Raw genomic sequence first — 144,179 nt, 5'->3', positions numbered from 1 at the left:
GGCTTGTACTACTCTTGCTCATCACCATGGCTATTTTCTGTTTCCACATGGTTGATCTGGTATGGATCCTTTACTCTAGGGTGACTATACGTCCTGTTTTGGCCAGGACCATCCCTTTTTTAAGCCCTGTCCCAGACGTACTGACTTTTTTGGCAAAAGTGGGCATTTGGCCCGTTTGCTCTGGGCAACTTGATCAGTTGAAAAAAGCAAATGGGACAAATGCCCACTCTTGTCAAAAAAAAGTAGGGTGCGGAAGAACGTGCAGAGGGATGAGCGGCAATGCCAGCCCCGCACAGGTGGGGGAGGCCAGCAGGGCTCGATCAGCAGCAATGCCAGCCCCAGCCTTTGGGAAATATGATCACCTATCTAGTATATGCTCACTGCTCGCCTGAGCCCTGCCGCCCCCGCTCCCCACCCCAGGGTATCCCATTTTCACTTTGGGAAATATGGTCACCTCAAAACATGAACCAGACTCAGACCTCAGCTACATCCTCTTACTTCTGTTCTATGGTTCTTTAAATATATTTTGTGGTATGCGTCAAAATGACTTAGAGCTAGATTGTGCCTTAGACTATGTGGATGTACATGGGAGTACGGATTTTCCTTTCACCTCTGCATGGCCTACCTGGACCTAGAGAACAGGCGTTTGGGGTAAGCAGGCATTTTATTTATAGATTGTTTTTATTATTTGAACCAATGTGATACCTAGGAGCTTCAGTCATGAACCAGGACCCCATTGTGCTGACAAAAAGATAGTCCCTGACCCCAAAGAGCTTATGGTCGAAGTAGTATGTCGTGCATACCTGCTTACTTCTGTTGCTGGAGATGGTGGATGGGTGGTGCTCTGTCTCCACTCCTGCTTGCTGTCTAGCACAGCTGAGCGGGCACAGGGGTCTGTTGTATTTTGTTGTTGTTATAGGCCAGCACCAAATTGCTAAACGCCACCCCCCATAAACAACTCTGGAGCAAATAGGAAGCTGGGGAGGAATTATGCCTCCGACGGGTAACTGTGAATCAGAGCGCTTAGCATAGCTACTCCTGAGGTGATGCATCTTATCTGCCACCCTGTGTTAAGGCTGTGCCAAACGTCACAATCAAACCCAGTATGAACAGATTTTAAAATGACTCAGTTGAACTACACATTCAGGTTTTCATTCCATTTTTTATGTTCTGTCTCTGCTATGTCCTGGTTTCCTATCTCTTCCTGTCCTCTAAAGGTTATGAAGTTAATTTATCAAAGTGGTTTTGAACCAGACAATGGGTAATGAATATTTACACACATTATGGCTCTCTTTGATGAGACAAAATACAAGGATTTATTAAGTAATTTTCCAACTAAAGGTGAACTGCAAAGAAAAAGGGGGAATATAAGCATTGTTGGGCAAATTGAGACATTTCGCCACTGTGTAGAAGACCTGCAGAGCTGCCCATCCCATGAGAATATCAGGGACTATGGGCCTCAAGAAGACACATCTTTTCTGAGTGCCCCAGCATGTGAGGGGACTGCACAGGCTGTCCTGTCTTTGGGAATACCACAGTCTGTTCCCCTCTCTATGGGCCTGTGTTGTACCCTTTCCTTGACCCCATAGCAATCAATCCCTGCACTTCCCCAAAAGCTGGGACTGCTATTGTGCCAGATCCTGGAGAGGAGGTTCTCAGGATGGTCTCCACAACCCCATGCACCCACATGAAGGTAATCTGGGCCTGTGGTTCTTTTGTTACATTAGAAACCTAGACCTTGTCAATTCCATCTTTCCTAAAAGACACTGGAGACAGCTGGAGAATGAGTAGGATTATGATATTACATTACCAAGGTAGTGAATCCTGACTGACAGAGTAAATCAGCCTACTGAAAACCTGTAGATTTCTATTTGTTGTTACCTGCTTGACTATGCTAAGAGCTGAAGTGGAGAGCAGCCAGTACAAAGCAGCACGTTTTATTGGCCCGACAAAATAAAGGAACAATGCTACATATTCTTGAGCTCCATCTACTGGCCCCTCATTTATTAACTATTAGCATATACACAGAGATAGACCACTCCTGAATCACCTTTCCTCCTACCATGGACCCTGAGTAATGTCAATTAACTATACACTTTTTCACATAAGTAACCAACGTCATACCGCTTCCATTTTGCTTGGTTCCACTCTGAGTCTCTTCCTTCTACTCTTTATCCTCAGGAGATTTCTTTGTCACTAGATTTTTCTGGCTTAACTATTTACATACACACAGATATACAGCATTCCTGTAACACTTAACAAACAATTAAAAGAAAATAGATTTTCTGTTAAATATCCAACACTCTCCTTGTTGACTAAGGGCTGAAAACACTCCCATTCCACCTCTGTAGGCCCTCAAAGGAAGCCACTGCTAAAAACAGGAAAGATAAGACTTGAAAATCCTGATTTTTCTTTATATATCATAAAGAAGCAAATAAAAGGGTAAAATTCTTTTTTTCCCCCTCCTTTGTAGGTCTACTTTAAACAACAGAGCCTTAAATATGATTAATACATTAATTTTTATTTTCAAATCTCTGACAATTGATCATGACGTGAGTTTAAGTAGAAATAAAGTTTGATTCTCTTACAAAGGTCGTCCTGGTGAAGAGAACCATGTAATTAGAATTCTTTTAAAAACAGGTTTAGTCTTTTCCCCCCTTATTTTCAGCCAGTAAAGGCAAAATTCTGATGTCAAATTGGCACATGCTTGTCTGAAGGGGACTTAAAATAAACCAGTTATAGGCTCTGGGTGGAAGAAATACAACTAGACCATCTGGCTTTCTGTCAGTTGTGGATGAAACCCTTAACTGATGCCATTCAAGATTCATGTACAATCCAAAATGTGCTTATATCTAGATTCACTTACAGGTGATGGAGCACAAAATGAGGTCATGATTTTAAAAGGGTTATTTTCAGCACAACGAATAATACTTGCACCTTCTACCACCTTAAAAATGGCTTAAAAGAGGTCCATACACCATTTCCAGTGCTCAATTTAATCCACTCCTAAGGAGAAGTATATAACTCACTCTACACTGTCAGTGGGGAGACAATTTTCAACCTGTGTTTGTACTAATATATTTACTAATGTAAAGATACCAGGACAAATGTATGCACTCTGAAACCTCACCTGGAGTTGGGATGAGTCCTGGAGGAGTTTGAGTCTATGGAGACAAATGTTAAACTGTGACACAGACTACCCACTATCCTGTCTCAGGGTATTTGCCTCAGGCCAGCACAGTATGAATCTCACTGCAGGGTTATATTCCAATACATAGTAATAGAGGTTGCTAGCATTCTGTGACAGGCAGAAATCAGAATAGGCTTGGAAGGATTCGACTTTTATCGGTAATATCAGTAAATGCCCATTTCACCATACACACACAAACCAACAAAAAATATTTCCGGGAGTAATAATCTAAATGTACAACTAGGGAGATTAAGAAAAATACAGCTTGATTGAGTACATATTACAGTTTGATTTGATATATACTTTGTATTTTTTGACACGTGAATTTGACAATTTGTGTTTTAACATTTATACAGCTTTACCTTTTGAAACTCCATGTCTACTGTTATTAAATAATTATTGTTTGATTCCCTCCCCCTTTTGCCAGACTGTGACAATTTAAACAGATAACAAAAAATTTAAAATGCTTAACACCCCATAATTTGCACAACTGTGAAAATTTAAATACATAAAAATAAAACATTCTTAAAAATAAACATTGATATTATTTATCAACATTATTAAAAAAAAATTGAATTCTGCCCAGCCTGACTCTGAGAGAGAGAAGAGGAGTGAGTTAATATCTTTTATTGGACCGACTTCTGTTGGTGAAAGAGACAAGCTTTTGAGCTCCATGGAGCTCTCCTAGAAGTTAGTCTAATTTCCTGGGCCCAACATGGCTATATGGCCGAAGTACAAAACGTGTTACATGCCTGTTTTTCAGCTACAGCCACTTTCAGATGACATCTTCTCGCTGCTAATTTATAGTCCACATTTGAGAAGCAGAAGACTGACCTTTCTCGCACTGTAATGACCCCGTGCCTCAAAATGCAGCACAACTTCTTTATTTCATAAATCACCTTTTGTATAAAAATATTAATATGTATAAACGTATTAATAGTAATATTAAATATCAATGCTAAACAAATGGAAATAATGTCTCTTTTTAGGTACAATCAAAGAGACTTGAGAATGAGTCCAGTACAAGAGTTCTCTGATACTTGACTTTCCTATGATATATGACTTTTGGAAACTATCCTCACAGATACTATCATTATCATCTAGAGTCTCCATTGGGAAACTCTTCTTTCAGCAGAAACATAAATATGCATGAGATTGTATTATTCCAAACAGGGAAGATTATTGTCATTATACTTCCAGGTAATGAGGTGTACACATGGGGCCAGATTCAGCTGCTGAAATTCACAACCAACTCCTCCAATTCAAGTCAATGGGGCAGCATTATGTTGTGCCAGAATCTCCATGGTTCTGAGTGGGTTGGGAGGGGTACAAAGGATGGTCTAGTACAGGGACCAGCAACCTTTGGCATGCGGCAGGCTGAGGGATGTGCTGGCTGCCACTTCCCCCATTGGCCTGGCATAGGGAACCATGGCCAGTGTGAGCTGCGATCGGCCGAACCTGCAGACGCTGCAGGTAAACAAACCATCCCGGCCCGCCAGCAGATTTCCCTGGCAGGCCGTGTACCAAAGGTTGCCGATCCCTGGGCTAGTAGATGACAGGGAACTGGCATGTGACTCGAGAGATCTAAGTTCAATTTCTAACTCTGCCACAAACAACCTTAGTGACTTTGGGCAAATCACTTAATCTATCATGTGCATCATTTCCTCATTTTCAAAATGGGAAGAGTACTTCCTGGCTTCACAGGGATATTGTTGAACGGATAAAATCCTTAAAGAGTGTGAGACACTCAGATGCCACAGTGATCGGGACCATATAAGAACCTAGATAGAGTAGAAAATCACTGGCCAGCTGGCCTTACACCTTCCCTGTCCACAGCTTGTCTCCTCACAACCACTCTCCCTGCTTTTAACATCCCATCTGACTAGCTGTGTCCACTCAGAGTCTCCTCTGTTCTTATTAGCAGAAGGAAAGATTGGGTCCAGAAATAGAAGTACAATCATGTATCCATTGAATTCAATGGAAATATTGCCATTCACTTTGGTGGGTACAGACTCAGGCCCTAATATGTTTAGTCATATATTTAATGAGAAAACTCTAGATCCTTGTGATGCATTGATACAGTTTTTTGCATATAATTTCCTAAGGTTATTAAGGAGAAGAAAGAAAGGAAGCATCTTTGCAGCTCAGTCATCAGAGAATTGAAGCTCCAATCCTGAAAGACTTCTAAGCTTAACACACCTGGAACATGTCTGCCGCTCAGGGGATCAGAAGTCTTTAATTTAAGTGCATTAAGATAGTCCAGTCTCGCTAAATTGCTTTATTTGAGGCCTGGGATTGTTCCTGAGCCACTTAAACCTTGAGGACTAGCGAGTACAGGTTAAAGAATAGAAGGCAGGCCAAGCCTGATTGCCACCTTCTACTTTAATTTGTTTCCAAAGGCCATACCCATATAGGTCCATGTATATCTGTTGGGTCATTTGCCCATCTGTATATTTAATTTATTTTAAATTACTGCTCCTTACTTTGAAAGATCAAAACCAATTTTGTTTCAAGCATAGCAAAGCATAAAATCCACGTGTTTGTGTCAGCTTTTAAATGTCAGCTGCGTTCCCCCCCACAGCCCTGTTCAACAGAGGATGGTCAGTATTCTTTTTAAGTGGAAAAATTGTGCTTTGCACTTAATCTAGTATCCTTCATTGGAGCATCTCAGAGCATTTTACAAACATCCATTCAGTTTGCCTCATAACATCCCTGCAAAATGTATATGTAATTATCCCTCTTTTACAGTAACTTTCTCAAGATCTTTCAGGAAGTCAGTGATAGGACTAAGAATAGGACTGCCTAGTCATATGATACATCTACCAGTAACATGCAATCCTCAATGCTATAAGACATTCAAGACAGGACAAAAAGAGGACACTGGATACATATATAAAGTGTGAATCTGTCAGTCTGTTCTTTCCTGATTTCCCCATTTTTGGCGGAAGTTTTTTTTTTCAGCCTTTTCATTGTAGTGCTTGGAAAAACGTATGTAGGAAAGTAAAAGTTTCTTCTGTAACAGGCAAATATTTAGCAAAGTGCTTAAAGCAACTTCGGGCTCCTGTAAATCTGACTGAAGCTGTTCTAGCATTAAGTAGAGACTGTGGAACATGAAAGCATTAGAGGCATATATCTTAGCAACTTGGGTTTTTATCTTTTGAATTATTCCTCTAAACTGATGAGCATATTCCAGAGCACTCAGGGCGGACTTTTTTGTTTCCTTTGGCGGGGTTTATGGGTGTTCTTTCTGTTATTGTTTTTTTCTGATTAAATTGCAGCTGAAACAACATATCGTTAAAATAACCTGTGTAACCTGTGGTTCATAAATGTGTTTAATAATTTAGCATAGGGATTTCTATCTGCAAGGGACACAGCGTTTTTCTTAACAGAATGTTAGTATCCATTTTTCAAAAAGAGTTATCATAGGTCGGCAGCTAGGGAGTCACTGAGCTCTCAATTTGTTATATCTATTGTATTACCTGTACTTCTCTGTGCTAGTAGCGAGGTTTGCCAGCTGCTCCAGCTACCTTTGGGTAGCTGCATGCACAGCTGCTATTAAATACAGTTAAATTAAAACTATTTTCCAGCCTCAATCACACGGTCTCCATCACGTATCACCCAAATAATACAGAATTCATTAACATATTTTACAGTGCAGTCATGTTAATGAATATTAAATAAGTTTTAATAAAATCTTTAAAAATAACATGTTAGATTTAATACCGAAACCGAAAAAGCTTGAAAACAGAGTCATCTGCCTCCTTGTCACTGTGTGAATATGAATATTCTGATGAAACTGGTATAGCTGTTGCTTTCTGTTGATCTCTGTTACTCAGTGTTTTCCAGGCCTGGGAACAGATGGTGCACCACCTGACTCTGAACAGTCTAATGTAAGATTCATTGTGCTTCACAGGAAATCAAAGATCAAGCAGCATTGCAGAAGGTGAAGCAGCACCTCAGCAACCAGCCACACAGTATGATACAGTCAAGTGGTGGAGCGAGAAAGAGAGGGAGTGAGAGAGAGCACAACTAAAAGGAAGCCAGAAGCCAGCGAGACTTAGCTTTCCTTTTCTTTACAAGGATCTAATTTTGTTAGTTAAAGAATCTTTTGGTTCCGAAGGACAAACCTTTACCCTTAGAAGGTTGGAATTTCCAGCTGGCCAGGCAAAACCCAAATGATTAGCAAGGGAGAGAGGCAGAACTATTATGTTTTTGTTCCAGTTTAATAAATGCCTATTTGGAGCTCTAGGTGCTTTACAAGTATAAACATATATACAAAATTTCTGTCGGATTCATAGCCATCAAGTATTATCCACAATTAATATTCACCCCCTAACATTCACTTACTAGTCACAAAATATTGCCAAAAATTCCCCACCCGCTCAATTCACTCCTAGCCTAACCAACCTGCCCCTTCAAGGACAGTCTGGGAGATTAGATAGGCCTTACAAATAGGTCAACAAATCCAGGCTCTGGGAAACCAAAGAGGGAAATTAACTCTATAGCTGAGGGCCCTTAACTTAAAACACTCCATCACTAGCTCCTTCTGTTTAAAACTGAGGGCTTTTAGTTTGGTCCCTCAGCTTATATCAACTGTCAACGATGAGGACACAGGCTGTCACCAAAGTAATGTAACAGGGTGGCTCACCCCTTAAGGGATGGAGGGCCCAGGGCTTGCCAACCCAGCTTACTAAAGAAGCACAACTGGGTCTGGACCAGGTGATTCCTTTATAACAGCATCAGGAAGCTGCATGCAGTCAGAGAAGCTCCTGCAGGGGAAAGCCCTGACACGAGGAGGATTTGGGAGCCAGAGCCCAGCAAGCAAGATGCTTCTGTGGGGAAACCTGGACAGGATTTGGGCCTAGAGGGCAGAGTTAGATGGCTTAGCTAGAGTTTGGAGGATGGGCTGTGAGAACAGAAGAGCCCTAGCTGTGAGAGAAGACACCAAGCGAAGTATAGATTTTTTTTATGTGGTAATGGTCTGTATTTTGGGACTCTGAGGAGTGTTAAGAAACACTCGTGTTATTAAGCTAGTCCCAGGCAAAGGTGGCAGTTTTCATGTGAAAAAGCCTGTACGCCATTCTTAAGGGGCCCTAGGAGGAGGTGGGGAACAGAAGCAGGATGCTGCCGAGTGACTTCTGCCCAATAGAGGATGCTCAGTAAACAGCCACCTTGCTACAGGTAGCGAGAAGTCAAACCATTTAAAGGGTTATTTTAGGGGTCAAAACCAATACCTTAAACCTCACTCAGAAATTTGATGCCAATACTGACTACAGAGTAAAGGTGCCATGTGCATGAAATGCCATTTAACAAGCATGCTGTCGTGTTTCTACCCCACCTGAAATTTTCAAACGCTCTTAAAATGTAGCATAGGGTTGCCAACTTTCTACTTGCACAAAACCAAACACCTTTGCCCCGCCCCTGCCCCACCCCTTCTCCGAGGCCCAACCCCCACACACTCCATCCCCCCTCCCTCTGTTGCTCACTCTTCTCCACCCTCACTCAGTCATTTTCACCATGCTGGCTCAGGGAATTGGGGTGCAGGTAGAGTGAGGGCTCCTGCTGGGGGTGTGGGCTCTGGGGTAGGGTCATGGATGAGTGGTTTGGGGTGCAGGAGGGTGCTCCAGGCTGGGACCGAGGGGTTCAGAGGGCAGGAGGGGGATCAGGGTTGGGACAGGGGGTTGGGGCATGGGAGAAGGTCGGGGTGCAGGGTCTGGGCAACGCTTACCTCAGGAGGCTCCCAGAAGAAGCGGCATGTTCCCTCTCTGGCTCCTCCATGGAGGCACAGCCAGGCACCTCTGCGCGCTGTCCCGTCCACAGATGCCACCCCCGCAGCTCTCAATGACCATGGTTCCTGGACAATGGGAGCTGCAGAGCCGGCGCTTGTGGTGGGGGCAGCGCACGGAGCCCCCTGGCTGCCCCATGCATAGGAGCTGGAGAGGGTACATGACGCTGCTTCCAGGAGCTGTGCGGGAGCCACGGCAGGCAGGGAGCCTGCCTTAGCCCCACTGCGCCACCAACTGGACTTTTAACAGCGAAGTCAGCAGTGCTGATCAGAGCCACCTTTTCAATCGGGCATTCTGGTCGAAAACCGGACACCTGGCAATCCTAATGTAGCACCATGTAGGGCGTGTTGCACCCAGTCTGGAAGTCACCAGACATGGATAAATGTGACATGGTCAGCATCTCATAGTATCACCCCCTATCTTTGCATCACATGAAAAAGTACATAGTGGAAAGTAGTGGAAAGCATTATGCAGAAAGATAATTTTTTAAAATACACACTCGTCCCCTTGTGTAAAAAGACACCTAGAAGCCTGCACGGCTGATCTAAAGCCCAGTGGCGTTAATGCATAGCCTCCCTATGTGTATAAAAGGTCCTAGGGTTGTTGGTTTTAAATGTGTATAAGTTGTGGTAGCACCACATGTCTGAAGACAATAACCACAGTAAAAAGGGATGGGGACCACAAGGTAGGGTGGAAGGATGAGGTATAGAGCTAACAAAGTGAATATCAGGTCAGTAACATTATAAAAGACCATCCAGTAATATACAGAAAAAGGTATAATCACAGAGGGATGAAGCAAAGATCCATGATGAACAGACATAGGTGCACTTATGAAGTGACATAGCTACAGACATGGGGAAATTGTTTAAAGGGGAGAACACAGCTACTTCCAGTTCACATAGCCACACATTAGACGCAAGACTCATGCAAGTGGAAATTGCATTAGCTTACTCAGTGGTCACATTAGCACACCACAGAAATCAAAGAGCACAGAGCAAAGCATGAGAGCACCTAGGCGGAGGAAGCGGAGACAAAAGCACAGACAACAGGAGCGTCAAGACACACTCTTGGCCACAGCAACAATTCCAAGGCACAGAAACAACTGCCCATGGGTATCAGATCACTCCCGTACTGAGGAAGTGACCACTCTGACCACAGCCCACACATCACAATACAGACACAGGAAATGGATAGTACAAATCTGTGGTGCTTAGAAATTACAGTGATGAGGGCAGTATAGAAGAGAATGGAAGCAAGAACAAGTGGTCACAAGAAGAGCAGGTGCTGACAGTGAGAAACCCTATTCCAGCTGCGCCAAATCCCTCTTTCAGGCATGCTGTTCATTCCTAGCTGTATATTTTACAGATGTTTGTGTCTGCTTTATTGCATGCTGTTCTGGCATCTTTATAATACCCACATTTGTGGGAAGAGCACATCTCTCTCACTTAATATTGTGCATGGATTAATTGCTGTTAATGTGTTGTGTTGTCCTCACTTCACTGCACATGGGTTGGATTTGGGATACAGCATAATAGTGTAACTGGCCATCTATTTCTGCCAAGTGATGCAACATGTGCCAAGGTACTATGTAAATCCAACATTATTTGCAGATGAATCACTGCTGTATGTCACGAGTAGCAGAAACAATATTTCTGCTACAAAGAGCAGCAGACTTGAAACTCAGCCTTCAACATCAAATTGATGTTACCAGTGCACATTACCTAATACTCTGTATGCTTTTCACTCCAGGCGTATGCAATTATAGTCCAGGATTTTCAAATAGCACTTTACAAATCACAACATACATGGGTCCTTGCCTCTGAAATGTTACAGGGTTGAGATAATGATATTTGTGTATTTTAATAGCAACTGAAGAATAAAAACTTGAAATTTATAAGGATTCGAGATGAATTTACTCTGGCAAAATCCAAAACATCTGGAACTACAGGTTTCTCAAGCACCTGAACCAAGTTTTGGATCGCTCTTTTTTTTTTTTTGGATCAGTTCTGATAAAACGTTTATTACTTACTTCTGGTGTCTTGGCAATGACTTAGTTTGACTCCAGTAACTGAAGAGGATATCTCATGAGCGAGGTCATTCTAGGTTGAGCATTCCAGTTGTTGCATCATTTAGGAAGAAAGGTGGGTGAGGCACAGAGAAAATTTTACAAAATCTCTTCAGGTTAAAAAAATCAGAAGACTAACAAACCGAGGAAGGGCCAGGAGCCCAAAGGGATGCAAAGAACTAATTAAGAGCCTGATTGTCACCTTTATTCATGTTGTTTCTACCTTACTCAGCAAGTAGCCCCATGGTAATAAAGGGGAGTACTCATACAGTATGGTACTACTCTATATGGCCGCAGGTGCTTAAAAATATGCCTCACTTTGACAACATGGGACTATCCATGTTAGGCACCCATTTAAGTACCTCACTGACTCAACACCAATATGGGCAAAGGAGGCAGAATCAGGCCTTAAATGAAGAAGCATCCCTACCTCCATCCAGTCCCCAAAGGAATAATTGTGGAGGGACTCTATAAAGAAGACTTTGCAGAAATTGCCTCTCTACTTGATCCCTCCTCCAGAAAATCAGGACCTGCTTTACCACTATCCTATTTCTCCTATCAATTCTGATTACTCCAGAACTGTTGGTTCCAGCTGATGCAGATGGTCTGTCTCTATTGTTTGCCACTATATTGAGTGGGGGGAGAAGGAATTAGGTCTTGATTTTCACATGTCAAAATGAGAATAATATTTACTGTATCTTCCAGTTAAGTGTTTCTGTTCTCATCCATCTTTCCCTATTATATGGCACTCAGTACTCATACTAATGGATGTATTCTCATGCCAAAGATGCCAATTCTCAGTGAGTCCTTGCTCAGGTAAGTGTGGACCTCTGGCACATTGGTATGGATAATAGAAAATAGGGGGAACTCCTTGACCAACTCAAATTTCAAAATGGTGGTTTTTCAGCACATGCTGGTCATAGCACCTTGTTCAGTACTGGCCATATATCCGTTCAGAGCTCTGGGAAGGACTTACGAATCAGTATGTGCTCTTTTACCAATCTATATTTAAAACCTAAGAATATTAAAGGACACTGATAGTTTACAGATTGATTCACAGCTCCTGAACTGTGTTCCTGGAAACAACAGATTTTACAAAACTACCACATAAGCTCAATCACTAACCTCAACTTTCAAGTGGAAATTCATTTACTTTCCCCCGTTCTGACCAGGAATATATTTATTACCACTGCAAAGCAATTTGCACATATCAGCTTTAAAGTGAGTACAGAGAGGACTGGACTTGCCAGAAAGCAGTTGGGCAATTGTCACCGGCAGGAATAGTTATTCAATCCAAGGGTGGGGTTGTTTTATCCTTATTGTGGTCTATAAAGATGAAGCTTAAGTGGTAATAGGACCCTGGTTTCCTTTAAACTAAGCTGTGTATGCAAAGGATAAGATGATTATAAAACAATATGCTATCATGTTGCCTACTTGACCCAGGTATATATCAGGCGCATCCTCTTACTGTGGTACCAGGGGACTGACTTTGTATTAGTTTACACAATTATTTCTGAAGGGACTGCTGTGTAGAGTGGCTAAAGTGGAAGCCTGTTAGGCTGATGCTGGATTGACAGTGAGAGTTCTTGAAGAATGGAGTTGGAACTAAAGAATTTTTGGTTATGGAGCTATCTCTGTTTCCTTCTTCCTGAAGTGTATTAGGGGTGTGTGCTATAGAGTAAGGCCTTCAGGAAGTGCAGGGATGCCACATGTCCTGTGCATTCTTTGGTTTCCTGGGACACTTTGTGCTGGGGCAGATGCAAAGCATTCCACGATAGGGCACCGTAGGCTGCAGCTACACAAAGTATTAGTAGGTTTATGACCTCACTTCTGTACCTAGTTCCAGTTCCTAATAAAGGGTTTAACTTGACACCTCTCTGCTTGTCAATAAAACATTAGCATGAGTGCAGAGTGCTGCACCCAAAAAACCAATGCAATGATACTGAAGAATAAAGAGAGCAAACATGGACACTGCATGTTCCACAGAGTTTTGCAAGCAACTGTAGTCTCTTTTGCCATTGGGCGATCAGGGCAGACCGACCTCACATTGTTTTGCACTAGGAGAGGAGCACTATGGAAGAGGCCTCCGTCTCTTTTCTCACGTTATTGGCAGACACTTGGTTTACCTGACCATCCCATCAGCCCAAATGCCGCCCTCCTACCCACACCCTATCTCATCCAGGATCCCATTGACACTAGCACTGCTCCTCATTTTCCCCTCCCCATGATAGCTTCCCCCGGCAGTCTGTCTATCCCCTCTAGGCCTTTGCATTATCTGACTCCTCTGTGCCCTATCAGTGACCCACTCCTGGCTTGGACATAGCTGGCTCCAAACATTATCACTCGTCCTCCGCCCTCTCTTCAGACCCTGTACCTCAGGTCCAGCTTTCTCCTCCAACTATTTGCCATTCTCCCCATCTTGCAGAGCAGAACCAGTTTCCTTCTCTAGGACCTTAGCACCTGTCCTGTGCTGTCCTGTGATCCCCTGCCCTGATCCAGATCCTCACACCTGCTACGTTCCACTACCATACCCACAACCCAGATTGACTCACCTACCCAGGTTCCCAGCACCTGCATTATGTCGCTCCACTCCCCACCCTTGTAATAGACCTGGTCAGCTCTTCCCAGGTATTAGCACTTACCCATACCATTCCACACCCAAGCCCACAGCTCAAGCCAAGCCATATCTCAGGGCTGGTCTAAGTATGTCTCGGCTGGTATCAGCCCCAAAGGGTAGTTAAACTGGCTGGGTGTTTCCAGGGCAAAGTGGCACTCCAGCTGTATCCCTGAACATTCCTCTACAATGAGGGCTATACCAGCTCTGTGTCAATCAAGGAGTTTCTCATGTGGTTGGAATATTCAGCTACCTAGTTAGGGAAACTTTATGGCCTCTTTGCTCTATTGGAGCAGTGCAAAGGCAGGATCTGGTCCAATTTCTTGTACTCATGTTACTGTTGATGCAACAGCTATTGTTTTAAAGCCAGACTAACGCTTCCTTTTTCATATATGCTGGCCTTGGAAAAGGGATGTCCAGTGGGGTATAACCGTAATGCCAAATTCTAGGTCACTGACATCCACATAGTTCACAGCCCACAGGTTTTCGAGGACTAGGTCCATGAGAGAAGTGTTCTAAGGTGAGACATGGAACTTTGTGAGAATGGGCTGTGCATTTTGGTTTGAATTCTTGTTGACCTTCCTGCCCTTTTCTCATACAGATTACTTTTCCCCTGTCAGGAAGAAACTGCACTAATTGAAGATGGAGGAGGGAGAACTCATGCCAGCAACAAACAGGCCAGAGCAGTGGGAGCCACTGGAGTAAAGCTAATGTAGCCACACTTGTGTGGATCCAGAACTCATAAGCTTCACATAGGGAGTGTGAGGTTGGGAGCGTGGTGAGTGAATTTTATCCATAGAGAATTCATTCCTGGGTACGTAATGACAGCAGTCAACCAGATGTCTAAAGCATGGCTTCACACAATGCTCTATAACCTAAGGGTATAAATATCCTGATCCTTTTTAGGAGTAAGGGCTTTTCAGAATCTACAGCCAGAAGCTAAGATTTATGTTCCACTTTTCTCTCCTCTTGTTTTATCAATTCTCTTTGCAGTATTCAAGGTTGCAGTATTCAAGAATAAAATTGTTCCAGAAGAAGCTTCTGTTTCCATGAACTCCAAGACATGAAACTGCTGTGAGCAGGCCTTGTATTCAGACTTCAGTCACTTTGTCTGAGCTACAGAGAACAGCTACTGTAACCAAAGTTTATCTGTTATGACAGCTTTTTCTTGGGGATTTTCCCCCCAGTTTCTTTCATCCTTTCCTTGCAAAGATTTGAAATGAAAATACCTACCATCTCTTATTCTGAAAGCCCCTGTCCGCTTGAGATTGCAGTTTAAATCTTGACTTTGCTAGTTGTCACTGTATTCTCAGAGTTGAGTGGAGACTTGCCAATTTTGTTTCTTGGGGAGTAATGAAGGAAAGCAGCTGAACAGCAAAAACAGAGCTCATGATGAGATGGCCATTTGAGTTTACCAGCAGGGGCCCTGAACTTGTTAATCATTACCACTGTCAAATCCGCTACATGTGCTTCAGAAGGCTGTTGGGCATATAGCTAAAAGGGCATAATAAAAATGATGTCGGGGTTTTATTTTTTAAAAAAGGTCAGTGTTTTTCTTTGATAAATGGTGCTGGCCTACTAAAAGCACTATGTGTAGCTATGCTGGAATCCAACCTTTTCTCACAACAAAAAAATAGCTATTTGAGCCTACTACAAGTTTAGAAACTCATTGAGAACACTTGGCCCTTTAACCATCCAGAAAGAGTTCAAGTTATGTGCTTGGGATTTTGCTGCATGACTGCCAACAATGTTAATGAGAGAGCTGGTCTCGCCTCTGAAAATATAGGCCTACCTTTGTATTGAAGTAATTTCCTCCACCATTGGTTTGAATGCTTCATGCAAATTTTTGTCCTCAGTTAAGTACATAAAAACAACGTCTATTTGGCTTTGGATCCATTTTTTTAACGAGCCCATGTCTGCAGACAAAGTTCAAAGATAAACCAGCAAAACTGGGACTAGTGCCTTAGTCTTTATTTGCTCCTAACACACATGTTTTTACCACTAGAAATCTCTATATTCTCTAAGTGAACCACTAGAGGAAGACATCACACACACACATACAGCATGTTAGGACTCTGAGAAATAATTTTGCTGACAAAACAGAAGTGACAAATATGGGGACTGCCAGGTGACAGCACAGCGCCAGTCTGTAAGATCCCATTTTCCAGTGCTGTTCCTCAGGTGCGGCTGAGCATCAAAATTTCCACCCCATGGGAAATTCTGATGTTTCCACTTGTTTTCATTTAAATTCAGGATGAAAAATTGAAATAATTTTTCACAGCTCAAAGTATTCTGAAAAACGTAATTCTGAAATGTCAAAAGGAAACATTTTGACATTTCTGAAACCAAAATATTTCACTTCCATTTGTTGAGCTGACCCAGAATGTTCAATTTCAAGTCAATTTAGCATTAAACTTCATTTCCATATGGTGCTGAATTGCATCATGGGAATTGTAGTTCAGGAGCCTTTTGCCCCATTTTCCGTTATTGGCTAGGGTCCCTGGCTGAACTACATCTTCCATGATGTACCACACAGCTGAGCTTAGTCAGAGCGAGTCTGCATTCCAGAAAAGGAGATGGGATCCCAGCCCACAGAAGAGAATGGGGACCTGAGATGCCCAAACTACAGTTCCCATGAGGCAATGCATTACAATAGGGAAATGCAGTTTAATGTTGAACTCACTTGAAATTGAACCTTTCGGGTCAGTTAGGCAAAAGGAAATATTCTGATTTGGGATGAACTGACTGGAAATGAAATATTTAATTTTGTTTTTCCTGCAGAAAATTTTGACTCTGCCAAAACTGCATTTGCCTTCAGAAAATTATTCCAGTGGAAAATTCCCATCCAACTCTAGCTGATGTGCACTAAGGGCTTGAACCTAGTGAGCTGCCTGCACTCCAGCAAGCGCTTGAGCTTATGTTTAACTTTGATGAGTTTGAAGTCGTCCTACTGACTTCAAGTGAGTTGATCCATCACGGAATTAATTTAAAAAAATTGCTGGGTTTTGAGTTTGACAAGTATCTGCACAATAGCTCAAACTTTGTGGAAAATTTCATACTCTGTGTTCATTTTTTAGCAGAGGAAGTAGTCAGGAAGATTATTTTGGCAATAGTGTTAGGAATGGATTTAGAGGTGGGGTTGGGTTTCAAGATGGCATTTGCAAAGGCCAGAAAAAACATAACATAAGAACGGCCATACTGGGTCAGACCAAAGGTCCATCTAGCCCTGTATCCTGTCCTCTGACAGTGGGCAATGGCAGGTGCCCAAAGGGCATGAACAGACAAGTTATCATCAAGTGATCCATGCCCTGTCACCCAATCCCAGCTTCTGGCAAACAGAGGCTAGGGACACCATTCCTGCCCATCCTGGCTAATAGTCATTGACGGACCTATCTTCCATGAATCTATCTAGCCCCCTTTTGAACCCCATTATAGTATTGGCCTTCACAACACCCTCTGGCAAGGAGTTCCAGAGGTTAATAGTGCGTTGTGTGAAAAAATACTTTCTTGTGTTGTTTGAAACCTGCTACCTATTAATTTCATTTGGTGACCCCTTGTCCTTGTCTTATGAGAAGGAGTAAATAACACTTCCTTATTTACTTTCTCTATACCATTCATGATTTAATAGACCTCTATCGTATCCCCCCTTAGTCGCCTCTTTTCCAAGCTGAAAAGTCCCAGTCTTATTCATCTCTCCTCATATGGAAGCCATTCTATGCCCCTAATCATTTTTGTTGCCCTTTTCTGAATCTTTTCCAATTCCAATATATTCTTTTTGAGATGGGGCAACCACATCTGCACGCAGTATTCAAGGTGTGGGCATACCATGGATTTATATAGAGGCAACATGATATTATCTGTCTTATTATCTATCCCTTTCTTGATAAGTCCCAACATTCTGTTCACTTTTTTGACTGCCGCTGCACATTGAGCGGATGATTTCGGAGGACTATCCACAATGACTTCAAGATCTCTTCCTTGAGTGTTAACAGCTAATTTAGACCCCATCATTGTATATGTATAGTTGGGATTATGTTTTCCATGTGCATTACTTTGCATTTATCAACATTACATTTCATCTGTCATTTTGTTGCCCAGTCACCCAGTTTTGTGAGATCCTTTTGTAGCTCTTTGCAGTCTGCCTGGGACTTCACTATCTTGAGTAGTTTTGTATCATCTTCAGATTTTGCCACCTCTCTGTTTACCCCATTTTCCAGATCATTTATGAATATGTTAAGTAGGACTGGGCCCAGTACAGATCCCTGGGGGACTCCACTATTTACCTCTCTCCATTCTGAAAACTGACCATTTATTCCTACCCTTTGTTTACTATCATTTAAGCTGTTACCAATCCATGAGAGAACCTTCCCTCTTATACCATGACTGCTTAATTTTGCTTGAGAGCCTTTGGTGAGGGACCTTGTCAAAGGCTTTCTGAAAATCTAAATACACTATGTCCACTGGATCTCCTTTGTCGGCATGCTTGTTGACCCTCTCAAAGAATTCTAGTAGATTGATGAGGCATGATTTCCCTTTACAAATCCATATTGACTATTTCCCAACAAATTATGTTCATCTATGCGTCTGGCAATTTTGTTCTTTACGATAGTTTCAACCAATTTGCCTGGTACTGAAGTGAGGCTTACTGGCCTGGAGTTGCCAGGGTCACTGCTGGAGCCCTTTTTAAAAATTGGCATCACATTACCTATCCTCCAATCATTTGGTACAGAAGCTGATTTAAATGATAGGTTACAGATGACAGTTAGTAGTCCTGCAATTTCATATTTGCATTACTTCAGAACTCTTGGGTGAATACCATCAGGTCCTGGAGACTTATTACTGTTTAGTTTATCAATTTGTTCCAAAACCACACCAAATTGGGACAGTTCCTCAGATCTGTCACCCAAAAAGAATGGCTCAGGTTTGGGAAGCTCCCTCACATTCTCAACAGTGAAGACCGAAGCAAAGAATTAATTTAGTTTCTCCGCAATGGCCTTATCGTCTTTAAGTGCTCCTTTAGCATCTCGATTGTCCAGTGGCCCCACTGGTTGTTTAGCAGGCTTTCTGCTTCTGATGTATTTAAAAAATGTTTTGCTATTACTTTTGGAGTCTTTGGCTAGCTGTTCTCCAAATCCTTTTTTGGTCTCTCTAATTACATTTTTACACTTCATTTGCCAGAGTGTATACTTTTTTCTATTTTCCTCATTAGGATTTATTTTCCACTTTTTAAAGGATGCCTTTTTGCCTCTCACTGCTTCTTTTACTTTGTTGTTTAACCACAATTGCTCTCTTTTGGTCTCTGACTATGTTTTTTAAATTGGGATATACATTTAAGTTGAACCTCTATTATGATGTCTTTAAAAAGTTTCCACGCAGCTTGCAGGGATTTTACTTTTGGTGCTGTACCTTTTAATTTCTGTTTCACTAACCTCCTCAATTTTTGTGTAATTCCCCTTTCTGAAATTAAATGCTACAGGAGGAGGTTGCAATAGTCAAAGCTATCATGATGAGGGGAAAAGTTATAGTGTATAAATTGAGAAGAAAGGCTAGATCTTAGTCATGTTGTACAGGAAGACACAGCAAGATTTTGCCATGGCCTGGATATGTGGGCACAGTTAAAGATGATGCCTAAGGCCTGAGTGACACAATATTTATTTATTTGTATTTTATCATTTAGGAGCCCCAGTCATGGACCAGGAGCTTTTGTACTAGGTGCTGTGGAAACATAGACCCAAAAGACTGTTTCTGCACCAAAGAACTTGCCATCTAGTAGTGGGGTCCACGGTGAAAAAAGGGAGAATCCTACCATGTAATGTTGCTCAGCAAATTTTTTAGGTGGGAGAACAGTGATACTAAACTTGTCAAATAGGGAATCTGCATTCTGCCACTTTCTTATCTAAAACGTGAAAATACAAGTCAAACAGTTCTGAGCCTGGCAGCAGAGGGACCATAATGTCCAGAGGAGGAGGGTGCCTTGTACCTACTGATGAAAGATGAGATCTTTGGTCTCTGGTCTTTTTAAAGTATGTTATTTATGATTTTCTTTCATGTCAATCCTCTTATCTCATCAGGTTTCACATGAATTATTCACAGAAGCTCTGGCTATATGATCTGATTGCTTTTCTGGAATGTATGTTGAATATAGTTGCTCTGCACTTCTCTTAGTAAAGCCTTTATTACTGAAACTCTCTGGCTAGAGAGATACAGTCTTCTGCCCCTCTTTTACACAATGCCACTACATCGGTGCCTTCACTTTATAATAAAACTACTTTTTTTATCCAGACTTCTGCATCCCTGACTGATATTATCTCTTGAAATGTGCTTTATTAAAGGGTATTTCTTGCAGGATGCCAGGTGCTTTCCTGGCATTAGGCGTGGATGTTGAGGCTAACACTATTGCTAGCATCCTTAATGCCATCCTCATAACCCTGACCTCCAAGCTGAATTGAAAAGTATGTTGTAGATTATTCTTGTTCTGGCCTTTTTGAATACATGCTCCTTTGTCACTGTTGATTGTATTGTGTTAGATAACTGAGCTGATTGCTGTTACTCAGAAATTTCATGACTTTGCATGCAGTGGCTTGCTGTCTTCCTTTCAGGACAATTGATATCATCAGATGTTATATATCCAAGACTGTAAAAATGAATGTGATTTTAAGATGTTCTTTCCAAAGGTGAAACACAAAGACTATGTGGAAGGGCCTAGTCTACTGACTGACCAATGAGCATCTTACGCTGCCAAAGTAACATGTTAGAAAGACAAGGTGGGTGAGGTAATATCTTTTATTGGACTAACTTCTGTTGGTGAGAGAGACAAACTTTCGAACCACATAGAGCTCTTCCTCAGGTCTGGCAAAGATACTCAGAATGTCCCAGCTGAGCACAAGATCAGATAGGTTTCAGAGTAACAGCCGTGTTAGTCTGTATTCGCAAAAAGAAAAGGAGTACTTGTGGCACCTTAGAGACTAACCAATTTATTTGAGCATAAGCTTTGGTTAATCTCTAAGGTGCCACAAGATCAGATAGTTTAGCATAAGTAGTTAGCACATATTCCAAGGGACCATTCAAAGTGAAGTGGCCCATTAACATCCCTGTACCTATAGGAAAAAAAGCGGGGTAGTGGGTTACAAGATTGGTGTCAAAGCCATAACTCCAGTGTCTTTATTAACACCATGATTTTGTGACTAGCAAAGTTATGAATTTAAGCTCCCAGGCTCATCTTTTGAAAGTGTTGTGCAGGTTTCCTTTGAGGATGGGAACTGACAGGTCAGTTATAGAGTGATCACTTTGTGAAAAGCATTCACCCGCAGATGATGTGGTGTTTTTGACTTTTATCGTTTTCCTGTGTGAGTGCCTTTGAGAGTGTCGTGATTGACTGGTTTTACCCAGAAAGTTTTTATTGGGGCATTTCTTTCCTGAACCCCCTCTTCTGGCCCTCAAACCACCCCCCTTCACACACACCTCTTCAACCACGTCATCAGAAGGAAGCTCCCCACAGACCAGCACACAACAAGTCAAAGCAGCACCAGACCCTGCCAGAACAACAAATGCAAAACCTGCAGGCATATCTCCACTGCTACAGTGATCAACACCCCACCTCTCAAGATCCAAGGGTCCTAACATGGGTCCTATGCTTATCGTAACGGCGGTGTGCCTCATCCAGTGCACTGAATACACCAATAAAAATGATGTGGGTGAAACCAGACAATCACTGTGTTCTGCAATGCACTCACACAGGAAAATGACAAAAGACAAAAACACCACATCCCCAGTGGCATCTTCATTAAGCGCTACAGTGGCGCAGCTGCATCGGTACAGCTGAACCACTGTTTGTGGGGACAAGCCCTTTGACAGCAGCAATACGACACACAAGCTTTGGCCAGGAAGCGGAATGAGCGACGTATCCAAATGAAACTGCAGAGCCAATTCAGGTAGACAGAATGTAATCCACCGCTGGAATTGACAAAGCTCTGGCTGGGACGATTTAATTGGGGATTGATCCTGCTTTGAGCAGGGGGTTGGACTGGATGCCCTCCTGAGGTCCCTTCCAACCCTGATATTCTATGATTCTGTGATTCTATGAATTTGAACGGCTGATCAGACAGTTAGCCATCAACCTAATGCTGTCTATGGGGCATAGGTTGGTATAATTGCATCACATGGATTTTTCATACCCCTGAGTGATGTAGTTATACCAACATAAGCGTGGAGTGCAGATCAAGCCAAAGAGAGACTTTGGGGTGGGGTTGGGGGGCGGGGAGAGGCGGCTGTGTGTGTTGGATTTTTTCCTTAAAGAAAAGAAAAATTATTATGTACTGAAAAAACATTTTGCTCTTTGAGAAAAGGTAACAATTTACTGTGAAAGCTGCACGTAGCAATTCACTTGTAATTAATAGCAGAAGTCTTTAACTTTATCAGCAGTGATTGGAATATGGTGTGTTGCAAAGCTGTTTGCAAGACCTCCAGGCATCACTACCCATGTCGCATAATTAAAATGAATTATTACTGATTATAACAAAACTGTTTAGCATACCGACACATTTGGGTTTTGAATGCTGGCAAAGTATAGAATTATGAAGAAATAGATAATGCCCATCAAAAATGCCACCTGAAACTTTCTTTGGTTTAAATTATTTAACACAACTTTCTTTTGTTTATAATTCCAGTTAGAAATCATGAACATCTACAACCCCAAGCATCAATGCTCTTCAATATCTAATTTCACAGTTTTCTTAACACATATCTCATGTTATTTATTATAGTCAGTGTCATCCCAACACCTTTGTCTACTCCTGCTACATTTTAAATGGTTTAGCTGGCAAACCATCAATCATAAGTCATGAAACATATTTTAACTTCAAGTAAGATCAGTTTAGAAAGAAAACAAGTCCTGTATGGTCTAATTGGATACATTACTCACATCTATAAGTGATAAATGCCTGTCCTGGGAAAGAATTTTTTTTCCAGAGTCTTAGTGTATAATATGGACAGAATTAAAAATCTCCAGTTCCCTTGTAACCTGGAGCTACCAAGATATTGATAAATCCAATGCCTTTAATGGGAGAAAGGATCTTCAGAACTGAGTCTCAAAGTTCAGAAGTATATTTGGTGTTTCACCAATAAAATAAAAATATTTTTGTCCGACTACATTAAGTAAACTGAGAAAGAACTTGTGCACATTTTGCCGGAAATCTGTAATATTAGTGGGTATATAATATAATTATTATCTATAATGGATCAATATAATTTTCCTCTCTCTTGGTGTAAAAGGGCAAGAATGAGTTTTGTGGGGGTGGGAGGTTAGGCTTATTTAGGATATGTTAAATCCCCTCCAGAAAGTTTTCATATCCAGAATATTTCTTCAGTTGGATCTGGACTAAATTTATTTCTGATACTTGACAAATTATATTTAATACTGTTATTTAAATATGAACCCATAAGTGCATTGATCATGTGTTTTTTTTCTGCATGTCATTAAATAACAACAGCAACATTACATTAATAATAAAGTCACAGCAGAAACTTGTTTAAAAAAACCAACCAATTAAATCACACACAAAAGAAGGAACCAGAAAGTCTGCATTTAGCAGAGATGTAAATCATTTCTTTAATGTCATTTTAATTCAAAAGAAAATAGATAATTTCACATATTCCATGAGGTCAATTGCAATAACCACATTAACCAGGTGATGTTCATTTCACTTTACAGGTAATTTATTGTAGCTGCAACACGGACTCTGAGATGGTTCACACAAATAATTTACCTTAAGTAAACACCATTTGCCACTAATGATAGGGCAAAACAAACGTAAGGAGCATTTATGAAGAGTAACGTCTCTCTCTTTCAGTACCCATTTGCAAACCGATCTCTGTTGTTTGCAGATGAATTAACTATGGCTTGAAAAATCATTAAAGCCATCTGCTTTGATGAGAAAAAGAACTGCTGTGATCATTTTATTGTACTCACAGAGGCCAGGGACCATTTTACAATATTTTTAGCATCATTTACCCTAAATTTGACAGGCTGTATAAAAAATGAGCAGTATTATCAGTTCTCATTGTGCCTATTTAGAAATACATTTACAGAGAAACCAGCTTATACAGGTAACTTGAGGTAATTGTTTTGTTGGTCTCTAACAGATGGATGACCCTGTTTTTCAACCATTAAAATCTGTAGTTTATGGTTTTCAAGGAAAGCTTAATCTCCCACTGAAATATGGTCTAATAAACATAAAAATATCATCACTGTTTCACTTTCAAATTAGTTTCTGTGGTCCACTTAAATAAAAACGAAGTCTTTTTTTAGAAAGTCCTACAGTAAATAAAATGTAAGAAACCATTTGGTTAATACTACTATTTGTTACTTTTAAAAGGCTACATACTGTACTCCTTTGACCAAAGAAGTCTCACTTAAGAAGCTGTAAGTCTTAATAACTTTCTGGATCATACATGTTCCCTTTGGCCCATGTTTTTCTCTGCCTTTTAAATCTCATTTGATCTTTGTTGTTTTCTGTAAGTTTTACTCAAATATACAATCGAGCCTTTTACTGATATTTCAGGTACTGACCTCATCTTGAATGGCTCAAATGCACAATTGCACCATAGATATAATATAGCATGTCTCCCCCATAAATAATATACCATTATATCAAGTACCGAGCTTCATCTTAAAACTCCTCTACTTACTGTACATAAAAGCAACTACAGGATCTTGTCCATGCTTCTGTAAAATGGGACAGAGATTTAAAATATAGCTACTGTGTTGCTGATAAAACACAAAAATTGATCAAAAGCATTGCTTAGAAATTATTAATCATTTAATGTGTGCCACAGGGAAGTATTGCAGGCTACTTCTTTGGCACAATGGGTTGTAAAATTGTTCTAACTGGGCCATTGAGGAATAGGGTGAACAGACAGCAAATGTGAAAAATCGGGCCAGGGGGTGGGAGGTAACAGGAGCCTATATAAGAAAAAGACCCAAAAATTGGGACTGTCCCTATAAAATTGGGACATCTGGTCATCCTATTGAGGAATCCCCTTGTCATAGGGGAATCTCCCATTATTTGCTGTATATGTGTATGGGACATGTCATGGATAAACAGAGTCAGGAAGGGAAATAGCAATTGTAATAGTCTTTAGGACTGTAACTGCTGGGACAAATTAGAGCAGCCCTGGGCCTACTGTGACTTGTGTAGAGGGCACCATTCCAGGCATAGGGGGAGCATGAAGGTGACATATAACCAGCATGTCCACCCCCTTGGGTCCTTCCAAGATGTAGCTCAGCTAGACTCCGAGTCTGGGGTCTGTTTATTGTCATGACTTTGTCATGGCAGGAGCCACCTATTGGTAATGGTATCAAGACAAAAAGAAAAGGAGTACTTGTGGCACCTTGGAGACTAACCAACTAACCATAAGCTTTCATGAGCTACAGCTCACTTCATCAGATGCTCAGATAAATTGGTTAGTCTCTAAGGTGCCACAAGTCCTCCTTTTCTTTTTGCGAATGCAGACTAACACGGCTGCTACTCTGAAACCTGGTATCAAGTCTTGCCGTTGAATAGAGTCACTATTAAATGAAGAGTAACAACCATCACAGTAGTGCACTGTTTCAGTTGGAAGCTTGGGAAGAGCTGTTTAGTCACAAAGTATTTCCTTGGGAAGGTGAATTAGAAGATGTTAGAGGACAATACCGAATTTACAACGAAACCAGATAATCCTTTGATTGGTTTAACACATAGCTTGTAGTTTTTATTTTAAAGTATGGGAAAGGAAACTAAATATTCAACAACAAAAAAGCTGATCTTTAGCAAGAGCACATTATTTAATTAAAAAAAATCTTGCACTTCCCGCATTAAAAAATTCAGGCCTATTGACTCTGGCCAGATATTATTGGATACTGAGATTGAGAAATCCCATATTTTACACTACTCTGAAGTTTAATAATTCCATGTTGCAGGTAACCACTCCCAACACAGAAACATGTAGAAAGTGTCCATTTGCCAAAAAGGAATATCTCCTTCATTTTGTGGGTGGGTAAACTGAAGTCCAGAGAGATTAATGACTAGCCCCCCTCAAGTCACAAAATAGGAAATTAAATCCAGGTACCTGACTTTCAGGTTATTTTGTTATTTTTCAAAAAATATCTTAAATTCTTACGGGAAATATTTTATAGTACTTTTAAAATGTATCTTGTCCTTATAAATATAAAACAAAAGTTACTCATGCAGACCAACACACATGCAGGTGAAAATATATCTTTCAGAGCTCACCTCCAGTCTCTGGTATAAAAACACATACTGCATCACAGAACCATGAGAGTTAAATTGACAAGGAACCCAATAAATCAACCATACCCACTTATGTTTCTGCAATAAGAACTGATCCCCCAATCTCGTTCACTGTAATCCTTTCGCAGATGTTTGACCTATACTTGGCATCATTCTGTCTTCCAATCAGGAGAAAAACATCTGCTGACACACTCACACACAATGTTTCTTGAAAGGTTTTATAACCTTTTAGTCATATCTTTATGTTTACAGAGGACAAGAAAGAGATCACTAGGGACGTCTTTGGTTCCGTAACAGACCACATGAAATGGCTGATGACCACGTAACAGAGGATTTGACATTTATCCAAAAAATGCTTGTAAATAGCAGTTGAATTCTTGGCAGCACCAACTGTATTAGCACAATGATTTCTACACAATATTTACTACATGCTCTGTACTACTTCTAAGCACTAGATACCATCCTCTGTACAGTAACATTCTCAGTGGATCCCTCACCACAATTTTAAAAAGTCCAGATGTTAAAGGATTGCCTTCTACATTGATGTATTTTTTGCACTGATTCTCTTCTTATATGCATGTACTTTATGCTTGTCTAGCACAGACATCTGTGACTAAAATAGTCTTCTCTGAATAGCCTTTGACTGAGGAATAGTCGCACAAGACAAATGATGGAAACACCATTCTTGGGAAGCTTAGAACAATACTTTGCAAAGAAGTAGAAATTGTACTGAAGGGCACACCCAGGCAGTGGGAGGTGGTTGAATGACCATCTCTGGTTTTCCGTCTCTCATTATATATGTTTCTATGACCATGCTTCCATCCAGGCTGGCTACATAAAAAAAGGGTTTGTTTCCCAAAGATCTTAACCTAGCTGTGAAGCTCTAACAACTATAATAATTAGGTGAACTATTTTGGACCTAATTGCCCTTATCCCACAGCAAGCACTGAGAGGGAGATAGTCTCACTCTTCTCTAACCTCTCACTATGCACTATTGTCCCATAGAGGAGGTGGTCCTTACAAAACCTGGGTCTCAAAATCTTAGCAGAAATCAGATCTACAGAAAGCCAGGGCTGTGTATACATAAGTCCTGTACATCTGTACTACTCTGAGACATTGTTCTAGGGGCAGTGGCTTGTGTGGGAGATGAGTGGTCCATGCAAAAGTTAGTCTGTTTCTCTCAATATTAACTGTGCTTTAGAACCCCTTAGGAGTTTATAAGGGGAAAATGGGCCTAACACCTCCTCAACCAGTCTCTTCCTCATGAACAGATCCCACCATCCTAAGGAAGACCTGCTTCTGGGAATGGGGAAACTATGCTGCAGAGGCAACAGTCCCATCTTCTTGAGTCCCAGGCGAGGATCCATAGGGTTTTGCCCCATTGGTCCAGGAGGCTTTTGGCCTTTATTGTGATTTAATTTTTCTTCATTAACTAAGCAGTTAATATGCTTCCTCATTCATCCATCCAGCATTATATGCAGATTCTCTCTCCAAGTTTATGTTCAAAGCCAAATTTTCTGGTCAGTAAAGAATTTAAGAAGTACTGCCAACACGTCCTGATTCACAAAGTGATTTTAGTCTCTGCTTCTTATTCTTGTCCTTTTCATTTCCCTGTGCATTCTGTCAGAAGCAATGGCCTTTTGCTACCCTTGCATATTTGATCTGAGAAAATGTTGCTGATGCCTTTGATGGTTACTGGAGGTTGATTTACCTTGAAATATTTATTTAATCTTTGTTTCAGTAACAATAACTGTATTCTGTTTACTTCTTTTTCCCCATCCTGATTCCTTCCTAGCTACCCTTCAGCAACATGCAATCACATGAATGCAAGTTGGGCTCACTTTTGGGAAGGATATGTCTGAAATTTCCAAGAAGTGATGTAGCTTTTTCCATCTCCTACTCAATTACTTTAATCACTGTTTTCATGAGAGGGATTTATGACTATTGTGAAAGGAGAGCAAATGTTTATGCTACTGCTGTCATGGGCTTTGGAACCCATGAACATTTAGTGGGGCTAGCATAAAAGAGAGCAATATAACTTTTATGAGTTCAGGCAATTGTGTGAGAAACAACAATGAGTAGAGCTCTGTGAGCAGTAGGGAAAAAAACTACCCATAAATATTTAATCCTAGTGGAAAGTGAGCTCTGTGAACAGCAGGGAAATACTGTCCACAAATATTAATTCCTCTTGGAAAGTGAATGTTCATTCAGTTGTATTTGTGATCCTTTCCTATTCACTTTTCACAAACATTTACGCAATTGAGCTTTACTAGTGTAAATACTTGTGAAAAGTTTCAAAGCCTGAACATTCTGTCATCACCAAAAGCTCATTTTGAATTGTAGATTCACTTTTAAAATTAGCAGTTTGCAATTCCCGGAGTGGTGGTGGTTGTGTTAATTTTATTACAGTAGCACCACCGAGATTAGGACACCCCTGTGCTGTATAGCTGTAATGTAACAGGCAGTCCCTGCATCAGATGTTTTACAGTTTGAACAGAAAAGGGCAGTTCCAGCTCTCATGAAAGTCAATGGAAAGATTCCGATTGATTTCCATGGGAGTTGAATTGGGTACTGTACACTGGAATTACAATGGCCACTGCTAAACTGCAGCCACATCTTGAGTGAAACAAGGGTTCTGTTAGCAACACTAAGACAACGAGACAGATATTGAACAATATGAATCCAACTGAATTCCCAGTGGGAATTTAGGAGGGAAGAATGAAATTTCCTGTGCTGGAATCTGTCAGAGGTACTGGAGTTTACAATTCTACGCTTATGAACTGTACCTGGAATAGTTAATGGCTACAAGTGGTCTGAACCTTAGATACTAAGGTCAGAAGGGACTATTATGATCATCTAGTCTGACCTCCTGCACAATGCAGGCCACAGAATCTCACCCACCCGTTCCTGCGATAAACCTCTCACCTGTGTCTGAGCTATTGAAGTCCTCAAATTGTGGTTTAAAGACTTCAAGGAGCAGAGAATCCTCCAGCAAGTGACCCATGCCCCATGCTACAGAGGAAGGGGAAAAATCTCCAGGGCCTCTTCCAATCTGCCCTGGAGGAAAATTCCTTCCCGACCCCAGATATAACGATCAGCTGAACCCTGAGCATATGGGCAAGATTCACCAGTCAGATACCCAGGAAAGAATTCTCTGTAGTAACTCAGATCCCATCCCATCTAACATCCCATCTCAGGCCATTGGGCCTATTTACCATGAATAGTTAAAGATCAATTAATTGCCAGAATCATGTTATCCCATCATACCATCTCCTCCATAAACTTATCGAGTTTAATCTCGAAGCCAGATAGGTCTTTTGCCCCCACTGCTTCCCTTGGAAGACTGTTCCAGAACTTCACTCCACTCCTCTGATGGTTCGAAATCTTCATCTAATTTCAAGTCTAAACTTCCCAATGACCCGTTTATATCCATTTGCTCTTGTGTCCACATTGGTACTGAGCATAAATAATTCCTCTCCCTCTCTGGTATTTATCCCTTTGATATACTTATAGAGAGCAATCATATCTCCCCTCAACCTTCTTTTGGTTAGGCTAAACAAGCCAAGTTCCTTGAGTCTCCTTTCATAAGACAGGTTTTCCATTCCTCGGATCATCCTAGTAGCCCTTCTTGGTTTTGTATGTCATCTGACATATGGGAGCTGCAGCAGTAGCGCACCCTCTGCGCTTTGGTGCTGACTCTGAGACAAGAGCACCTCCTATTGAATCACCAAACACCACTAATGTAGCACCTGCCGTGTGTGAGATCCGATGAGCTCCAAGCTTAAGTCTCTATTAAGGCAAATAGATTCTATGTCTATTACTGTCTTCATGATGATCAGTGCCTCTTGGGATTAGGAACAGAGGATATTCCATTCTTGACCCTTATGGAAAAGAACTTCATAGACGTTTGAGTACCATCCTATGGAATTCAATACAGAATTATATTCCTATTATAGAAATGTAAACAGTTTAAAAACCCTATAGCCAGGATTTCTTTCTTTGTTACATTATAACATTTGTATATTGTATTAAGATCTCTAGAATCCCAATGGTTTCATCCTGGTTAAATTCTATAGGCTTTTGAATAAGGAGAAACGTTGTCAAATTTGTCTTTGAGAAATATTTAAGATTATTACAGTAGTTTGCATGTGGCCACATGAAAATGTAGAATGTGGTTCATGCTTTTTCTACCTAAATTTCAAAAGGTAACTCTCTAGTCAGTAACTTCCCTGATTTCCCTTCCCCCCGCCACGCACCCAGCTAAATGATAGAGGTGTGAAATTTCTGAACTAAAAACTATAACTAATTCTAGTCAAGTAATTAAAATTATTTTATTACAATTAAGAAAATACGTAATTTCAAGTTCTCAAGTGACTATGGGTTAAACATTCTGTGCATCTTGATTTGAACTAAATGTTACACTTAAATACACCTCTGCAGTTGAGTTGATTTAATGAGCAGGTGGCTTCACTGGGGTTGCATGACTGTATATGAGAGCAGAATTTGGCCTTGCAACTTACAGAACCTCCTCTGAGTAACTGTATTAGAGTGTTTATATATAGTATGAATGGATGTTTATTGAAGACTGAGGGCCTGATCATGTAAAGTTTTGTATCAGACATGTCTTATAGGGCTTTGCAACATGACAGCAACCACAAAAACGATTAAAATCCCTTTGTAACACACACACACTCACATACACACAAATCAAACTTGAAGAGGTGCCCTCAAGAACAATCAATACACACTCGTACAGCAGCATGTAAGATGCGTGAGCTATTTTAAACCTTGTTCTGTAAAATTCACAAAGTGCTGTTGCCTTTCATTTTTGCTGGATTGTGCCAAATGACGATGTATTTTTGAACAAATTGCCAGGGCAAACATCAGTTACCCCTGTGCAAATTTTGCATTCAGTGAGGTTGTATAGGAGAGTATTTGACTCATATACTACCAGACATTGTTGAAGAAGGTGGATTTTGTTTAGTGTGTTGAGACTTTTGTGGTAGTTTTATTATAGATCTCTGGATATTCTTGTGTTGTATTTTGATTCTAGTACTCAATCCAGAGAGAGCCTGGTGTACTACAATGATCAGCACAATGAATTCTAGTAGGAGGTTTCATCTGTCTCTGTATTATTAATTATCAGCATTAACTCAAGCTACCTTTGACTAGTAAATCCAAACTTTTCCCAAGATTAGGGATGTTTGGATCAGGCTCACCTTCTATCTTAGGGTTTCTATTGTGCCTATCACCATACTTTCAATACACATGTATTGTGCAAGAAATTCTGCAATAATTTTCTGTTGGGTCATCAATAAATCAGTAGTTGCCCCCAGTTCACTGACACCCTAGGAATTTGAGAAGTGGACTAGTCCAGCTCTTAGTTGCATCCAGATACTCTTAATCTGCTTTATGAAAGTTCTTTTTTCTGTTTAGTATCCCTTGAAAACAGTCCAAATGAAATCTATAAGGATACAAAGCACTGTATTAACCTAAGTGGGCATCTGTGGCAGTCACTAGTAATAAGAAACAGAGACTAAGCAAAATGCTCCACTATACCAAAAGGGCATAATATACCTGCACGTACATTTAATACAAAAAGACATTTGATAGGATGTTTTAGTAAAAATTTAAACAGTGTTCTCTCATTCTTGTGCTACCTTTCTTTGCGCAACAGACACCAAACACTGTGACTGAAACAAAATCCAACAAATTCTCGTCCAAACAAGTCCAGTCAAATCAAAATCCCTTTCATGGAAATCAACCTTCCAACCAAATAGGCATCTGCATGACATTGTAAGTTAGTACATTAGCCTTTCAGCCTGAGGAGGAGAGGTTTAATGCCTGGCATTACGTACAAAGGCAAACAAATGTTGAGGTCTCTTCCAAGTCCGTATGTGTGCACACAAACAAAACACACCATACATTTGATCATTAATGTTTAAGGGAGGGCCGGGCCTGGAAGAGCAGGCTTGATGCAAGTAAGGACTGAAGTGCATTGACAGACCTCTGTGGGGCAGTTTGCATAATGCCTACAGCCATGCCTGGCTCACATCAATGTTAGTTAGTCCCTGATTTTGGTGAACACTAAATTCATTCACTCGTTGATTTAAAATAAGCTAAAATCAAAGGACCAGATTGACTCCTCCTCCTTCACAAATGAAGAGCACAGAGAGGCAGCAGATCCCGGTCTGGGAGTCACTGAAGGTGTGGATACCACCTTTTGCAGTATCATTCTGCCCTTCCTTTGTCTCTACAGAAGACCTACATAGGGCTTCAAATGGGGATTACGAGCCACTGGCATAGGTGCTGGAATTAGGGGTGCTACCACACCCCCTGTCTTAGAAGTAGTTTCCACTATATACAGGGTTTACATTTTGTTTCAATGGCTCGCAGCACCCCCACTCTACAAGTTGTTCCAGCCCCCCTGTCCACTGGTGGTGAAGGAGTGGAGCAGAAATGACATGCTGACAGTATTGTCTATCTCATGAAATCCACAGGACTTCTCTAAATAAGTTTACGTTGATCCTGACAGCATTAACTTGACCACGCTTCTCTGGGACCTCAATTTAGGAATAAATTTTGAGGACAGTGACCAAGAGCTTCAGGGGAAAACCTGTCAACACAGCCCTTGCAGAAAACATGCTGGCAGATCACCATAGAGGGGTTAGGATTCAGTGACAGGCCCTAGGTCTCTGCATGAATGATCTGTACTTCAACAGACCCCTGAGATACTCCCGGGTCTTGCCTGAGGAATGCACTGGAGACTCTCTGAGGAGAAGGTAGGAAGGATGGCCTACTGAATAATACACTAAACTGGGACTCAAAATCTGGATTCAACTCTTGGCTCAACCACAGACTTCCTCAGTGATCAGGATTAAGTTATTTAATCTTCCCAGTGACTTAGTTCCCTCACTGTAAAATAAGGGAAATTATTTCCAATCCCATGGGTGTTGGGAGGAAAAAACTGTGAGGTGCTCAGATACTCCAGTGATCAGGGCCATATATTCCAAGATAGGATAGGAGAACTTCACAGAGTTTCTTGTCTCTTGAATGAGAGTAGCTTTCCACAGTACCTTTGCATTTACCATTGCAAATCTAAGATTTCTGCTACCGTTCACAGCTATTATAGTTAGCCTACACTTTCTTTTCCCATAACTCTTAGGAAAATATAATTTTCTTTGCTTTTAAAGCCACACAGATAGTTGAAAAAATGTCCTATTACTCTTAAAAATCTTGGAGCAAATAAGTGGATTGTCTCACTGTGGTAACAGGAAACTTTTACATGATCTTCACTTTAAATATGTTTCTATGTCCTTTTCTAATTTCCACTACCATTTTTTACCATTGGACAAGGGATGAAGGAAAAAGTTGGATTTTTAGTGTGAATGCATGATACATTTTACTTGTGCAGTAGCTGATCTATTCTGTTCCTGGAAAAATTGATTTTTATTACCTTATTTTAAGTTTAAGTGATCCAGTTCCAGATCTTATATACCTACCTCACCACCAGATTAGTTTCTGATACTCTTTTTGACACTGAGATTTTATTCTTCCTTTAACTGCTCCTGAAATATGAATTATGAACATGATTGATTTCATTTTGTCTTTTTGTCTAGTTTTGTCTGACTTCAATAAATGTCTTATTTTGAATACCACCCTGTGAAATTACATGACTGAAATTATTAGATACAAACATTAATAGAAACACTTTTATGTATGTGTGGCAATGTATAATATATAATGCACATGTTTATATAAATTTGTTATTACATCACATCCGTGAGTGTGTGGGTGTGTAACACACAGTTCTGTGATTTATCACATGGACAACACCTCCCTATAGGTAGAGTGTGTGTATCTGTGTGTGTGTGTATATATATATATGTGTGTGTGTGTGTATATATATATATAAATATACACACACACACACACACTACCTATAGGAAGGGGATGTCCATGTGATAAATCATAGAGCTATGTGATAAAAACGTTTATCATACATCTTTGACCTTCTCTCTCCCCTTCCACTAGAACATCTCACATTCCAAAACACTGGACACTGACAATCTGCACTGACAACCAAATCGCTGCTCTGCAGATCTCCTGAATAGGGACCTGGGCCAAGAACGCTGCTGACAAAGTTTGTGACCTTGTGGAATGGGCAGTCAGGATAGCTGGTGACGGAACACCCTCCTGTTTGTAACGTGCGAATGCACAATGTTATCCAGGAGGAGATCTTCTGAGCTGAGATGGGAAGGCTTTTAATCCTATCTCCTCTTGCTATAAATAGCTGAGTGGCTCTATGGAATGGTTTGGTCCTCTCGATATAGAACACCCGGGTGCATCTGACATCCAGAGAATGGAGACGTTGTATGGTTTTGGGTAAAAAAACAGTAGGAAAATCACTTGATTACTGTGAAACCACTTTTGGGAGGAAGGCAGAATGAGGGGGCAATTGCACTTCATTCTTAAAGAAGACCATGTATGGTGGCTCCAATGGAAGGGCACGGATCTCTGAGACTCTTCAAGCTGAAATAATGCCCACCAGAAAAGTCACCTTCCATGAAAGGTATGACACATTGCCAGTGGCTCAAACGAGAGGCCCATTAGCATCAACAGAACCACTCGGGGGGGGGGGGAATGGAATGCAGAAATTGCTGTGAGATGTACCTTAATTGATGATAATACTAAACTTTTCTTTTCAGGTGTAGCAAATACTCAAGAACAGTCTGCAGAGATGATTGTGTGGGCAAGAGACTTTGCTAGGAAGACCAAACTGAAAAAATGCTTCCACTTGGCAAGGTACGTAACTTTGGTAGAGGGCTTCCTGATACGCAGTGGAACTTGGCAGACCTGAACTGCACAGGCCAATTCTGTGCTCTTCAGCCATGGAGCTTCCATGTTGTCAAGTAAAGAGCACTGAGGTTCGGGTGGAGCAGGCCACTGTGGTCCTGGGAGATCCAGTCTAGAAAAAGAGGGAGCGGCATTGGCATCGCTACAGAGTAGTCCAGAAGTGTGGTGAACCTGTGCTGATGGGGCCAGGATGGGGCTATGAGAATTACTCATGCCCTGTTTGATTTTCAGCAGGAGCTTCTGTATGAATGGAATAGGGGGGAAAGCATATAACAAGAGTCTTGTCCATGGGACCAAGAAGGTATCCAATATTAAGCCCAGGCTGTGGCCTTGCAGGGAGCAAAATTGGTGACACTTTCTTTTGTGTCTGGTCACAAACAGATCTACCTGGGGAGTCCCCCACCTCTGGAAGACGACCTTTGTGATGTCTGGGTGAAAGGACCATTCATAGTGATTGGAGAAAACCCTGCTGAGGTGACCCACCAGTTGGTTCTATGCCACCAGCTGGTGTATCGAGTAGGCTATACAAACCTCCCATAAGTTAATTGCTTCCTGACACAGGGGAGAGGCATGAGCTCCTCTCTGCCTGTCTAGTTAGTACATGGCCATGGTGTTGACTGTGAACTAAGACAATCTTGCCTGGAATGTGAAGGAAGAATGTTTGATAAGCCAGGTGAACTGCCCTGAGTTCCCTGACATTGGTGTGCAACAAAAACTCCTCTGAGAACTACAGGCCTTTGGTTTTGAGGGACCAGATGAGCACCCCAGTTTAGGGCCAAAGCATCCAAGACCAGGGATATGGAAGGTTGAGGCCTTGTGAAGGAAACATCTTTGCTGACCCATAGATGGTCCCACCAACAGTTGAGGGAGGCCAGGACCAAGGAAGGTACTATGAGCACTGAGTCCACATGGTGGTGGTTTGGTGAGCCGAAGCTATCCAAGCCTGAAGTGGCCAGAGGTGTAGCCCTGCATGCTGCACCATGTACGTGCATGTGGCCATATAACCTAAATGTCTGAGGCAGAAACAGGCTGTCGTAATGACATGTGATGTTCCTGACATGCGCTATTAGTGATACCATTGTCTGAAACGGGCCCTTTGGGAAGAAGGCCCTGGCCTGGGTGGAGTTAAGCACACTCCAATTAATTCTATTCTTTGCACTAGAGTGAAAATAAACTTCTGATTGTTTATTAACAGGCCCAGAGCTTGGAAGGTAGACTGTATAAGGCGAATTTTGGATTCTACCTGAGCCATCGACTGGCCTTTGACCAACCAGTTGTTCAGATACAGATAGACTTGCACATCCCATCTTCTCAGGAATGCTGCCACTACCGCCATGTACTTCGTAAAGACCTGCGGGGCCACCAACAGGCTGAACAGGAGAACAAAGAACTGGTAGTGGGCTCTATTCATGACAAACCTGAGAAACTTCCTGTGGCCTTGGAAAATTGAGATATGGAAATAAGCATCTTTTAAGTCTAAGGCGGCATTCCAGTCCCCAGGATCCAGGAAGGGGATGACAGAAACCAGGAAAATCATGCAGAACTTTAGCCTCCTGAGGTAGCAGCACAGGCCTAAACAGCACAGGCCTAGAATAGGTTGGAGACCACCCTTCGCTTTTTGGATTAGGAAATAATGGGAGTAAAACCCTTTCCCTCTTAGGTCCTGTGGAACCTTTTCCACAATCTCCACTCACAAGAGGGCTTGCAACTTCTGCACTAGAAGTTGCTTATGAGAAGAGTCCCTGAAGAAACCATAGAAATGAACGGGAGCATGTAACCCGCCAGCACTATATTCCGCACCCAACAGTCCATGGTGATGAGAGACCACAGTGAGCTGAAATGGGACAGGCAGTCTGAAAATAAAGGGGACACCGGATCCGATAATGCAGAAACTGGTATAATGTTCTCGGGTGTACCATCAAAAGGGGTGTTTCAGGCCTCCTGAGTGCCTGGGAGGGCCTGACGAGAACACTGAGGTGGGCAGGGGGCCTACCTATGCCTAAAATCCCTGTTGCATTTCTTATGCAGGCGTTGGCAGGAGAAGCAGTGCCAAAAAATGGTCAGGCTGCTGAGACCTGTAACGCTTCCTCAAAGTTGAGAGAATATAAGGTCCAGGGACTCAGAGGCACTGGGGGCCCCAGGCCTCATCCCCATTCCACCCCTTCCCGCAAGGCCTCACCCCAACCCCACCCCTTCCCACCCCCACTCTATCCTGCCCCGCCTCTTCCTGCCCTGTTCCACCCCCTCCCCCAAGCATGGCACACTCTCGCTCCTCCCCCTCCTTCCCAGCACTTCCTACATGCCGTGGAACAGCCGATCACTGGCACGTGGGAGGCTCTGGGAGGCAGGGGAGGAGCTGATCGGGGGGCTGCCAGTGGGTGCTGAGCACCCACGATTTTTTTCTGTCAGTGCCTATACAGGGACTTGAGGGTATCTCTGGAGTCCTTCACCCATGGAGCTTTGTGTCCATCTGCTCCGAAAAGAACAATGTCCCTTCAAAGGGGAGGTCCTGAAGAGATTGCTGGACCTCAGCTGGGAGACCAGAGGACTGTAGCCACAAATTCCTACTCATGGATACTGCTGAAACCAGGGACCTGGCTGCCAAGTTGGCCGTATCCAGGGCAGCTTGCAAGGAGGCTCTGGCAATCATAGAATTATAGAAGATTAGGTTGGAAGAGACCTCAGGAGGTCATCTAGTCCAACCCCCTGCTCAAAGCAGGACCAACACCAACTAAATCATCCCAGCCAGGGGTTTGTCAAGCCGGGCCTTAAAAACCTCTAAAGATGGAGATTCCACCACCTCCCTAGGTAACCCATTCCAGTGCTTCACAACCTCCTAGTGAAATAGTATTTCTGAATATCCAACCTAGACCTTTCACACTGCAACTTGAGACCATTGCTCCTTGTTCTGTCACCTGCCACCACTGAGGACAGCCTAGCTCCATCCTCTTTGGAGCCCCCCTTCAGGTAGCTGAAGGCTGCTATCAAAACTCCACCCCCCCCCCAACTCTTCTCTTCTGCAGATTAAATAAGCCCAATTCCCTCAGCCTCTCCTCATAAGTCATGTACCCCAGCCCCCTAATCATTTTCATTGCCCTCCGCTGGACTCTCTCCAATTTGTCCACATCCTTTATGTAGTTGGGGACCCAAAACTGGATGCAATACTCCAGATGTGGCCTCACCAGTGCCGAATAGATGGGAATAATCACTTCCCTCGATCTGCTGGCAACACTCCTACTAATGCAGACCAATATGGCATTAGCCTTCTTGGCAACAAGGGCACACTGCTGACTCATATCCAGCTTCTCGTCCACTGTAATCCCCACGTCCTTCTCTGCAGAATTGTTGCTTAGTCAGTCAGTTCCCAGCCTGTAGCAGTGCATGGGATTCTTCCATTCTAAGTGCAGGACTCTGCACTTGTCCTTGTTGAATCTCATCACGTTTCTTTTGGCCCAATCCTCTAATTTGTCTAAGTCACTCTGGATCCTATCCCTACCCTCCAGCATATCTACCTCTCCCTGCAGCTTAGCGTCATTCGCAAACTTGCTGAGGGTGCAATCCATCCCATCATCCAGATCATTAATGAAGATGTTGAACAAAACCGGCCCCAGGACCGACCCCTGGGCACTCCGCTTGATATCGGCTGCCAACTAGACATTGAGCCATTAATCACTATCCATTGAGCCCAACAATCTAGCCAGCTTTCTATCCACCTTATAGTCCGTTCATCCAATCCATACTTTTTTAACTTGCTGGCAAGAATACTGTGGGAGACCGTATCAAAAGCTTTGCTAAAGTCAAGGAATAATACATCCACCGCTTTCCCCATATCTACAGAGCCAGTTATCTCATCATCGAAGGCAATCAGGTTGGTCAGGCATGACTTGCCCTTGATGAATCCATGTTGACTGTTCCTGATCACCTTCCTCTCCTCCAAGTGTTTCAAAATGAATTCCTTGAGGGCTTGCTCCATGATTTTTCCAGGGACTGAGGTGAGGCTGACCGGTCTGTAGTTCCCTGGATTCTCCTTCTTCCCTTTTTTAAAGATGGGCACTATATTTGCCTTTTTCCCATCACTTGGGACCTCCCCCAATCACCACAAGTTTTCAAAGATAATAGCCATTTGCTCTGCAATCACTTCAGCCAACTCCCTCAGCACCTTCGGATGCATTAGATCTGGACCCACTTTCCCCTCTTCTACCAGTGAGGAGAACTCCCATCTGGACTCCTGGAGAAGCAAGTTTTTGAACTTTGACATGGAGTCCCACACGTTAAAATCATATCTACTCAGCAATGCCTGCTGGTTGATGATACAAAGCTGTAACCTTCCCATAGAATAAACCTTTCTGCCCTAAATGTTTAGTTTCTTGGAGTCTTTTGATTTAGGAATTGCTCCTTGCAGGCTCTGCCTTTCCCTTTCATTAGCTGCTGAGATCACCAGGGACCCTAGAGGCGGGTGCGGGCAGAGGAAATCACACCATTGGGTGAGCACAAAGTACTTAGAATCATAGAATCATAGAATATCAGGGTTGGAAGGGACCCCAGAAGGTCATCTAGTCCAACCCCCTGCTCAAAGCAGGACCAGGGCTTTGTCAAGCCTGACCTTAAAAACCTCTAAGGAAGGAGATTCTACCACCTCCCTAGGTAACGCATTCCAGTGTTTCACCACCCTCTTAGTGAAAAAGTTTTTCCTAATATCCAATCTAAACCTTCCCCACTGCAACTTGAGACCATTACTCCTCGTTCTGTCATCTGCTACCATTGAGAACAGTCTAGAGCCATCCTCTTTGGAACCCCCTTTCAGGTAGTTGAAAGCAGCTATCAAATCCCCCCTCATTCTTCTCTTCTGCAGGCTAAACAATCCCAGCTCCCTCAGCCTCTCCTCATAACTCATGTGTTCCAGTCCCCTAATCATTTTTGTTGCCCTTCGCTGGACTCTCTCCAATTTATCCACATCCTTCTTGAAGTGTGGGGCCCAAAACTGGACACAGTACTCCAGATGAGGCCTCACCAATGTCGAATAGAGGGGAACGATCACGTCCCTCGATCTGCTCGCTATGCCCCTACTTATACATCCCAAAATGCCATTGGCCTTCTTGGCAACAAGGGCACACTGCTGACTCATATCCAGCTTCTCGTCCACTGTCACCCCTAGGTCCTTTTCCGCAGAACTGCTGCCTAGCCATTCGGTCCCTAGTCTGTAGCTGTGCATTGGGTTCTTCCGTCCTAAGTGCAGGACCCTGCACTTATCCTTATTGAACCTCATCAGATTTCTTTTGGCCCAATCCTCCAATTTGTCTAGGTCTTTCTGTATCCTATCCCTCCCCTCCAGCGTATCTACCACTCCTCCCAGTTTAGTATCATCCGCAAATTTGCTGAGAGTGCAATCCACACCATCCTCCAGATCATTTATGAAGATATTGAACAAAACCGGCCCCAGGACCGACCCTTGGGGTACTCCACTTGATACCGGCTGCCAACTAGATATGGAGCCATTGATCACTACCCGTTGAGCCCGACAATCTAGCCAGCTTTCTACCCACCTTGTAGTGCATTCATCCAGCCCATACTTCCTTAACTTGCTGACAAGAATACTGTGGGTGACCGTGTCAAAAGCTTTGCTAAAGTCAAGAAACAATACATCTACTGCTTTCCCTTCATCCACAGAACCAGTAATCTCATCATAAAAGGCAATTAGATTAGTCAGGCATGACCTTCCCTTGGTGAATCCATGCTGGCTGTTCCTGATCACTTTCCTCTCATGCAAGTGCTTCAGGATTGATTCTTTGAGGACCTGCTCCATGATTTTTCCGGGGACTGAGGTGAGGCTGACTGGCCTGTAGTTCCCAGGATCCTCCTTCTTCCCTTTTTTAAAGATTGGCACTACATTAGCCTTTTTCCAGTCATCCGGGACTTCCCCGGTTCGCCACGAGTTTTCAAAGATAATGGCCAATGGCTCTGCAATCACAGCTGCCAATTCCTTCAGCACTCTCGGGTGCAACTCGTCCGGCCCCATGGACTTGTGCACGTCCAGCTTTTCTAAATAGTCCCTAACCACCTCTATCTCCACAGAGGGCTGGCCATCTCTTCCCCATTTTGTGATGCCCAGCGCAGCAGTCTGGGAGCTGACCTTGTTAGTGAAAACAGAGGCAAAAAAAGCATTGAGTACATTAGCTTTTTCCACATCCTCTGTCACTAGGTTGCCTCCCTCATTCAGTAAGGGGCCCACACATTCCTTGGCTTTCTTCTTGTTGCCAACATACCTGAAGAAACCCTTCTTGTTACTCTTGACATCTCTGGCTAGCTGCAGCTCCAGGTGCGATTTGGCCCTCCTGATAACATTCCTACATGCCCGAGCAATATTTTTATACTCTTCCCTGGTCATATGTCCAACCTTCCACTTCTTATGTTTAAGATCCGCTAGGATTTCACCATTAAGCCAAGCTGGTCGCCTGCCATATTTACTATTCTTTCGACTCATCGGGATGGTTTGTCCCTGTAACCTCAACAGGGATTCCTTGAAATACAGCCAGCTCTCCTGGACTCCTTTCCCCTTCAAGTTAGTCCCCCAGGGGATCCTGGCCATCCGTTCCCTGAGGGAGTCGAAGTCTGCTTCCCTGAAGTCCAGGGTCCGTATCCTGCTGCTTACCTTTCTTCCCTGCGTCAGGATCCTGAACTCAACCAACTCATGGTCACTGCCTCCCAGATTCCCATCCACTTTTGCTTCCCCCACTAATTCTACCCGGTTTGTGAGCAGCAGGTCAAGAAAAGCGCCCCCCCTAGTTGGCTCCTCTAGCACTTGCGCCAGGAAATTGTCCCCTACGCTTTCCAAAAACTTCCTGGATTGTCTATGCGCCGCTGTATTGCTCTCCCAGCAGATATCAGGAAAATTAAAGTCACCCATGAGAATCAGGGCATGCGATCTAGTAGCTTCCGTGAGCTGCCGGAAGAAAGCCTCGTCCACCTCATCCCCCTGGTCTGGTGGTCTATAGCAGACTCCCACCACTACATCACTCTTGTTGCACACACTTCTAAACTTAATCCAGAGACACTCAGGTTTTTCTGCAGTTTCGTACCGGAGCTCTGAGCAGTCATACTGCTCCCTTACATACAGGGCTACTCCCCCACCTTTTCTGCCCTGCCTGTCCTTCCTGAACAGTTTATAACCATCCATGACAGTACTCCAGTCATGTGAGTTGTCCCACCAAGTCTCTGTTATTCTGATCACGTCATAGTTCCTTGACATCACCAGGACCTCCAGTTCTCCCTGCTTGTTTCCAAGGCTTTGTGCACTTCTTCTCAGCCCTTTTTGAGATGGGAGGAAGGGCAGCTGGGGATTGCCACAAGGCTTTTACTTGTTCCATAATGGCCTCATTCAGAGGAAGAGCTACTTTAGATGGTCCTGCAGTGGCCAGAATGTTGACAAGGCTATGGGAGGATTCTTTCACTACCTCTGCTTTCAAGTCTACGTTTGAGGCCACCCTCTTTAGTAATTCCTAGTGGCCCTTGAAGTTATCCTGGGGAAGTGACAAGCCCACAATTGACACTGCCTCATCCAGGGAGGAGGAGGTGAAGGCCAGCACCAGTAGGGAGTCCCCATCATCTTCCTCCACACTGACTGGATCCCTGAAGTCCATATCTGGAAGGTCGGTAATGGGCTTGGTACCAGAGTCCAGGTTGGGTGCCACCCAGTGGTATGGTGGCATCCTTCTATCCAAGGACACCAAGAAGGAGCACCTCAAATGGGTCCCTGGCGTCCATCTAAAGAGTACCATTGGGCCTCTAACTGGAGAGCAGCTAGGGGCCACACCTCTTCCTTTTCACCCACTGGTACCACCACCTCTTGTACTGCTGGCGACAGCAGAACCGGGAGCACCAGTAGGTCTCTGGCTGCACCAAATGCCTCCGAGGTAGATGGCACCACTACAGGGTTGGCACCACATCAACCTTCTGGTACTGATGGCTCATCAGGGACCAGACTCAATGGAGGCTGTGAAGAGCCTGTAGTGCTGCTTGCGGAGCTGAGGCAGAGTCATGGCCTGACCTAGGTCGCACTGCAATCTGCTCTTCATGCCCAATCTTCTCCTGGCTTTGGGAGCGGCCCCTCTCAGCCCTGGACTACAGTGTGGGAGGGGATTGGGCCGGCTCCAGGCACCAGTGTTCCAAGCGGCAGCAGTCAGAAAGGGGAGGCAGAGTTTCTGCAGCAGCGGCAATTCAGCAGCAGCTTCTCTCTCCTGCCATCCGCGACGACAATTCGGCGGTGACAGGTTTTTTTCACTGCTTGGGGCAGCAAAAAGGGTAGAGCCGGCCCTAGGGGGGATCGATCTAAGTTACGCAACTTCAGCTACATGAATAACGTAGCTGAAGTTGACATACTTAGATCGACTTACCGTGGTATCTTCAGCGGGGTGAGTCGACTGCTGCCGTCCCCCATCGACTCTGCCTGAGCCTCTCGTGGTGCTGGAGTACAGGAGTTGACGGGAGAGCGCTCGGGGGTCGATTTATCACGTCTAGACTAGACACGATAACTCGATCCCCGCTGGATCGGTTGCTGCCCACCAAGCTGGTGGGTAGTGAGACATACCCACAGTCCACTGTTTCTTGTGTTTCTTTCTTGACACCGGGGCTGAGATTCCTGCCTGGCAGGAGGAGCACTCTGCACCAATGTACTCAGTGCCGAGTCTGACTGGTTTGGCTCGGAGGAGGGTCTGAACGCCACTTCCATTAATAGGAACATTAGCCACTTCTGATGTGAACCTTGCCCAAGCACTTTAGGCAGCTAGAGTGCAGCTCACTCAAGGGCATAGCCTTGCTGCAAGAGGCACAGGGCTTGAAGCCCGGTGACCAGGGCATGCCTCGGCAGTGAACAACACACCACTACTCGACAAGAGGTGTCGACTATGCTAACTATTTACACTAAAAGTATATGAAATTTCAGAAAAAAATAAAGTCCACTGAGAACAGCTTGCCACAGCAAGGAGAGCAGTTCCAGTGACTGTCACAGGCGGTAAGAAGGAACTGAGGGGGCGCAGGGTCGGCTGGGCCCTCTATGGTGGCACTAGGTGCACATGGTACCAGAGGGCACCAGAGCCACCTCAACGGATACCATAGAGCAGGGGTCGGCAACCTATGGCACTCGTGCCAAAGATGCACGCAAGCTGATTTTTAATGGCATGCTGCTGCCTGCCGGGTCCCAGCTGTCGGCCACACTCAGCCCACTGCTGAACCCAGGCAGGCAGCAGCATGCCATTAAAAATCCTGCCCGCCCACCCTCCACCCCCCTGCGGGGGCAGGGTGAAGAAGCTTGGTTCTGCTGGCTGCTGGTGCAGGGCAGGCAAGCTCCCCCCTCCCCCGCCTCTTCCCCAAGCATGCTGGGTTCCTGCCCCTCCTCCTCTCCCTCCCTGCCGCCGATCAGCTGATGGCCCTTGCGAGGGAGGCGGAAAAGTGAAGCCACAGCCTGCTCGTTGCTTCGGGGAGGAGACGGAGAAGAGGTGGGCACAGGGCCTTGGGAAAGGAAGGTGGAATCAGGGCATATCCCCTCCAGCCCCCTACCGTAAGCCGCTCTAGGCAGGGGGCTGGGAGCACCCCCATGACCATAGCCCACACCCCCAGCCCTCTGCCCTGACCCCTACACCCCCCCACACACCCCAGGCCTCTGCCCTGACCCCTCCACCGCCTCACACACACCCAGGCCTCTGCCCTGACCCCTGCAGCCCCCACAGATACCCAGCCCCCCGCACACCCCATGCCCTGATTCTTGCACCCCTCCCCACATTCCCACCCCCACCGTGAGCACCAAATGGGAGCTCCTGCACACACACACACACACCACATTCCCACCTGCACCCCTCGCACCAAATGGGAGCTGCCCAGGTAAGTACTCCACACCTAAACCTCCTGCCCCAACCCTGAGCCCCCTCCCTCATTCTAGCTCCCGGCCACACCCTACACCCCAAACCCCAGCCTGCTCGTTCACCCCCCAGCCCTGTGTTCAGTGCACTCCCACCCTCAGCTCAGTGCAGAGAGAGAGGAAGAGAATGGGCTAGAATCAGGGAGAAGGTAGGTACCCACTCTACGTGGGCAGGGCCGGGATCCCAGACCAGCAGCAGGGCTGGCAGCCGGGACCCTGGCTGGCAGGAGCCAGTGGATGGAACCGCAGACCGGCAGCGGGCTGAGTGGCAGTGGGCTGAGCTGCTCAGCCCACTGCCGGTCTTGGGTCCTGGCCGCTGGCCCTGCTCAGCCCGCTGCCGGCCTGGTGTTCTGGCTGCCGGCCCCTTGCCAGCCATGGTCCCGGCCGCAGGCCCCCGCTCAACCTGCTGCCGACCTAGGTGAACAGAACCCCAGGCTGGCAGCGGGCTGAGTGGGCCGGCGGTGTAAGATCAGCATTTTAATTTAGTTTTAAATGAAGCTTCTTAAACATTTTGAAAACCTTTATATATGACAATAGTTTAGTTATATAATATATAGACTTATAGAGAGAGACCTTCTAAAAAACGTTAAAATGTATTACTGAAACGCGAAACCTTACATTAAATAAAGTGAATACATGAAGACTTGGCACAGCACTTCTGAAAGGTTGCCGACCCGTGCCATAGAGGGAAAAATTTCCAGCAACTGTGCTCCAGGAGCACACACACATGTGCAAGCACCCAAATAAGAAATGTCATATCTTTGGGGGGGCTAATATTTCACAACCCTTTAGTCCTAGAAGCAAAAGCTTTAGATCATGAGGAAGGGGAGGTAGCCTTTAGTCCTGGAATGTTCCCAGATTACAGACTTCAAAACGCTTACACTTTTAAGGTATAGAAAAGCAAGTCAGGAGAAGATCGGGCTTGGAGAGCAGAGGCCTCTCTGCTCTGATGACAGAGGGACTCTGATGGCCCCTAGACTTCAAATTTTGTGCATTGCCCTTTTAGAGGCACAATTTAGACTCTCACCCTTGCTAACTGAGGGTATGTCTACACAGGAGCTCAGAAGTGTAAATTCCAGCTTCAGCAGACATACTTGCATGCGCTCTGATGAAGCTAGTACACTAAAAATAAAGGTGTGGTTGCAGTGTTATGTACGCAGGATGCACTAGCTACCCCAAGTACAGCCCTGGGATTTCAGAGGGGGCTGTACTTGGATTGGCCACCCTGTCCTCACCACCTCAGCTGCACTTCTACTGTTAGCTCACTCAGAGGTAGTGCACTTATGTCTACCCAAGCTGAAAATTATACCTCTAGCTCCAGTGTACACATAGAAGCATAGGACTGGAAGGGACCTCGAGAGGTCATCTTTTGCAGTCCCCTGCGCTCATGGCATGCCCTCCGGCACCTGACATTACAGGTAGAGACATACCAGAAATTGCTCTAATGCCCTTATTTTAAACTCTTAAACAGTCTGAAAATAGTTTTTCCTGGGACACACACAATGTATGCTGGCATGGGGTTGTGTGTGATCTAAAAGTTCAGTTGATTAAGAGGCACTGTATAACTCACTCATGACATTGCAAACAAACAGCATGGAAAGACCAGTGAATACATGTCTGGAGCTCCGAGGTCACTTGTTAGCATGCACATGTGAGATGCTGCTTTGCCAGACTTCACGTGTGGCCCTTTCCCATAACTATGGTAGCAGTACGTGTACACCCCATCCAAACATCACATGAACAAGAGAGTCCCAGTCCTACTCAAAGCCTTTTGAGCCCCCCATTTGTTGTCTGGCCCTAGAGAATGTATGAAAGGGAGTTCCTGTCTTTGCCCCCATCCTGATGGTGACACTCATCACAGTTGCCTTAGGAACAGGTTGGGGTGCCCACTTGAACCATCTGCCAATACAGGAGACCTAGGCCAAGGACAATTTGAAATTGCACACAAGGGAACGTCTATGCTGCAAATAAAATCCTACAGTACCAAGCCCTAGAGCCTGGGTCAATTGATCTGAGCTCTGATCAGGAGTGCAAGTAGGGTGGTACGCTCCAGTATGCAGTACTGGCCAGAGCATTTTAGCAGGTACAGGGTACCGGAAGGAGCGGCTCCCCCGCACCCCACCCCAGAGGGTGTGTGTGAAGCTGCACTCTGCTCCTTAAAGGAGCAGGATGTGGCTAGGGAGGGCATTTATTCTTTATATGGGTTTAACAGCACAATACATATGCTAACAAACTTAAACAAAGGCTTTGTTGGATGGACTAGGCTGCTTTTGGATGCTGGCACTGAGGAAGAATTTCTGTTACTCTTTTTCTGATGAGTACCTGACTGCCTTTCCTTTACCAAGCTGAAACTAGGGACCAGCTGCTGGCTCTCTTTGCAAATGGACTCAATCATGTTGGTAGTGAACACATACCCTTAGATAAAAGTAAGCTGGCAAAAGCTTAGTTTAAGGGAGGTACTGATAATGTTGTGGGAAAGTGGGGTGATTGTCCTTCCTATCCCTCTTTCATTTTATGGAGTTTTCAATTTGGGGTACTGCTGGATCCTCACTGACACCTGGAAGTACAGGTGGTACCAGGGCCCCAAAGCATCATTTTATAACTGCATCTATTTAACAGATGCAGTTGTAAAATTTTGGACAGGTAAGGGGGGGTGTCGGAGGGGAGGGGAAAAGCATGGGGGCCCTGGTCTGGGGTGGGTTGGGGAGGAGTCACATGGAGGGACATGTAGGGTGGTCATGTGCCCCTCCTTGTGTCCCTCCCATGAGTGCAGTACCAGCAAGAAATTATTTCTGCTTGCACCACTGGCTCTGATGCTCAGGGCTGCGGGTTTGTCTTCGCACTGTAGAGATACCTTGAATGTCCTGGAGGTCAGGGCCATCTCCCTGTTCTGTGGCGCTCCTAAGTGCAGATACCGATGGACAACACCTCCCCAATGCATTATATAAACAAATGAGGCCAAACTTGGTCATCCCCTTTCTGCCAGAAAGGCATCAGGCTGCGGATTTGCTGTCATCACAATGGGGTAACCTCACTAGCTCTGAACCTTCCAGATGTGATAGTGACCTGCCACACTTCTTAAGCAGCCATGCAATAAGCAAACACAGGTGGTCACTGCTGAAAGCCATAACTGAACCAAAATATTTGCCACAGAGGATGGCACCAACTGCCTGAGTTACTGCTCCAGAGGAGGCGTGAGCCAAGTCTCCTTATCAGAAGCCTTACTTGCTGCAGTTGTCGGCAGGCTTTCTATATGCCTCGTTTCTTGAGTAATAGTCAACATCTGATGGGATGTGTGTGTGGGAGGGGGGGGGCACACAGATCCTGATAGATCCCTATTGGTTGAAATAGTTCTGGCTGCTAGACCTCTTGCACATGCCCTTTTGGCCTCCAAGTCACCTCCCGGTCTGCACAGACATGTCATCTGAGAACATGGGAAGCATGTGAACCTCCCTCCTTTCAGGGAGGCTAGACCCCAGCCCCACCCGTTCTGCCCAAAGCCCTGCCCCTCTGCCACCCCTTACCCTCCCCCTTGCCGACCGGAGCTCTGAGCCTCTCTCCGTGGCTGGAGGAGCCCTGGCCAAGCAGCGCCAAGCCTCAGCCTGCCTGCCTTAGCCACCCCAAGTCCTGGGCCATCAGCCGGCCCAAGTACCCAGCCACCCCGAACCCTGAGCTCCAGGCCACTGAGCTGAGCTGAGCCCCCCTGCTAGCATCAGGGGAGAAGCAGAGCAAGGGTGAGGCCTTGGGGGTGGAGAATGGACGGGGCTATGGCCTGGGTTTGGGGAGGTTTAGCTTCCCCTGGCCTATTATACCCACCGCCCATGCCTAAGCATGATGGTGAACTACTGCCCCCAAACCTGCAGATGCTGCACCTGATGGCTAGGATGTTCGCTGGTTTGACAGACACTATTCTCAGCTGATTAAAGAAATTCTCATACAAAACAGGAAGCCCAAGTTTTTCAAATGGCAATAGTTCTCCTTGTGGGCAGTCCAGCATTAGCGGGACCCAGGGGAAGCTCCAATACCAACGTTCCTTATGAAGCCTGCTGGACTAGCAGCTAGTTCAAAGGCCACCTTACAGAAATACTGGTGTGTCATGTGCCAAAACAGTCAAAGGGTTTACCTTGAAGCACAAGTTTGAAGCTGGGTTATATGTTGTATTGTATGCCATATGAACGTGGAAAGCCATGCAAAAGTTTTTCTTCTGTAACTTTTTATTTTTCTGCTTCTGCATTTTTGGAGGGATGGGGTATGTCCTGTTGCAGCTGTAGCTGCCACTAAATTTGTGTGTGTTGTTATAAGGTGTTGGAGTTCAGGATGGCTGTATTACTCAGAAGTGGCTCTTGATTTTTGTGCAAAAGTCATGCATTTCCCCCAATACATAAATGCGGCAATTTCATTTCCCCATAAAAATAAATTTAAAAAACCCAATGTCAGCAGCTTAGCAATCACGCACAAGCTTACAATAGACCTTTGTAAGGACAGCATTTGATATAAGGGGGAATCAGTAATGAAACAGATTCTAGTTTAAAGTTTGCAAGTATTTAATGAAAAAACAACATTCCACAACAGATTTTTGTGGAAACTTCCACTGTTAAAAAAAAACAAACAAAAACCTAGATGAAGAAAGCTGAAATCCTGCTTCTTCCCCCCTGACTTTTGCTACCTGATCTGTTTTTTTGCCTTCTTCTTCAGTCTTTTATAGTCCCATCTCCTCTTCCCCCTACTCCCCATTTCTAACCTATCAGAGGGTCAGGAGAAGATCCTATGGTCCAAGAAACCGTCTTCCCCATCATTTATGTTAACTGCCTGACCTAAAGAAATAATGGGCCAATGCTGAAGTGGTGAGTTTGTGACTGTGTCACTTACTGAACCCAAATTATAATTTTAGGGCTTGTCTACACAAACACTTACTGTGTGGCAAGCCAGCCGCCAACTGTCTGTGTGGACCCTGCTGCTGTGCACTAAAAGTTCCATAAGGAGATTTGATCTACCCCGCGTTGAAATGGCAGTAGGGAACTTTTAGTACATTGCAGAAGGATCCACGTGGACACAGTGAGCAATAAACTAATGGGGGGGGGGGGTAGCTTTATGCCTCAGCTTGCTGCGAACTACATGTTTGTGTAACCAAGCCCTTAGAATCCACCCTTTTAAAGGACTTGTGTAGCTGAAAAACAACCTATCCTGTTGCTGCTGTTGCTTGGAGAACGGCAGCTTACTTCCTCCTGTGTGTATAGGTAGCTACTCTGGCCCATGAGTGCAAAGTGGAGGGGGCAGGGCTCCTCCTACTCTCTAACCCCCTCCCTGCCCACCAGCTCCCAGTGGGCAGCCTTGGGTGAGCAGCCCTGCATACCCCTGCAGCCAGAGTGGGGATGCGAGGAGGAGCTTAGGGGGTTAGTCCCTGTGCAACCAAGCTGGCTACTCTAGCCTGGCATGATGGTGACAATCTAGCCCTGAGTAAATAAGTTTGTCTAGGTAAGCACTGTACAATAATAGTGTAAACAGGACTTGGTCCACAGCTAGCAAATGAGATTCTTAACACCATTCTTTGCTGTGGTGCAGCATCTGGTCTTGTGGCTTCATTTCAGCTCTTGGGAGTTGTTCTGCACTACCTCTGGCGTTCGGACCCCTATGCTGACCGCTATACTCAGCTATCTGTAAACCTCTCCCTGACTGCAATGAGAGGTTTGTTTGAGCAAGGACTTCATGCCTGAGCCCATTAAGTTTGTTATTTTTGTGGCAATTTAGTCCTGTCAGAAATGTAAAGGGAAGGGTAAACCCCTTTAAAATCCCTCCTGGCCAGAGGAAAAATCCTCTCACCTGTAAAGGGTTAAGAAGCTAAAGGTAACCTCGCTGGCACCTGACCAAAATGACCAATGAGGAGACAAGATACTTTCAAAAGCTGGGAGGAGGGAGAGAAACAAAGGGTCTGTGTCTGTTGGTATGCTGCTTTGCCGGGGATAGAACAGGAATGGAGTCTTAGAACTTTTAGTAAGTAATCTAGCTAGGTATGCGTTAGATTATGATTTCTTTAAATGGCTGAGAAAAGAATTGTGCTGAATAGAATGACTATTTCTGTCTGTGTGTCTTGTTTGTAACTTAAGGTTTTGCCTAGAGGGATTCTCTCTCTTTTGAATCTAATTACCCTGTAAGGTACCTACCATCCTGATTTTACAGTGGTGATTCCTTTACTACTATTTACTTCTATTTCTATTAAAAGTCTTCTTGTAAGAAAACTGAATGCTTTTTCATTGTTCTCAGATCCAAGGGTTTGGGTCTGTGGTCCCCTACGCAAATTGGTGAGGATTTTTACCAAACCTTTCCCAGGAAGTGGGGTGCAAGGGTTGGGAGGATTTTGGGGGGAAAGACGTGTTCAAACTACGTTTCCCAGTAAACCCAGTTAGAGTTTGGTGGTGGCAGTGGATATTCCAAGGACAAAGGATAAAATTAATTTGTACCTTGGGGAAGTTTTAACCTAAGCTGGTAAAAGTAAGCTTAGGAGGTTTTCATTCAGGTCCCCACATCTGTACCCTAGAGTTCAGAGTGGGGGAGGAACCTTGACATGGTGGCAGAGTGATGGGATTAACCTGAAATCATTTTGAGGTCAATTTGAGATTTTTTTGAACTAGAAATACAGATTTTAAAAAGGAATATTTTTTTCCTTTGGGGCTGCTGGAAAAGAGTTCCAGAAAGCAGCTGAAACTGAAAGCAGCTTGTTTTTACTCTGCTTTGGAGCCAAAGGAGAGACAAAAGGGGATTATCTTTGTGAATTGCAGGTTTTCTTTGCCTGGAGGCAGGGTACTTAACTCATGCAGGGAAATTCACAGTCTTCCAAACCAGAAGGGTTTTTTTCCCCCTAAAAGTAAATGGGGGGGGGGGTGTTCTACCCATTTGCCTGGAGACAAAAGTGGCAGGGTTTTGTTTTTTTTTTTTTTTTTTTTAGGATTTTGATATTTTTTTCTACAAGGAGCACAAGTTTGAAAAGAAATTTTTCCTTTGGGCTGCTGGTAAGCAGGTTTCCAAGTAGTTGGAGGTTTTTTGCTTTGATTTGGGGCCAGAGCAGAGACAAGGGAATTGTCTTTTTCTGTAGGCTGACAATCACTATCAGAGAATAGGTATTCTATTCCAGCACAGCAAAATTTTACAGCCAAGTTTTGTTGGTTTATTTCTAAACCTCGGGTGTAAAGTTAGTTAAAAAACAGAGAGGTTAGGATGACAAAATCCACGGCTTGACAAAAGCTGGAATTAGCCAGATTTCAGGCGAAGGAAAAACAAAGGGAACATGAAAGACAGATAGAACTCATGCAGCTGAAGAAGGAGGAAAAGGAAGAAGAGAGGAAGCATGTGGAAGAAGAGAGGGAAAAAGAGAGGAAGCATGCACTGGAGATGGAGAAGGTAAAGGCTCAGCAGAATATACCAACAAACCCCAGCAATCCTTCTCCAGGTACCACTCCCCATCCCAGAAAGTTCCCCACCTACAAGGCAGGCGATGATACTGAGGCCTTCCTAGAAAACTTCGAAAGGGCCTGCCTTGGGTACAACATCTCTACTGACCAATACATGGTAGAGCTCAGGCCGCAGTTCAGTGGACCCTTAGCTGAGGTGGCAGCTGAAATGCCTAAAGAACACATGAACAAGTATGAACTGTTTAAATCCAAGGCGAGAGTCAGAATGGGGATAACACCCGAGCAGTCTCGTCGGAGGTTCCGAGCCCTAAGGTGGAAACCAGACGTGTCATTTACCCGACATGCCTACCACATTGTGAAACATTGGGATGCCTGGATATCAGGAGCAAGTGTTGAATCTCCAGTAAATTTGCCCTTCCTAATGCAAATGGAACAATACTTAGAGGGTGTTCCTGAGGAAATAGAAAGATACATCCTAGATGGGAAGCCCAAAACTGTAATTGAGACAGGAGAGATTGGAGCCAGATGGGTGGAGGTGGCCGAGAAGAAGAAAACTGGTCGCAGTTGGAGCGGAGACCAGAAGGGACAACCCCAGACCACACCCTATCACTGGGGGCCACTCAAAGCCCCACCTAACTCCCAAAGAACCCTCCAGACCCCTTATCATCCCATCACCCCGTTCTCCAGCAACCCACCTCGCCCCAGTGACCCGTCAGCTGCATGATGTTTTAAATGTAACAAGCTGGGGCATGTAAAGGCCAACCGCCCCAAAAACCCCAACAGATTATAGTTCATTGCACCGGGATCACACCAGAGGTCCTCAGGCCCAGATACCTCCCAGATACCCTTGGAGCGGAGGGAAACTGTGAGTGTGGGCGGGAAGAAGGTCACCGCGTGGAGGGACACCGGAGCACAAGTGTCAGCTATCCATGCTTCCTTAGTGGACCACAATTTAATCAACCCAGAGATCCAAGTGACGATTCAACCCTTCAAGTCCAACTCTTTCAATTTGCCTAGAGCCAAGTTGCCTGTACAGTACCAAGGCTGGTCAGGAACATGGACTTTTGCAGTCTATGATGATTATCCCATCCCCATGCTGTTGGGGGAAGACTTGGCCAATCATGTGAAGCGGGCCAAGAGGGAGGGAATGGTCACCCGTAGCCAGGCTAAACAAGCCGTGGGGCCTAGCTCTATTCCAGAAACTTCTATCAGGACCCAGTCAGAGGTGATGGACCCGGACCCCAGGCCAATGTCTGCAACAGCAGTAGTGGATCCAGTCCCAGAGACCCAGACGGAACCAGTCCCAGAACCGGAACCAGCGGAACAACCAGCACCAGACCATTTGCCAGCACTGAATCCAACTTGCAACCTCAACACCAGAGGGCCCCACCGAACCTGAACCGGCAGCAGCCCATAACCCTACACAAGAGGCTCAGCCGGAGCCTGAACCCCAACATAGTGTCCCAGCAGAGAGCGGTTCACAGTCAACGGAAACAGCTCCATCCCCTACATCACTTCCAGAGGGACCAAGCATAGGTCCACAATCCAATGAGGAACTGATGTCTCCAGCATCAAGGGAACAGTTCCAGACCGAACAGGAAGCAGATGAAAGCCTCCAGAGAGCTTGGATGGCGGCACGGAGCAACCCACCGCCTCTCAGCTCTTCTAATAGATCCAGGTTTGTTGTAGAAAGAGGACTTTTATACAAGGAAACTCTTTCTGGTGGACACCAGGAAGACTGGCATCCTCAGAGACAGTTGGCAGTTCCAACTAAATACCAGGCCAAGCTCTTGAGCTTAGTCCATGATCACCCTAGTGGCCATGCTGGGGTGAACAGGACCAAAGACCATTGGGGGGGGTCATTCCACTGGGAGGGAATGGGCAAGGATGTTTCTACCTATGTCCGGTCTTGTGAAGTATGCCAAAGAGTGGGAAAACCCCAAGCCCAAGTCAAAGCCCCTCTCCAGCCACTCCCCATCATTGAAGTTCCATTTCAGCGAGTAGCTGTGGATATTCTGGGTCCTTTTCTGAAAAAGACACCCAGAGGAAAGCAGTACATACTGACTTTCATGGATTTTGCCACCCGATGGCCAGAAGCAGTAGCTCTAAGCAACACCAGGGCTAAAAGTGTGTGCCAGGCACTAGCAGACATTTTTGCCAGGGTAGGTTGGCCCTCCAACATCCTCACAGATGCAGGGACTAATTTCCTGGCAGGAACCATGGAAAACCTTTGGGAAGCTCATGGGGTAAATCACTTGGTTGCCACTCCTTACCACCATCCAACAAATGGCATGGTGGAGAAGTTTAATGGAACTTTGGGGGCCATGATACATAAATTCGTAAATGAGCACTCCAATGATTGGGACCTAGTGTTGCAGCAGTTGCTCTTTGCCTACAGAGCTGTACCACATCCCAGTTTAGGGTTTTCCCCATTTGAACTTGTATATGGCAGTGAGGTTAAGGGGCCATTACAGTTGGTGAAGCAGCAATGGGAGGGATTTACACCTTCTCCAGGAACTAACATTCTGGACTTTGTAACCAACCTATAAAACACCCTCCGAACCTCTTTAGCCCTTGCTAAAGAAAACTTACAGGATGCTCAAAAAGAGCAACAAGCCTGGTATGATAAACATGCCAGAGAGCGTTCCTTCAAAGTAGGTGACCAGGTCATGATCTTAAAGGCGCTCCAGGCCCATAAAATGGAAGTGTCGTGGGAAGGGCCATTCACGGTCCAGGAGCACCTGGGAGCTGTTAATTATCTCATAGCATTCCCCACCTCCAACCAAAAGCCTAAGGTGTACCATATTAATTCTCTAAAGCCCTTTTATTCCAGAGAATTAAAGGTTTGTCAGTTTACAGCCCAGGGAGGAGACTACGCTGAGTGGCCTGAAGGTGTCTACTACGGAGGGAAAAGTGCTGGTGGTGTGGAAGAGGTGAACCTCTCCATGACCCTTGGGCGTACGCAGCGACAGCAGATCAAGGAGCTGTGCACTAGGTATGCGCCAACGTTCTCAGCCACCCCAGGACTGACTGAACGGGCATACCACTCCATTGACACAGGTAATGCTTGCCCAATTAAAGTCCAACCTTACCGAGTGTCTCCTCAAGCTAAAACTGCTATAGAACGGGAGATCCAGGATATGTTGCAGATGTGGGTAATCCGCCCCTCTGGAAGTGCATGGGCATCTCCAGTGGTTCTAGTTCCCAAACCAGATGGGGAAATACTTTTGCGTGGACTACCGTAAGCTAAATGCTGTAACTCGCCCAGACAACTATCCAATGCCATGCACAGATGAACTATTAGAGAAACTGGGATGGGCCCAGTTCATCTCTACCTTGGGCTTGACCAAGGGGTACTGGCAGGTACCGCTAGATGAATCTGCCAAGGAAAGGTCAGCCTTCACCACACATGTCGGGCTGTATAAATTTAATGTATTCCCTTTCAGGCTGCGAAATGCATCCGCCACCTTCCGAAGACTTGTAGATGGTCTCCTAACGGGATTAGGAGAATATGCAGTCGCCTACCTTGACGATGTGGCCATATTTTCGGATTCCTGGGCAGACCACCTGGAACATCTACAAAAAGTCTTCGAGCGCATAAGGGAGGCAGGACTAACTGTTAAGGCTAAGAAGTGTCAAATAGGCCTTAACAGAGTGACTTACCATGGACACCAGGTGGGTCAAGGAACTATCAGCCCCCTACAGGCCAAAGTGGATGCTATCCAAAAGTGGCCTGTCCCAAAGTCAAAGAAACAGGTCCAATCCTTCTTAGGCTTGGCCGGTTATTACAGACTATTTGTACCGCAATACAGCCAAATCGCCGCCCCACTGATAGACCTAACCAAAAAGAAACAGCCAAATGCCGTTCAGTGGATCGAAAAGTGTCAGAAGGCCTTTAACAAGCTTAAAGCGACACTCATGTCTGACCCTGTACTAAGGGCCCCAGACTTTGACAAACCGTTCCTAGTAACCACAGATGTGTCCGAGCATGGTGTGGGAGCAGTTTTAATGCAGAAAGGACCTGATCAAGAATTCCACCCTGTAGTGTTTCTCAGCAAAAAACTGTCTGAGAGGGAAAGCAACTGGTCAGTCAGTGAAAAAGAATGTTACGCCATTGTCTATGCTCTGGAAAAGCTACACCCATATGTTTGGGGACGGCATTTCCACCTGCAAACCGACCGTGCTACACTGAAGTGGCTTCTCACTGTCAAAGAAAATAACAAAAAACTTTTTCGGTGGAGTTTAGCTCTCCAAGATTTTGATTTCAACATCCAACACATCTCAGGAGCTTCTAACAAAGTGGCTGATGCACTCTCCCGTGAAAGTTTCCCAGAATCAACTGGTTAAAATCGTCCTTGAGATGTGGAAAATATTGTTAGTCTTTATGTACTTGGTAGTATATTTAGAGATGCATGTGTCTTATTAACTCTGTTTTTCCTAGAGCTCCAGGAAGAAATCCCAGCCAGTGTTTCACCCTAGCTGAGATTTGGGGGGCGTGTCATAAATGTAAAGGGAAGGGTAAACCCCTTTAAAATCCCTCCTGGCCAGAGGAAAAATCCTCTCACCTGTAAAGGGTTAAGAAGCTAAAGGTAACCTCGCTGGCACCTGACCAAAATGACCAATGAGGAGACAACTTTCAAAAGCTGGGAGGAGGGAGAGAAACAAAGGGTCTGTGTCTGTTGGTATGCTGCTTTGCCGGGGATAGAACAGGAATGGAGTCTTCGAACTTTAGTAAGTAATCTATCTAGGTATGCGTTAGATTATGATTTCTTTAAATGGCTGAGAAAAGAATTGTGCTGAATAGAATGACTATTTCTGTCTGTGTGTCTTGTTTGTAACTTAAGGTTTTGCCTAGAGTGATTCTCTGTTTTGAAACTAACTACCCTGTAAGGTACCTACCATCCTGATTTTACAGGGGTGATTCCTTTACTCCTGTTTACTTCTATTTCTATTAAAAGTCTTCTTGTAAGAAAACTGAATGCTTTTTCATTGTTCTCAGATCCAAGGGTTTGGGTCTGTGGTCACCTATGCAAATCGGTGAGGATTTTTACCAAACCTTTCCCAGGAAGTGGGGTGCAAGGGTTGGGAGGATTTTGGGGGGAAAGACGTGTCCAAACTACGTTTCCCAGTAAACCCAGTTAGAGTTTGGTGGTGGCAGTGGTCATTCCAAGGACAAAGGATAAAATTAATTTTGTACCTTGGGGAAGTTTTAACCTAAGCTGGTAAAAGTAAGCTTAGGAGGTTTTCATGCAGGTCCCCACATCTGTACCCTAGAGTTCAGAGTGGGGGAGGAACCTTGACAAGTCCATACCCCAGCCCCCCTCAAGAGAAAGCAACAAACTTTTTCTTTGATCAGCGGCTTAAAATGTTTGGGCTAGATCCTTCATGCTCTATGCAGGGAGAGAACGGAATGCTGGGGCCATTGGTTAGGGAGCTGGGGCTGTGTGGGGGATCAAGTGTCTGCTCTACCCCAGACTTCCTGGAAGATCTTGGGCAACTCACTTAGGGCTCGACCTACAAAGGGACTCGGGCAGCTTTGTACATATCCACCTGTGAAACCTTAGGTGCCTACAGGGTTGGGTTGCAGCTGAGTGGGGGTTATGAGGATCTCAGTTACCCCCAAAGTGTCAGTGAGGCTGTGGGACTTAGGTGCCTATCTGAGCACCCTAACCACTGGATCATTGGCCATCATGGAGTGGCTGTCTCTCTAGGTATGCCTACACAGCAGGAAAAAAAAGACCTGGCCCCGAGAGTCTCAGAGCCTGGGTCAATTGACTCAGGCTCGTGCTGTAAAGCTAAACATAGCAGTGTTGATGTTCAGGAGCAGGCTCACCCGCCACACCAGGTTTCAAAGCCCAGGCTGAATACACTGACCAGAACTGCATATCATAGGCCACAAATAGGGCCAGAACCTCAGCCAGTGGCTCTGTTGACTTCACTAGTACTAAGCTGATTTACGGCAGCTCAGCATCTGGCCCACTGTCTTTGCTGACTTTTTAAATACTGTGTGACAATAATTTCTCTGCATTTACATCCTGTAAGTCGAGGCATATGGCAAACTCTCATTTGCTCTTTTAACAGCTACCAAACACTGTGCAGGGAGGTAACTACATTACCATTTTCCCACTGATAATAGCTCATTTAGATTAATTAGCCTCTTACAGTTGGTATGGCTACTTCCACCTTTTCATGTTCTCTGTATGTACACATATATCTTCTTACTATATGTTCCATTCTATGCATCCGATGAAAGCTTATGCTCAAATAAATTTGTTAGGCTCTAAGGTGCCACAAGTACTCCTGTTCTTTTTACATTATAAACAGTCACTTCAAAGTCAGTTCTCATCTTTCTGGCCTCAGGGCTAAAGTTACTGGGCCAGACTCATCATCCTTACTGTAACTCTGTTCATCACAAGAAGTTTGGCCTACTGACCCCCAAGCACACTGCTTCGAGTTATCTCCTCCCCGCCCCTCCCTCTGGCTCTTACCTTGGTTTACTGCTTCAGCACTTATCTGAGTCCTCTACATCCTTATCTAAAACACCACCAAGATCCAGCTCCCCTAATGTGTGTCATGGTTTTACTGCTGCTGAGCTCATCTACTGTCACTGTCCCGTTCTGCATTTTGCTGTCTTTTGTGATTCCCTCTCATTTGCAAAGCCCTGCCTGTGGCCATTGGTGCCAGAAGTTCATTGCAGGTTCCAGGAGCCTCTTGCTTGCCAGCCCTTCCACTGTGTCTCCATTTAAGAAAACACTCCATTTAGGAAGGAACAATCTGTTGCACCCATGCAAAATGGGAAATGATTGCCTCGGAACGAGTACTGCAGAAAGGGATCTGGGGGTCATAGTGGATCACAAGCTAAATATGAGTCAACAGTGTAACATTGTTGCAAAAAAAGCTAACATCATTTGGGATGTATTAGCAGGAGTGTTGTAAGCCAGACAAGAGAAGTAATTTTTCCGCTCTACTCCACTCTGATTAGGCCTCAACTAGAGTATTGTGTCCAGTTCTGGGAACCACATTTCAAGAAAGATTTGGACAAATTGGGGAAAATCCAGAGAAGAGCAACAAAAATAAGTAAAGGTCTAGAAAATATGACCTATGAGGGAAGATTGAAAAAATTGTTTAGTCTGGAAAAGAGAAGACTGAGAGGGGACATGATAATACATGAAAGGTTGTTACATGGAAGAGGGAAAAAAAATGTCCTTCTTAACCTCTGAGGATAGGACAAGAAGCAATGGGCTGAAATTGCAGCAAGGGAGGTTTAGGGTGGACATTAGGAAAAAATTCCTAGCTGTCAGGGTGGTTAAGCACTGAAATAAATTGCCTAGGGAGGTTGTGGATTCTCCATCACTGGAGAATTTTAAGAGCAGGTTAGACAAACACCTGTCAGGAATGGTCTAGGTAATATAGTCCTGCCATGAGTGCAGGGGACTGGACTAGATGACCTCTCAGGGTCCCTTCCAGTCCTATGATTCTATACATGTTCCCCCTCACCCCACCGGCCGCACCATCCTTCAGTAATTAGTTAGATCAGGAAAGCAGATGTACACATCTATTCTCCCATCTATATTTTCTTCTATTTTCCAGCACCTTCTACTCTGGATTTCCAGCTGGTAAGGGCCAGATTATAGCTGACCCCCTGCTAGGGAAGGCAGGGAAACAATATAGCATCCCCTTTTGTCCCGCCACCCCAGAACAGGGCTAAGATCAGGCCTTTTAGTCTTCTATGTGCAATGACTGCTCTCTGCTAGATCTCCTGGGTCACAATTCACCCCCAGGGGAGCAGGTGCGAGTGATGGCCCCCACCTTACCTCCCCACCAGCCTTTGGTCTTGGTTGGCCCTACAGTGGAGCAAATGTTACAATTTCTAAAGTAGGTGTGCTCCCCCCTGCGTAGAGGGGAGCTTTGGGAGAGCAGTGACTCCTGGTGGTCCCACTGCGGTGGTGTGGCAATTTAGGTACATGCCATTTCCAGTGGAAGGCTTTGGATGAAAGTCACAGCATAGTTCTTTGCAGTATGATCAACATGCTACTGAAGTGCAACTGCTTGGAGTGCCATAAATGCCACAGCACTGGCAACAGAACACACTACTCCGTGAGAAATCGTGGGAGAATGAAGAACTACCTTAACAAGACTTGAATAGACAAATGGATCATCAGTCAGAAAAATTAATGACCGAGATCCCTCAACTCTCTGCTTCTAGCATTCTTTCCCCAAGTAACGCTTTCAGTAGCATAGCATATACTGCAGATTGCGTAGTAATCATATTAATTAGGTCCAGAGGGGAGGACTTTGAAATATCTGTGGCCCCAGGTGTCATGCTGTTCTGCCACCTTCTCCTCAGGGTAAGGCAAGGCTGACTGTGGTGTCAACTGGCAAAGGGCATGGCCTATGGAACTAGCATGGAAAGCAAATAAACAGTGACTGAGAATCACCAGGAGGAGCAAATGCAAGCCCAGATGCTCTCAAGCACCATCACTGTACCTCTCAGGTAGCTTCCTCCTAGCACTATGGCAGGCTCTATTCCTCTGCTATCTATGGTGTTGACTGCATGTTTCTGACTCCCCACAACAGGGCTGAGTAACAGAAGATAATACTTTCTGTAACAACATTAGTATAAAGTAGGTTCTCACAGTAAGAGATGAGCTAGTGTTTTTTGAGGGTAGACATATAGCATTGGTCTGAGACGGACACCTACCCCTTGCAGCCTACGTATGCCCTCTTTGGCAACTCCACTCTGGTCATCTGAATGCAGGGGATGGCTCAATGGGAGCGTACCTTGGAGGCTTATTACAGGGATTTCTTGTAACAAGTTGTTACAAAATTCTTCTTTCCACAGCAAGGAATGGGGCATCCCATTTACTAGGGAAGTGAAATGGCCCCAGCTCATGCAGTAAGACAGGAGAGTAACAATTTTTTTAGCTACCCAACTCCGATGCACTGGCAAGAACTGGTGGGTATGTGCACCACTTCAAAGATAAAAATAATAAATTATATTTGGCACATCTAATGCCGTACATTTTTAAAGTGCTGAAGTAATGAAACTTCATCATCCCCGTTCAGAAAAACACTTTTGAAAACGTGCACAGTACTCCCTGAAAGTGTTAAGTAGGACTATTGAGCAATGGTTGCACTTACATGAAGAACCTGGCCTAACATCCTTCATGAGAAGCGACAGTCGACACGTAGAGCCATTAACTAGTCAAAGACTTACCTGTGTCTTCCCTATAGTAGTTCATCTTTTGCACATGCCACCGAGGTGTTGTCCGCTATTGAAAAAAAAAAACAAGCAAAAAAGATGCACTTTAATCACTGCAACTGTTCTTTAAGGATGGACTTGACCCAAGTGCAGTCAGGCATTTCCCCACCCCTCTGCCAAATATACTTGCTTTGGCATCATAAATATTGGTTAAATTTCATGATATAATCACATACACACTGCCTGCTCGCTTTTTTTTTTTGCTTTAACGTTTTGTGAGAAGCAACGCTAACCACTGAAACAGACCCGTCAGTTCCTTTCTTCCAAAAGGAGAACTTTATACCACATTGCAATAAGCTCCTCTCCAATTAAAATACACAAGAATCTTGCAGAAATCAGCTGCCAGATTTATTAATCTACCTGAAAACAAAACAAAAAAATGGAATAAAACCAGAACTTTAAATAAGCTTTTTAGGTACAATTTCAAAAGGGTTAATCAGTTCAATGAAAGCCTTTCTTCTTTTGCTGGGAGATCATGTAATGTTGGGCTGAATGCTTGTTTTGTTCAGTGAGTCACTACCATACACTGTGTGTATATATATACACACACACACATACATATATATTCTCTTTAAATATTACACATTTGATGCAATGTCCTCTTCTTTTTTTTTTTTTTGACCCACCCCCTCCCACCAATGCCCTGCTCCAGACAGGAAGTGCTCCACAATGACATTAATGGAATCAAAATGGATCAAAGGACTTTTAATCAAAACGTGTTTCCTTCGAACCTTATCTCAATGGAAGCCACAATGTTCAAAGTTCTGACTTTTCCCCTTCTTGGTGAAAGCTTCAGTGGTCTTGCTTTGATTTTGTTGGGTTGATCATTGAAATTTTAAGTGCCATTGAGACCTATAAATTATTGACAGAACAAGTTGGCATATTAAGGCATATATACACCCATAAAATATGTTGCCCTATGGGATTTAGGTGAATTAGATGCATGCCCAGAGAGTTCTTCTGCACCTTTGGTCTCTAGTAGTCGCTGCTTTTTAATTTTGAATGAATTGCATAAGATATCATTTATAGCTTACTGGTTTCTTGATTGACATTGAGTGGAAAATTAAGCCACCACCAAGGGGTGTCTTTGAAATCACATCTATTGCAATTATTGTCGTTTTATGTTTATGAGTTCATCTTTCCTCCCTCTCCTAGATTTGTTACAGAACTGGAAAGTGAGGCACTCCTGTGAAGTAACAGCGTTTTTAAATTTCATTGGGCTGTTCAAATCCTGGTTTTCACCCTCTTCACACTTGGAAATGTTACATTTCCGAAAAGGTGCTCATAAATATTTAGAACTTATTTTTTTTCTTTTTGTTTTACACGTAGAATAATGTGTCTTGCTTTTTCACGATTACCCCCTCCCCCAAATAGAATGATTTAAAACAAAACAGAAAAACAAACCTCGAAACTTTAAATTGTCTTCCAACCATATCCGATCACATTTACATTTAGTGTCCCAAACAAGTTGGTTGATAACATCAGTGCCAGCACTACAATGTCATACAGCGACTTCATTGTGTTCTTTGACAGTTCGCGGAAGTCTCCGTTCCACCGAAAGTTACAAAAGGTTCCGCAGAGCTTCCCTTAGCAAGCTGAAGCTTACTATTCATTTGTCGATGCGCATAAAAGCTGCTTATAGCACAGCTATGGCGTAAGCTATTTTCTAAGCAATAAATGGTTCAAGTCATCTATTTTGTCCTGAAATGCTATCTGTAGTTACAGCATTGCTTATAAATGGTCATAGTAAATTCAGCATCAAAGAGAATATTACAGAAAAAGACAGCAGCAGAAGCATTAGCGTTATCTAGTATTTATATATGTTATCAACATAACACAGCAGTAAAAGGTTTAAATGCATATTAATGGGTACCGTGTCTAAAAATTACTAAAGTACCTATTTAGTGTATTGGATATTTTTCTCAAGGAGTGCTTGCTGTGTCTAAACAGCATAATTAGATATGTGACTTAGTACAGTTAATTCCTATTGATTAAATAACTTATTTATGTTGCAAAGGAAATGGAAGGAAAGAAAATGTTTTCCCCCTGATCATGATCCTGCATTTAACGCTGACATGATCATGAGAAAAGTCCACCATATGTAATTACTACTCTCAACTGGACTTTGAAAGGTCGAAAATAATAGGATGGCCTGTATTTGCATAGCAAGGTGGCACTAGATCAACATGCTATGCTTCAAGTTTGCAACTCGCAGTGTGAAGTCAGGAATTGTGCTCCTTGGACACCAGTAATGGTGTGTGCTCTGCCTAACATCCAAGTAAATGGGCATCTTCTATAAGGCAGGAAAAACAAAAATATAAAATGCAAACAGAATGACAAAAAGATGTTCAAATGTGTAAATGAAAGATGGACAGTGTGTCACGTCTAGCTTCTACATTAAATCCTGCAATCTATGCTTTGATCCTCTTTATAACTGCAGAAAGACAATTAGGAATGATCAGAGACAAATGCCCAAGGCATGTTACTCTGATAATAATATCCAAACAGTTAATTTACACAATAAGAATTAACTGTACTATGGATACCCAGAGAAAATGTACAATATCTTATGCCAATATGAAACAAAACAGACGATATAGCTTCATTGTACTTAAAACCTGTATGTTCCCTTCCCAAACTTAGGTAAAAAGTAAACCCACCCTTTTCCTCCTGTTGCACAGAATAAATGTTTAGATTCCAACCCTCTCCTTTCAAATAAAGTGCGCTGTCCATGGCAGAACATAGGAGTAATGCAACAGGAAAAGCCCCTTTTAGTGTACTATTTAAAAAACAAACTGAAGTGGATTCTGCTCTCCTCTGGATCTTGTGATAGAGGAGAAGCACAGGGGAGGATGCCCCCTTTTCTGTCATTGCTATTAATACACATAGCCTTCGTTATAGGGGTGGGTGTTACAGCAGCCACCCTCCTGCATGTAGACCATGCTCTCGTCAAAGTGGGACAGTGGCACGGTATCCTCCTCGTTGATGTGCCGCTCCATGTCCGTCTTCAGCAAGGGGCGCTGGTTGTCTGGAAAGGCCATGGAGAAAAGCGCTTCGGGATCACAAACAAACTTGTAGACATATCTCTCTCCGGCAACCTTAACACAAGGTCAAAAAGGAGAAGGAAAGAAAAAAGAATAGTGTAAGTTTTAGCACTTTAACAACTTGTAGTTACAGATTTCTGAGGAATCTGCTTTCACTAGACCATGAAATACTGTGCCATGGGAGTTCTTGGGCACCAACATTAGGAATGAAATCCTGGTCCCATTGCGACTAGTGGGAGTTGTGCAAAAGCAGACTACATAAAACACTTTGGGCTTCAGGACACAACACAACCCTGATTTCCTTTGGGAATGGGGGTGCAATGAATTAAAAGATTCTATTTCTAAAGCCTATAACCTGAGATCACTTTCTGTACTTAACCAATGGCCAACAATGTTGTTCTGTCTGGGGAAAGTAAATAGCTTTTTACCACAGTAGTACGATCAAACCACAAAGTTACGCACCCTGTTGTGTCAACTAAACTATAGATAATCCATGATAAAACAGAACTGAATTTAGCTTGATATAAGTCAAGTCATACTCAAGTTATCTCAAATATACATAATTTGTAATGTATTGAGTCACAGCACATGTTGGTAGTAGAGGGACTGCATGCAAACAAGGTGTCTTCGTGTATTAAGCAGCAGCTCCTGCAAAGGCTAAGACATTTGGATTTGTTTACTGAGTGAAAGCCTGTTGGCCTAAGACACTTGGGTTATCCTTCTTTTCCAAAAGGTGTTGGGGGCATCTGACTTCTATCTGCATAGCAATCAAATATGGGCAAAAATGTGCTAGATTTAACATCTTACTTGAAAAGTGGGCTTACCTCAATCCCTATCAAGTTTACAGTGCACTATTTAAAAATTCCTTTCGAATTTAAACTATATATTTTCCTTTAAAAATGTAATGTTGTTTTTGAAAGTGAATAGGAACATAATCCTCATTACATCCATCTTTGCTTGGTTTGGAACAAACGGTTTTAATTTAACAGAGATGCATATTGAACATGGAAAAGAGAACACTGTCTTAAGTCTGCAAGTACCCACTACAACGTAGGGCTTATCTTCACGAGTTTTACCTCAAATTAGTTGATTATCTGGGGTGATCCCCAGGGTAAATTACAAACATTTTTACCCTAGAACAAAGAAGCATCCAGCCTTTACAAACTTGTTAAATACTGTCCAAAAAACTCTAGTGGAGGCATACCTGTGAGGCTGAATGGAATCTGGGATATTTGAGGATAAACTTGATGATATTATCAATACCAATATTATAAAACTGCAAGGCGTTATGCTAGATAGTCCAGGTAAGATATCTGCAAAAATGTTATAATTTTCCAGATATAATCATCTAATTTATGTGTTTGTATCACCTTTGCATTTTGGGTTATAGATATGTATGTCTGTATTTCAAAACTTGTGCTATGCTTCTGGGTGACACCCCCAGACAGTTTGGCAGCAGCACTGCCTAGCCTGTTTGATGGCCCGTTGAGGACCATAAGCTATACAACTGACCCATTGAGAGAAGGTAGATACACCTGATGACTCAGCAAGGCATGCAGGGGCATGCCTATGACAGAACTCTAAGGCTTTCAAGCCATGTGCTGGGAAGCTTGTGTTTGAAACAAAGGAAGCACAGACCACATGGCAAAAGACTATAAAAGGCAGCTCCATCTTCTCCATATTGTCTTCAATCCTGCTTCTTACCTCTGGAGGAACTTTGCTACAAACTGAAGCTCTGAACAAAGGACTGAATGACCCATCCAAGCTGTGGATGTGTTCCAGAGGGACTTTCAAGCCAGCAAACTCACCAATACTGCTTAGAACCTGATATATGGACTTTGGAGTCTTTGCATGTATGTGACTCTTTTACCATTTAACATCTCTCTTCTTTTTCTTTCTTGTTTCTTTTTTTATAAGCCTTTAGTTTTTGGCACTAAAGAATTGGCTGGCAGTGTTGTATTTTGGGTAAGATCCAAACTTATACTGACCGGGTAGTGTGGCTGACCCTTTGGGGTCAGAAGAACATTTTGTATAGTGTACAGAGTTTTTAAAATAACTTCTCACTGTACAGGACCTAGGTGCTCATTGGGCCAGAGAACTGCAATGCAATAGAGGAGGACTATGTGATTTCTTTTTTTGCTTCTTGATAACCAGTATGGGGGATCAGAAGCACAGTCTGTGACTGGCTGGAGAGTTTAACTTCAGTGTTACTCCCAAGACTGGTCTCCCAAGACTGGTCTGCTCTCCCTTTTGCAGCCTGCCCTGACCTTGGCATTTCCAGTGAGGACTGTCCCAGGCACCACTGGTCACAATACCCTTAAAAGCACAATGTGCATATGTGCAGTTAGGTAAGTGGCTAGCCAGCTAGCTGCCAGAACGCTTGTAAACTGTGCTAAGTGGACCAATAGCAGATGAGGAAGAAACTAATATGTTCCACTGGCCAGGCCAGTAAGGTGCACAGTCTAAGCTAGGACTATACAAGCTCTGCTGGGAAAGCAAGTTTATAAATTGTTTGGGCGAACTGCCTTTTCTTCTCTTCCCCTGAAAAACCCCCAGAAACACCTAGAAAAGTAAATGCTAGCACAAATTAATGGAGTGAGCTCAAAGGGTCAGAAGTCTGGAAATTCCAAAAGTGACGTTTGTTCAATTATACTATCTTCTGCGCAACATGGCTAAGTAAAGTGTCCTATTCATCTTTGCTTATAAAATATGAAAGTTAGCCGTGGTTATTAATGGATACTGTAAAACAGACAGGATGTGCAATGCAGGCAAGTTAACACTGCTGTAGCAGCTTATGGGCCCCCTCTGGTGAAGCAGGGGCTGAGCACCTCCTGTGAGGGGCTGAATTGAATTAACTGAAGCTGAGGGCTCTCGACACTTCACAAGAGGCACTTATGGCCAGATATTTGAAGGTATTTAGGCACCTAAATATAGAGAGACTCACCTAGTGGGATTTTTAAAGATGCCTATGCACAATCCTCAGTTACTTAGGCACCAAACTGCCACTGGAATCAATGGAAGTTAGATGCCTAAACACATCTGAGGATCTAGGCCAAAGTACCTACCCTTATATCTAGGCTCCTAAACACCTTTAAAATCCTGAACCTTAGTACTTCACAGAATCAGTTCCTGACATTGAAACTTCCCAACTTTGGAAAGCTTGATCTCACAAGCTTAATGCTGCAATAACACAAGTGTTGTACTTTGTAGTTGTAAAAGCCCTCTCAGATCATTGGATTGCACAGTGCCAATTCCAGGTTTAAACTTGTTATCTGTGTGGATTCACAAAGTTAATGTGAATAATAGATAAGGAAGCAAGTAATGCAAGAAGATAATTAGGATCTTTGGTAACATCAAGGAACACAAGAGCCTGATTCAGCAGCTGCTGCAAGCAGGGAACTCCTATTGACTTCTGAGTTGAATGCACACAACAACTTCAAATACAATCAAGTCCACAGGAATATGGGAGTGGTTTGCCACTGGGACCATACTACTGCATATCAGTTATTTTAAATATTAAGTGTTTGTCAGTATGGTTGTTACACTACATTCCAGAATCCATTAAAAATCACTATCACTGTGATACCGAACCAATAATATTGTAACTATCGATGATTCTTCTATTTTGCAGTTACTAAAGTATCTATTTGCTGGACAGGTAATTTAGATCTGCAAAGCACTATTCATAGTATATTCTGTACTTTGCCTCTCTCAGGTTCCACAGGCATCCCTTCACCTATTTTTTGCATGCTGGTTTTTATCCTTGCATTATGATCAGCTCAATGTGAATGATCAGAAAACATTTGTACAAACAATGACACATTAACACAGTGTAATAATTATATGTATACACATACACACAGACCTGTAGCATGTAAAATTCAAAATCTCAGCATATGTCCAAAAGAGTGAAAAACCTGCTTGAGCAATGCAATTACCAGTGTTCCTTCTTATAACATGACTTATGGATTAACGTGCAACATTCCAGTGAAATTTAATGCTGCATTAGCTGCTCACCTTTTGCATGATTCCCTTCTCATAATAATAGCGAAGTGAACGGCTAAGTTTATCATAGTTCATAGCTGGTCTGTTTTTCTGAATCCCCCAGCGACGAGCCACCTGCCACAGAAATGGATTAGCAGTGATCTGTTAAATGCATTTAACAAGCAGACCTTAGCATCAGATTATTTTTTTAATACAAAAACAACCACTGCAGGTGGGAGGCATAAATAAAGGAGAAAAGGTTCGTGTGATATCTGAATTTCCTGTGTCCTAGCATGATTTTTAAACCATGCATGCAATCTTTTTACTATAACACGACAACAGGTCTCTTTATTTATCAATCTGGTGGCTTAATTAAAAAAATAAAATAAAAATGAAAAGAAATAAAGAGAAACACATTGAAGAGTGGGTAGACCGAGCCTCCCAAAGACAAGGAGAAAATTCTTCTTTCATGCTACTTTGTAGATGAGCTTCCTGCTTTTCCTGCATCATTTTTATTACTGAAACGCTGTATATCACAAAACCTTTCCACTTCAGTTCAGGAAGTCATACAGATTGCAGCTGTAACAGCCATAGTAGCGAGGCTATTAGAAGATGCATGATAAAAAAAACCCACCTTTCCCCATGTACATGCTACTATAGCTGAAGAAGGCAGAGAAACTAAAAAAAAACAACCCCTATTCTGCTACTAGAGCTGGTTGGATAACCAGCTTGGCGAAAAAAATAGATATCAAACATAGGCAGCTCAGACCACACCCTAGAAACCTGCCTGTTTGTTTATTTTTAGATGAATTGCAGACAACTCATGGAAAACTATGGAAGCTATTCTATGGAGAGTGATATGCCTGCTGCTGTCACCTTTACTTTTTGTCTGTCTTTATGCCTCTTGTTTTATTACCAGATGCACTTCCATGAAAGCAGGCTTTTTGTTACTCGTTCTCCACCTGAAGTCATAAGCCACTGTTTGTGAAATCACAATTACTTGCTGGACAGTTACTCCACATGAGGCATAAGAGCAGAGCCTCAGCACACTCGCTGCTCTGGGGAGGAGGAGGAAGAGAAGAGAAGGGAGCATGGCCTTGGGGAAGGGGATGTAATCAGGGCATACCCCCTCCAGCCCCTGCCATGAGCACCCCCAGCCCTCTGCCCACCCTGACCCCTGCACCCCCTCACACACCCCCAGCCTCCTGCACCCCCTCAGCCCCCCGCCCCTGCCCTGACTCCTGAACCCCGCTCACACAAACCCAGCCCCCTGCCCTGATCCCTTCCCCAGCGGTCCCCCCCACACCTTCCTTTTCAGCCCACAGCTGTTTCGGCGGGGCAGCACTGAGGAAGGAGGGTTTGTTTCCGCGGGGTAGGTGGCACTGGGGAGGGGGTTGTTTCTGCGGGGCTGGGCAGCACTGGGGGGGGTGTGTTTCAGCAGGGCCGGGGGGTTTCGGCTCTCAGCTGTCTTCTTTGGAGTAATATGGCCCTCGCCGCTTTACGAATTGTGCAGGCCTGCTCTAGCTAGTGAAAAGAAAGTTTATTTATAAAACAGCCTATTAATTATTCCTGTTCCTTTCGTTCCACACATGATTTAAGCCCCCATTCAGCAAATATTTATGCATGTGAGTAATGTTATATCCCTGACCAATCCTGATTTCAGTGGAACTATGCGTGTGCAGAAGCGTTCGCAGGATTGGAGCCTCAGCTGGTGGCACATGGGTGAGGATTTTCAAAGGCGTCTAACTCGTACTGAAACTGAATGTAAGTTTGGTGCCCATCTCCTTTAAGCTTCTTTGAAAATTCTAGCCAGAGACTTTGGACCTCCCAGGTTAAGGCCCAAGCCCTTTAAAGTTTCCTTAGCGTTCTTCAATTCGAAGATACAGGGTTAATAACCTTGCATTTCATAAACACACGGGGGTGGGGGAGCACATTTTCAAGACAGCTCAGCACCCAGTAGCTCCCATTATTTTCCATGTAACTCATCTGAAATTCTGGCTTCCAACTGTGAGTGCTGAGTAGTCTGAAATACGGCACTTAAGCTTCCATTTGTTTTAGGGATTGTCTGTGCATGATTAGTTGAATCAAGACACTTAAATTAATGTGCACCTATTCTAAACCTACCAGCACGTACAGTACCTGTCCTCTCTATATTCCCAAAGTAAAGTTTCAGAAGGAGAGGAATGCATCTCTCTAGAAAAGGAATACAATTCATTTGTAGGACGCATAAATCTATTTTGAGACGTGTTGTCCTTCAAACAGTAAACTTCCACACCCACCTCTTCTGGCTCAATCAGTTTGAATTCCATGCCTCGGCCAGTCCAAGCAATGAAGTGAGAGTTTGATGGGTCATCAAGAAGGGCTACCAAAAACTGCCAGAGCTGAAGTGAGCCCCGCCGCTGATATGTGGGTCCCTCACGGTACATCCCTGGCTCTTGTTTGATGTCACCTACACACACACAAAATAATGTCAAATATTCATCAGTGATCAGTTTGTTAGATGAAATGCCAAACCAACCAGTACAGTTCATAAAACGGTACAAAAAAAATTCTTATCACCTTACAAGTCTGCATATACTACCTTCCCTTCTTCTTGCTGATTATATATAATACATTCATACAGGTAATTTACTAGCAAATTAAGACAAAAAAGTAGAGTACCTAAATTCAGTCACGCTTCATGTCAGTCTTTGTTGTTTTCATCTAACTCTGATATATGCAAATCTCACTTGCAAACAACATTTTGCAATACCCTATATCTGAAAGAGCATGAACTGTTTTTGTAAACAACTCTGATGCCTGAAGAATTTCATTTGTATACAATACTTTGCACAACCCCATTCTGAAGATTTAATGTATGCTTCAGATAGCTGCAAAACCCCATTGACTAAAACTTCTTTTGCATGCAAATACTTCTAAGGGAAATTTGACAGAGCATTTGACTTGGACTTAAACAGCATAGACTTTATGTATAGGCATGCAAATCCTGCAGATATGTGAGTTCCTCTGTGGCATATTGGACTTGCATACAAGATGGTTCATCTTTAGCACGCTTTATATTTACTCATACCAACATATGAGATTAGCATTTCCCCTTGAAGTGCTCTACGTTATTTTTGCTTAAAGTTCAGACCCAAGGAAATCTATCAAATAAACAACATTCTGTTAACTGCTCTGCACAAATTGCTAATGAAAAACTGTTACATCCATACTGTGTATTTGCTTGTTTTTAAATTGTATTTCTACTGAACAGCTCATGGAAACAACAGCTAAAAGGTCTGGGGCTAGAACAGAGATTTAGTTTCTGCTAATGATGACAGCAATCCTCGGTCTACTGGTAAAACTCTATTCCCCACTTCACCACCAGAACAGCAACTTTTGCCAAGCAGCCTGTCCTGGCTAGTGCTGTACACAGCAGTGTTGTAGCTGTGTCTGTCCCAGGATATCAGAGAGACAAGGTGGGTGAAGTAAGACCTTTTATTGGACCAACTTCTGTTGGTGACAGAGACAAGCTCTTGAGTTACACAGAGCTCTTCTTCAGGTCTGGGAAAGGTACTAAAGGTGTCACAGCTAAATACAAGATGGAACAGTTTAGCATAAGTAGTTAGCACATACTCAAAGGGAACATTTAGGACACTGGATTTATGGTTTATTACAACCATCTGTAACCCACTAATTCCCCTTTTTGTTCTATGACTACAGGGGCATTAATGGGCCACTTCATGTTTAATGAAAAGGAGGACTTGTGGCACCTTAGAGACTAACCAATTTATTTGAGCATAAGCTTTCGTGAGCTACAGCTCACTTCATCGGATGCATTCAGTGAAGTGGACTGTAGTTCACGAAAGCTTATGCTCAAATAAATTGGTTAGTCTCTAAGGTGCCACAAGTCCTCCTTTTCTTTTTGCGAATACAGACTAACACGGCTGTTACTCTGAAACCTGTCATTCATGTTGAATGGTTTCTTAGAATATGGGCTAACTACTTATGCCAAACTATCTGTTTGAACTTATATTTAACTGTGACACTCTTAATACCTTTCTCAGACCTGAAGAAGAGCTCTGTGTAACTCAAAAAACTTTATCTGCCTCAGCAACAGAAGTTGGTCCAATAAAAGGTATCATCTCACCCACCTTGTCTGGCTAGTGATGGAAGTCAGGATTTTACATTAACCAAAAGCATAAGGATAGCCTCCTTGCCAATATAGAAGGGCTCAATGTAGTCAAAAGAAAAAAAGAGTATTACAAATAGAATACATCCTTTTATAAAAAGGAAAGAAAACTAAGGCAATACTTGGCAAAAACAAATTAAACAACCCTTGGCTCATTGATTTGTGTTAAATCCTGATCCTGTAACCACTTATTTTTCAAGGACAAGACTTTTCTACTAACTATAGTTGAGTAACATGTAAACAGCAAGTGCAGTATTCCTGAGGACCCGATTCTTAGTTAGTGTAAGCTGGCAGAGAGTGATCTACTGATTTCAACAGAAACAGCACAGAATCTAGCCCCAAAACTTGAGGCACATTGCTGGGTCTATCCCACTTTTACCCTATAGGCCACATGCAGCGAATAGTCAATACCATTTTTAGAACGATGGGCGATTGTGCTCGTTTCTCTGCACCCACCACATTAGAAATATGTACAAACACACAGATTCTTATTATACCTGAGCCTGATCTCGTGAAGAGCACTGCACTGTCCACCTACAGCAGCTTCCAGGCAATGGCTTCTCTTGGAAGAGCATACGTTATTTCCAAAGATTTATTTTTTTGAAGCAATTTGCTCCACCTTTCGATTCTTATTTTTTTAACATAAAATGTGCAGCTGTTCAGGAATGAACTAGATGGATGTTGCTCCTACAGATCATTTTAACTGTACGAAGTAAAGAAACAGAGGGCCCAATCCTGTTCCCAGTGATGTAACCAGAAATTTGTCACCGGTGCCCATGGAAGTAGGAGCAGACACATAATGTTTCTTGTTTAGAAATAAAGATCTGAGTTGATGTGCAAAATAAAAACACAATTAGCCTATGTTTCATCACCCACAGTACAAGGATGACTGTGAGTAAAACCATTCCTTCTGCGAAAGCATCAACCCCGTAACACTACTGTGCTGGATTTACCAATCATCAGAGCTTAGGTCTAATAGCACTCAGAGTCCTCCATTTGCTTCTTGCTATTCCACAGCAGCTCTGATATGCTGGTGGCACCTCAGTTTCAAAGGTACGTAATTCTTCAGGTTGATTTTAATTTGAGCCCTCCCATTCATAAGCAGATGCAACCAGTGTTAGACATGCAAAGGTTTGATAACAGGCACAGATGTCCTAGGGAAAAATTTGAGCTCTCCAAACTCCATTAAGAAAGGTTCAGAGAGCCTTTCACAGTCAATTTATCAGAAGGACATCCCCTCAGTCCTGTGAAACAAGCAAAGATGGATATACAGAGACTGAGTCAAAACAGCAACTGCAGGAGAACCTCAGAGTTACGAACACCTCAGGAATGGAGGTTGCTCGTAACTCTGAACAAAACGTTATGGTTGGTCTGTCAAAAGTTTACAACTGAACATTGACTTAATACAGCTTTGAAACTTTACTATGAAGAAGAAAAATGCTGCTTCCCCTTTATTTTTTTAGTACTTTATGTTTAACACAGTACCCTACTGATGGTTTTTTTGGTCCCTGATGGCATACTTTGGGTTCCAAATGAGGTGTGTGGTTGACTGGTCAGTTCATAACTCTGAGGTTGTCCTGTAAAACAGTTAGCTGTTCAGTCTGCAAATCACTTAGCCAAAGTTGCAGACCATCACATACTGGGCCTAATTATTCCTTTGGTTACAATGGTACAGAACTATAGTAAATCAGAGTTGCCCCAGGAAATCCATATACTGAGATGACTTTGGGTTATTTTATCTGACATGACCCCATTAGTCATCTTTGGAAAATGTTTGTTATACTGGCCAGTGCTATGAAAAGGTAATTCTTTTGGTATGAAACCCTTTCAACAATTACCAAGTAGCACAATGTTTAATACAGACATCTCTCTAGACAAAAAAAGAAAAAAAATACATCAAAACCTGAATTGCTCTGTTGCACTTATGTTCAATAATTCAATTCTTCATGGACAATGAGACACAACAGGCTGCATTAGTCATCAGTAAATCCAGAGGAGCTGCTTTCTGTTCTGCTTTGTTAATTACAGGATCAGCTTTCAATAAATCTCTAATAACAAGCTGTATGTGATCATCAGTGCAATGGAAATCCTCCTATTACTTCTCAGCACAGCCAGAATTGTGCTCCTCTAACATATCTCTGGATACAGAATCTCTCACTAGCAAAAATAGACTAACATCCTATTGAAAAGGAGACTTTGGTTTCAAGAGGCAAAGGTCAGCTTTGGTTGGGTGCACTGCAAATGGTGTGTTAAGGAATCTTAAATTGGAATGTTACTGACCTTTTTGATCAACAACTCCCTTTCCAACTCTCCACACCAGGAGTGGGGGCGTGGGGGGGGTAGGAAACAGAAATATGGAATACATACCATCAAACTTCTCCGGAACAACACAAGTGTCATCATAAAACTGTCTAGGTCCCTTTTCATACATACAACCTGTAAATTGAAGAGAAGAGTTTATTTGCTAGATGTATGAGTAATGAAGGGAGAAAACACATTGTATACTATCTTAAAATATGTGTTAAAGCAGAGGACTGGGAAGCGAAATATCTGTCTTTTCCTGGTAATTTCTTCTAGTTCTGGACTACTTTCATTACATGTATGAAATGTCTTTACTGCGCACTAACAAACTTCATTTTGACAAAGGTGCCAAAGCTGCACCTAGAAGTCAGAAGTCTGCCACTTTAAAATTTTACCAGGCAGGGTGCAGGGGGGCAAATTTATGAGAAGTGCCCATTCAATAGCTAGTGCCACTGGAAAGAATGTTGAGCAAGACCACCTTTCAGCTGCTTGTATCCTAGCTAACCTTTGGTACTAGTCCAGGTTGCAATGTTTTTGCACATCAAAAACACAGGGATAGAGCAGGGGGAAGCAGAGGATGGAGTTTTCCAAGCAGGACAATAATTCGTCGTGTGATCTTCAAATTTCTCCACTAAAAAAAATCCCAAAAAGTTTCTCTTGTACAAAAGTGACATAAAAAATAGAAAACTTAACTTCTGTTCTGTTTGGGTGAGCCAGAAAGCCTTCTTGCCTCATGTAAATGGAATGGCAGCTAGGCACTTCTGAAAGAAGAAGACGACAACGCTAGTCAAAAGATTGTCTGGAATTGAAAGTGCGCAGGTTATCAATGAGACAGGCGACAGACAGAAGAGTAACAGAAAGGGACATAAGTCACAGTGAGGGGGAACCTGTCAACACATAGTTAGCATTTCAGAGCAGCATGCACAAAGCATGGCAAAAAAGAAAACCATATTGCGTGGAACATTGATCTTGTCTAACACAGGCATTTGAACTCAAATTTTTATCATAATTAACCTTGTTAAAGGTCAACTCCCAGGGCAATCACACTTCAGTGTGATTACAGACCAAAATACACAAGTCAGAATTAATTTTTTAAACCCCACACTTATGCATCTAGGTCTTTTGGTAACCAAACTGACATAGCAATGATTTTGAAATCAATAGCTTGCCAATCATAGCAGAGACTAATAAACCACAAAATATGGCAGAATTACCACAGGGAATGCCAGGCTTCTGAGCCTGGGTTCCAAGATCTGAAAGTTTAAAGGCATTTTCTCTAATTGTTAAGACACTTTAAAACACATTTAAGGAATTCAGGGGCATTGATTACCACTTTTTACAGCACTGTGCACTTTTAAGGCAATACAAATGCATACAGAGTTTATAATTTCTACTGTCTACATTGCCAATGTTTCTTTAAGCAATGAAGAGGAAAGAGAAAACCAAACAATACTAATTAAAATGGTATGCTCCATGCAGGCACCCATCTTTGTACTTCCCCCTCACCTGACTCTATCCCTAGTTATACCCCATGCAAACAAAACCGGACCACAAATGGTTGCCCTTCTACAACCCTTTGCCCTCCTTTTTGTACCTGCCTATTGAATACTGAGAGTCCACTTGATCTTGTGATAAACTCCTACCCTAAGCCATGCAATCTTATAACACATCACTCTGGAAAAGATGCAAAGAGAGGTCAGGAGAGAGGGACATTATTCTTCTAACATTGTCTACAAACTCTTTTCAGAATGCAATTCTAAATTTCACTGCTCACTGACTGGTGATGAGTATCAAGGGCTTGGCAGGATAAGAAAATGAGGTTTTACACTGAATTCCCACAGCAAGCACAGCACAGGATAGTAATAAGTTTCCTCTAACTGTCTGAAAGCCCCTCCCTCCTTTATTACTTGTTTTCCCTATCAAGCATTCAATACTTGTCTCCTTGGGCTCTAGTATTTCAAGCATCTTTTACAACTATGCTAAGTAATCACAGAAATCAGTGATTCAATGTTCAGACAGGTCAAGTGTAATTTTGTACACCAGAAGTCAAAGCTGCAAGCAGTGGTTCACAAGCAAAGAATCACTCGGGTTACCAAACAGATTAGATTGTAAGAGAACGGAAAAAGAATCTATGTAAAAGGAGGAAGCCTGAGAATTGAAACAGACATTTTCTATTTTAGGTAAAAATTCACTAATATTGGCAGCAAAACCTATTTGCAACTCATGATGCTGGCTCTTGCAAAATAATCAAACTGACAGCACAAGGGAGCTATGCATGTATCTATTGATACAGTTGTGTTTTTAGCCAACCTGGGTAATATCTCTTGTGCGCCAAAGTCAATTATAATTAACATCTGGAGACTATTTTTTTTTAAAAGACAAGTCTTGTTTGTACCAACATTGTTTAAATGCAACCGAACCCTAAGATTAAATACTCCGTAGAGGACTGAAAAATATAGCAGAGAAGAGTCTATTCCTCATAAAGTAACTAAAGTCTTGTTATTCTAAAGTGCTATCAGTTAATTTATGACTATCAGAGTGGGTCAGACTCTAATCAAATTGTAGAAACATTTCCAAAGTGATTATTCAATCAAATGACTAACATGGTTAATTAGGAGCCATAAACATTGCTCTGAAGTTCATCAAAGTAATGACTTGCCCAGAAAAATTACTCCTAATTAAATTGCCTGCTGCTTTCATTTCAACCTTATCTAATAAAAAGTCCAACCAATGAAATTTAACATTGCAGTTTTAAATTGTACTAAATGCTTAACTAAGACCCAGAAGTATTTTAACTAGCTAAGCGGAGTTACTTCAAAAGCAAACATTTTAGAGCAGAAATTGCAGAGCAATTGTGTATTTTCTTCTTGTTAAATTATGGTCTCAAGAAGATAAACGCAATAGCACAAAGGCATGGAGCTACTTTCAGGGCATACTGCAAATAGCTGAGGTGAACTGGTTGTATCACCTTCAGATCTTTTAGTGGATTATAGTAATTAAATAAATATGCCTGGCTTTTGGATATGCAACACACATATGGCACATTCTTAGCTCACATTATAAAGTTATATCACCTTATGAAGGGCAGAGTCCAGCGAAAAAGTAAGGATGCATAAGGAGTGCTATTAATCTGGAACACTCTGAGGTCATGCTGGTCTCCCTTAACCCTAAGAGCAATTGAGTAGTCATCTTAAAATTGTGAAACTGGACTTATTTCATATTGTCCTGACACCTTCCCCCCGTAAGTGTTATTTTAAAATATATAATCCAGAGACTGCAGCAATGCCTGCTCTTCGGGGCATGCCAAGGAGGAACTTGATGAAGTATGCTGTGCTTTCATCAAGAAGTACAAAGTAAGAGCCCAATCTTCCTCCCACTGAAAACAACGAAATCAACTACTAACTCCAGTGGAAGCAAGGTCATGTCCTAACTGAGCAGCTCATACTGGATTCTGGATTCTATACTCGAATAGGGCATAAGATTAGACCCTCCTTGTTTAGCACAACTCTCATATTAATATACTGCAACCTGAGGGACTGTCACAGACACAAGGGGAGTGACTCAGCGCTCTTGAAGTCCACTGCTCAGACCATGACTCTGACTGAGATGAGGAGAGTAAGGGCTACTTGCCCCCAATACTCCCTGTTGTGAAGAAGTAGGCAGAGTAGGAAGCATTCTAGCTCCACCCTCTCCCGCAGAGTAGTTGGCCTGCTGTACAGGGGATTGTAAGGTTTGCCATGAGAAAGGATGAAGTAACTTCTCCCTCCCACAGAGCAAGGGGGAAGCAGAGGAGGAACTGGGAATTCGAATCACAATTCATTCTCAGGTCTCCTCCTGGCACACTGCAACTCCACAGCACCCCTTACTCAGGGCAGGCTGCAAAACTGCAATCTAGCCCCTAATGATTATTACTACCTATTCCAGAATAAATGGATTTCTGGGACAAAATGATAGTTCTATTAGAAACGTGAGGTTCCAGCTTTCCTGGAAGAAATACTCTGCGCTGAGCTCCATTGCTCTAAAAGGGTCAGACCATCTGGCTCACACCTGTTTACAACCCATGGCAGATAGGGGCCTGGTGACAACGATAACACAGCAGGGATTAAATTCTGTACAAAAAACACAAAGCAAGGAAGCACAGATGTGATTCTGCCCCCAGTGGCAGTCACTTATATTGAGCCTGCAAACAAGTCTCTCGCTTTGATCAATAGACCCCATCCACAGACAAAACCTGTTTTCTTCCTTAAAGACAGAAAATAAAATGATAGTATTGGCATTGGGACCATGCTCTTGTCTTCCTGTTTACTTGCCTAGTTCTTCTCTCACTTACCCTCTGGGACTGAATAGGATACTATTATAAGAATAGGTTTCAGAGTAGCAGCCGTGTTACTCTGTATCCGCAAAAAGAAAAGGAGGACTTGTGGCCTCTTAGATAAATTTGTTAGGCTCTAAGGTGCCACAAGTACTCCTTTTATTGTAAAAATGGAAGCGAATCACTAGAATTTCAAGGGGTCTGGCTAGAGAAACAGCCAATCATTTAACTTGACCTGACAGCATTTCCTTCTGAACTGTCCTTTTGGTCCTTAAAATAAATATAAATCCATCAGCCCTTCAAAAGAAGGGCTGTGATGTAGGTCAAATCCCAGGCTTCCATGACAAGGGCTCAATACACCAAATCCGTAGCTGTATTTGGTTTCACAAGTACACACACACACTCTGTCCCTCTGCTCCGCCTGCCGTTCTTATAAGTGGGCAAGACAGAAAAAAAAATCAATAGAATCCTGTTCACCTTTTCTTTTCTAGGCTCAAGAGCCAACTTAAGTTTTTAAAGAAAATGTTAAAAGTTAGGACAGGTTATATTTTAGGACTCCCAATCTCAACAACATCTCATTTTAATAAAATAATAATGTACAGTATACGTATATAGCATTTATCATCTCTACTGAACCAGGAGCACTTAAAATTTAAATTAATATACTGCCTATGCACCAGGGTCATTACATCCACCACTAAAATGCAGCCAGCTCCAGGATGGAAAGTAACATCTGTTTAATACAGCAACTTAACCCAGCTGTTTAGCGTGTGAGGCGAAGAAGAATACAGTAATCAGCTGAAACCACAAGGGGAATTTTTAGGTAGGCAGCAGGGTGGATTTGATTTAAATCACTAGTCAGGAAGACTCGATTTAATAATGTTTTTCTACATAAAAGTGCATTCTTGTTGGTTGTTATAACCTTAATACATATTCTTCACAACTCAGAGATAGATGTAGGTTTCATTTTTAGAAGGTACACATTATACATTTTTAAACAGTGATTTATTTGGAAAATTTTTCAGATTTGTTTTACAGCTATATCAGAAAATGAATGAGTGTTTGGTTATTTCATTTACCAAAGGTAATTGAAGTAGATATTTATGAAGTCATTGGGAGGTGAACTATCTCCAGTTCAACAGGTTAATCATTAATATGTGGAGGATTTTCTTGCCACGCTGTATTAGGAGGAGAACATCACCAGACAGATATTTAAATTGTTTTATTTAACTAAAACAACAACGTTAAGTATTCTGGATTTTTTTCTCCAACAGCAAACATATAATATTTTAACAAAACAAGCATATGTCCCTCGCTTCTCACATTTATCTCCATACTACACCCCCAACAAACTTCTATTCATGAACTTTTTGAAACTTTGCACTTTTAGAGAGGTAAAGCATTGACTCTGTGTACACAAATTTGCAGAGAGACAACAGAGTTGAGGTCTGTTATTTCTCATCTCTATATATTATTTATTTTTTAAAAAACATTTTTGCTGTTAACAAGCATGTTACCTCTGGAAACACAAATCCATAGTTTGAGACGTGCAAAACTAAGGATCTCTGATAGTATCTTCTAGACCAGGGGTCGGCAACCTTTCAGAAGTGGTGTGCGGAATCTTCATTTATTCACTTTAATGTAAGGTTTCGCCTGCCAGTAATACATTTTAACATTTTTTAGAAGGTCTCTCTCTATAAGTCTATATATTATATAACTAAACTATTGTCCTATGTAAAGTAAACAAGGTTTTCAAAATGTTTAAGAAGCTTCATTTAAAATTAAATTAAAATGCTGATCTTACGCCACCGGCCCACTCAGCCCGCTGCCAGCCTGGGGTTCCATTCACCTAGGCCGGCAGCAGGCTGAGCGGGGCTTGTGGCCGGGACCCCGGCTGGCAAGGGGCTGGCAGCCAGAACCCCAGACCTGCAGTGGGCTGAGTGGGGCCGATGGCCGGGACCCCAGACCAGCAGCGGGCTGAATGGCTCAGCCTGCTGCCACTCAGCCCGCTGCTGGTCTGGGGTTCCGTCCGCCGGCTCCTGCCAGCCAAGGTCCCGGCTGTCGGCCCCGCTCAGCCCACTGCCCGTCTGGGATCCCGCCTTGCCCACATAGAGTGGGTACCTACCTCCTCCCTGGTTCTAGCCCATTCTCTTCCTCTCTCTCTCTGCACTGAGCTGAGGGTGGGAGTGCACTGAGCACAGGGCTGGGGGTGAAGGAGCAGGCCAGGAGCTAGAATGAGGGAGGGGGCTCAGGGTTGGGGCAGGAGGTTTTGTGTGTGGAGTGCTTACCTGGGCAGCTCCCATTTGGTGCGAGGGGTGCAGGTAGGAATGTGGGGGGGGAGGGTGCAGGAGCTCCCGTTTGGTGCTCACGGTGGGGGTGGGAATGTGGGGGGCGTAAAAGTCAGGGCACGGGGCGTGGGGGGGCTGGGTATGTGTGGGGGTGCATGAATCAGGGCATAGGGGGGCTGGATATGTGTGGGGGTGCTGGAATCAAGGTTGGGGTCGTGGGGGTGCAGGGGTCAGGGCAGAGGGCTGGGAGTGTGTGAGGAGGGTGCAGGAGTCAGGGCAGAGGGCGTATGAGTGGGTGCTGGAGTCAGGGCATGGGGTGTGGGGGCTGGGTATGTGTGGGGGGTGCTGGAGTCAGGGCTGGGGTCGTGGGGGGATGCAGGGGTCAGGGCAGGAGGCTGGGGTGTGTGGGGGTGCAGAGATCAGGGCAGAGGGCTGGGTGTGTGTGAGGGGGGGGCAGGGATCACGGCAGAGGGCTGCGGGTGTGTGCTGAGGTCGTTGGGGTGCTCCCAGACCCCTGCCCAGAGCAGCTCACGACAGGGGGCTAAAGGGGATATGCCCTGATTCCACCCCTCTTCCCCAAGACCCTGTCTCCACCTCTTCTCCATCTCCTCCCCGGAGCATGAGAGCGCTCCGGCTCCGCTTCTCCCCCTCCCTCGCAAGGGCCATCAGCTGATTGGTGGCAGGGAGGGAGAGGAGGAGGGGCAGGCATGCAGCACAGCGGGGGAAAGTGGGGAGCTTGCCTGCCCTGCAGCAGCAGCCGGCAGGACCAAGCTTCTTCACCCTGCCCCCGTGCCGGGGGTGTGTGCAGAAGAGCGGGCCGGGGTGGGCAGGATTTTTAATGGCACGCTGCTGCCTGTCGGGATCCTGGCTTGGGTTTGAGCGGGGCCGGCAGCTAGGACCCGGCAGGCAGCAGTGTGCCATTAAAAATCGGCTGGTGTGCTGTCTTTGGCACACGTGCCATAGGTTGCCGACCCCTGTTCTAGACGGAGCACTGAGTCCCCATTGGCTAGATAGAAAGATTAACCTAAATAATCTACACAGAAACCTGTGGGACCCCACACGACTGGGTCCCTAGTCCATGAACTATTGGAACTCATTTACAAAACTTTTCATTAACATTACATGACTATATTGTCTCCTACTATAGAATTAGAATTTATAATCCCTATTCCATGATGAGATATCTTTGAGCTATACTGTATTTTAATCAAAACTATCTTTACATAGGTTTTTTCCTCAAAAAGCACTTAATCAAAAAAATCCAATTTAAATTAAAAAAATCCGATTTTTTAAATTTTTATCCACCTTGGTAGGCAGAATGCAACGATTCCAGCCGCAATACAGCTACATCACCTCTTGCTTTTTGGGGCCTTCACATACCACAAGTGTGTAGGGCTTCAGTTTTACATCTCATCAGATGGACAGCACTTCCAGAGTGCTGTTTAAGGGACAGATTCTGGAAACAGATATACACATGTGGACCCCAACTCTTGCTGCCCAGCAGTAAAGATCCTTGCACACAGATCTGTTTGAGGATCAGCTGCTAACATCTTACTTACTGTGGGATTTGTTACAGTGTTGAATGGGGCCAGGATTCAACCCAAAATGTAGACATGTTGCAGTTCAGACAAATGCCTGATGTTCTCTCTAAAATCTTCATTTAAAATGACATAGATTACTTTAATCTGACAATTCTACTACAGCGCTTCAACCCGATGTTGTTTGGTTTGGGCAAAAAAATTGCACAAGAGAACAAAGTAATTTCGTTAAATGAGAGCCTCTGCATTTCTAGTAGCATTGTTATATATCAAATAAGTGCTGTATTTGCTCCACCAAAAAAAATCTAATTTCAGAATTTATGGTGACTCACTGTTACAATATTGTTTATAATGCAATTTAGTTTTCTGGACAATGAAGACACACCAAGTGGAAAACATAATGAATAATTTTTTCATTCTTCATTAGACAGATGGTAATTGCAGAGTAAGCTCTTCCTCCCCACCCCAGTCTGTAGCTTATCTGTCCAGGGATCTCACTTATATCCTGATCCTGCAAACACCTGCGCACAACCCCATAACATTCAATGGGACTACTCTCATGCACAAAGCTAAGCACACAGGCAAGTGTTTGCAGGGTGCCACCACGGTGCTATGAATAGGAGCAGGGATAGCAAGACTTAAATCTGTGTGCAGAGCTCACAGGATCCTGTTTGAGGAAGATTCAAAGAAAGGCTCATTTCTCCTTCATTTTCCAAGGCTCTACATTTGAATTATTCATTATTTTCCACTTGTATCCCAGTATTACAGAAACACTGTTATGACACACACAAAAATCTTCCTAAAAGGTAGCCATGGCAAGATTAATTCCTATCTATAACCCCTGACATAAACCTACCAGCTAGAATCAGATTTAGTCCAAGTAGTTTACACCTAAGCAAAAATAGTTAAAAAAACAAACTCTAAATAAACATCTTCCTTTCCCCTCTGAAATGCAGCAACTTTGGTTTCTATAGTGAAACGGGGCTTCACTATGACAACATCATGACATCTGGTCTCTGAAAATACATTTTTAAGACAACAGTCTGCCAGGGCAACATGTAACTTTATACATCAGAACAAAAAACAAAGGCTCCGATATTAAAATCGGAATTTAAATTCCACATAGATCCGGTCTTTGAAGGATACTTTAAAATCAGATATTCATTTCTATCACTTTCATTAACTTTAAAATTTGTTTTGAGTTTAAGCATAACTTTCCCTTTAAATTCAACGAAAAAGCAAAACGGATTTTTTCTCTTTTTTTTTTTTTTTGGTGAGCTTACTGCAAAAAATGTCTGTGTTGCTTTTTCTCCCCCGCCTGGTTCCCTGCCTGTAAAATCTAAGTTGGACAAACACTGCATGGCTGAAGTGACATATTTGAATGGAATTCAGACCAACCAGTTCCTGTTTATGTTTCTGATTTGAGAATGTAGCCCTCTCATTCACTATACATTAGAAACACACCAAGGCCATAAATGGTGTCAGGTTACATGCAGGCAGGGCCAATGGGCATTAATCATTACTTCAAGTCAACTGGCAAAAGCAGCAGCTGATGGAACACTACACTCTTTAGTTCTATATAAATGAACATTCCAGGGTTTGGTTTTTTTTCCCCCTTCAGCATCCATTTTATGAATGAAACTTCAGCCTGTACAGAGTCCATTCATATAAAAGCTGCGCTCACAGGGTTCAGCCCCGAGGGATCAATTGGTCTTGGGTAAGGCTGATGTGATTGGTTTAAGACAGGCTTCAGCCTTCCATTACTGATTTAAAATGCAGCCTGTGTCCATCTGACCTGCGTTAATGCACAAAGAGTAAATCCAGACTGTACTCTCAATTCTCAAATCAAATCATTAGCCACTGCCACTTACTGTAACTGTAGATTTAGAGGATATTTATCCATTTCTTTGAAAAACAGCAGCCAGAGGACAACTTTTGAGATTTTTGTTGTCTGCTTTGAAATGAAAAAATACACATTTGATATTTTGCTGTACACAGGAGAGAAATATGTTGCTGAGATTTACCTTATTTTATGAAGAAAGAGTAGGAATAACTTAGTAAGATTAGCTCCTAGCTTTTGAAAGACAGAAATAGCAAATATTTAGAGGAAAATAGCTACCCAGAAAGCAAGTGAGACAGTAAATCTGCTGCTTTAACAATGACCTCTCAACAAGTCCAAGTATTTCCTGCACCTCAATTAGGTCATCACATTATTTTCCACTGTTGTACACATCCGACTGAGGATATGGGCACTCATTGTTTTAGGAGCAAGTTCTACACAGAGCATTTAAGTAGGAGAATGAAACCCAAGCTCATTTACTTAAGCAACACAGCAAAGACGAGCTCCTGAAGCAAGAGTGTCAGGTATTTTAACCATGGTCATGTATTCCAGGAAGACACTGGGGAGAAAAGCAGCAATGCTGGAAAATATATCGGGTGAAATCCTGATGGCAAAACTCCACTGGGGCCAGCATTTCACCTGGAGCCATGGTCGTGAACTGAACATTATATATGTTGTTGCACAACAGTACGGTGATTAGAAAGGACATAATTTTGAGCTGCACATTCAGAAGCATTACATCACATTCTAGGAAAGTATTACTTCCACTTTATGGAACACTGGTGAGACTATGCAGAAAATATTGCAGAGTTGTGCGCAGCATAATAACAGAAGGAGGGAAATCATAGCATATTTGAGGAAAAGCAGGATTAAGAGCTAGAGGATTTATAAGGCAAGATTTCAACAACTAGAAACACAGACAGACTAGGAGAATACATGCAAATTGCCTACAAAGACTTAGAGGTGGTATGTTAATACCAAGGAATTGTTTAATATGATTCAAGGAGGTATAACTTGCAGCAATGGAATGAAATTGAACAAAAGAAAATTTAAGCCCATTATTAAGAAATATTTATTAACTGTGAAGTCTGTTAGACTATGGAATAATTTCCGAAGGGAATGAAAACAACAGTAGTAATAATATTTAACACGTATATAGTTAGGCTTGGCAGAATTCAATTTTTATTTTTTTATAATTTTGATGGATAGTATCAATATTTATTTTTAAACATTTTTCCCCGATTTTTATCCATTTAAATTTTCACAGTGGTGCGAAAATATGAAGGTGAGGTGTGGCAATCATGGGGGGCGGGGTGTGTGTGTCAGATAATAAATTATTTAATGACAGTAAACAACATTTACTATCATTAAGATTCAGAATACTTAAGATTCAAAAAGTTAAAGCTTTTGATTTAATTGGGGATCGGTCCTGCTTTGAGCAGGGGTTGGACTAGATGACCTCCTGAGGTCCCTTCCAACCCTGATATTCTATGATTCTATGATAAAACCATTAAAACACAAACTGCCAACGTCACATGTCAGAATATACACAGTAAATATCCTCAAATCAAAGTCTAATAGGTGAAGTAAGAAAAGTGTTATTGGAGCACTTATCTATAAATTTAGATGATTATTGATGGAAATCAACAATATCATTTAGGGAAGTAGTAGAAATCCCAACAGTTGTGTCACTTAAAAACTAGTCTGCACAAAGCAATTGAGAATATCTTGTAGGGAACAATCCTGCACTGGCTTAGATTGACAATTGGATTTCTCTCCTTCGCTTCTGTCTTCATCTCCAAAGTCTCCAGCCCTCAAGCTTCTCATCCCAGTCCCATTCCCTCCCTTCTCCAGACACTCATCCAATCCATCTCTCTCCCCTACAATGGCTTCCAGTTCCCCGCCACCCACAACCTCGCTTCCTGTCCCCATTGGCTCCCAGTCCCAATCTCCTTCTCCAGGATACTCATCCAATCTCTGCCTCTCCATGGCTCCTTGTCCCAGTTCTTTGCCCAGCCAGTCCCTGTTCTCCCCCTACAGCCTCATCAGATCTGTCTCCCCTACTCCTCTCACCTCTTTGCCTCAACACATTGGTTCTCACTCCCCATCTCTTTGCTCAGCCAGTCCCAGTCTCCCTCAGGCTTCCAGACCCAGTCACTGCCCCTGACTTGGACATCTAATCCCAGTCCCCTAGCCCACCCAGTCCATCCCCACTCCACATCCCAGTCCCTGTCTCTTACTGCTTCCTTATCCCAATCATCTCCCTATCCTATTCATAGAGGTCATAGACCATCAGAGTTGGAAGGGACCTCAGGAGGTCATCTAGTCCTATTCTCCGCCCTCTCCCCCCCTCGGTCACACACACTTTGCAGGTCCAGCTCTTATCCCCTCTGTGTATGAATCAGACAGCTTCCTCCTCCACACTGCCTGGGCCCAAAGGAGTCATTGAGAGCACATGAAAGATAGGTTCCCTGCTCTCAGTTCCAGTACTTGCACCCAACCTGGCCAACAGCTGCCCAACGCTGCAAGTGCAGGGTTGCTCCAGGCTGCTGCATGCCCAGTGCTAACAAAATCTTTGGGGAATTTAAGTGCTAAAATCTAAGATGTCTCCATTGAGATATAAACTGTGGTTTTTCAAAAGCTTATAACGTGGCCAGCTTTGGGCATATTTTCACTTGGATGGCAAAGGCACATCCGTGACTCAAAGGCCACCCCTGACAAATTGAAACTCCCTGCTCCACAGCATGGAAGCACTAGAGCTTTTCAAATAAAAGATTGCCAGATTTTTTTTTAACATGGCCAAAACAATGTATTTTTCACTAGCTTTCTCTCTCAGAAATGGTGGAACTGTTTTAGCTGAAACATTCAGCCTGAGGAAGACACCCGATATTGAAAATTGCAACCCAAACAGTTAAAGTTTGGCAAAGCTATGGAGAAATAAAGACATTGTCTTATAAGGGTAAGTGTCAGGCAACCTTAATAAGAATACATTTTGTATGGCATCAGCATAGCAGGCAGCATGACAGAATGAACCGTGCTCACACTTATTTGTTTTCTTTGAATAATTCACTGGGAGTAGAAGGTGAAATTTATATTATTTTGGAATTGTAAAAGGAATCATTTTAAAAGCAGATATTTAATACTGCACACATACGTAGGCACAATTGTGGTCATATTCAGTGTACCTCCTGGTATACCACTTAGGCTGTGCTGTTGTCATATTTCATAAGATAAGAACAGGGTCATGCCCTGATGGAAACTACCTAGAAATAGTAAGGCCAAGTTTTCAAAAAACGGACATCGGCGGCTAGACTCCTCCATCTATATTTGAGTACTTATATACATGCTTGGTTTTAAAAAGGGACAAGCACACAACAGAACCCATTGAGATGCCTATATATATATATACACACACACATATACAGCTTCTAAAGCACACTGGGGCAGAGTCTCAGCGGATGTAAATTGTCATAACAAAATTGTCATAGCTCCTTTGACTTCAACAGAGCCGTGACAACTTATACCAGCTAAGGGTCTTACTCTTTGAGTTAAAAGGTGCTGTATAAAATGTACAATATTATATACATCTATTAAGTGACAGCCAGAAGATTTAGACTTAATTTTCTGCTGCAATTCAACATATGCGAGAAACTGTATTTTCCAAGAGGAGGAGGAGCAGGGGGAGAGGAGAAGGGGGGGAGGGGGAAGGGTAAAGAGCTTCTGCTCTGTTGACATTTTTCTTTTTTTCCCCCCTCTTTCCATTATCTCAAACATTCTGCAATAGAAATTGCATACCTGCAATTATAATTACAACTAATTGGTCTGCCATTTCCCATGTCATAATTAATGTCATGTTTTAATAGAGTTATAATCATTCCATAATAATGCTTTTCATTCACCAGATTTCCACAATGTATAAAAGTATAGTGCACAAAAGCAATGAACTTTTATGAGGCTCCTTTAAAAACATCCCAAAAGGAACATCTTCAGTGAATTGCAATGAACTTTTTAAATATGTTTCAGTATTCTTATTTGAGCTGCAAGGAAATATCATGCAAAAAAGATTTTCCACTATGGCATTTGCTCCCCTCAACATCCATAGGTGAAAAATGAAATCAATGATTCAGTGACAAATACATTATGTTTCCTAAGGGGTTATTTAATGTACTCTTAGCAAAGATGGGAAAATGATGGTTTCTAGAGAACAGATGGCAGCAAGACAAAATATCAACAGCCCACAGTTGTTGACTGCAATTTATGGAGTGTACAGATGTGTCAACTTAAATGCAGTGATTCTAAGGCCAATAAAAATACTTTCTGATACCAAGAGATTAATTTTTCATGACCACTGGTTACACAGCTATTACATTTTTAAAAATCCTAATTATTCATCTACAAACGAAACAACAACTTTGCTTGAATGTCATTACTCTAAAATGGAACATTTCTGTCACTGGCAGTGAAAAAAAGAGAGAGGTAAAAAACTGCACTTCTTTCAGATTAAATTTCACTTTTCATCTCTAAAAAGAAAATTTGGAACAGAAATGAAAATTAACCCTGCCTCAGATTTAAAGTAACAGTATGCAATAAGGAGATCCCTTTCCCTTGCCGAGTATGAAGCATGCATACAAAAGAGCCTTTCTTTAACCCTTTAATTTAGTAGGCTGAATAATAGTGCTTTAGAAGATTGTAAGGGACTTGTGAAGTCCTCTATTATCCGTGGCCATGTTAACTGTGCAGACAGTCTCTCTCGTGCTGCTCTGATAAGAACAGAGGCACATCAGAACCAAAACCAGGGATCTCAGCAACCCCCCAATTATGGAGAAGTTCAGCGCTGGATCTGATCCTTTGAAGTTCAAAGTGTCTCTACCTTGTGCTAGTTGACTGTTTGCTCTAGCCCCCAACTGCCTCATCCCACAGTTTCTCCACACTTGTCCCGTACATCTCCATCTCCTCTTTGTACCTGCTGTCCTTCTCACCAGTCCCTTCTCTTGTCTTTCAGTTCAGCTAATCCCTTCCTAAATAAACCCCATCCCCACCCACCCCTCAAAAACCAAAATAATCCTGGCACTAGCATGATGTCTTCATATTATTCACTTTGCTTGTGTTTTCTACCCCTTCCCCACCCAGTGTTAGTCTTGTCTATTTAGACCAGTGGTCCCCGAGCTGTCAAACTGTGGGGTGCACTCCCTTAGGGGGTGTGTGGAGGAACGTCTGGGGAGGGGCGCAGCAGGGCCCAGGCCAGCCCCTATAGAGGGGTGGGAAGGTAGCGCCACCCAGCCCCGCTCTGCCCCCAGTTTCGTTCCTTTCTGGCCCCGCCCACGGCTCCACTCCCTGCTTCCGACAGCAGCCCCAGCTCTGCTCCTGGCCACAGCCCCGCTCCTGGCCCCAGCTCCCAACCCTGGCCCGGGCTGTGGTTCCACAGCCACGGCTCCTGACCACAGCTCTCAGGGTAGGCACGGATAGGTTGCATTATGGGTTAGGGGGAGGCGTGACAGAAAAAGTTTGGGAACCACTGATTTCAACTGTAAGCTCTCCGGGGCAGGGACTGTCTGCTACTATATCCCATGCCTGGCACAATGGGACCCCATTTGTGGTTGATCCCTAGGCACTACTGGAATAAACATGATTAATAACAATTTATCTTCTACATCAGCAAATTGGCATCCACAGGTTATTTGCTTCCACAAAACACAACAGTTTACACACAAATTGAGAAGTCAGCACTGATTTGCCTAATTCGTATCCCTCACTGGTTTTATAGTAGTGTAAACCCCATTGGACTTTAATGGAGTTACTCCTGATATAAAGGAGCATAAGTAGCAGGAGAATCAGGCCCCTATTCTTGGCAGACAAAAATGAATGTGCTCATAAAATTGTGAGCACAAATTTAGAGGCCATTTTTGAAAGTGTGATTACCTATAGCATATCACAAATAAAACCCATCAGAGGTAACCCACGTAAGTTTAAAAACATCAGTTTCTCCTCTGCCTTTCATATTTAATTTCTAGATAGCTCAATAAACTGAAGTCTTTTACAGACCAAACATGAGAAGGCAATTGCAGTGCAAGGTTCACTACACTGCTTTATCAGCATTATTATCTAAGGAGGCTACTTTGCCAAGCCTAAATGAACGAAAGGGGTTTAAAATCCTTCAAAAAGCAAGTCTGAATTCAGATGCATCTAAACATCACTGAGAATAAAGACTATTTGGCCTAACCCTTGTTAGGCTTTATTATTTTTCTCACAGAACTAAAGAAAAAAGTCTTACCTACCTGAATCATATGCAAAATCTCTAGGTTCCTGTTTAATCATCAGCGGAGGGGGGAAATTTTGATTGGCTGCATTGCCAACCATGGCGTTGTGTTCATAGACTGGATCATGGTACTCCTGCTTAAAACCTTGAGGTGGGAAAGGGATGTTTGGCTCAGACATCTGGCGTTGGTATATTGGGCGTCCTTCCCTTGACATTGCAGGCAAAGGCGGGAAAGAATTGCAAGGTTCGGAGAGCTGGCGGCGAAATCTATGACACAAGTGAGAGAAGTCACTCAAAAGTGCAATGGCAGAGTGACTTGGTAACTCAAGAGACAAGATGGTAAAAAAAAAAAAAAAACCAAAACCCCAAACCAGGTATAATTTTTAAATTTTTATCCTTAATCAACAAAAGATGGAATTAAGAAAAAAATAAAAAAAGAGCTCAAATTTTCTGGGCCCAATTCTCAATTACTCTGTTTCTAAAAACAGGACAGGAATTCAGAAGAAGAAAGATGGGTTTCAACTGCCTTTACATTTTCCATACGCTGGGGCTGTTTATGGTCCTGCCTATTTCCAGCATAAATTAGAGCCGCCAAGGGATACTCTCAGCTATACTCTGCTTCCCAAGGCCCCCTATGGGACATGGGAAGCAGAGAATAGCCCTATCATTTTATTAGTAGTAAATATTTATATTATGGTACTTCCCAAATGCCCCAGTCAGGATCTGAGCTGGGCATTGTATAAAAAGACTAAAGACAATCCATGTCCCAGAAGGATTACAGTCTAAAAAGATACACACTTCCTCCGCTATTCCAACAGGGACTGTGCCTTACACCAGCTCTCCACATGCTGAGGAAGGGGGCAGGCCTGCATAGAGGACACTCTCATGGGGGTGGCCCCTGTATGCTGCCAGCACGGCATAAAGGCACCTTAGCAAATCAGGTCTTATGAAAGAATAGAGAGTTGTATCTGTTTGCTTACAGATGCCATCTCCAAACAAATAAAGATGTCAGTGGTAAGATCTGGGCATCATTCCACAAAGTTAAAAAGCCTCAATTGTCTCCTCATGGTGAAAAAACCAAGGAGCTTCACCTTGCAGACTTGGTGTCACATTCCTGTCTCAGTGGGGAGGAGTTCTCACCCCTCTGGAAAAAGGAATGGTGCACCTTGCAAATCCCACAGACCTAACAGGTTTACTGGGAGACAACACCAAAAAAAAAAAAAAAAAAAAAAAAAAAAAAAAAAAAAAGAACACAGCCCCAAGGATGGCCTTCTACTCATACTGCTGTCATCGAAACAAGGTGCTCATAAGAGTTCACTGCTCCCCCAACCATTTGTACACAGTCTTCCTCTCCAAGGGAAGTGGAAGCTATGGAGGGGAGTTAGTGCTCCATGTAATGCACCAGAATGGAAAGGAGCATGGTCCACGCTCTCCCCTCCCCCAGCTCTGGCATGTTTCCCCTCACAAAACCTCAGAGCCCCAACTATGTGTGCTGAATTTGAGCAGTTGGGCTTCTGCACGTTCAGAGGTATGAGGAAAGAGAGGCTCAGTGGCATGCTTCCCTGGTGAATTATACATTTTCACATGGCTTCCCCACCCCTACATAAAGGGAAGAGATCAGCCAGCCCCAGGTGGCTTGGTTTTGAACAATCGTGGTGGAGTTGGGACCTATTGCCTCTGTGCTGATCCACAGAACAGTAACTGGGATATTTTTGAAGTAAACTGTTTGTCCTGCCATCCCTCAACCACAGATATGTCTATACTTGGAAATGGGGGTGCGATTTCCAGCTCGAGAAGACATATTCACCCCTGCTCTGACTGAGTTAGAGCACTAAAAATAAAATGTAGCCACGGCAGCACAAGATGGGGAGGGACTAGCTGCCCCAAATCCCTGCCCATCAAACACCCTAGGTATATACATGCTGTGGCTAGCCCCTACCGCTGCTTGCACTTTTCTGGCCACACTATTGTCAGCACACTAGCTTGATCACAGCAAGCACACAATTGTCTTCCTGAGCTGAGAATTACACCCCCAGCTCCAACTGTGGACACACCCTAAAAGAGTAAGACAAGCTGTTATTTAACACAACCATCTTCAAGAGAGAGATGGAAGTTTCCCTCTGTCAAAATATACACGACCAGGAACCAATGATTTTTCAGTTTCTTGTACTTTGGGAGTGAACTGACGCGGTTCATGCAAGTAAAATCAGATGCTCACTTTGAGAAAATTGGCTGGAGAAGGAGAGTAGGATTTGATCGTTAGGTCAATACATTCTTCAATATAAATCTTATGAAGTACACATTTCAAACACAAATTTTAACATCTATTCAACTTTCATCAAAACACTGCCATGAATCCAAATATTTACTGTCATGTGTAGAAACAACTGAAGAATAAGATAGCAATGGAGACTGAACTTTAATTAGTTTAAAAAATTGAAGAATATTCCACTCTGGAGTGGCACACGGTAACATTAGGCTTTGCAATTCCACCTACACCTGCACAAAATAAACTTAGAAACTCAAACATATTATGAAATAGTTAGGCTGACTGGCACTGCATTCATTTCCCCTCTCTTCCTTTTTTCATTAGCCAAAAAAAGAAGCAGAAATTATCATTAAGAACTGTCAAGGAGTGAATCAGAAAATTGCAACTTGAAGTTAAAATAAGAAACAGGCTCACTTGCAAAGCCTCAAAGGAAGTTAATAATACTTGTTGTACTGGAAGCTTTGTATGGAATCAAGCCATTTGTTTATACAAGTGAATTTGATTCCTTTTGGTACTTGTTAGGACTATTTGTCCCCCATACACTCATGCCTTGTATGAAGCTGAATGTTCTTGAGGCTGCTGTTATCCTAAGCCACAGAATGTATGGTCCAGAGAAATGTACACACATTTTATATAGATGCATATAATCACATTCAACCATAGAACTGATTTGTTTAAAACAACAGTATTTTTTGAATACACTAATAAAGGAAGCCTGCCTCTCTCCTACCAGACCTGTGCAGAATGCAACAGATCATCCTGCAATCCAGACCTTTCCATATTCTTCTCACAAAAATATTTACAAGATCTGCATACACACCACTGAGTTCAGAAAGGGAAGCAAGGAATGGTAGGAGGAGACCATGAAACAAATTCAGGATTAAAAACAGAAAGGAAAAAATACCTTCCACAGCAAAATGTACCATTTTTTGGAAATAAAGAAGAATGGAATTTTTAGCCACACAACATTAGCCTTACTCTTTGAGTTTATTACTTGGGGCTTTGCTAAAAGGTTGTTCACTAATTATTCCTTCAGTGAAGGGAAGCATAATGCAAAATGTCCTTAGGAGGGTGTGCATCAAACCATATGGTAAATATAATGAAAACATCATGTGACAAACCTATTATAAAGCGAAGTGTCATGAGAAACTATACACACTGGAGAAAAGGTATATGTGAGCCCTCCAAATGTATATGTTTAGGCTGAAATGCAGCTTCCGCTATAACCTTCCTTTTCAGTTGCTCCCAAACAAAAACCTGTTAATCTGAAATAGTCCATCTTGCTCTCTGAATAGAGAGCAATTTAATGTTTAGAAAATTTCAGCCAAACCTGCTCAGCCATCTGAGTTTGGTGTTCTTACAGAAATACACTTGCCCGATGTCCTGCAATCAAAACCACAATCTGCCCTCTATTGAGGGCCTGCACAGTTCCAACACAGCCCAAGAAGGATGGGGCAGGATCTTGGTGAAGGCAACTGAATGTGTTGATTCAGTGCCGCCTTACTCCATCTCCTGCCAGTGAGGCTCATATAGTCTCATGCAGAACTTAAAGTTTCCCCAGCAGAACCCAAAATAGGCAGCAGGAATGGAAACACCACCATCTCTCCCTAGAAATGAGGCGAGGGACCTCTGCATACAGCTGAGCTTGCTGGTGCAGGAGCATATAAACTGCATCTCCTGGCACAGCAGGGGTGAATCTGAACCCATATGCTCTATGGAGTAAGATCTTAATTTTATTTCAACATGGATTGTTTTTTTAAATATATTTTTGAAGCGCTCATGTGTCACTCTGAACATGTGTGTACTTATGGGTATGCACGCTATTTAACAAACAAAACCATGTTCAAATAATAAGGTTAAGATCTTACTTATACTCGCATGCAAGCAGGTAAACTGACAGTTGCAAAAATAAGAAACTCCATCCTGAGCATATGTGTTGCAAAACTTAGGCAAAGGGGAGTGAGCTAAGAAAGATCATCCATTGTCGGGAGACCTCTAAAACAGCAAAACAGAACAGGGTGACTTAAGGGCACAGTTTCAGTTTTAATTCTGGATTTTTTAGCTTTTGTGAGTTTTATTCAGTCTAATATTGTTTGAACATGGTTTATTTTGGCAGCTTAATTTCCTTTTTATAAGCTGTTGTATTTCAAAAAGCTCTCAAAAAATAATACTCACCCTTTCAGGGAAGAGTATGCAAAGTGACACTACACTCTCTAACAGCAACTCCAGAAGATACCCATCCTTCTATTCAGATGTGTATTAGACAATCTTACATACTTATTTGTTAGCATGGGGCCAGATTCTGATACCCTGGTCCATGCCAGGTAGTACTTCACTCCTCAGGTAGTTCTGTTGGCTTCAGTGGAATTACTTGAGGAGTACGGTACCACTCATGGTAAGTAAAGGTGGCAGAAATAGGCCCTGATACACTGTAGTTGCCAATCTGAGCTTCCACAGCAGAAATCTCAGGCTGACAGACCCCTATAAAGGAGTTCTAGAAATGCAATTACGAAGGATGCTTCTGCCACTCTTAGCCATTACTGACTAGTATCCTGGTCCCACTGATTTCAATGGGAATAGCTACAGAGTCAAGTACTACTCAACCCAAAGAAGGGTAGCAGAATCAGACAACAGCCTTAACTATCAATGCCAATATATTTTATTGCCAACCCAATATCTTTTATTGTGGTCATTAGGGTATTGGTTTTCTGGTTTTTTTACCTGTGATCCATAGGGAAGCTGTTGTCTTGAATGGACTGGGATGGAGGGAGGTGAGTAGGAAAAGCCCGGTCGGGTTTAGGAGTCTGAGCTGAGTTTGGGGATGCATGGTGAAGCGGTGACACTGGAGTGCTGGATGGCGTTGGTGGGTTAGAGGGCCTCATTCCAACTTGTGGCTTCTGGTCATAGGCACTAACAGCAGGGTGAAAGGTGAGAAGTTAATTTCTCTGCAAATAAAATGTAGTACCACAGAAACATTATCCTATTCATCTTCCTTTTATTCTGAGAGCACCTGGGGGAGTTCTGGGGGAGTTCTCTTTTCTGTACATGGAAAAGCACACAGAAAAGTTAGCTAGCAGTTACACATGGAGGTCATGTTCTTTGCCTCTGTGGGGCAGAGATGTATTTTTAAAAGGATTTGGTGTTACAGTGAGACACTAACAGGAGACAGGCACAAAGAAAATTTCAAAGCATAGGCAGCTGGACCAGAGTAGAAAGAGCCTGCCCTGCTTTCCGTGGTCTGCACAGACCTCAGAGTGAGACAATAAAGAATGCAACTGGAGAAAAGGAATCTGACCCAGAAAAATACAGCTCTGTTAGTTTATCTACCCACACGCAGATGTTAGCAGCCTCCACTGACGGACTTTTTCCTCTCTCAAAACTGAAGCACTGATCCTGCAAACACTTATGCGTGTGCTTAACATTATTCACATGTTTCCTGATTCTGGAAAACAATAAAGCATGTACACAAGTCCATTCCTATTCAAGAAAGGACTAATGCAGGTGCTTAGAGTTAAGCCCATGCATAAGTGTTTTCCTGAATCAAGACCACTGCTAGTCCAGCTGAAGTTAGTGGAATTACTTGCCTGCTCAACGTTTCAGCACACGAGTAAGCATCTATGGGGGATAAAACAATAAGGGGGTCTAAAAGGGTACCTAATAGGTAACAAGGGTCACCTTGGTAAGTAAAGCAGAAATCCCCAAGATCATTCCTCTGTGACTGAGTTTTATCACGTTTGCAACAGGGGTGCCCTGTCTGTCACATGAAGAGGCAGATCTAGATGGTTTTGCTGATACCTATAATGGTAGTGTACTTATGAGAACAAAAATTCTGTGCTGACTGGGTTAAAGATTCCCAAATAGACTAAAACATCAATAAGACACCCAGCAACTGCTAACATTTGAGGAGAAAAGGAAGACAAAAATCTGAACCAAAATAACATGCATAAAGAATGAAATGATACCAAACTCCATTTTTATCTCCTAAAATAATTAAAACATTTACTGTCTATCCTGATTATCAGAGGGAGACCACTTCCTTCTAAAAAAATAAAAGTATCTGCAAAGCCTAATAAAATACTATTTGTACACTGTAATTGTCCATGAATGCACACATATATCATCTGCAAAAGTTGTCAAATACCTAAAGTGTTGCTAAGACCTGCCAATCTCTCGCCTGTTACCAGGAGCTCTCTCTCAGCCCAAAGTGCATAATGCATTTTAAAAGTACTTTCAACACAGCTCGCAGTAAACAAGACTCCCTCCCCCATTTTTTAAACTATGGCTACATCCAGAGGAGAAGTGCAGCCACGAGTATTTCAATGAAAATTATTGCTTTAAAATGATTAAGTGCTTGATAGGACTGTAAACAGTTCCATCAATGTTCAGCTAAATGCATTATCTCATGAGTGTTATCTGCTGAAGAGGTAACTTTTATAAGATCTCTATTTTGGTTTTATTTCTCTTTAATCGGTCCTCATTTAAATCTGCAGTCCTACTTCTGAAGCTACTATAGAAGTACTCCTTGTTGCTTTACCTGACATTGTACAGGCACTTTTCCCCATAACTGAACTTGAATGGCTGTTCTTGACTACAAGCAGAGCCAAGTTCCGAACATGGACTATGGGGTTCTTTCTTGATTTTCACTGGGAGACCATGAAAAGCCACTGGAAAGGAGAAAAAACAACAACAAAAACATGGAGTTAGAAACCAAGCATGGTATTAAACAGTGTGCAGTATCAAGCAAGTTAGATGCTGCTAATGAAACACAATTAATTAAACCACTGTAATAATAGACACAGTGGAAGAAATGAACATTTCAGGCATTTCTTTGGGTGTCAAATTGAGAAACAGACACCAGAGATCCTTTGCATTGGCTATTAGCACTTTTATTGTTTAACAGAATGATGGCCAGGCTCCCATCTCACTAGTAGGAAAATAACAGCCCACTTCTTTTTGGCTTAGCTACTGTAAATGTTGTCAGAGGCAAAATACTTCCCATGCACAAAATGCTTCTAAGTAATATTAGCGTGGTAGCTTTCAGCTGTAAAGGCATAGTAGTTCACTTTAAAGAGTAACACACCTATTACTGCAAAATTAATTTCTTATGTATGAGCCTCAAATACAGGACCTCTAATTTTTTTGGTCTCACAAAATATGTGAAAACTTGTAATAAAATTTACGAAATTAGCGGATTACAGGCTTAAGAGTTGATGTTATAATAACAAAGTAATGTCAGAAACGTACACAATAAAAAAGCCTTATATAGTTCACTAAAAGATTTATTAGCTGAAATCCTGGCCCAGCTGAAGACAATGGGAATTTTGCCATTGACATTAATGGGACCAGGATTTTACCCAGTGTATTCAAAGGCAGCAAGAGGAAGGGATGGGACAGAAATGGAATATGAATGAGAAGCACAGGTTTATCTAAACTGGGCAAAGAGGTCAAAGTCAGGATAGGGCTAGCTTGTTAACCTCAACCTTTTCTGTAGTTCAAGGTCGACCTTAGCCAAAATGAAGGTAAAAGATGCTCATCTGCATCTACATTGACAGCTCAGAATTACCTCAACCCCTTTTGCTAATCCAATAAGGGGCAACAGAATAGGGCTATGGGAGTACAAAAATGTTGGAGAAGAGCAGTCCTAAAAGACAATTTTTAAAAAAAAATATTTTTAAAATACAGTCCAATACACAGCGAGGCTACAATTCCATCTCTGGACTCTGTTAGCATGCCTAAAACCTTTCATCTTAACTCTTGTGGTCGATGATATCACCAGAACATCCTGTTGAAATTTCAGCTTTCGACACCTGTATCACATTGGGATCCTCCTACAACCCTGTACGTCTGGGGAGTTTCAGTGACTTCTGAGGGACTCCCCACATATTCTGGGGTCCACATTAGCAAATGTCAGTGCAGCATCAGAGCATTATTATGTACCCTTAGGCTTTACATCATTCCTTCACTTGCATGTAATCTTAAAAGTGATAGTTTGACATATGCTAGCTCCAAAATGTGGGGGTGGGGAGGTTGTTGAGCATGTGCACACACATATACATTTTCCTAAAGTAATATATATTGCAACAGATCATGCAGTCTTCTTAAAAGTGAACGTGCACTGGAGGAAAACCAAGGGAAAGTTTGAATGGACCTCTTCAATTAAGGGCGCCAAAATTTAAATGAGAGGTCAAAATGTGGTCCATGGTCAGGCTTTCCCTGTCATTGCGGGGTAGAACAATGCTGATATCCTACAGGATTTTATTGCTGGTGTACTGTACTTTAACCACAATTTCTATGATGTAAGTACAACAGTTGTGTACATTTATTTTTAATCAAAGGATTTGGGGCCAAATCTAACTCTCATTAATCAGGTGAGGAGTTGGAGGAAATGAGACTCCATGTATGATTATGATGAGCAAGATCTAGCCCTTTATGTAAATATATATGCAAATTAGTTGTGGCCCCAGAGCTCCTGATTAGTTGCCAATTCTCCCCACTCTATCACAGAGCTCGGACAAATCTGTCTTAAATGAAAAAAACAACAACAAGAAACTCAATATTTCTTTAAATACAACTTTCTCCCCCTCTTAAGGCTTGACTCTTCTCTCAGTTACTTACACAAGAAGAAACTGATGTAATTCCGTTCACTTCAACAGAGTTACATCTGAATTTACACCCATGTGAGAGCAGGATCAGATCTTCAGCTGTGCCAACTCCTACAACCACCTATCCACCCACCAGGAGTCAGCATGTCGGTTCAGACTCCACGTATGTCTCCACCACAAAAAAAGGGTGTTCGCAACTCAGGTTAGCTAGCCCATGTTAGCTAATTCCAGTTAAAATAGCAGGGAGGACACAGCAACTTCGCTTTTAACTCGAGTCAGCAGCTTGAGTTCAACCCCAGGCTTCCCTATATAACTCTAGCTGCAAACCCAAGTTAAAAGCTGAGTCGCTGTGTCTTTACCACTATTTTAACCCATGTTGCTAACCCAAGTTAAGGACAGGGTGCAAATTAAACTGCAATTAAAACCCATGGCTAACCCATGCCAGCTAACTCTGGCTCATGGGACTTGGGCTGTGGGGCAGTTTAACTGAGGTATAGATGTTCGGGCTTTTGCTGGAGCCCAGGCTCTAGGACCCCGCAAGCTGGGAGGGGCCCAGAGCTCAGGCTGCAGCCCAGCTTGCCCAGACATCTACTCTGCGAGCCTGAGTCAGCTGGCACGGACCAGCCACAGGTGTCTAACTGCACTGTAGACATATCCTGTTTGTCCTGGCCACAGAGACTGTGTTCCCCCTCTGACAGGCCCAGTATCTCTGGCTCTTACCTTAAGTCTGTGACTTGTTCTGATTTGAATCTATTGCAAGTTAACCTATGAATGCAACAGGTTTTTTTATTTTAAAAGCCAACAATTGCATAGTCGCACAAAGGCCACACGCTGCTCTATTTTCTCTTTTTGACTTTACTGCTTCCTCAGAGTTAATCTGTTATGAAAAATGACTTCCCTTATTTATTTTGAAATAACGGGAGTACAGAGACTCCCACACCGCAGCCCTGCATGCAGAACGGGTTGGGTATTTCATCACAGTGCTGAGAGCCTGAACCTCGGCAAACAGGCAGTTTTCCAGCTCACCGGCACAAGCACAAGTGAAAGCAGCACATTCATTTTGTGCAATTTGCTTTACCTTCCCACACGGAGTTGGTGCATGTAAAAGGCTGTTAAGTACTAAATTATTCCTTATCAAATCACCATCATCTGGAGTCATGATCAACACAAATTAAATTACTTTCACTGAACACGGCTCCAGCCTGCTGCCTCCACTGAGAGGTACATTTTATTTTGCTTACAGTACAGTCCTAGCTAGGCCCAGGGCAGAGCACTAGAAGGCATCTGTGCTATAGTTTTAATTAAAGTTTACCCCACCTTCTTCCAAGTTTTATGAGCTAGGGTGAAGTGTATCAAATGAAACAGGTTAACTCCTTCCTTTCATGTAGGGAACACAGTTCAGTCCATAGCGATTTTATATTAGATCCATACCTTAACTATGGCCAGGACAGATAACATAGCTGTAAAATGTAAAGCCCTCCTGAGGAACACCCCAGATCCACTTGTCATGTAAAACTCCATCCACCACTCCTTAAATGGGCACTTTAAGGGGAAGGAAAGGACAAGAGATCCTGAGAATATACTTGTTACATTTTTTCTGTGATGGCTACTTGACCTTTCAAACCACCCCTTGAGGCTGGCTGATGAGGACTGAGTGACCGCAACAGACACATTTTAAAAAGAAAAGGAGTACTTGTGGCACCTTAGAGACGAACAAATTGCATCCGATGAAGTGGGCTGTAGCCCATGAAAGCTTATGCTCAAACAAATTGGTTCGTCTCTAAGGTGCCACAAGTCCTCCTTTTCTTTTTTGCGAATACAGACTAACACGGCTGCTACTCTGAAACCAGACAAATTTTAAGCATTCAAAATGCCAATACTTATTTATCTTCACTGCCATTCCTTCCCCCCCCCCCCCCCCCCACACACACACTACAGTTCACTGTAGGTAGCAACATTTTTTTGTATCTATTTAATATTATTTGTTGTTTTGCTACACTGAATTTAAGTTTTTTTAAACCATGAAGTACTTTTGGGGAAAGTGGGGTTGCTTTTTTTTTTTAAATATTTGTATTCTTACTGGAAAAGAGCAAGGTACCCATACATCCAAGTTAAAAAAATAATGGTATTTAAAATAACCAAGGCCTTTTCTCCCCAAAACTCACCAGGTAAAATCCAGAAATCCTGACCCCATTGAAATAACTGGAAATTTTGCCAGTGACTTCAATAGGGCCAGGATTTCACCCCAAATACTTAATTACTCATAGATGGCCACCTCCAAACTAAAAAAATAAAAAAATAAAAATGACCCTTTATAAAACAAGGGCCCAATCCTACAAACTTTATTTGGATGAGTTGCTGGGATTCTTTGTGAGCAACTGGTCTACCTGTGACAGTAAGGTTAGTCCGGATTAATCCTGCTCAGTGCACTGCTCATGTTAGTAGTGGTCCCTTTGAAATTACCATGACTGCTGACATAAGACAAGCATGATCTGGCTCATTGTATTTAGCAGTAAATGGATCACTGTGTAAGTCTGGTGTGCCTTTATGTGCCTTATAAAAAGATACACGTTTTTGATATGTAATGTGCTAATTTGTATTCTCTTTATGTTTGCATTCTATAATGTATCCCTGGGGCGGGGGTGTGTGTGTTAAAAAGTGCTTTTTTTGTGGAAAAGTTAGTAAAGCAAACAACTCCACTGTGCTATAAACTCATAAATGGCATGCATATATAAACATGCACACATATACACTACAGGCCATCGCCACTAGGTCTGAGGCACTGTCTTCCTTTGACTATTGTCAGCAATCAACACCTTGATCCCGACTACCTTACTCATGCAAACTCGCCATTCAAGTCAATGAGGCTTGTTCTGAGTGAAGTCTTCGTGTTAGGACCCAGTGGAGACTTATTTTATTAAAACATCTGTAAGTGATTAGAAATCACCTTGCCTTGACTAATACTTATATGTTGGTATCTTTAGTGCCCTGCTGCCTGAGATAAATAGGGCGGTAAGCTTCTCTGCACATGGTCAAACTGTAATTAATTTGGGCCAATTTGGTACAATAAGTTACTTTTCTTGGGAAAGCCCAAGGAAGGAGCTGTGTCAGATAGCAAGCGCTGGCTATACAGACAGTGCACATTAAGCTGGACTGTGAATCTGCAGCACACTAGATTGCCATGCACTAACTGGCCACGTGGACCCTGCTACCATGCATAAAAGGTTCTGTACTGTGCACAAGCAAGGTCCATGTGGCCAGTTAGTGAGTGGCAGGCTAATGCTCTATAGATTTATAACCCAGTTTACTGTTCACTAACTGTCCATATAGACAAGCCTTTAATTACTTCTATACTACGTGAAACCATTGATTCAAGTCAATCGTGAGTTGAATACTTGAGATGAGGAAGAACTGGGAAAACACCTCATGAAACTGGCTGTAAGTCTTTCACCTTTGAATGCAAAGCTAATTTTTAGTTTGCAGAGATGAGACTCCTGCTGCGATCACAAGGACAAAATAAGTATGCTTTTCAGGAAAGTTGTGTGTTCAAAAACCCTCATAAAGCGGGTAATTGTAGGGTTTTCGCTTTCAGCTTAGTGTCTAAGTGTTCACTTTCACTCTATAGACCAAAGGTTATCACTTTATTATCCGCATGTGTATGGAGACAGTCATGTACTAGCTGATGTAAAATGGTGTCAGGATCAAATCACTGACACCTGCTAACTCGCATGCTTTAGAGAACTTCCAGTCATTTAGTAATGCTAGACCCATATGTATAGGTTAGAGGATTTTGTGCACCACCAGAAAGATAGTAATGGAGAAGTCACAATAAGTCATGTTCTGGACATACCCACTGAACACATTTTTGGGTTGCTTCTCACCTTAATGTCATACAATCATCTCGAAGTGTATGTCTACACTTGGAGCTGGACGGTGTAATATCCAGCTCCAGGAAACACATCCATACTATCTCTGATCGAGCTCGTGCAGTGCGAGCAGCAGGAGAAGCTAACCATTCCAAGTATGATCCCACCTGAGGCCCAGGTATGTTCTTGGGTCAATCCGCCTGTCCCACGGCTAGCATCACTGCAGCTACACTTCTATTTTTCGCATGCTAGCTCTAACAGGGCTAGTGTGGGTATGTCTCTTTGAGCTAGAAATTATGCTTTCCAGCTCCAGTGTAAATATACCTTCAATCAGATTTTGTATGTGATCTCATTCGCTTTTAGGACCAATGAAATACATGTATAAATAGGTGGCATGGGGTTTTTCACACCAGCGAGAAGATGAAAACCCATTCACTTTAAGTTAAGGTCACTTCAATTCCAGGTGATAAACTGATTGAGATGACCTCAGTTAGTAGTCAGTTAAATTCCAGAAGCAAAGGGGAAGGCCCTGTGTACTGATAAAGCCAACAGTGTCACAGACTCTTTAAATTCATCTTCCCATACACACACAGAAAGCAGCAAACACTTCAGATACATCAGAGCCTCTCAAAGATTCTTTTCCAGTACATTTACCTCTGCCAAGCCCTCCCCATCCCCCAACACACAAGACTCCATTACTAAAGGGTCTAATCTCAGCTATCAGCAGAGAGTGGCTTTTATGGAGCTATTAAACCATTTCTCTTGTTTACAGTGCCTGAAGAAAGATGTGAATTATGTCTGTGACAAAACAGGCGATAACATTTCTAAACTGGTATCAAAATGCAAACTGAAATACATTTAAGGGCAGGGACCCTACTTTGTGTTTTTTGTGATTTCCCTCATCTCCTGGAGAAGCACTCACCTGATGATTCTAAGAAGGGACTTATTCTGTCACATAATAGGTAGACTTTTTTGAGACAAAAAGATTAAAGTCTACTAGTTACAAAATGGTACACTCAAAAGAAGGCAAAATGTTAGTTACTTCTCAGCTGAGAAGATGTTCTACAAAGGCTCTTACTGGCAGACATTAAAAACAAACAAACACTGGGTTCTCATGAGGACTGTAACACTATGATGCTCCAACAGCTAGCTACTTACTGTTTAAATACACAGCCGGTAAACTCAGTATTCATAGTCCCATATCAAGTACAACAGAACACAAAACTAAAAACTTATTGGACAGCATTCAAGGTAGGAATGTCAGTCTTTATAAATGTTTCTTTAGTATCTGTGAAGACATGAGCTTCACCTCGGAACAGTAAGTGCCAAAATTCTGGATGGGTGAAGGTCACATGGCAAGTCAGAGATAGAGATCTTTTTGGATAACTTTGGTCTTGGCCCAGTTTGTAGATAGTGGCCCAGTAGCTGACAGGGATACAGTGCAGACAGCAGATCCTACTTGTGGTATGCTCTTATCCCACTCTGCACTAGCTGAAAGGGTTTACAGTTAGTCTAGTTTAAAAGGTGTAGATGACAGAGGCAAGATCTTCATCTGAGAGGACTGGGTGCAATCTCTTGGAAAAACAGAGATGAAAAAAAGTGTTTCTGACCACTGATACAACTGTGGAGAGCAGAGGAAGTGACAGAGATGAGCCAGGTCCCAAGATTGTGGATTGCTCGGAAATGGTTGAGCAGATAAGATCAATATAAATTTCACTAGATTCTCAAAGTGCCTGCCCATCAGAATCATCTCTATCTGATCTCATCTGAGCTCCAGTCAACTGGATTTCATTTAGGTCCCAATCTCTACCGGATATCAGGCGAACATAGTCAGAGACTGGATATCTAACATACTGATGAGTTATATCAGCATAATCTCATGAGCTTCATATAAAAATTGAACAGAAGAGATGAAGGACTGAGCCGTGTGGAACTCCACAGCTTAGGAAAGGAGTTTTCTAAAGCTACTTTGTTGATGGTTCTTAAGTAAATTTGTAGAACTCCATACGGTAATTCTTTCCACCCTGTGGCAGTATCTGCAAAGCCTCATAAACAGCAGCATCAAAACCCACTGAAAAAAGTAAAGCAACAGTACTCAGGACATATGGCCTCTGTCCATTCCACTAGGGTGGTTACTGGCCATCATGATTAGCTCTATTTCTATGCAGTGATCCAGTGTTAAGACAAACTGGAAGGGAACTTGAGGATATCCAGTGTCATTGGAGTTGACCTACCACCCCGTTCTCAATGATCTGTCCCAGAAATGGGACCTTCAAGAACTGGGAATTGCTTGGCATACATATTAGATATTATCCCATCTGATTCAGTTTTGCTTTGGCTTCAAATCCAATCCCTCCAGCCCTCACCCAGTCCAGTGGATAGAAACAGCATGGGACCTCATTTTTGGAAGCTAATTCTGTATGATGAGCCCAAGCAACAGATTTCAGAGCCAACTGGCAATAAGGAAATATGTGGGCAAGATGGAGCTATTAGAGAACCTCATCAAACAAAAACGAAAATAACCAGCTTTGAAGTGAGCTGCCACCTTTATACAAATCACAAATGCACTTTAGCAACATTTAAAAATTCAGTCTATATGACAAAGCACATGACTATTCTGTCTCCCTGCCTATAACACATAGTGTAATGCACATTGATTCATGGTCCAGTGGAATATGCAAAACCATTTTAAACACTGCATTGCATAAATGCTACATAACACAGCAAGAAGCAGACTAAAGCAGTCATTAAAGTCCTCTTTGGACAAAAAAAAATGTCAGAATACATGGGAGTCTCTCTTCTATTTCTACCTTAATTGCTCTCACCATGACAAGGTATGACAGGAGAAAAAATGTTGACTATAAATCTGACCTAGATTTATAACAGATCAAGATAAAAATGCATTGTAAGTGAAAGTTTATATCTGTTCCACTGAAAGACTTGGGAAAGGAGAAAAAACAGAAAGGTAATTTCCTCTGGTTCTGATACCTATGGAAATACTGAATGCTTATGGCCCTCACTAAAATCTGTAGTACCAGAGGAGTTTACATTAGAAAACATTGTCACATTAGAATCATTTTCTCTAGCTGCAAGGGTGACATTTTAAAAAAAGAATTGCAAAGAAACAGGAGATTAATGACGAAGAAAGGTATCAGTAAGCACTTATTTAAATTAGCTAATTAATTACATTGACCTTTCCCCTCTAGGACATTATAGTTCTAAATTTCCACCACAGTTATTCCAAATGTTTCAGCATGAACTGTCATGAACAAATAGCCTTTGAGTAACACAGGTCCAAGACTAAAAAGAGGTTTGACGTGCAGTGGCTAAAGAACGGAGTGGGGTTTAGTGGAGCTGGGCACCACAGTTGTGCTGGATCCTTTGTTGAACGTTATGGCTCATCACCACCTTATGCACTGAAAAGAAATGCCACGTTACTTTCCATGGAGCTGATATATACTATGGCTTGTCTACATGAGGAAACTGACCGGCACAGCTATAACTGCAGTATAATTATACAGCTATAGCAATGCTCGTGTAACTCCCCATGTGAACACTCTATTCCGGAATAAAACTGACTTTATTCCAGTACAATTACAGCAGACCTGTTATACTGGAATAAAAAGTCAGTTTTATTCCAGAATAGAGAGTGTCTACATGGGGAGTTATATTGACATTGCTATAATGGTATAATTATGCCGCTGCTATAGCTGTGCTGGTCCCCGTGTTGACAAGTTCTTATTCACCAATTTCCCTGCGTATCAGGCTGCTGAAAACAGCCCTCCTGTATCCTTTTAGCAAATAGGATCTTTTCTGCATTTTTCTATTCATGGGAATAATATAACTGATTAATTACTTAATATCTTGCTTCTAAAGCATGGATGTGAAGGGGACACTTGGAAAGTTTTGCTGGCTTAACTACACTGGTATAGCTAAACCAGCAAAACCCTCCTCCTGTGGATGCAGTTATATCAGTTTCTGGCATAAGCTATACTGGTATAAAGCGCAGTTACACCAGAACAATTTTGTCCACACTAGGGCTTACATTAGTATAGCTTAATAGATTTCTTTTAAAATTACAACATTAATAGACTAGTTGTAATTTTTCTAGTGTAAACAAGCCCCTATCTGTATGACCATGCAGTCACTATAGTACAAAATGCTACATTCAGAATTAGTGGAGTACACCTGCAATGTTCTGATGATGTAATTCTACCGAAGGCACGACTGAGATCAATCCGGATACATAGCTTCTTGTTCAAAAAAACCCATCAGTAGCCAATCAAAGTTGCAAATATTTTCTGAGTATCAAACCTAGGTAAGCTTGCCCAAAGGGGAAGCCAGCTGGGTGGGTGGGGTGGATGGGGGGGGAGGGGGGAGAAGGAAGTTTTCAGTAAATGCCAATAAAAGTTAACCTGTTTCTAAAATAAAGACTACGCAATTACATAGCAAACTTTTCAATGGCCTGCCAGTAAACACCTTGTTAGGACACTATTAGTCATTTGGTCTAAATTGGTTTAGCTACAAATAGGCTGAAAATCCACATTATTTGGGGAAGATTCTGTCAACACTTAAAAAAAAAGAAATTATTAATTTGGCACGTGGTTTCAGTTAGTTTACATACCCCTAGCGTCTCACCCCCATAAGGTTTCAACATCTAGTCCAGAAATGCATTGAGATATTTTATTCAGTATGCGCTACAGCTGTTGACGCAGTTTGCTAGTCTCTGAACACAGCAATCTTGCAGAAATGCTGTCACAGGCAGTATTTTACACTGATTTATGTTCCCCCTTCATGTTTCATTCGAGACATTTACCTGTCTGAGTTTATGAGACTTGCAATTGCAGGCGATGGAGGGAAGAGCATCGGTACTCGTGGCAGATGCCCTGAATTCAGTACAATAATTGCTCCAAAGCAAACATCTTTGGAGCAAGTTAACTAGTTGCTAAATACCAGAGCGCTAGAGAACTATGGGGCTAATGCAGCAAATTTTTCAGACTGTTGATAGGAAGGAAGGGACAGAGTATGAAGCAATTAGGGCCAAATTTAGGCCTTTGGATAAATAGGAGCTGCACTGATGGATCCCCTTATGGAAAAGTCCTAATTTAATTGGTATGAAACCAATTGGGTTCTACATAAATTACTCTGAAGACCTATGGAATTTAACAGATAATGGATTTATTCTTTAGAATGATTAATTCAATGGTACCAGGATGGCAGCCCCCAAGACTATAGAAATACAAAAGACTCTTCTTTTTGCATCACACTAGACCCAGGTGCAAAATCATACATTAAGATTTAGTGTAATTACCCCTGACAGTCATGCTAGTATGTGGGTTAAATGAGTCCAGACAGGGAATGAGAGTGTCTCTTTGCGATTTAGGAAACAAAAAGAATGTCCTGGACAAAAACCTTCGAAACAGCCAAGCTTGAGGAGGAAGTTTAAGCTCTTGTGTTCTTGTTTGTGAGTTATCAATAAAGCCAAATCCCAGGGAAGAGAGGAGTTTGGGCACTAAATCAGGGCCTGTGTACTCTGCTGAGGACAGGATAGGTATCCAGCCATTCACACTAAGCTAGAGAATGTAGTAGGCATTCAGATATTATGATGATGGAAGCCATAAGCACATCTATACAATAAAGAGTCTAGAATTCTCACCCGGAAGCCTAGAATGTCTGTTGAGTCAGTGTGAAACCATGGACACAGCTACAAGCATGGTTGAGAGCTCTGTGAATCCACTCAAAAAAGGTACTTGACCAGGTTTGCTCCATTCAAGTCCACAAAACTCCTGCCAAACCCTGTAGCTCCTAAAGTCACCTGCTAACTAAGTGTTCAGGGTAAGAGTTCCCTAGGCACCTACGTTTCTGTCTCTGAGAATGCCTACAGCTGCCTCACTGTAGGCATCTAGATGCCTATCTCCAGCTTAAGTCCATTCGTAAAGTGGGAGAAGATAGGCGCTTGCCTGTCTCACATGGGTAGATAGATAATATCCCTGCTGCAGTTTTCAGTAAGTAGGTTTATCATTTCTGTATTTAGTGCTATACATTTCTTCCAGAAGAGCTTTAGGGGCAAACTTGGCAACTTGTTATTTTTTCTAGGGACAACTGGTGTCTGAAGGAAACTTTGGGAAACTTGGTCGAGACTTTCACCTGAACCCCTGAACTAACCAGAACGTTTCTTATATTTCTCTTTTTAGCACATCATTTAATGAATAGATCACTTAAATGCAAAACCTATAAAAATTATTATTTTAAAGAGACACTGTCAACTTAAAATTTTGTCAATTTCCCTCCCTCCCCACCCTCAAAAGAAAAAACAAACAGCAATTAGCAGGACATAGAGCAGGACCTACTCAGGCCTGCCAATTCTGGGGAGTTTCCAATCACATTTTTCTAGTTTTTAAAAAAAAAAATGTTTTCTCACTTCCCAGTAGCTTAGTGACAAATCCACATAAAGAACAGGGCAAACGGGAGAGGGAGGCTGATCTTGTATGTAAGAAAGTGGACTGGGAGTCAGGAAACTAGACTCAGTTCCTGGTTTTTGTGTAAACCTGAGCAAGTCACTTGGACCTACATTTTCAAAAGACGGCCTCTGATTTTGGGTACCTCTGTTTTGGTAGCCCATCTTGAGAAATCTTAATCATTGTGTGTTAGTTCCCACACCTGAAAAATTGGAATAACAATATTTCCATATCTCACAACCATGTTGTGAGGATAAACACATTCATATCTGTCAGGTGCTTAGATACTATGAAGGGAAATGCCACAGAGAAACCTATAAACAGTAACATTGACTACACAAAGTGCTGCCCAAGGCACAAAGTAAACTAACCGGAAACAGTCTTATCTTAGCCTCTCTCTGTTGTAGAGAAGTATTAAAAATAACAAGAGAAAGTACATTTTCAAAGTATGATTTTTAAATTGACTGTGTCTTTTTAATAGCGAGATAAAATAAAATATGTGTCAACAAAACACGCTGTAGCTTAACTCTAAATTCTACAAACATAGGGTTGCCAGGTGTCCAGTTTTCGACCGGAAAGTCTGATGGAAAGGGGACCTGTACAGTGACCGGTCATATGTACTGACCAGACCCCAAAAGTCCAGTTACCACAGGAGGGGAGGCCAAGGGAGGAGCCGCTGGGTCATCAACCCATGCCAGCCCCTACTCATCTGGGGCTGCCTCCTACCTGCATCTTGTGGGCGAGCAGGCAGGCTCCTGGAGCAAAGGGAGCCCAGCTGGTAGGGGGGAGGGAGGTAGACAGTACTGAGCGAGGGGGAGGGGGAAGAGCAGTGAGTGACAGGGGTGGGGCCTCAGAGAGAAGAGGCAGAGCAGGGGTGGGGCCTCGGGGGGAAAAGGGGGAGGCTCCAGCTTTCCTGCTGTAGGGTCCAGTTTTCAGAAATTAAAAAGTTGGCAACCCTAAGCACACAATGCACATCAAGTTTTATAAACAAACATAAAAGTAATTAATCAGATTCTAACCCGGTTAACCTTGCTCAATCATATACTGTAGTTCCAAGAAAGAGAACAAGAATTCCTGAACTTGGTATGCATTTTTTTTTTTCAAAATTTGCCAAATCACTGAGGCCTGTATGCAACGCAGCAGTGTCAATTTTGTTTGCTGACTTCGAGTGTTTAACTATTACTCTCTAAGGATCAGCTACACCCAGGTAAAGCCCAGGCAGAAAGTGGCTGCTCTCTTTGTACTCCAACAACACATGGTTCCCCTCCCTTTTGCACTGGCCAGCAGAGCTGATCAGGTAAGTAAGATACAGTCCACAAAGGGATGTAAGTAGTGGGTGTGCTGCCTTTGCATACCTAGGAACTCAGGGGTGTGTTTTCCTTGCACAGTTAACCCATTAATTGGCACCAAGATTAGCCTAGCCCAGATGTGAGCATTCCCCCAGCAATGCTATATTCACATAACTGTGTCTCCACTCACCCATAGGTATCTGGGGCTTATCCCTTGATTCTTTGTGATGAGTAACAGCCATTTGTATCAACTGCAGGGGAATTGTGGGAAGGGCTATTTGGACAAGTGATTTTGCCTACATCTTCACTGCAACGTGTGTGTGTTCCAGCCCGAGATAGTTGAGCTAAGGCTCTAATCCCCACCCCCAGCCTAGTAAAATAACCTGGGCTTAAAGCACCTTCAAACGCAGGTCAGAGGTTTTTCTATGTGAATGGAAGGCAGAGTTGAGCTAAATATGCAATGAAGACATATCACAGTGACTAACCTCCTGTGAGCTGTGCATGCAAGGTGGTGTTGGGCTTTTGGTGGTTAGACTAACCTACCATTTTATTGACATCCTGGAGGGTTGCTGATCCCACCTACAAGAAATTGGGGGCTCTAGTGGCAAGTTTGTATAGAGTATTAGGATTGATTATATGACAGTTTACTTCCTCCAAAAAAATAGAGCACTATGGAACAGAACCATAACATATGCATCAAGTCATCATTAATCCTTGCACTGTTCCATAATAGTATTGTTGCACATCTGAAGCCTGTGCATTCTTCCAGGAGACTAGGAAGTTGTCAAATAGATTTTCCCCTGAAATCAGTCTCAGCCTTAAATCAATGGGAGATCTGTTTACAGACCTCACTTAGGAAAATGTGCAAACATTGTAGACCCATTACAAATGACACATGAGCAAAAATACTCATCCTTTAGGCCGGGGTGGCCAACCTGAGCCTGAGAAGGAGCCAGAATTTACCAATGTGTATTGCCAAAGAGCCACAGTAATACATCAGCAGCCCCCCATCCGCTCCCCCTCCCCCAGTGTCTCCCACCCGCCAGCAGCGCCGCCGATCAGCACCTAACCTTCCATCCCTGTGCCTCCTGCCCGCCGCGATCAGCTGTTTTGTGGTGTGCAGGAGGCTGAGGGGGTTGGGGGGGGAGGAGGAGCAAGGGCGCAGCAGACTCAGGGGAGGGGGCCTTGGGGGAAGGAGTGGAGCGGGGCTGGGGCCTGGGGCAGAGCCAGGGGTTGAGCAGTGAGCACCCTGTAGCACATCAGGGCTGGAGCTACAGTCGCCAACTTTCCAGAGTTGGCGCCTATGCAAGGAGCCGCATATTAACTTCTGAAGAGCCGCATGTGGCTCCGGAGCCACAGGTTGGCCACCCCTGATTTAGGCAATAACTCAACTTAAACAACACCAGATAGTAAAAAGGAAGACTGAAGCTCAAATCTATGTCTGTAGTCCATTCTGTATTCAAGTCTGTTCTGACAGACTGTAAAAGTCTAGCCATTGCCAAAACAATCTATTTAGTCTCCACTGGACAAGACGTAGGTCACTGCAGTGACTCAGGAGAACTTATTGCCAGCTGATTATTACTATAGTTGCATAAGCAGTTCAACAAAGAAGCCATCATGAAAATTTTCAGAGATACATAAAATTAGAAATTTAAATAAGCGTTCTGATCTTCAGAGGTGCTGAGCAATGAGATCCCATTGAAGTCAATAGACTTGCGGCTGCCTACAGAAAAAGAGGCCTAATTCTCATTTAACTAAGGTCACTTAAGACTCCTTTACAAGCCCAGAATAGGGTAAAATGACCTTAGTGTAAATGAGATTCAGGTCTGAATTTACACTTATATTTCAACATATGCCTGAATGCAGTTGCTTCTTAAGCTGCATGTTAAACCTTTGCATGCAAACTCACAATGTACATAAATACATCAGGTATGTACTGCATACATCCAACAGTCCCAAATAGTTTCAGCTGTGAAACTTACTGAGGTAGTTAACACCTTAGCTTCTGCTAGTGGTTTGGCTGGATGAAATGTTCTTCAAGGCTGGATTAATAAGAAAACATCACATCAATTTCCATTCTGAAGATTTTCTTTGCAGTGGGATAAAAGTCAGAAACATTTTCTTTTTAAGCCAAAAGTTAGTCTGTAGAAAAGCAGCAACATTTGCATAAAGACCCTAAAATTTGCAAAATTGGCAAGTTTCTTGCACATGCAAATTTCCAGCATCCTTGATCATGACCCATAATGCTTAAAGTTAAAATCAAAGAAGACAAACCCGGCCAGTAAGCAACCTGCCTGTTTAGTGACTCCATGACTTGGCAGTAAATGCTATTACTCTCAAAATATTTCACCACATTAACTTACTGGTAACTACATTTCCTGAATAAGTTCACAAACAGCAAAATAGCAAAAAGGAGGAAGATGACCAGAAATAAAGTTGCTAATGGTTCACTCATTTCTAACACATATAGCCCTAAGCATAGAGAACAGGTAGATACACAAGAATGAAAATGTTCTACATTGCTCTAATTTACTCATGTCTTCACCTTCACTCAAGGTCAATCTAACAGCAGATAATGCTAAGAGGTGATGTGCGAAAGACACAAAGCATGAGACGGGGAAAAAATTGACCTAATCCTTTCTCAGGCAAAGCTTCCATTCACCAAATATAAACTACGAGTTCAGAGTCTCTCTCTTTAAAAAGACTCCAGTATTCTGTCCACAAGTTTTAAGACAAATTTTATTTCTACAGCTTTAGACTGTTAGTATACAAGTATTCAGGACTGATGAAATGGACGACCACTTAATTATACTTCCTTCATAATATATGTTCAATTGTTATATACCAGTGCCATTTGATTTATCAATCCAGTAAGACTACTTCCCAATAATGTGAAGAAAGAGATCGTAAATGAAGGGACATGGAACCTTGAAATCAGGGATATTATGTGTATTTCATGGGCTTTAAGGGTTGTCCTGAGAGGATGTGGATGCATTGTGCATCTCAGCCTCTCCAAGCTGTCAATACTTAATGTATCTGGGATATTCATTCTTTCCTTTTCCCTTTCCCTCCTCCACTTTCCTATGAAAAACTCAGATTTGACTGCTGAGGACTGTGACATTTGTCTTAAATTGCTGATGCAGCCAACAGACGGAAGAACAAAATGAAATACATTTTAAATATATATCTATTTTATCTATGGAAACAAACACAGTAGTAGAGGTGGGCCCAAGTTCCAAAATTGGATCTGGGTTTCAAACACCCCAAAAAGTTAATGATGTTCACATTCAGGGGTTTAGTTTGGGCCCCTTCTCCAACACGAAATATGTTCTCCAATGAGACTGTATGGGAAGTAGTTAACTTTAAGGAGCACAAATGTTTGTGTCAAAATAGATTGACAGCGTCCCTTTAATTTGCCTTTTTGCTTTGTTTGTGAAAAAGACAGGAAAACAAATCAACCACTTTTCAACTTACATTCATTAACACAAACAAGATCATAACAGATACTTCATACGTTTAATCCTATACACAAATGACTGTCCTTTTAGACATCAAAATAACTAACTGTCAGAAAGACTCTGGCAGGGGCCTAGAAGTTGCACTGTGTGGATGACTTGTGTATTTCCCGAACTGGAAGATCGGTAGAATTCTAGACGAAACTTCGTCAGAGAGGGAACAAGAGTTTTTTGTAAAACTGAAAATTCCTCATTTTGAATAAAATATGTGGGTTTTTTTTAATGTAAACAGCCCTCAGGAAGTTATTTGACAGCCTTAAGAAATTACCATTTCAGAGGGGAAAAGGTTACATGCTTCACCTTTGACCTAGGAGACAGCTTTATCACAGGATGGGAAGACTGAAGTTTATTCATTAGCTGATAACCTCCACATGCAACTCAAACCATTAATCTGCACTAAAACCATGAATGAGAATGGGGCTTTGAGGAAGAAAAATTGGGTTGGACTGGCCTGGAAGGGACAGACAAGTGCCTGGAGGGCTCTAGAGGGAGCCAAGACAACATAGAGATGCTGTCCATTTACTTGGATTGTGCTCCCGCCTCTAGCTCGATGGACTATCAGGTCACTTCACATCTGGGCCCCACTGCCAAGCACTACAAAGTCAAACCACCTCAACATAATAGGACTGCACTCTCCGCTGGGATGGTGAAAGGCAACCTTACGCAGCAGTAACTGTTCACTTCACCGCACAAAGGCCATTTCAAAAGCAACAGCTCAAACTTAAGAGATTTGGCTGCAGCAAAGTCCATCTCTGGAAAAGAGCTAGCTACTTGTTTCACAAGACTATTGTCCCAATTGTACTGACTTAATTTATTATCAATATCACTGCAAGAATACATAATAAGGCTTTATTATTCTTCAGAGCAAGAAATATAGTATAAAAATACAGTGAGGTGAGAAAACAAAATCTACTTACTAAAATCAAAACAAATCCATAAGCTTTCAAGATTTTATAAGGCCCACAGACGAAAAGCATTACGGACTCAGAAAGGCCTCATGGTAAAACTTTTCCAAGAATTAAATTTAGTAAAAGTGAGAACAGGCTGGGCTGGGGTAGGTTTGAATAGTCCCAAAAATCCCCTAGAGGAAGGAGAAAACCCTGCTTAGCACAGGCTAATTCCCAGGGCTGAACCACAAATGAACCCACAGCGTTCTCTAAAAGGCACCATTCACAAATAAATTTATTTTAAATGATAATCTAAAAAAAAAAAAAAAAACACAAACACAGCATCTAAAATGTAATGTTAGTGAGTTCCAGAAGAAAGTCATTGTGAGGGAGAGACTGAAAGAGGTGAGGACATGTGGGGAGGCACGAGATAAGGGCCAGTCAATAACTGTTAACCTGACTCTGTAATAGAAATATAGTAAATAAATAATAATAATAGTAACAAATGCTTTGTGCTACATAAAGCCTTTTATTTGGGAATCTCCAATCATTTTACAAGAGATGATTAAGGGAGCTGTTCCACCTCACTGTGAGGGATGCATGCGTTTTTGTATCCACTTCAAACTGTGGTAACAGCAGTTAAGCAACTTGTCTGAGATCAGAGAGAGCCAGAGGCAGGAATAGAACCATGGAGTCCTGATTCCCTGACCTTTGTTCTGATCACCTAAAAATATCCCTCAGAGTTACGTTCAAGCTAAACAAATAAATTCCATCAGTGTTTTGACAAAAAAAAAAAAATCTGACCTAACAGAGGAAGTAGTTTATAGCAAAGCACCAAAAAACAAAGCAAAATCGCTACAGAAAGCATTATTAGTAAGAGTTATCTGAGAAATCTGGGCTAAGACAGGAAAACTCTTAAAGCCCTATCATCTAGGGTATTTGTCAAAGTGTTCCAGTACTGTGCCTGCAGAACTACATTGAAAGAAAAGGCATTTCTAGCAAGATTGATATATCGCAGGAAAATTGTGCATTTGTGTTAGCCATCTAGTCACTGCACCTTGAAGAACCAAAACACTAGCAACTGCACTTTCTAGGACATCTTGTTCTAGTAATACACAGTTACCAGCTGCCTAGGCAATGAATCACCACTTAAAATCAGGGGACATAATGTTGAACTTAAAAAATTGGATTTTTTTTTCAGGCCACTAATGACTTTCTTGAGGATGCAAACTTACACGCCAATAAACTACACAGCATCATCAATATAGACAAAAATGAACACAGGATATAGTTGCTCCTTACAAAGCTCTTGTTGACTTGGATGGGAGCCGGATCGGGCTTAACATTGGAATTTACATTACACTGATATTTCCAATTCTGATTTAAAAATATCTTTCGCATCAAATAGCAGAGAATGAAATGATAATTAAACATCCAGGAACTGCGCTCACAAGATATGCAAGGGTACATAGGAAAGTGTTACAGTTGTGTAAACTGTAGTTTGTGTAATTTGCTTTTAATATTTAATTCACCAAAAGCACAAGAAGAAAAAATAGTTCTCATTTCATGGTGCAGAAAAAAACTAACCATGATTCTGTGTATCACAAACATGGATGCAAATATTTTAGTACTTCTCCGACTTACACAGGAGATAGAAGACACTGTGCCTTTGCTTAAAATGATGGAAGAACACAGCTACCTGAAGCCTATGTAAAAGATCTCTCTTTAACAGGCTTTTAAAGACTGCAAGCTGGAGAATCTAAAAAGCACAGTCCCTGAATAATTTAAGGATCCTGGCATCTGCAATGAAAGAACTTCTTTGCTAAACCTGGGGGAAAAAAGGTCTTGAAAGATCACATGCAAAATCATTACTAAAGAGTATTTTTCTTATCTTAAAGTTTAATCGGACACTGAGTAGAGAGAATTTTATAGCCAGCCTTACCGATTTACTGTCAACAGCTGAGGTCTAATATTAACATTTACCCCTTGGCAGTATTAAGCGAAAGCACTGAACAGTCAGGGAAAAAATACATAATCAAAAACAAAATGAAGAGAGAGCCTGGGCCACCTGATAAAGCACAGCACAAATTCTCATTAGAAGAAAATTCAATAATAGACAAAAGAAAAGTTTATCATGAATCTACATTTTAAGGGATAGAGAAACACCAAAAAGCAACAATGTAAATAAAAATTCTGAAACAAAAAGCCAATGACACAATTATGGCATTAAGGGACCAGACTTCCTAGTTTGATGCAGCAGTAATCCCTGTTTATAATCAAATGAACCAGGTTACTTGCTGACAGTATGAGTTTTCACTGCCAGCTACATCCTTTAGCCATCTGACAATTTTATCAAAGCCTGCCTACCTCCTCTTGTGTCTTTCATAGATAACATCAAACAATGGGAGGAGGCAGGGTAAAGTTTTAAAATCTCCACTCAAACGAAACAAGCTTTCAAGCAAATACAATTTTAGCTCCTACAATGGCAAGTCTGGGGCCCACTCTCCCTCAGCCTCGCATCTCTGAGATCTATACCATTAATTAAAAGGGTTGCAGGATCTGGCCCCTGTCATCAGTACGTGTCAATGGACTTTAAACAATAGGAAATCTTACCCCAGAGAGATAACAGGGGCCACTTTTTCCTGGCATGTAATTACACATTGGAGGTCAACACCAAAATAGGTTTATTGAAATCTGAGGAGAGCACTAGTCAAAAATATAGACAACATTTACAGAACACTGGGTGGCATTTTTCTCATTTTTGGAGTATTTTTTTGTATTTTTGATATATGCTACTTCTCATACACTTACCTTAAATCAAGCCACTGTTCCTCAAATATAGAATAAGCAGAAGAGCTGTGCAAAATACTAAGTAGGAATTTCTCTGGTGTTGTATGAAGCAACGAAGCAGGACACTCAAGCTTAGCTGTAGACATAGTTGCAAAGCAAATAATTTTTCAACTAATTTTTTTAATGAAATTTGCCTGTTTCACCCTGTTTTTTGTGAACAGACAGTGACATTCTACCGTGCTGCGCCATGGCATGTAGACATGCACTTATTCAGGCGAGGTGGGTTGTGTATCTACAGCAGTGTATTTTTGACAAAGTTTCCCACTGTCATAAATACCAGTGCAGTTTCAGCAGCAGTAGCCCTAACAAATAGAGGGATGCAGGCACCCAGTGTATTTTAAGTGCCATGTCATCTAAGCCTGCTTAGAATTGGTCAAAAGACATGGTCCTTAAAAACACCAGCAACTGCCAGCATCTCTTCTACATTAGCGCTTCCATCATTGCCAACACTGACGTTTTCAGCACTAGAAGAGTTTTGCCATCATGCTACGATCTTGGGGTGTGGCTGGGAATAGTTTCCCCATCTTGCTTACTGCTGCTATTTGATTAGCAAGTGTTTCTCTCATGATGGAGTTAACACCACAAGTTGATACCATATCTGAGGGCTACCTTTGAGTGGAAAAAGCTAGAAAGAAAATGTTACTACTTCTTGCACCTAAACTGTTCTCCTTTCTACTATCTGTAGATTATAATTCTGCAGGTCAGAACCTTGGAGGTTTTTTTTGGTTTTTTTAATGTTTTCTAAGCAACTTGGATGAAATTCTGTCTCTCTCTCTCTCTCTCTCTCACACACACACACACCCCCTTTGGTATAAAGCCTAACTAAAGAGGCTTTGTTCAAGGAACCTCACTGAAGTTAGGCCTATGAAATCCAAACAAGCATGGGGTAGCTGCCTCTGGGATGGCATAGTGGCCACGACCTCCATTCCAAAGGCCACATCTCTGTCCTTCACCTCCACTATTAACTCAAACTACATACCTGGCACAGAACCTACAGCTGACTCTACCTCTCGCACACAGTGAAACTTGGGTGCTCCTGCCTTGCTCGGGGGGTTCATTATAGAGCTATAAACAACAGAATAAATACATTGTAAAGGCAAGTTCTGAACCGAGAGGAAGTAGTCATAATTGTGGGGGAGTGATGTTTCGCAACTGTACTTTTCTTCTGACTTTGCTTATGCTGTTCCCCATTTCTGTCTGAATAGCTCAAAGCTATGTACATTATATCCAAGTCTATGTTTGAAACTCTGTAACCTTTGCTAGAGTACTCTCCAGGAAGCTTGCCTGACCTTTACTTAAGATAAAGAAAACAACTGAAATGAGGAAATAAATGATCCTTTGATAACACTGTGTAAGCTGTGGCTAAAGAATTCTGAAATACAACAGCATTAATGAAGTATCCATGTTAGGTGAATTTCTTTATCACCAGAAGCAGTGACAAACTTTGATGGGGTTTTTCATTCACAGTTAACAAATTATTCTCCAGGAATCATTGACTTATTTTGGAACAATAATTGTGGGTTAATAGAAGCCCTGGCAGAACTTTGCACTCTTATACAAGAGATCTGTGCTGTGCAAATTTTATGTGGACACAACAGTGTATGTAGGATGAAATTTATAGACAAGTTTTGCACTGGTATTATACTAGACAAATTTGCTATACGAAGAGAGGGGGAAAACTTCATACAAATAGTAATTTCAAAAGGATTATTATCCATATTCATTTGTGTGTCTTTAGGAGTTAGTGCGAGGAATTATTTGAGGCAACTTATTACAAAAATAAAAGCAATTTCAGTGTTGGAATAAAATCAGTCCAGGAAAATAAATCCTGTTTTGCCAGATATGTATGTTATGTGCACTCGATGGAAACTATGTTAAGGAAATGTATCTAAGTATCTTGAACAATCTCAAGAAGTGCAGGGAAATTAAGCGACTCTGGAACTACATTACCTTTACTGTCCTTTTTTAAAATTCTTCTAATTTGTTTGAGATCTCTATTATAAAATTGCTCATGCCTTCATTTATTACTACTTTTATGAACATGAATGTCAGTTTTAACAGGTATTCAGTTTAGCTGATTGCAGCAATTTTCTCTAGTAGGATCAATAACAGAAGTTATTTAGCTCAGTGGAAAAGCAGCCCTGAACTCTACTGCCATAAGCAGACAAGTGTCTAGAAGTGACCTTTGATGGAGACCAGACTTGCCATAGATGAGTGATATGTGTATGGTGGGGACAGAGAGAGGATGAGAGACAGTATTGGCCTCACCAGGCAATGTCTCTCATGCCACTGCCTTCATGTATCCTTTACCAGTCAAACCTCAGAACAGCACTAGTGGAAGGGACTTCAAAAAGGAAAGCAGAAAAGTAGGACACTGGGAACTGCAGCAAAGGAAGAGTTGAGGGTGCATGTGTTAAAAAATAAATAAAAAGTTTCTGGCATGAATAAGATAAGTGGCAAACCAGACAGAATGCCCATCACACACAAAAAGGCTCAGAAAAAGCAGGTGGATTAGCACAATATAGGACTAATTCCTGTTGTTCTAACTCAGGTAAAACTCCTACTAACGCCAAAGGAAATTTTGCTTGAGATAGGAATGCAACATATGGTTCATGGAGCCATGCTGTATATATTAATATAACTTAACATACTATGTTGACAGAGACTAGCTGTATTTGGTAAATACAAAACAAGAGGGCTGTTTAGAAAACCCATAGAGAATCTCAAGTAATTTTTATGCGAGGGACTAGTTGCTTATATTTTACACTACTTGGATCCATACAACGCTTACCATCCTTCTCCCTCTATTCAAGAGACACAGAAAGCTCCGCTATCTTACTGAGCTCATGAGAGAGAATTTCTCTGCTTCAGTGACAAACAAAAAAATGGGGCCACCTGCTAAAGGTTACACCTTCAGCAAAAACAACCTTTGCTGGCTGCACTTCAGAGCCCTACTTGCTTCATCTATTCTTAGTGCTGATGTCACTGACAGGCAAATAGAATGGCCACATGACTGTCACATGACCATGAATACTAGAAATTGAGACAATATATATATATATATATATATAAATATATATTTTAAGAAAGCGATGAATCATACTATACTTACAACTTTCAGCCTGATAGTCTGGCACAAACTGCTCGTCATTGTCAGGTACCTGAGCTGAAGAAAGGGGGAAAAAAAAGGGGGGGACAAATTAAGAGAAGCCACTAAAGCATAGTGAAGATTATTGTGCTAACCTTGAAGCACAGCCAAGGTCAAAACTAGGATTTTGTTGGCTCAACTATAATTAGGACTGAAATCAGGCATGAGAACAACCTCAACCAGTATTAAAACCCGTTAGCATCAATTTTCAAAGTGGTATTTGGGACTTCTGCACAAAAATAAATCCCAGTGTTTAAACCATCTTTGTACATTTAACCCCCTTTGTTTCTTCTCCGGGAGAAACTGGACTCATTTACGGGTAACGCTTGCAGCCAAAATAGCAGAAAACATTTTTATTTTGTTTTTTAAAGGGTCAAAAGAGTCTTTGGCTGGACCATAGAATTTTCATTTCAATCTTTATTTTCAGATGGGCTCAAAATACGTACCTAGCATGAGAACCATAACCAGAGTCCCTCTGCCTTCTGTAATATCTTTACTTTTAGGAAACTTTATGACTCAACTAACACTATAACTCCAACTGCATCTGAAACATCATGGTTGTCACCCAGTGATAATACAATGCCATTTTGTTGCATAGTCAAGATATTAACAGTCTCCCCAAATTATCTTAATGCCTTGTAAACATCCAAGGCTTTAGCACAGTTTAGACATATAGCTGAAATACTGTTTAGTTTAATTGTGTAAGGTGGAAACTAGCAGAAACCAGGTCATGGGACAGCCATGGTGTAACCTTTCTAGATACCTCCATAGTTAGCAAAATCTCAGCTTACCATAATTTAAAAATACCGCTCTTTTGTCAAACTACCTCATCTAGAACTTCCATGGCAAAGTGACATGAAATGAACAGTTTGAAAGTATGTAACAAGTCTTGTCCAAAGAGAAGTAAATCGAGAGTAATCTGCAACTGAAAAAAACATCTTCCATGACCTGGTAACCCAACACGCTTCATCAAAAAGTAAACAGTGGTTATATACCTATTTATTGGAACACTGAATATCAAACTATTAAAAGCAATAAAGAAAAATATGTTGTTTGATCATTTTAGAAAGCTTTCCAAGTTAGGAACTATTAAGGGCTAAGTATATGTATAAAAACAAACCAAATACCCGCTAATATCAATGGGAATTACGCATGTGAGTCAAAAGGTAAGAATATCTCTTTAAACTTAGCCACTCTTGATCCTTTAGTGCAAAGGTATAAGATATTCTGTGGACCTGATCCTAAACTCCTTAATTCCGGAAAAATTTCCACTGACTTTACTGGAAGTTTTTCTTCAGTAAGTATTTCAGGATCAGGCCCATATTGCAGTAAAACAGTACTCTCAAGATTCCAAAGACTATGTTTATAATCTTACCTAATCTATTACAGCAAATGCACCTTAAAAACAAAATAATTTTGGGTAACTATAAACAAGGGTGTAGCTCAAGTGTTAAGACAAATATGTGAATGGCAATTAATGTTAATATGAGGCAAACACAGATGTTGGAGTTTTTTCTAGCATTTACATTACCTAAAACTAGCCCTTTAAGAAGAAAACTGTATATATGAAGACATTTTAAATTAAATAATAAACAAGAATTAAAGTTCTTCATAATGCACATCAGATTTACCAAATCAAATACTCCGAGTAATTTTTTGATGAATTAAACTTGTCCTCCCTCCAAAGAAACCTCAGCATCCTTACCAGTGATGAACTCAAGGGCAATGCAAAGCCCAAGAGAGGTAAAGTCAAACAAAAATTAACACTCTGTAAATTTCAGTTGGTTCATTCAGATCAGTGCATGTAAGAACTTTAAAATTTTCCCTTCAATATGCCAAATATTTGACTGCTACAGGAAACTCCAATCTTGAAGTCAAGCTCTCCCAGTTAACAAACTTTACCATAGTGATCTTTTACTTTCCTAATTTTTTTTTAAATTTTGGAGCACATATAAAACTTGTAGCATTTCTATTCATTAACTTTATTGTTTATAAATAGGATATATCCATGTAATATCCCTTGTCCATGAAATATATATATATATATATATATATATATATATATATATATATATAAAATTTTATGTCATATTTAAATGCATCTAGCAGGGGGTTAAATATCGGTCTAGTTATGAAAATAAATGGGCTCTCCACATGTGAATATCTCCACTTAAGATTGATCTGTGGTGGTTGCAGAAATGGGCCCACCATATTTTACATTCTTCGCAGCAAATTACCAACTCCAGCCTCTGGGCCTGATTCACCACTGCTTTTTGCCAGTTTGATTGATTTCAGTGGAGTCACCAGCATAAAACTGGAGTAATACAGTTGTGAATCAGGTTTCAGAGTAGCAGCCGTGTTAGTCTGTATTCGCAAAAAGAAAAGGAGTACTTGTGGCACCTTAGAGACTAACCAATTTATTAGAGCATGCAATTTATTAGAGCAAGTACTCCTTTTCTAGTTGTGAATCAGACTCTTTGTTTTCCTATCCAGAGAATGAGAAATGTAGGACCAAAAACTTCTTTTAAGGTCCAGTTCTAGCCGCTACCTGTAAACCAGCATAATTCCACTGACTTCAATGGTTTTATCCCCCCTAATTTGCACGGGGGTGAAGGAGAGAAGGATTGGATCTGACTACTGAAAGGTACTACTGAACACCTAATAGTTAAAAGAACCTAGTTAAAAAACCCAAACAGACCGCTTTAGAAAAGAACAGTAAAAATAGGAGGTGACTAATGTAGCCAAAACTATAATAGTTTTAAATACATTTGCCGGTATGCGCTTCTCGAAAAGCTACTACGCAGGGTGGGTGGGAGGGGAGGGAAGAACATAGCAAAGCTGGCAATTCCTTTTAACATAAAAAAAATGCACAAAAATTGTCAGACACATAGTTCCGTACATTTTTCTTGGGATGCTTAGAAAAACCACATAGCACCAAAATAAAACAAATGCTGTAGGAAATAAATCTGTGAGCCCATCCCGAAAACTACACAAATAAGAGTCACCGATCCGCTAGCCATACGACCCATGGCAATCAGAACTGTCAATTTATGCCCCTTTTTCAACTCTGTTTTTTAAAAAAAAAACAGAGCAGAATTGAAATGCATGCATTCATATTACAGAAATTCAAGCAACTGTCCACCCAATACACGGACTTTTTACAACAGTAGCTAGCTATGAGAAGGAAATGGATTGAGTGCACCACCACATTACTCAAACAGAAGAGGGCTTTTGTTCCCCGAGTTTTGATAATTAAAGGGAGTCTTTGAAACAAGTTAAACCAGCAAGTACACAGTTAACGTCAGCTTAACTTGGATCTCTGAAAGGAAAATGTGACTTGGGAATGTTGCAACTTCATGCACATTTATATATATATATGGATATATCATTCGTTTCTTCTTTTCGTTAGTCATAGACACTGCAATTCGACAAGGCTCTCATAACAGCTACAGCGGTCTTCTATCACCACATTCAGGACAAGACACAAGTCAACAAAACTTCTTCCCTCTGCATTTAGCAGACTATTAGAAAACATGTCTGAAATGACCACGCAGAGAATGAGACTATTTCCCTACACTACTTAATTAAGGAATCTAGAGAAAAGGAGGAGGGGAAAAGCCCAATAAAAGGCTTTTAAGGAGATTAAGCATGTAGATTTTATTGGTAATAGCAGAAGCAGCTCTATCAGGTCATTCCACATTAATAGACAAGCTGCCATCAAGTCTCAGACTCTCATACTTGAAGTGGGCAACATCTGTACTATCAGCCAGTCGCCTTAGCTGAGATTATTACCAAAAGTTTTTTTTCTTTCTGACTACAGCACTATGTCCCGGGGGGTGTGTGTGTGTGGGAAATGCACAATAATGTTAATTATAATCCTAGTTTTACAGGGAATGTATCCGTTTGGATTGTATAGTCTCATCACCTACTCAATTAAAATCAACTTGCCAATAGCAACTGTTCAAAGCACAGAAATACTTATTACCTGTTTTTGATTTTCAGAGATAATATTAACACGTTACTTTACAAAGCTAAACTTAGAATATATCTTGCAAATGGAAAGCAACTTGGAAAAGCAATTTAACCTGACACTGGAGGGCAATTTCCTCTCTTTCACTGCAAACAAAAATTTTTTAAAAAGTCACCACCAACAAATATCCAGTACAAAAGGAGTTAATATTTAATTAAAACCAGCTCTAGCCACTGTAACAATGACCTGGAGCCAAACAAGGAAGAAGATGTATGAGTCATTCTTTCTGCCAGTGAATGAGACAGCTGATCTCCTAAGCAATTCCTCAAGACAAGCAGTCAGAACTGGAGTTCTGCCTCCATTCACAAAAACACAGTCCAGCATGAACCATGTGGCCTCAATCACAATCTTTTCATGTCACACCCTTCCAGAACGCAACAGCAAAGTAAACTTGAACTTTCTGCATAAACACACCAATTCCATTGCTTTGTCTCAGAGGTAGCACAAACCCACTAAGGAACATATTTAATAAACGAAAAGGCAATAAAATTTAACCCTTCATTTCCCAACCAGAAACTTCTGCCAGAAATTCAGCACTGCATGCATGTAAGGTTGCTGGATAAGTAGAGAGCTTGCCATTTCTTCTTGAGTCACTTAAGAACCTTATTTTAGATATTCTAACATTTCCAAGCCCCTCTCAGAACTTGAGGCTCACTTTTGACTTAGACACAATTTGTTTCAAAGCAACAAAGATTTACTTAGTGTGGCAAAATAATCTGAAATTGACAGGAAGAAATCTGAGTCGTACTATTTCCAGTTTACCCTAAAATAAAGTTTTAGGCCCCAAAACAAAGTAATGAGGCCCCTAAGCTTTGTTTCATTCAATATCTGTTTTGAACATTTAGAAGGTTATATAAAGTACAGACATTAATACAAAAAGCATATTTTTATTTAAAAAAAGATGAAAAAAGAATCAACTGTTGTTAATATAGAAGTACTCATAAGGCATGACAATAACCATTTTTTGAATACTAAACGGCAAATATCATTACCAAGTGAACACTACATGTGCTGTCAAAGCAACTAAACTTTTGTTTTTTTCCAAGTGACCTGCTCTGACATATAAACGTATGTGTAGCTTAAAAACTAGGGGCCAGATCCTGCAAGCCATTCTTGGTGTGAATGATCTATACTAAGATGAAGAGGGGTTTGCAAGATCTGGCCTTTGTTTTTGACTTCAACTTTTATGCAGGATAATATAGAAGTTGGTTTAAAATGCACATTCACATTTTACATCTGCTATGTCCTTCATAGTCAGTAAGTAACTATGCAGTGGGACAAAATTACTAATCTGTTTTTTTCATCGAAGAAGAAACCCCCAGATTAGTAATGGGCACACCTTTAGGACCAACAATTTTATAAAAGATTAGCACCATTTTGCCAAATCCAATTTTTCTCCATTTGTTGTGCAGAGATTTTTGAAATCGGGCATTCACTTCAAGTATTTAAAAGTCAAATCCACTAACTGTCCAGAACTCCAAAAAAGGGAAATGATTCACTGTGCTACAAATCTCATCTTTAACATGTTTTTATTCCCTTTCAGAACATTCCCTAGCTGGCAAACTTCAACCAAGATGTGAAGCGGTTTGACCATGTTCGTTCACTAAATACATACATATTCAGATACAGTACTTAATGGTTGTATACCCGACAGTCAGATTAATGTTCTTACCAAAGGTGGGGTTCATTATAGGGCAGCAGACAGCTAAGAAGCCAGATCCACAGCTGGTGCAAATCAGCATAGCTCCACTGAAATCAATGGAGCGACTACGATTTATACCGGCTGAGGGTCAAGCCCTAAAGTTTTATATTCTGTTAAAAATGGGAATTTGAGCATTACTGAACAATGCAGATTAAGTGATCGCTTTCATATATGTGCATTTAGGGATAATTCATTGGAAAACACCAAATCATGTGTACACAGACTTGACAATGGTAGCAGAGATCACGGAAACCATTTCTTGGGAGTTCATCCCAAATTTAACCATTAATTGGTAGCAGAAATATAAATGTTTTACAGAAATCAGTGTGGGGTGCCTTCTTCAGTTTGGAAAACTTGGGAGAGACACCCCTGCTGTGCCTGGCTAGCTAGAAACTGCGGTGAGAAAACAAACCCGTTACCTGCATCTTTTATTGTAAAGCTATTACCTTGCACTAGATCAAAAAATACAATAAATATTAATGAGTTTTATGTGATAAATTCTCATTGTTACTACCAAAGAAGGGACTCCATCATATAGATCTATTGTTTTAAAAAGTTAATCTATTGAATAGCTTAGTTACCTATATTCATTTTGGAAGCCTTTTACTCGTCTCTATCAAGTTTCGGCCAGGAATTAGTGACAGAAATACTAGAATAGCCATTTTTAATAAATACTATGCTTTTCTGTTGTCTATTATTCTCCCACCCCAAGTGCTTCCACAATGCATAGCAGGATTTCCGTGGCGAAGAGTTTCTTTTCTTTCCTGTTTGTTCCAGAATACATAGAAGCAACCATGATGAGATAGCATTAGATTAATATTTGAACCAATTTATCTCAAGTCACTGAATAATTGCTACCTGCCAACTGCAATATAATTCCAAATATACAGAATCAATAAAGGCATTATACAATATTATCATGACAAAATGTAGCTGCCACAGTACTTAAATAAAAAAACAAAGACATTATCTGAACAATATTTGTCTTGGCTGGCAATAAGCAATTTTAACTCTTCGTTTCCAAGTTTAATAGTGGAAACAATTATTAAAATCCTTCCACTTGCAAATTATGGCATCAGAAAATAGTTCAAAATTATTTTCCATCCCCCATCTACTGATTTTGGGAAATGACATTCAGTTTAAATTTTACCTCAGAATAATGCGGGTGTTCTTCCTGATGCATTTAATAGAACATGAAGAAAAAGCTACTTATTTTGTAGAATTCAAGTACTGCAGAAGCAAGTATAACACATCATAACTTTTCTACAAGTGGCATTTAGTTTCTGGGGTTGGGGGTGGTAATAAATATATTACATAAACAAACTAATACAATAATCTGTTTACATTTTGTACTTTGGATTATTTTTGTCCTTTAATATACATTTGCAAATCCTGTTATTTACCATAGAAGTTGTGTACAAGTACTGAGAAGAGAATAAACCCCTTTGTGTTTAGTTGTTTATTACTAAGATTCTTCACAGAAAACAACAAAGCACCCTGTTCCATAAAAACATGCTGGCTAAAACGTCCCAAGTTCAAAAGGCGCCTTGATAATTTTTTGCAACATTCTTTGCGTGTGATACATTGTAACTCCCTTGATACATTCTAACTCCCTTGACTCTCTTTATTTTCTGACCTGGTTACTCCCCAATGGGGTTCTGAACTCGCAGGAGAAACCTGGTCAGTTGCCATTGCTCTTAAAATTTCATGGTCACTTTCCTGGCTACAGAGCATCATGAAAAGAAATATGTAAACATTACTGATGCTGCCAAATTGGCAGATTTCTAGTTTATGAAGGTCCAGGAGGACATAAATGAACAAATCTAGCAATGGGTAAACAAGTCATCCATGCAGTCATTTCAGCAGAGCTAAAATATAGCATCCTTAACACCGGTATATTGTAAATACTAGTGCAAGTTTACAAACTTTTATTTATGAAGATTTTTTTAAAAACATCATAATTACAAAAGGCGTCAGAGGCTATAAACAGGATCAGAAACAGGGTCCTGATTTTTTGTCTTAAGCTCTTACAGATTCTCTGCAAAGCTGTGGGGGGGGGGGGGGGAGGCAGATTATTTTAAATGAGAATTAAATGGTAGTGGTCTGAAATTTATAGTTTTGCTAAAACATTTTCATAATACTGGAATACGTATAATATGTAAGTTTAATACTCTGTAGAAATATATAATTAAATATAAATGTAAAACTCAGCAGTCTGGGTATTTCTTTCCTGATAAAAAGTAACTTTTTATACTTACCGTATGATATTAACAATATTTACAAGCTGTCCTCAGCCTAACTTACAAAGGTCTAGACACCTCACTTTGATCTGTCAAACTAGTCGCTGTTTAAAAACATAAGGGAAAACTTAAGAGCACTGAAAAAAATTCATTTACTCTTAAGAAACAAAAGTAGTTCAGAAGTAAAAATCACCACTACAACCCTTTGTATACCGACAGAAATGACATAAGTCTATCTTGATTTCCATTTTTTTTTTCTATTTACTAAACGGCTCTGCACATACATTACCAACCTGCCAAGAATCTTTTTGATTTAGAATAATTTTTTTTTATCATTTCCAGGAACAAAAAGAAGTTTCATGCCACCAAAAATAAAACTAAAAGTTGTTTTATCATAAAAAAATCATACTTTTTAATTAGTGTTTTGACAACCTTCTAGATTGTTAAAATGAATGAGATTAGACACAGTAACAGATCCTTGATAAAATTACCATTTAAGATAGACAGTCACTGTTTTATCTGATGATTATAGTATAAGACTACCCTGTTGCAATACACCCTATTTTCAGTGATTTAAAAAATATACTAATACTTATATTCCAACTCCATTCCATAACTTCATTAAAGAATTTTTGATTCTATCTTGACAAAGACACATACTAAAGGCAAAAATTCATGCTAAGAGAATTAAAACAATCAGTAAAACAAACAAACTTACAGGCTAACAGCTTGACCAACAACATGCATGGTTATCAAAAAATCAGCCTGATGCCAAGTAGCCACCAGCAATATTTCCTTCTTTCCATGGTAAGCAGTCGTGTGCAATTCTCCCCTCTCCCAGAGAAACAAAACATCTATTCAGTAAACAACAATAGTGTATAATCCTAGTATAATATGCTAAAAATAAAACACGTGCACACCCACAGTGCCTAAATCAGGGTAAATTCACAGAAATTATGTTAGTTCAAATCAAAATCATGTTCAATTTGGCTATAAAAGTTTTCCATTTAAAGTTCAACCAAACAAAATCTTTAATATAATATGAGACAGACAATGCATAAGAATCTTCATACTCAAAATAAACAGTATTAAATAATAAACATAAATTACTGAAGTGAACAAATACACCTCGAGCAGCAGAAAGCTCCTCTAAATTTTGTTGAAGTTCTCCTGTAACAGTATGTCCTCCTTTTTATTACCCATATCTCAATAGCTAATCTAAATCCAGATTTCAATATTAGTGTTTTTAAAACCATCAATCTCAATCAATATCATGAGCCTTGAAGGGTTACTTGAAATATCCAAAAATGTAAAATGACAAATCTCAGATTTCCAATTAGTTCCCAATATACAGTCCTATAAAAAGTAAGACATGAAGAAAAAAAATTAACTTATACACAATATCAAAAGGCTTATGAAAAAAGAAATCTTTCCTTATTAAGTATTTGATACACACCTAATGTTCTGTGTTGTGAACAAGGTGGAAAGAAGACACTTGCACTTAAATCTTGAAGCATCCCGTCCCGATGAACCCAGAGAAACTAATTTCTGCCATCAGAAAAGTACTCCACCAGAACACCAAATAATTATATGTGCTGCTGTAAAGGAAACAGCAAGCCCAGTTCTGGCTGTATGCAGTCTCTCGAGGTACAATAATATAAACCTGATCAATTGCAATTAAAATCTGAACAGAGACTTAGAACTTGAAGTCTTGGTGCATTAGTTCTTGCCAAAAGCAGATGTGATTGTGAGCTGGAAGCAATTTCTCCTGGTAATTTGTGATGACACTGGGTAGAGCAGCCCCAGAGTCCCCAAAGACAAACTCATCAGAGGCTCTAATGTATGCATGACACATGAGGTGGCTCTTTTAGAGCTCAATTAATTGGGCTGAACATTAAGACAGCAAGTTCAGGACTTTTTTTTTTTCTCCAGAGTTGTTTTTCCTCTTTTTACAAGCAGTTTTCCCCCTTACCTTCTGCAAGCCATGTCTCCTGTAATTGGCTCAGATCTTGAAAGAGTTCTGAAGAAAAAGAAAGACACATATAAAAGATGCACACCTTTAATCTTCCCATAAGATGAAACCACATTAGAAAAAATATTTTCCTGAAGAACAATGTCTGTGAATTTTACTTTGGCAACCTTACATACTGATAAAAAAAACAGACCCTGATAGCAATTAATGATTATTCTACTCTTTTTTCCATAAGAGGTATACACACTACAGTAATATTTAATTGACTCCTGAAATAATAATCACAATCTTTTAAGTTTGCTTTTATAGCAAATAACGCCTATTAAGTAACTCAAAGAGAAGTTAAGATGATAACCTCTCATTCAAATGATCTATTTCTCCTTACACAATACAGGCCTCTTCCTGCAATCTTCACTCCGGCAAAACTCTAATTGACTTCTCTGGGAATTTTGCCTAAGTAGGGATTCGATTTTTTAGAACACCATATCCAAATAAGTAAAGGGCAGAATACAGCAAACAAAATGTAAAAGGAAAGACACCTAACAGCTCTATTAAACATGGAGTTAAGTAAGGTGTTAGTCTTTTATGTTTTAGTGATAATTCTGCTTTGATACATATTGATTCCACTATATTAGCATCATACATAGATTTGAAATTAAAGTGGCACCACCTCGCCCATGGACAAAATGTTATGCTGCTTTACATCCCATGCAATCGTACTGACATGCATGGGGTCATACTGGGTGTAAGTCAGGGCGGAATCTGATCCCATTTGTGGTCCCTATTTTCAGAGATTTTAGCAACTCAGTATGAAAATTTACCCTGAGCTAAAACTTAGCATGATGTCTGAACCGATGAGCCAATGTTTTTGAAGGTTATTAACTTTTGGAAAGATACTTCCTTTTCCTATGATATTGGCAGATATGTGTTTAAATTTTACAGGCTATTAGTCCACATGAGGGGATGATGCCCTGTGTTTATTTTGGCACTAAGGAAAAACAGCAAGTGGTTTTGCTTTAGATGTGTGCTGTGAACGGGCATTTTTGCAGGGATTTTAAGCACACCGATGCAGGGGTCTCTGCTCATCTTACTGTGAGAAGGGTTACATGGGTGCACACAGTGTTTGGCGAGTGTGTGTGGAAGCTACACTGACCCTTGTCAAGTAGGAATACATCACGCTCACCTTACTCACGCAACTAGTGCCACTGACTTTAACATGGCTGTTATATGAGTGCGGACTACAAAAAGTTGGGCCCTCCCAAGCCTGGTCCAGACTAGACTTTCTTGCTTAAATTTCCCATGGATGGAAGGAACCACCAGCACCAACTCCACTGGTGGTTTCAACAGTGCAAATGCCAGTGTAGGGGACAGGCCAGAAGAAACGGCTGGTGTTCTGTCTTACCCTCCAGCCCGGCACAAGCACCGTGGTGGTTAGAATACCAGCTGCTGGTCTACACTAGTGCTGGCCCTCTTGCTATCACTAGTGGAATTGCACAGTGGTGGAAAATGTGAAAGAAGCCGAGGGTAGGCAAGGCCTGAAGGTGAAGATGCTGGGTTGTAGCGTATCCTTCACTTGTGGTACTGTGTCAGATACTGCAAAATTCTCACCTCAGGGAGTGACATTTATGAGCCATATGTGCAACAATATCTAAAACAGAACAGGGTGAGTCAGGAAGGAATAGCAACTTTACCAGTTAATTGCCTTTGCCAGTTTGTGTCACAACCATAAATGCAATTTTCTTGTCTTATTTAGCTTCTCTGCATTATTAAATTAATCACGGGCGGGGTGGGGTGGGGGAGAAGGGAGTGAGCCCTCACCTTCTGAATCATGAGCCAGGTCTCTGTTAATGAATTTTCTTTTCCTGACATTTGTTGGTCTCTCATTGCAGTTTCTCCCACGCGGATTCTATAAACAGGAAAGATCAGTTACTTTAAAACACGCACACACACAACCCTCAGATTTCCACATTTAAACAAAACCTACATGGATTCTTTACATATTCCACAGAGAAAATGACTATCCTACAGTTTCTATCTTAATTTCTACAGACAAATTTACAGCACAGGATTATGCTGGGTACCTAACATCCTTCCTACTTGTGCCTAGATGCAACACATTCTTATTTATCCATGTATACCTCTACCAGTATAGATACATTTGCAATATGCTCCGGCTGCAACACAGTACTAAAATATATATTTAGCAATCCGGCACCCAATAGCATAAAAATGCCCTTTGCTTAAACTGTTCAGGAGAATTCGGATAAGGACATTCTAGCAGGCTGCTTTGTTTCCAAACGTTATTTGTAAAATTGCTTGCAAAAATCCTGAAAACAAGAAGTGTTAACGTTTGCCTCAACTTCATTCTTCTCGGTGTTGCAGGCAAACACAGCCAGAAACTTTGCATGCAGCTGCTGCCGGTGCCCTCCTCTTCTACTGATCGTGTGCATGGTTTTACTTTTTTGAAAAACATGATCCAAAAATTGGCTTTAAAGAATATTTTGCGTTATTCAAATAACTAGACGATAAGCCCATCTTGCAGGCACGACCCCTAGATGAAGAGTCGTCCCTACAGCGGTAACAAAGCAGATACTATGGACGCAAAACTCCCCCAGAGAAATAAGTCGGAGTCAAGTTAATAAACACCAACTTTTGAACTGATCACTCACGTTGGTGACCATGTAAGGCACTTGCTGGTCATAAAATCCATCCATTCTGCGGCTCTTCCACAAGTCTTAGCTCAGTGTTTTTATTTTCTGGGCATTTGACCTGAAGATTTCCTCGGGATCTGCTCTCCAATCAGCCTAGAGGGGAATACAAGATGGCTTTTAGATTTAAAAAAAACGAAACCATGAATGAACTGCTTGAATTTGCATAGCTAATTAACCTCAAAGAGTCCCATTCATAAAAACAACCCTCCCTTCCCTGCTTTCACCTGGGTTCTAAGCAAGTGCCAGGTTAAAACACGGAGCAAAACCCACTTTTTACAGCAGCGGAAAGCAAAACAAGAGGCTAGGTATTTATTTACACTCCTGCTGTATCCCTAGAGCGATCTGTGTAACTGGCAGCTCTGATTCGCAAACGTGTGCAGAACTAGTAATGGCGAACAACATGACTCGCTTTGCACCTAACGGGAGTAGCGAGCGAGCGAGCGAGACACAGCTATCCTGGTTTAAAGGATCATTTTTGCAACCCACAACCATGCAATTATCTGGAGCTACGTAAAAAGTTGCTGGAAAGACCCACCTGAAGGTAACGCAAGGCGATCGGCTGCAAAAAATTCCCTCCAAATTTAATAAAAACATTAATTATTTCCCAGCACTTCCCCCTTGGAAGCAGTAAGCGCCACTGACAGAGCTCAATTCGGTGGTTTTTCCTCTGGTTCTCCTCCAGGGGCCTCCAGTCCAAACTGATGGATCTCTGCCTCCCATTGGCTCTCTGTGTCTTTCACAGGATCAGATTTCTGCCTGTCAGTCAGGCTGCCTCTCTCCCTCAGGGAAAAAGGTAAAAGCTGGATCCTGCCGGATTTTGGTGGGTCCACCCAATTTTTGGTCCTAGCTCCCTTAAAGCTACTACATAAGTAAAGAACAAGTGTAGCTGCTTGTTTTACACTCAGAAAGAATCCAGAGCATCCCAGTGCAATAGTGCCACAAAAACCCATATCGTGCACCTGGTTCCAGACAGTTTTTTGCCCCCAACCTGCAAATGCCACTGCTTCAATAGAGAGCCAATTTGGTTCTCTCTTATTCCAGGAACAAAAAACATTAGATGCAAATATATCCCTGCACAGCAGTGCCACAAAAACCCATGACCAGCATCTGGATCCTGCTAAATCCTGCCAAGACTTGGCCTCAAACCCCTGAATTCTACTGCCTAAATACAGAACATGCTTGTCCATTTCTATAGCACACCAAACACCAACACCTTCCAGTACAACAGCAGCACAAAAAGCATCAGATCCAGCATTTGGATCCTGCCAAATTTTGGCCACAAACCCAGAAACTGTACCATCAGATTCATACATAGGGATCTGGATTTTTTGATGGATTAGGAGAAACTGCATGTGTACTAAATTTAGACTATAAGCAGGGTATGTAGCCAAAACTTAGCTGGATACAGCAAGATATCAGCGCCAAATTAGAGTTTTTGCATCTTTCCTTTATCGGGATTTATCCAGGTCCAGATTTTTCAGTTGATTAGTAGAAGCAACACTTGCTTTTTATTTTGATGACACCATTTCTGGGATTTGTAGCCAAAATTTAGCAGGATCCAGGTGCCAGAACTGGGTTTTTGTGGTGCTGTTGTGCTGGGATTTCTGAAGTGTTGTAATAAAGACTCTCTTTAGGCAATGGGATTTGGAGGGTTGGAGTCAAAAGCTGGCCAGATCTGTATCTTTGCTGTACCAAGATCCATTGGCATTCTGAGAGCGTCAACACTTGTTCTCTACTGAGAAAGTTACATTTGCAGAGTGGGGGGAATCAACATTTTCTGGTATGGCAGGAACCAGGTGCTAAATCCAGTTATCTGTGGCACTGCTGTGGTGGGATGCATCATGATTCAGACTTTTAAGGTTCAGTCAAAGCAGCTAAATGTATTCTCTATTTAATTAATGGAGCCAAAATCTGGAAGGATCCAATATTTACCCTGACTCCTTTCTCAGGTTATTCTAGATGCTCTGGTCTTCCTGCAATTGGTGTAAATGCAACCAGTGAAAATGGGTTTGCACAAATAGTCTGCAGTTATTAACGATTTGTATGTTACTGCTTCCATCTTAGTATAGTTTGTTCTGAAAGTTACTGTAACTTTATTATACTCTACTTTGGGATCAAGAAAATTTGTCTCACTTTTCTGCACAACTCTTTCCCTCTTTCTTCATTTTTGTATTTCTTTGGGATTCTCTTTGGCCTTCTCTCTCTTGCTTCTGAGAGAAAATATACTATCACCAGCAGATTCTACTTCCAGACTTTTACTGCTTTGGAGTTTTTGTTTATTTTTTGTTGTTGTTTTTTTAAACAGGCCTGGGTTATAGGAAAGTACTTTATGATATTGTAAACAGTTTATTTGTCCACTATAAGAGGATAGTCTTGTGCAAGTGCTCAACTTGTTGCTGCCAGTTTAAACTGCTTCAGTGACATAGTTGTGAAACTGATCACTGGAGAATAATCTGGTATAAGTGGGATTCCCTGGTGAGTGTAAAATCAGGAGAATGGTTCCACCATCCTCCTCTGCAGCCACCATGCAACAGCCAATAGATTGGGGATCATACTAGAGGTGTGGCCAGGGTGGGGGTGTGGCTAAGGTGCTCCAGGTGTTGGATTTTGGAGGCCCCTTTGAGGCCATTTCAGCTAAGCATAAATTAGAGCAGCTTTAGGCAGGGCCTCAGCATGACTGAGAAGATGGGGAAATGCAGATATGGCTTAATGCCACATTCCCCTCCCCCCTCCACAACATGTGCTAATTCCGTATCAAGTGGGGCTCACTGCAATTTCATTAACTATTAAGAGAGAGATACTCGCAAGCAAGAAACCAACTTTCCTTCAGTAACACACACAAACATCCATGCGTGGTGATGCAACTTCATTAACAATAGCCAATAATATATTACACTTAAAACTGGTGGGACAACACTAATTATGTTTATAAGGTTTTTTTAATTCCACATTTTCTTTTTAATTTATTGTGTATTTTTTAAAAGTTTTTGGACAACTACATGAAACCAAAAAAAATTTGATTGTCAAATACCATTTTTGATAAATACTTCTGGTGTGGGGATTTTGCAAACCTTTAATGAAAAATTTTTGGTTTCCAGATTTCTGTGAAAACCCTGAAAAATTTGAACAAATTGAAAATTTTCCACAACAATTTTCAAATTGGTAAAAAGCCATTTTTGTTTTTGGTTTTTGGTTTTTTTAAGTTCTACAAAGAGAACTTCAACCCAGCTCTAATTACAAGCTTTACAGTGAAGACATTCAATATTCTTTTGGAAACATGCTCTCTCATATTCAAATACAGCTTCATTAAGTATTGCAAATTATATATTATTTCCAATATGTAATGAAGCTACTCACTTCACACGTGTGTGTAAGGATGCGCAGGACTGTGTGCCACTTGTTTATTATAACACACTGTGAAAGCACAAATCAGTACTCTAACATAAAACACCCCAGTACAATTAAAGCAAGGAATTTGATAAACACCAGTTTCTTCTGGCTAATTTGAAAAGAATTTAAACACATTTTAAAAGAAGAAACAAACCCCAGCAATCATGAATGACAAAATCTGTACAGAATATGGCAAAATAATCCAAATTGCCTTGAGAACAAAAACAGACAATTATATCTGAGGACACCATTAAAACTACCAACCCACCTGGACACCCTTATTACAATACGGAAACTAAAGAAAATCCTTCAGAAACAAACACAGAAAATTATGGCTTAAATAAGATATCAAAAAAGATTTTGAAACAACACTGAATACAGTACATCCAGTTGCCCTTCTGAAGTTATTTAACCTAACTCTCCAATCCAAACACTTACCTGATATATGGGCAGAGGGACTAATTAACTCAGTAAATGCAAGCATAGATACCCAGAACCCAAACAATGATAGAACTATCTGGGTTAGCAGCAACATCAGAAAACTACTCTGTAGCAGCCTCAATAAACTAGTAATACAATGTCTGACCGACGGTAGTATAGTCCATGAAAACCAAATTCAATTTCTCCCTGAGAAATGAACTGCCTGCCACATTTTTAACCTACCAATGCTTGTGTCTTCCTGTGTGGACACAGTGCTTAGCACATTGTGATGCTGCCAGAATACAACAAAATGATAGATAGATAGATTAGATAAGATAAAAACAAAAACTCAGGGAAGATATTTGCCTGCTTTGTAAATCTGTATAAAGCTTCTGATGCAACATGGCACCCAGGATTGAACCTTAAATTGCTACATAGTAGTATTGGTGGGAAAAATATATGACAATTATATCCATATGCTAAATATCAAACATAGGTTTAAAAATAAACAACATCCAAACAGGGGTCTTCAAGAAAATAAGGAGAGAAAACAGGGATATAATTGGACCATTTTCATACATCAGTGATCTAATAACCCTCCTGGAACAATCCCCAAACATGGGACTCCCACTAAATGATTGCTATGTACTGATTACCTGGTCATATTAACACCCATTCAACATAGCCTTCAGGGAAACTTAGATGTACTGGAAACATACAGCAATATATGCTAGCCAGGAAAAAAATCTAAATATTTCAGAAAGAATCCAGAAAATAACCAGCGCAACCTAATATTTTACTACAGAGAGTTGGAAATTGAACACACTTGAAATTATATATATCCAGTCCTTATAATAAAGATATTAGAAAACCTAGAATGACGCTAAAAGCATAAAAAGAAAAAAAGGCGTGTCAGCCCTGGAATAGTGTGGTCTAGTGAGAAAAATCATTGGACCAGAGCTCAGGAGACATACCACTGGCCTGCTGGGAGACCTTGGGCAAGTCATGTCACTTTTCTGTATCTCAGTTTCCCCAACTGTAAAATAATACTGAGCTCCTTTGTAAAGCACTTTGAGATCTATCAATGGAATCACCTATATAAGAGAGCTAGGTGTGGCTATTATTAGTTATTCAGAGTGAACAGGCTTGGACCACAGGCACTCTTCAGACAGCCTAGAAAAACAGGAGCCTGACCTTTGGGACTTCCAGCAAGCCTCAGATTCCCTCCTATCGATCTTTCTACCGACCTATGTATATGGCTTTCATCCTCATGATATCTGAGCTACAACGGGTCAGAAAATGTGTGTGTGGGAGGGGAACTGGGGGGTTGTTTGTTTGTTTGTTTTGTTTTGTTTCCCCCCTTGTGGAAAATTTAGACAACAAACAAACAAAAATATAACTTTTGTCAAAAATTTCCACAGAAAAATGGAAAGCCGAAATATGAAATATATTGATTCTGAAATGAGGCTACAATACCTCACGGGAGGTATAATTCAGATGCCTCATGCTCCCATTCTTGTCTACAGAATGGGCTCCCTGGTCAGATTATATCTCCCATGATGCACCACACTCTTTCCTCTTGCTCCTCCGTCTCACCCAGAGAAGCAAACATTTCCTCCACCGCAAAATACTAGAGAATAATTCAAATGACAGCACGTTCCACTCCTACATGTAATTACTTCCCAGGCTCAACAACACAAACTTCCTGACCCAAGAGCAAAATGTAACCAAAAATGAGAAACAGCTCAAGACACTAGACTAACACCTAAAACAAGTAGGTAAGCGTTAATATTACCACTTCACAGAAGGGAATAATGAAGCTCCTGCCTTAAGCCAGGGGTTCTCAAACTTATTGCACCACAACACCTTTCTGACAACAAAAATTACTACATAACCCCAGGAGGGGGAACTGAAGCCTGAGCCTGCCTGAGCCCCGCTGCCTCTGGTGTAGGGGCCAAAGTCGAAGCCCAAGGGCTTCAGCTGCAGGCAGGGGGCCTGTAGCCTGAGCTCCGCTGCCCAAGGCTGAAGCCCTCAAGTTTCGACTTCAGCCCAGGGCAGTGGGGCTCAGGCTTCAGCTTCAGCCCAGGTGAGTCTAAGACAGCCCTGGCAATCCATTAAAATGGGGTCATGACCCACTCTGGGGTACCAACACACAGTTTGAGAAACACTGCCTTAGACCATGTACAGGCCAGTGACAAATCCAGTTGATGTGGCAAAACTGATTTCAAAATTGAAACTTTTTTATTGAAATAAAATAGCCAAAATGGGGTCACCATCCAGAAATGAACAGCGACTCAAAGTACACCCAGCCCAGAATCATTAACAGATGCATATTTTGTAGTGCTGAAAGGACTGCAGTCATGTTCCATGACTTTGCTGCTTCCGGGACTCTGTTGTGATGGGGTCACCAGACCCAGCTGTAATTCTGAATGAGCCTTTCTACGGAAAGTGCACAAGGCAGTGGGGTTCAGTGATCCAAGCTAAGGTTATTTGGAACACCGTGTTTCATTCTGCTCCAATGTTTCCAGGAGGAGGGAAGACAGGTGGGAAAGGATAGTCTTACCTTTCCATTTCAGATGTGTTTTTTAATAAGACTGTTTTATTGAGGTATTTTTCTTTTAAATTTTTGATACATAATTCCGTCTTCATGGACCTAAATTCCACCCTAATGGTATTTAGTTTTTAGTCTGGGAATAATCACATTTTAAAATCTCCTGCAGTCAAACGGTCATTAGTCTTTCCCCCCATCTCTGTGTAAAAAAGGAACAACAAGTAGACCCCGGGAATTGGAGGAAATGGGTAGTTGGGAGAAAGGGAGAGAGAGAGATTTTTTAGGTCTGCACAGCTACTGAATTAATTAACAGGGGATTCATTTTCCTTCATTATACAAAAACATCACAGCCACGTATCATATAGTGCAGATTCTTCCAAAATGCTACTGCTTTTTACCAGCTAACAGCATAACTGATGGGGATTCCCCAACTCAGTACATCACCACATTGCTCCTCTTCAAATCAATGTCACAAACTTCAGGCTGGAGAGAATTCTCTCTACAGTTAACATCAAAGGCTTCTTTTACATAAGGAATTTCCCATAAGCAATTCTGCTCCAACGCTTTCCATGTGCATATTATTCTAGCTATTCAATTTAATCATTAAAAAAAAAGTGAAAAATGGTGATCTCATATATTAGTAAAAGCAGAGAGATGAAGCCAAAGTCTGCACAATCTCTTGTTTTTCTTTCAAAAGGGGACCGGGGGGGGGGGGGTGTGGGGAAGGGGGGTAAGATTTTAACAAACTTGCCACTGATCTTATTGACTCTGTTGATTATAAGTTTCTCTTTTCTCGGCTTGGCATGGGAGTAAATTGGCTGGTACTGGCTTTTTATGCATGTTTGGCACCATAGAGAACCAAGATTAACAAGTGGTTCCAAAGTTTTTTTGTGGGGGTTTTCAGAGTATCCATAGGACAAAATGTACCATTATGAAATAGATCCACAGAGGCAGCTGCTCTTAAAATTCCATGCATAAAAACAGCAAAAGTTGCACAAAGTTTCCACTATTTTTGAAAATAAGTGTTAAAGAAAAAAATCAGTTCAGCAAATGCCAGTCAGTCTGAATGGAAATTTTCAGTTTGGCAGAATTTCAGACATGGAATGGCAGAACAGAGGCAGAAAGGATTTGACATTTATTTGCTTGTGTTTCAAAATCACATCTTGGTTGTGAAAGAGGAAGCGAGGAAAGAAATAAACATCTCTAACAAAAATACAATATAAAGTTGCCGTTCTTATTTGGTAACATTTAGATTATGTACTTGCATTATGCCATTCCTGTCATGGTCCCTTTCATTTTATTTTTTTAGAGATGAACCCAGGTAACAAGAGAATCAAATGCCAGTTTTCATCACCTCAGTGTTCAGGGGTGATCAGATTGTGGATTTTGGTTTGGGTCCATCTCTAATTATTTTTAGTTTCAAATGCCTTCTCTTAGTTTATCTTGCTGTGTTTATTTAGCTTGTTTGTTTTAGAGGTTTGTGGTATAAAATGCAAAATTCTTAATGCACAACTCCATTCAATTTGGGCCAAGGAATTCTGTTTAAATTAACTTCCTAGTAAAGCTGATTCTAACATGGTATGTCTGGCCCTTGTGAATGGGGCCAAATTGCATTTAGAAACCATATTTCAGCTGAGTTGGATTGCAGGCTTTCTGCTTCAGCAACAACACATGTTCAGCCAACATGGAAATACCTGGTGTATTATGGATTATAGACTTGCCTAGGGTAAATCATAAACATTATTTTAGCCAGCTAGGAGTCTAACGGTAGAAAATTTTCCAGTGTCCTTTGTCATTTCTTAAAGGGCTACTCTTCTCAGGAGGTGCCTGATCCAAAGCCCACTTAAGTCACTGAGAATCTTTCTATTGTCTTCAATGAGCTTCAATTGTCTTGGATGACGCTCTGCTGAAGGAAGCTGACTTCAGCTTGCCTCGTCTGTCTCCTAGGTTGGAATATCTGAATCTTCCAGGGATATACCCCAGAACCTCCACTGAGATATTCTTTCCACAAAAGAGGTACAAAAGTATTCCTACTTTAAAATGTTTTGTGGGTTTTTTTATATGGACTCTTTGAAGTATTACTTTTTTCTGTGTATTTAAAAATAGCTTTTTTTAGGAACATGGAATCATAGAATTGTAGGACTGGAAGGGACCTCAGAAGGTCATCTAGTCCAGTCCCCTGAACTCATGGCAGGACTTAGTATTATCTAGATCATCCCTAACAGGTGTTTGTCTAAAGTGGGGGGAGGGATAGCTCAGTGGTTTGAGCATTGGCCTGCTAAAACCAGGGTTGTGAGTTCAATCCTTGAAGGGGCCATTTAGGGATCTGGGGCAAAAAATGGGGATTGATCCTTCTTTGAGCAGGGGGTTGGACTAGATGACCTTCTGAGGTCCCTTCCAACGCTGATATTCTATTATTCTAACCCGCTCTTAAAAATCTCCAATGATGGAGATTCCACAGCCTCCCTTGGCAATTTATTCCAGTGCTTCACCATCCTAACAGTTAGGAGTTTTTCCTAATGTCCAACCTAAACTGCCCTTGCTGCAATTTAGGCCCATTGCTTCATGTCCTCTCATCAGAGGTTAACAAGAACAATTTACCTCTCTCCTCCTTGTAACAACTTTTTATGTACTTGAAAACTGTTATGTCCCCTCTCAGTCTTTTTCAGTCTTAACACACCCAATTTTTTCAATCATCCCTCATACATCATGTTTTCTAGATCTGTAATCATTTCTGTTGCTCTTCTCTGGACTTTCTCCAATTTGTCCATATTGTTCCTGAAAAGTGGTGCCCATAATGGAACACACTACTCACGTTGAGGCCGAATCAGTGCATTGGCAAATGCATTCATGGATTTCACATATTGTATGTTGTAGCCTGAGCTTTGTCCCCAAACTATGTAGCAATGACAATTCCCACTCTCTACGCTGGCTTCATTGAATTTTGAATTGAGTTCAAGGCCTCTGTCATTGTCTTCTTGGGGTTCAATGACCTGGGCCCAAGGTTAACTAAGGCTTCAGGATAAAGACCATTACCGACAACTCACTGCTCTGGCACAGTGGAACTCTCTATATTAAGAAAAAAGCTAATTTGTGCATGAGATAGAACTACCTTATGGGCCAGACTGAGGCTGTGGAACGAACTCCCCCAGGAACTAAAAAATATCAC

The 144,179-nt window shown here is 41.9% G+C and overlaps 1 protein-coding gene across 10 annotated transcripts; it reads right to left on the bottom strand.

Moving 5' to 3' along the window:
* Positions 1-61,702: 61,702 nt before the first annotated feature.
* ETV1 (ETS variant transcription factor 1) lies at positions 61,703-135,357 on the bottom strand. Of its 10 annotated transcripts, none has more exons than XM_073333815.2 (13): positions 135,185-135,356; positions 134,608-134,742; positions 133,757-133,844; positions 131,939-131,986; positions 121,959-122,012; positions 97,914-98,043; positions 96,101-96,289; positions 91,130-91,377; positions 75,571-75,637; positions 74,943-75,013; positions 70,684-70,853; positions 68,438-68,539; positions 61,703-64,474 (listed from the first exon to the last, which is right to left on the bottom strand). In XM_073333815.2, the coding sequence occupies exons 2-13, from the start codon at positions 134,650-134,652 to the stop codon at positions 64,253-64,255; spliced, it is 1,434 nt and encodes a 477-aa protein (XP_073189916.1). In that variant the 5' UTR covers positions 134,653-134,742; positions 135,185-135,356; the 3' UTR covers positions 61,703-64,252. The 10 variants fall into 10 exon arrangements, with proteins under 10 accessions (XP_073189916.1, XP_073189917.1, XP_073189920.1 ...); XM_073333816.2 differs by lacking the exon at positions 135,185-135,356 and adding an exon at positions 134,874-134,961; XM_073333819.2 differs by lacking the exon at positions 121,959-122,012 and having other exon boundaries at positions 135,185-135,357.
* Positions 135,358-144,179: the final 8,822 nt, after the last annotated feature.

This window comes from Lepidochelys kempii, chromosome 2, assembly GCF_965140285.1.
Source record: "Lepidochelys kempii isolate rLepKem1 chromosome 2, rLepKem1.hap1, whole genome shotgun sequence".
Taxonomy (NCBI): Eukaryota; Metazoa; Chordata; order Testudines; family Cheloniidae; genus Lepidochelys; species Lepidochelys kempii.
The sequence above is the reverse complement of the archived record's forward strand: the minus strand, read 5'-3'. Positions and strand labels throughout refer to the sequence as shown.

Bases quoted from the DNA above. Each gene is read 5' to 3' on its own strand.
- ETV1 (XM_073333813.2), bottom strand. From the start codon at position 134,388: ATGCACACGATCAGTAGAAGAGGAGGGCACCGGCAGCAGCTGCATGCA. The intron at 122,013-131,938 runs GTAAGGGGGAAA...CCCTTTCTTCAG, and splicing joins GGAGACATGGCTTGCAGAAG to CTCAGGTACCTGACAATGAC. The intron at 98,044-121,958 runs GTAAGTATAGTA...TCTCCTTTCCAG, and splicing joins AGACTATCAGGCTGAAAGTT to TGGCTTTTCATGGTCTCCCA.